The sequence below is a fragment of the Saccopteryx bilineata genome, chromosome 1, assembly GCF_036850765.1.
Source record: "Saccopteryx bilineata isolate mSacBil1 chromosome 1, mSacBil1_pri_phased_curated, whole genome shotgun sequence".
Classification (NCBI taxonomy): Eukaryota; Metazoa; Chordata; class Mammalia; order Chiroptera; family Emballonuridae; genus Saccopteryx; species Saccopteryx bilineata.
Genome location: NC_089490.1, coordinates 146,604,451 through 146,748,629, shown reverse-complemented (window position 1 = coordinate 146,748,629; position 144,179 = coordinate 146,604,451). Strand labels below are relative to the sequence as shown.

Sequence of the window (144,179 nt, the reverse complement as noted above, 5' to 3'; positions counted from 1 at the left end):
CACCTGCAGGGGCAGTCTCCAACTATCGCACCCTTGCCAACGTATCTGCCTCATCATTCCCAGGATGGGCTACGGTTAAGGCTTGGAACTTGCCTGTGTCCTATCCAACAGATAGGTAGATACATCAAAATGTAAGTTGTAGTTATTTTTTGGGTTTTCTACTGTATCTTTTACTATTTGCATTTTCCAAGTTTTTGAACATAATTATATATTACATTTTTTATCATCAAGCACTTAAAAGTGTTATGAGTTTTAAATATTAAGAAAATAAAACTAATAAAAGAATTAGCCAGTAGATATTTTGAAAAGTATAAACCAATTTTTAAAACAAGATATATTCATATTAATTATAATATTACTGATTATACATAGTTGCAAAGTCAACATTAAATACACATGCCCACATAAGACTTTCTACTCTTTTATCATTTCCACTTCTCTCACTCATATCTTTCTGCATGATTCTTCTTTTGTCATTGAACCATCTTTGGTCACTGAAAATGTTTCATTGTATCCACTGGCTTAAGCATACTCAGAAACATCCTGTTTCATTTTCCACACAGAAAATGCCTCATTCACTAAGCCACTGATAGTGAAGAGCTCAGGGACATATTGGTGTCAGGATAAAATCTGGTATGGATAAATAGACAAAGTGAAGGGCTGTTCAATAATATGACTGCAGCTGGAACTTGATCTAGATCCAGCTAGATTTGGGACAGAACAGAGATTGCTTCCCATAAATCCCCTGAGACTTTCTGACCCTTCCTCTATGTTCCAGAAGTGCCATTTATGGAAGAGGCTGTTGCCTTTCCCCAAGCAAGCATATAAGGTTTTTACCCTTTAACTGGGGTGAGTCATGCCTCAGTACACTCATCCATCTTTCCCTGTCCAATATAATTTCTTGGCATCTGCCATGCAGCATAGATGATATCCATGTTGTTTTGCTGCCACCCAAGACAGGCTTCATATGCAAATTTCATTAATAAACTCTTAATGTTATGGTGGAGTTGTCAGCCTCTTTTTCTGGTCTCTCGGTACTAGAAAATTTTACATGATAGATGGGTAGACAGTGAGATAGATGGAGAGACAGATAGATAATAGTTAGTTAGTTAGTTAGCTAGCTAGCTAAATACAAAGGTAGACAAATATAGACAGACATATAGATATACCACATATACTAGCACCAAGCCATATCACAAATATTTCTTGATATTAATTTTCCCTTTAAACAAAGTAACCTGTTGATAGTCTGATTTTTCTTTGTCACTGTCTACATCACTATTGCTGGTTGATATGTAAATCCTTGAGATTTTGGGCTATTTGATTGAACCATTCATGTTGGATATGGGAGAGGGACCAAGATGTTGAGATGCTGAAAACTCCAGGGAATATACAGAAGTAGACCTTCCAAAAAAAAAACCTAGTAATATTCTGAGTAAATGAGTCCTGGCTGGATAACACAGTTGGTTAGAACAGCTTCCTAATACAACAAGGTTGTGGCTTTAATCCCTTGTCAGAGCCCATAACAGGAACAGATTGATGTTTCTGTCTTTCTTTCACTTCCTCTGTCTCTAAAATCAATAAATAATTTTTAAAAAAATTCTGAGTAAATAAAGTAGCAATTGGCTGTGATAAAAAATACTCCTCTCATTCTGGTCATAATTATCATGTTATATAACAGATATCTCATTTAACACAGAAAGAAGATTATAAATTGTGACACTAACAGAATTTATGAGATTTTATTATTTCTATATGAACTTGAGTAACTATCCAGGAAAGTCCTACATGTTTTGCTAGCTTTCTATACTATTTTGATCTTGTGATGCCCTTATTCCACAATAGCCATATCAAAGGCAGAGTGAATAGAAAAAATAATTTACCAGCTCTTAAATATATCAGCCTAGAAGGGACACATCAGTCCCTTCTAGGGACTCAATAAAATATGAGGGACCACTCATATTTTATTGGACAGATAAAAATATATTGTCACCTTTACCTTCAAGGAGAAAGGAAGTGAAATTCTCTTGAGTAATCAGAAATATTGTCAATAAGCAGTAAAATCTACTATAGAGATGTACACAGCATCAAAATCCATGTGAAAAACTGTGAAGACATAGATAAGACTATGGGCTCAGGGTTAAAGTTTTGGGTTTGAATCCTGCTTTTGCCACTTGGTCCCTCATCCGTCTGTAACTTTGGGGAAGTCTTTTTTTCTTTTGTTATGCTCTAGCTTTCTTTTTTTTTTACAGGGACAGAGAGAGAGTCAGAGAGAAGAATAGATAGGGACAGACAGACAGGAATGGAGGGAGATGAGAAGCATCAATCATTAGTTTTTCGTTGCAACACCTTAGTTATTCATTGATTGTTTTCTCATATGTGCCTTGACCACGGGCCTTCAGCAGACTGAGTAACCCCTTGCTTGAGCCAGTGACCTTGGGTCCAAGCTGGTGAGCTTTGTGCTCAAGCCAGATGAGCCCACGCTCAAGCTGGAGACCTCGGGGTCTCAAACCTGGGTCCTTCTGCATCCCAGTCCGATGCTCTATCCACCGTGCCACCGCCTGGTCAGGCATGCTCTAGCTTTCTTAGAGTCTCATTTTTACTAGCTCTAAAATGGGGACAGTGATTTTTCCTATTGAGAAGGTTATATAAGAAACAGAGAACAGTTAGCACTGGATTATCATATAATAACTAACACATCAATTATATTTTGATGCATATTTTAATCATACTTTATTCAGTAAAAAATAAACACAGTTAGTGATACACACACAGAAACACCACAACTTCACAAACACATAGAAATAAATTAAAGTGAACAATCAGTAGTTTAAGCACTCTAAGCCAACATTTGAGATAACAAAGATACAGTAAATACTTTAAATCCAAGTTTAGAACTCACTAGTGTTAAGATAAGAAAAAAGACCAAGGACATAATTTTTGGACAACATACAGGGCAAAAGAGTCATCACAGAAATTACTGAGAGATTAGTTATTTATATGTGTGTTAAAAACTGGTAGAAAACAAAGTCACAGGTAGTTAAGGACTGGATGAAAGAACAAAATGGCTTGAGAAATTCAAGAGTAAGAACTTCACAATGAAAATTTTTGCTACTGGTGCTCACAAAACTTTTCAGTTCTTCAGCCAATAGAGCTATCACAGACTGGAGTCGGCTCTTCTGAGAAGCCTTCCCAGGAACCCGTTTACATTCTTGTTCCTCAAGCTGTAGATGAGGGGGTTCAGCATGGGGGTGACCACCATGTACATCACTGAGGCAACTGAGACTTTCTGGGAAGAATGAATCACAGAAGGAGTGAAGTAGACCCAATGCCCGTCACATAGAATAAAGAAACAACTGTAAAATGAGACCCACAGGTGGAAAATGTTTTTTGCTTTCCCTCTGATGAGGACATCTTCCTTATGGATAAAGTAATTCTTAAGTAGGAGAAAAGGATCCCCCAAAAGGGAAACACACCCAGCACACCAGTCATAAAATATATCAATATGCTATTCAGGGAGGTATCAGAGCAGGCCAACTTGAGGATCTGTGTCAGTTCACAGAAGTAATATGGAATTTCAAGATCTCTACAGAAACTCAGATGAATCATCAAAGATATATGGAGAAGGGATGTCATGATACCAATAAAAAAAGTCATAAAAACTAGCAAGCCACAGAGACGAGAGTTCATGATGGCTGTGTAGCGTAGGGGCTGATAGATGGTAACATGCCAGTCATAGACCATTATGGTAATGAGTAGAGTGTCCAGGATAGAAAAAATCATTTAAAAAAATACACCTGAGTGAGGCCATTTACATAAGAGATTAAATGTCCTCTGTTTGGATGTTCATCAGCATATTGGAGACTATAGTGTTGCTGAAAGAGATGTCAATGAAGGACAGGTTGGAGAGGAAGAATACATGAGCATGTGGAGGTGGGAGTCTGAGCTGACAGCCAGGATAATGAGCAGGTTCCCCAACATGGTGACCAGGTACATGGACAGGAAGAGCCCAAATATGAGAGGCTGCAGTTCTGGATCCTCCGAGAACCCAAGGAGGATAAACTCTAGAATTCTTGTTTTGTTTTCTGTTTTCATGTAGTTGATATATCTATGAAGGAAGAGACAAGAACAACATGAATTAGCACAAACTGGCACCTTCAACATAATAGAAATGTTGACAATGCCTTTCACTCAAGTTATTTATAAAGTCTATTATCTTGTCTGAGAGTTGAGTCTCTATTCATTTAAAAATAGAATCCTAAGAAATGGAGTCTTTTATCTCATCCACTAATCTTAAATATCCATTTGATAACAGTGAAATCAAAATGGAATTCTACATAATAGATCCTAGAATTCCTGACCATTTTTCTTAAGCATCCCTTTTATAACAACCCTGTCATATAATCATGGTGCTTCAAAATGGGACAAATCCACATTATGTACCTCCTGGTAGGAGGAACTGGAAAGGACACAATTTCACTACTGTGAGATTTTTGCCAAAGACACAGGACTTCAATATAAAGACTAAGGAGCATCAGACAAATCCAAGTTCAGGAACATTAAAAAATGTCAATGTCGACTGATCAGGCAGTGGCACAGTGGATACAACATCAGACTGGGATGCGGAGGACCCAGGTTTGAGACCCTGAGGTCAGCAGCTTGAGCACGGGCTCATCTGGTTTGAGCAAAGATCACCAGCTTGAACCCAAGGTCGCTGGCTTGAGCAAGGGGTTACTCAGTCTGCTGTAGGCCCGCGGTCAAGGCACATATGAGAAAGCAATCAATGAACAACTAAGGTGTTGCAACGAAAAACTGATGATTGATGTTTCTCATCTCTCTCCTTTCCTGTCTTTATGTCCCTATCTGTCCAAGTTCTGGTGATTTTGAGAGTACATTTATTAAAACTGGGGACAGTGAAACAGGAAGGGTAGAAAAAGGGGGAAAAAATCCATAAAATGTCAGAAAGAGTGAGACTTCAAAAATCACTGTAGCTAAGGTGGCCCCTGAGAGTAAGAGCCCACATTCCCCCTTGCCTAGGAACCTCAGTGGGAGGAATTTAGAATAAAGTGGCCCTGGGTGAAAGGCACCTTAAGCCTCAGGCAGAAGCAGGAGTCTGCTTTCCTCAGGAAAGTGCTTCCAACTGAGGATATTTGACTCAGTGTCCATAAGGGAGACTTGTTTATAATTTGTCTTTATCTTAACACCTTTACAAGTTTGCCATCAAGTACTAACTCTTATTAAATGATGGTCCAAGGTCAGACTGAACAATAAGGCTTGGGTTCAGTGATATAAAAAACAATAGAGCAAGTTGATAGAGTAAATGGGAAGAGTCTATATGTAGTGGACTTCAGAGTGACTTAGCAGCAAGAAAATTGACTTCCTGAATGTAGAACACCATCAAGAATTTTAGTTGTGCATGATTGATTGACAAGATAACATGGACATGTTTTCTTTGAACATATGTACCCTGATTTATTGATGTCACCCTCGTAAAATTAATAAAAAAGAATTTTAGTTGTGAAGGGAAGAAGAGAGAGGATAGTGCTATAAGATTCTTTTTTATTTCAGACATGAGAAAATATTTAAATAGAAGAAATGCTCCAGTTGATTGTAGGAAATTTAATTGACACTATGATTTACCATAAAAATAAGATTTCTGCGATCTATTTTTAAATAAATAAATCATTTATTTTATCATTTATTTTTTGATGGCTCTGTTGCCTGTGATTTTATTGTTTTTAAATTTTTATTTAGAAAATTAACTTTAACAGGATGATGATGTTAATCAACAAGAGTACATAGATTTCAGGTAAACATTTCTATAGCATTTGGACTGTTGATTATGCTGTATACCCATCAGCCAAAGTCACATAATTTTCTGTCACCTTATATTTGCCCCTCCTAACTTGTACATGAGTTTCATTTTTATATCCTATCTATATATAAAATCATACAGTTTTCAGGATTTTCTGGTTTACTTATTTCACTCACTATAATGTTCTCAACTTCCATCCATGTTGTCATTAATGTCACTATGTCATCATTTCTTATGGCTGAGTAGTATTCCATTGTATATATATACCACAACTTCTTTATTCAATCCTCTATCGAGAAACATTTTGGTTGTTTTCATATCTTGGCCACAGTGAACAATATTTCAATGAACATGGGGGTACATGTGTCTTTTTGTACCAGTGTTTTTGAGTTTGGAAGGTAGATACCCAGTAGAGGGATTGCTGGGTCATATGATAATTTTATTCTTAATTTTTTGAGAAACCACCATACTTTCTTCCATAATGGCTGTACTAATTTGCATTCCCACCAGCTGTGAATGAGGGTTTCTTTTTCTCCACAGCCTCTCCAACACTTGTTATTACCTGTCTTGTTGATAATAGATAATCTAACAGGTGTAAGGTAGTGTCTCATTTGAATTTTGATTTGCATTCCTTGACTAACTAGTGGAGATGAGCATCTTTTCATATATCTGTTAACCATTTGTATGTCCTCTTGCAAGAACTGTCTGTTCAGCTCCTCTCCCTATTTTTTTATTAATTTATTGTGTTTACATAGATTCTAATGTCACCCATGTTCCCCAGTACATCCCCCCATCTCCCTCCCAATAACACCATCCCCCCTACACTCCAGGATTTGCTTTTCTTCTCTCGCCCCATCCTATCATCCTATCATCCCCTTTCCCTCTGTCCGCTTTCCTTCTGGATCCTTTGATCCCACCTCTCTCTATATTCCGCTCCTCAGTTCATATTGTTCGTCAAATTCCTCAAATGAGTGAGGTCATATGATTTTTTTTCTCTGCCTGGCTTATTTAACTTAACATAATAGTTTCCAGTTCCATCCATGTTGTCACAAAAAATAATATTTCCTTCTTTTTCATGGCCCCATAGTATTCCATTGTGTATATGTACCACATCTTTTTAATCCACTCATCCACTGACAGACACTTGGGCTGTTACCAGGTCTTGGCTATTGTAAAAAATGCTGCCAAAAACATGGGAATGCATTTCTCCTTTTTAAACTGTGCTATGGTATTCTTGGGGTATATTCCTAAAAGTGGGATAGCTGGGTCAAAAGGCAGTTTGATTTTTAATTTTTTTGAGGAATCTCCATACTGTTTTCCATAGTGGCTGCACCAGTCTGCATTCCCACCAGCAGTGCAGGAGGGTTCCCTTTTCTCCACATACTCACCAGCACTTACTCTGTGTTGTTTTGTTGATGAGCACCATTCTTACTGGTGTCAAATGATATCTCATTGTGGTTTTAATTTACATTTCTCTAATGATTAGTGATGTTGAACATTCTTTCATATGCCTATTGGTCATCTGTATGTCCTCTTTGGAGAAATTTATATTCATTTCTTTTGCCCATTTTTTAATTGGACTGTTTATCTTCCTGGTGTTGAGTTTTACAAGTTCTTTATAAATTTTGGTTATTAACCCCTTATCAGATGTATTCTTAAATATGTTCTTTCTCCCATTGTGTGGTTTGCCTTTTTATTTTGTTCATATTGTCTTTAGCTGTGCAAAACTTTTTTAGTTTGATATAGTCCCATTTGTTTATCCTGTCCTTTATTTCCCTTGTGCATGGAGATAAATCAGCAAATATATTGCTGCGAGTGATGTCAGAGAACTTATTGCCTATGTTTTCTTCTAGGATGCTTATAGTTTCATGACTTACATTTAAGTCTTTTATCCATTTTGAGTTTATTTTTGTGAATGGTGTGAGTTGGCTGTCTAGTTTCATTTTTTTTGCAGGTAGCTGTCCAATTTTCCCATCATCATTTGTTAAAGAGATTGTCTTTACTCCATTCTATGCTATCATCACCCTAGTCAAATATCAATTGTTCATAAAGGTGCAGGTTTATTTCTGGGTTCTCTGTTCTGTTCTATTGATCTACATGCCTATTTTTATGCCAGTAGCAAGCTGTTTTGAGTACAGTGGCCTTGTAGTATAATTTAATGCCCAGAAGTGTGATACCACCCACTTTATTCTTCCTTTCCAAGACTGCTGATGCTATTCGTGTTTCTTTTTTTTCTTTTTTGGTTCCATATGAATTTTTGGAATATGTACTTTATATCTTTGAAGTATGTAATTGGTATTTTAATAGGAATTGCATTGAATTTATAAATTGCTTTGGGTAATATAGACATTTTAATGATGTTTATTCTTCCTAGCCAACATGGTATATGCTTCCACTTGTTTGTATCTTCCTTGATTTTTTTTATCAATGTCTTATAATTTTCTAAGTACAAGTCTTTAACCTCCTGGTTAAATTTACTTGGTATTTTATTTTTTACATTGTAATAGTGAAGGGGATTTTTTTCTTAATTTCTCTTTCAGACAAATCATTGTTGGTGTATAAAAATGCCTCTGATTTCTGAGTATTAATTTTATATCCTGCTACCTTGCTGAATTCATTTATCAGATCCAGTAGTTTTTTTTACCGCGACTTTAGGGTTTTCTAGGTACAGTATCATATATCAGCAAATAATTATAGTTTTACTTCTTCTTTTCCAATTTGGATACCTTTTATTTCTTCTTCTTGTCTGATTGCTCTAACTAGAACTTCCAGAACTATATTGAATAAGAGTGGTGAAAGGGGGCACCCCTACCTTGTTTCTGATCTTAAGGCGATTGCTTTTAACTTTTGCCCATTGAGTATGATGTTGGGTGTGGGTTTGTCATAGATGGCCTTTATTATGTTGAGGTATGTTCCATGTATTCCCACTTTGCTGAGAGTTTTGATCATGAATGGGTGCTGGATTATATCAAATGCTTTTTCTGCATTTATTGATATTATCATGTTGTTTTTATCCTTCCTTTTGTTTATGTGATGGATCACATTGATTGATTTGCGAATATTGTACCAGCCTTGCCTCCCCAAAATAAATTCCACTTGATCAGGATGTATGATATTTCTCAAGTATTGCTGGATCCAGTTTGATAATATTTTGTTGAGAATTTTAGCATCTAAATTCATCAGGGATATTGGCCTACAGTTTCTTTCTTTGTGTTGTCTTTGCTGGTTTTAGAATCAGAATGTGCTCGCTTCATAAAAGGAGCTTGGAAGTTTTCTCTCCTCTTGAATTTTTTGAAATAGCTTGAGAATGATAGGAGTTAGTTCTTCTTTGAATGTTTGGTAGAATTCACCTGTGAAGCCATCTGGGCCAGGGCTTTTGTCTGTTGAGAGTTTATTGGTAACTGTTTCCATCTCATTTGTTGTAATTGGTCTATTTAGGTTTTCTGATTCTTCCAGATTGATTTTTGAAAGATTACATTTTTCAAGAAATTTGTCCATTTCACCTACGTTGTCTAATTTTTGGCATACAGTTCTTCATAGTATTTTCTTACAATTTTTTGTATTTCTGCTGTTTGTTGTTACTTCTCCACTCTCATTTCTAATTTTATTTATTTGAGTCCTTTCTTTCTTTTTTTTTTCTTGATGAGTCTGGCTAAGGTATCACCAATCTTGTTTACTTTTTCAAAGAACCAGCTCTTGGTTTCATTGATCTTTTCTATTGTTTTTTTAGTCTCTATGTCATTTATTTCTGCTCTGATTTTTATTATTTCCTTCCTTCTACTACCTATGGTCTTTACTTGCTGTTCTTTTTCTGGTTTTTTAGTTGCAGGGTTAAGTTGGGTTTTTTGAGCTTTTTCTAGCTTCTTAAAGTATGCCTGTAATGCTATGAACTTCCCTCTCAGAGCTGCTTTTGCTGTGTCCCACAGATTTTGAATTATTGTATGCTCATTTTCACTTGTTTCAATTTTTTTTATTTCTTTCTTGATCTCAATGTTGACCCATTCATTGTTTAATAACATGCTTTTTAGTTTCCAAATATTTGAGTGTTTTTCAGTTTTCCTATTGTAGTTGATTTCTATTTTCATGTCATTGTGGTCACAGAAAATGCTTGATAAGGTTTCAATCTTCTTAAATTTGTTGAGACTCATTTTATGCCCTAATATGTGGTCTGTCCTAGAGAATATACCATGCATACTTGAGAAGAATGTATATTCTGCTGTTTTAGGGTAGAAGGTTCTGAAGATATCTATTAAATCCAGTTGATCTAGAGCAGGGGTCGTCAAATGACCCGGTCGACCAGCACTGCAAAAGTGGGCAGTTTTTATAAAAAGTTTGACGACCCCTGATAGAGTATCCCTTAATTCTGTTGTTTCTTTGTTAATTTTCTTTTTTGAGGATGTATCCATTGATGTTAGTGGGTATTAAAATCCCCTACTATTATAATATTGCTGTTGATCTCTCCCTTTATGTCCATCAAAATCTGCTTTATATTGGCCCTGGCCGGTTGGCTCAGCGGTAGAGCGTAGGCCTAGCATGCGGAGGACCCGGGTTCTATTCCCGGCCAGGGCACACAGGAGAAGCGCCCATTTGCTTCTCCACCCCTCTGCCGCGCCTTCCTCTCTGTCTCTCTCTTCCCCTCCCGCAGCCAAGGCTCCATTGGAGCAAAAATGGCCCGGGCGCTGGGGTTGGCTCTGTGGCCTCTGCCTTAGGCGCTAGAGTGGCTCTGGTCGCAACATGGCGACACCCAGGATGGGCAGAGCATCGCCCCCTGGTGGGCAGAGCATCGCCCCATGGTGGGTGTGCTGGGTGGATCCTGGTCGGGCGCATGCGGGAGTCTGACTGTCTCTCCCTGTTTCCAGCTTCAGAAAAATGCAAAAAAAAAAAAATCTTCTTTATATATTTAGGTGCTCCAATATTAGGTGCATAGATATTTATAATGGTTATCTCTTCCTGTTGGATTGCTCCCTTATCATTATGTAGTGACCTTCTTTATCTCTTACTATAGTCTTTGTTTTAAAGTCTATTTTGTCAGATATAAGTATTGCTACCCCATCTTTTTTTTTTTCATTCCATTTGCATAAAATATTTTTTCCATCCTTTTACTTTCAGTCTATGTGTATCTTTTGTTTTGAGGTGCATCTCCTGTAGACAGCATATGTATGGCTCCTGTTTTCTTATCCATTCAGCTACCCTATGTCTTTTGATTGGACCATTTAATCCATTTACATTTAAGGTTATTATTTATATGTAGTTGTTTATTGCCATTTTATTCTTTTAAGTTATATTTCTCTTTTACTATATTCTTTTCCCCTTTGTTCTGTTTATAACAGGCCCCTTAACATTTCTTGCAGCATTGGTTTGGTTGTAATAAGTTTCTTGATGTTTTTTGTTTGTTTGTTTGTTTTTTGGATTTGTTTTTTTTTTTTTTTTTTTTGGTCTGGGAAGCTTTTTATTTCTCCTTCAATTTTAAATGATAGCCTTGCTGGACAAAGAAGTCTTGTTCTGTATTACTTTGAATATTTCTTGCCATTCCCTTCTGGCCTCGCTTCTGTTGAGAAGCCGAATGTCATCTTTATAGGGGCTTTTTTGTAGGTGATAGCCTTTTTTTCTCTAGCAGTTTTTAATGTTTTCTCTTTACTGCTTAGCTTTAGTATTTTAATTATGATGTGTCTTGGTGTAGTTTTGGGGTGTTTTTTTTTAATTTAATTCTCTGTGCTTCTTAAACTTGTGTGACTTATTTCTGCATCAATTTAGGAAAAATTTTAGCTATGATTTTATTTAACAAGGTCTCTAACCCTTGTTCTTTCTCTTCTTCTTCAGTAATCCCTATGATGCAGATGTTGTTTCTCTTTAGGTTGTCAGAGAGCTCTCTTAGAATTTCCTCAGATTTTTTCAGTCTCTTTTCTTTTTGTTATTTGCTTTTGTGCTTTCACTTATCTTGTCCTCGATGTCACTAATTCAATCCTCTGCTTCATCCAGTCTGCTTTTAATTCCTTCCAGTGTAGTCTTCATTTCTGATATTGTGTTTGTCATTTCTTTCTGGTTCTTCTTTATGATTTCCATGTTCTTTTTGATGCTTTCCATTTCTTTACTGAAGTGTTCATTAAGTCCATCCATTGTAGCTTTGAGATCTTTAAGCATCCTAAAAATCATTATTTTATACTCTGCATCCAGTAATTTGATTACTTTCGTTTCATCCAAGACTTTATCAGAGGATTTATCTTGTTGAAGCATATGACTTATGCTTCTCTGCCTACCCATAATTCTCTATGACTTGTTTTTCTCTATTGTGTGTTTATGGCTCCTTTGTCAAAGATGATTTGTCCATATATATGTGTTTTTATTTCTAGGCTCAATTCTGCACCTGTTTTTTAGGGGAGAGAGGGGCTCTGGAGAGCTATATGTGGGTTTGTCTCTGCCACTCTCAGTACCATGAGGTGATGGAGGAGAGATCTGAGAGAGCTGGGGACTGCACTTTAGCCTTCTCTGCTTCTGCCCAGTGTGGACTGCAGGTAGACTATGGGAACACTGGCCCTGACCCCATGCTTTGGCTGCTTTCATTTATCTCCTCCTCTATCTCACTGCTCCTCCTGGAAGAAAGAGACCCAGTCACTCCAGGTTTGTCTCCTCTCCTCTACAAAACCCATCATGATTGCATTTTATCTTCCACTTTTCTGTTTACCCTGTCCTACCTTTAGTCCATTCAGTGTGTGGACCTTTTAGGCATGCCTATAAGCCCAGCTGGGGTTCTTTTGCTGTATTATAGTTGTTTAATTTGTTGAAATTTCAAGGGAAAAAATCAATAGTATCTCTTATGCCACCATTACTCTGATGTCATTTATTTATTCTTAATTCTAAGTGAAATGTACCATTATTTAATTAGTTGAGTCTATTAGAACTAGAACAGTAAAATCAAAGTTGGATGTCTTACCACAAGTTTAGTAAGTAAAAGCAATTTCCTATGACCAGGTATAATATCATTAAGTAAATAGCTTTTTACCACATATATATCACAAAAAAACCCTATAATCTTAATGCGATAATCCAACAACAGCCTTTAGAACTATAAATACAAAACTTTAATTATATAGGTAATTTTGTCATCTCTTCTAGTAAATAGTCTTAGAGTGCAACAACTCCATCATGGCAAGATTCAAAAATATGTAGGCCATGAATTCATATTTTGTGGCTATGAACTGAACACATTTCTTAATAAATTTGAAAATTCTTTGAGATAAATTTTATCAAAATATTAACTGACAGGATCTATTGTACTACAACAATCAGTAAAAGAAAAGTACTTGCATTTTTTCAAAGTTAGAATCAATTTTTTCTCTGATATTCTAAGAAAGGTCTCTATTTTATAGGCAATTGTTCAGTGTCTAAATTAAATTTTTTACATTTAAAATTTTTTTAGTCTTTTCCTGATAGCTCCCTAAAATTTTTTTAACAAAAAAATTATTTGCTTTATTATTAATGTGCAAGATTCCATGCTATTTTATAGCTGACCAAAGTTATAAGCTCAGATCTGTTTTTAAAATAAATGGTTTTAAACTTCTGTTGGTTGTAGACCCATGTTTATAGCAGCATTATACACAACAGTTTTTCATGATTTAGTCTAGGAAGAATATATATATTTCTAAGAACTTGTCCACTTCTTCTAGGTTACTGAATAAGGTGGCATATAATCTTTTATAGTATTCTTTGTAGGATTCTTTGTACTTGTGTGGGGTCCATCATAACTTCTCTTTTATTTCTGATTTTGTTTGAGTCTTTTCTCTTTTTTCCTAAGTCTAGCTAGAGGTTTGTCAATTCTATCACTTTTCAAAGAACCAGATCTTTGTTGCATTACTTTTTTTGCATTGTATTTTTGTTCTCTATTTCATTTAATTCTACTCTAATTTTATTATTTTCTTTCTTCTGCTGACTTTGGGCTGTATTTGTTCTTTTTTTAGGTCTTCAGTGCACCTACATGTAAGTGCACCTAGATGTAATATTAGATTATATTTGAAATTTTTTTCTGTTTGTTTCTTGAAATAGGCCTGTCATAATATAAAATTCCCTAAATTCCCTCTTATTATTGTTTTTGTGGCATCCCAAAAGTTTTGAAATATTTTATTGTCTTTCTCATTTGCCTCTGTGTTTTTTTATCTCTCCTTTAATTTGGGGGGGGCAGTTGTTCTTTAGTAGTATGTTGTTTAGTCTCTCCATATTTTTGGTTTTTCCTGCCTTCTTTTTGCACTTGATTTCCAATTTCAGAGCATTGTTGTGGGAAAGTATGTTTGGTATGATTTTAATCTTCTTAAATTCATTGAGGCTAGTTTTGTGTCCCAACATATGATCTCTCCTTGAGAGTGTTTCATTTGCACTAGAAAAAATGTATAATCTGGTGTTCTGGGATTAAAGGCTCTGTAAATATTGATTATGTCTCACAACCATTGGGTGATAGGGTTCAAATTTTGCAAAATCACAGTGCTCTCCCCTCCAACCAAATGCTCCAGTGGTGCTGCACTGCTAGAGGAGTCCTAGGTGCCCCCACTGGGCTCAGCCATAATGGGTAGAGGTTGGGTGAGCTGAGATAGGCTGGCTGGTATGTTTATGGCTTTGTTATCCTCCCAGTGATGGTGACTGCCAGATCTAGATCCCTTACTTCTGTATCTCCACCTCTGTCTCTAGATTTAACCCAAGCATGTACCTTCTCATCAGGGAGGAATGTGTCTACAGTTCTCAAGGCTGCAGATAGTGGGCTCCTGTAGCCCAAGACAACCTGCTACAGCTTCTTCTGGGGCCTGCTTCTAACTCTGAGAGAACAAAGGGAGGCAAGTAATTAGACAATACTTCAGAGTAATATTCATCTTTTTGCCTCATTGAAAAGTTTTGGGGAAATTCCTCTTTACTACAAAGAATCCATTAGAAGCCAGACAGTAAAACTGTAATTTATTTAATGAAAAGCAAGAGAATTCAGCACCAAATAATCCTCCTGTGCCCTTCACTTCAGGCTTGCCTTTCCGAGGCCAGGAGGAGATTCCCTTGGGCTATGCCAGGTGTCAATTTATCACAGAGCCCTGCACTGAGCATTTTATCACTGCTCTTCTGTCTTTATTTGTCCTCCACTGAGAGAAGCAAAGATAATACAGCCAGACCATGAGAAACCCATTGTGATGCCTCGTCATTCTCAGAAACTGCTCTGGTGAAAAGGTAAGTGGCAGGGGGTGAAACATTTACTTGGAAACTCTCCTGGCATGTAGGCAGGGATAGAGAAGAGGAAAAGCCATCCAAAATCAAGTTATAGTCACTGGCTTTGGACAGGGTTCTTCCAAGCTCACTAGAACTTATATTCTCTTCTGTCCTTCACTGCTTTTAGGTTCAGGGCTTCCTCTCTCCATTCACTTGAACTTCTGCCCTCTGATTTGTTCTTTGACAGGACAGTTCTACATCTATAGAGCATCTCCCCTGTGCCTAACACTAAAAAGGTAACTATAATATGTTTCTCTCCCAAGAAGATGAAAATTCTAGAAATAAGCACATGTTGCAATGTGATGGTTTGCCCCATGTGTAATCCAATCTACCAAGGAACAGAAAATGTCCAAAGAGAGAGTGGTCAGCACTGCTTAAGATGTGTCAATAAAGATTTAAGGATAGTGTGGAAAGGGAGTCTTCCATGTGAATAGGGAGGAGGAGGACCCCAGGTGAGAGACGATGGTAAATGCAAAGGTCCAAAACTACGGAACTGCACAGAATTTTCCCAGAATTACAAGACATTGAATAGCTAATGTCAAAGCATTATTTTCCAATGGATAAAATCATGACTCATATAAATATACAGACAGCGTATGCTCTTTATATATTCATTAATGAGGAGTTAGGAAAGTAAAGCTAGTTTACAGAGCATTTGAAAAGAGAAATTTATATAGGCAGAAAAGGAATGATGAAATTAGTTTTCCAAGTCAGATACAAAAATACAGAAAAATAAAATGATAGGCTTTGGGATTATCTTTTCTACCAGATGGAGATTCCCACAGGGCAATAAACAATAACCTTTGGGGTGATCTTTTTAATTGAAAAGAAATAATTTTTTATGTCTGCTGGACAAAAATCCCTTCCAACTTATTAAATTTCTATGGGCACTAACTTCACAGTCTAGGTTCCAAACAAAGAAACATTCCTCCAGAAAGTGAGGATTAGGCAGGCAATTAGACAATTCATTAGAGCAATGGTTCTTCAACTTTTTGAAGTAGGGGCGCATTTAAAATTTTACATATAATTGTAGGTGCACTATATATCATACAAATTTCTGAGAAATATGTTATAATAATTAAGTCAAATATTAAAGAAAAATATATAAAGCCCAAGCGTGCTTTTATGATTACTGAAATAAATATGACAAAATTAAATTTATTCTGACATTAAAAACATTATTATGTTACATTTTTTGTTACGCTTTTTAAAATTTGTAAAAAAAAAGGGGGGGGAGGGGTTAAAAAACAAAAAAGTTATCTTTTTTTATTTAATTAATTGTGTTTACATAGATTATAGGGTCACCCAAATGCCTCCCCCTTCCACTCTATTCCACTCAACATCTCCCTTGCCATCCTGCCTACAGTGCCCTCCCCCCATCCCTTCAGGTTTATCCCATCCTATCATCCCCTTTCCATCTGTCCTCTTTTCCTCTGGTTCCTTTGATCCCTCCTCTGTCTCAATTTTATTCCTCAGTTCTCATTATTCCTTGAATACCTCAAATGAGTGAGGTCATATGATATTTTTCTTTCTCTGCCTGGCTTATTTCACTCAACATAATAGTTTTTAGGTCCCTCCATATTGTTGCAAAAGGTAATATTTTCTTCTTTTTCATAACCTCAGAGTATTCCATTGTATATATGTACCACAGCTTTTTAATCCACTCGTCCAATGACAGACACTTGGGCTGTTTCCAGATCTTTGCTATTGTAAACAATGCTGCCATAAACATGGGGGTGCATTTCTTTTCTTCAGTCGGTGATATGGTGTCTTTGGGATATATTACTATAAGTGGGATGGCTGGGTCAAAGGGCAGTTTCATTTCTAATTTTTTGAGGAATATCTATACTGTTTTCCACAGTGGCTGCACCAGTCTGTATTTCCAAGAGCAGTGCAGGAGGGTTCCCCTTTCTCCACATCCTCGTCAGCACCTATTGTGTGTTGTATTGTCAATGAGCGCCATTCTGACTGGTGTAAGGTGGTATCTCATTGTGGTTTTAATTTGCATTTCTCTAATGATTAGTGATGTTGAGCATTTTTTCATATGCCTATTGGCCATCTGTATGTCCTCTTTGGAAAAGTGTCTATTCATTTCTTGTGCCCAATTTTGATTGGATTGTTTGTATTCCTGGTGTTGAGTTTTACAAGTTCTTTATAAATTTTGGTTATTAATCCCTTATCAGATGTAGTGTCAAATATATTCTCCCATTGTGTGGTTTGTGTTTTTATTTTGTTCTTATTGTCTTTAGCTGTGCAAAAGCTTGTTAGTTTGATATAGTCCCATTTGTTAATCCTGTCTTTTATTTCATTTGCCTGTAGAGATGTCAGCAAAGATATTGCTGTGATAGATGTTGGTGAGCTTACTGCCTAAGTTTTCTTTTAGAATACTTATGGTTTTACTATTTACATTTAATTCCTTTATCCATTTTGAGTTTATTTTTGTGAATGGTGTAAGTTGGTGGTCTAGTTTTATTTTTTTGCAGGTAGCTATCCTGTTTTCCCAACACCATTTGTTAAAGAGACTGTCTTTACTCCACTGGAAGCTCTTACCTCCTTTGTCAAATATCAGTTGTCCATAAAGATGTGGGTTTATTTCTGGGTTCTCTGTTCTGTTCCATTGATCTATATGTCTGTTCTTATGCGAGAACCAAGCTCTTTTGAGTACAATGGCCTTGTAGTATAACTTGATATCAGGAAGTGTGATACCTTCCACTTTATTCTTTTTTAAAGATTGCTGAGGCTATTTGTGTTCCTTTTTGGTTCCATATAAATTTTTGGAATATGTGATCTATATCTTTGAAGTATGTCATTGGTATTTTAATTGCTATTGCATTAAATTTATAAATTCCTTTGGGTAATATAAACATTTTAATGATGTTTATTATTTGTAGCCATGAGCACAATATATGCTTCCACTTGTTTGTGTCTTCCTTGATTTCTTTTATCAATGTTTTATAATTTTCTGAGAAGAAGTCTTTAACCTCCTTGGTTAAATTTACTCCTAGGTACTTTATTTTTTTGTTGAAATAGTGAAGGGGATTGTTTCCTTAATTTCTCTTTCTGACAGTTAATTGTTTGTGTATAAAAATGCCTCTGATTTCTGTGTATTAATTTTATATTCTGCCACCTTGCTGAATTCGTTTATTAGGTCCAGTAGTTTTTTGACCGAGACTTTAGGGTTTTCTATATACAGTATCATATCATCTGCAAATAATGATAATTTTACTTCTTTTCCAATTTGGATGCTTTTATTTCATTTTCTTGTTTGATTGCTATAGCTAGGACTCTTAGTACTATGTTGAATAAGAGTGGTGAAAGGGGGCACCGCTGCATTGTTCCTGATTTTAGTAAAATTGCTTTTCATTTTTGTCCATTAATTATAATGTTGGTTGTGGGTTTGTCATAGATGGCCTTTATCATGTTGAGGTATGTTTTCTGTATTCCCAATTTGCTAAGAGTTTTGATCATAAATGGGTGCTGGATTTTATCAAATGCTTTTTCTGCATCTACTGAAATAAACATGTGGTTTTTTCCCTTCCTTTTGTTTATATGGTGAATCACATTAATTTATAAATGTTGTACCATCCTTGCCTCCCCAGAATAAATTTGACTTGATCATGATGTATGATTTTTTTTCATGTATTGCTGGATCCAGTTTACTAATATTTTGTTGAGGATTTTAGCATCTAAATTCATCAGGGATATTGGCCTATAACTTTCTTTCTTAGTGTTTTCTTTGTCTGGTTTTGGAATCAGAAATATGCTCTCCTCATAAAAGGAACTTGGAAGTGTTCCATACCTTGAGAAAGACAGTAGTTAGTTCTTCTTTGAATATTTGGTAGAATTCACCAATGAAGCCATCAGAACCAGGAGTTTTGTTTTTTGGGAGCATTTAGATAACTGTTTCGATCTCTTTTGTTGTAATCAGTCTGTTTAAGTTTTCTGATTCTTTCAGATTGATTTTTAGAAGATGATATGTTTCAAGGAATTTGTCCATTTCACCTAGGTCACTTAATTTTCTGGCATACAATTCTTTATAGTATTTCTTACAATATTTAGTATTTCTATTGTGTCAGTTGTTATTTCTCTACTCTCATTTCTAATTTTATTTCTTTGAATCCACTCTCTTCTTTTCTTGGTGAGTCTTGTTAAAAGTTCATCGATCTTGTTTACCCTTTCAAAAAACCAGTTCTTGGTTTCATTGATCCTCTGTATTGTTTCTTTAGCTTCTATGTCATTTATTTCCACTCTGATCCTTATTATTTCCTTCCTTCTACCTCTGGGACTTACTTGCTGTTCTTTTTCTACTTCTTTTAGATGAAGACATAGGTTGCTTATTTGAGCTTTTAAAGCTTCTTAAGAAATGCCTGTAGTGCTATGAACTTCCCTCTCAGGACTGCTTTTGCTGTGTCCCATAAGTTTTGAGTTGTTTGCTAATTATCATTTGTTTCTAGGAATTGTTTTATTTCTTCTCTGATTTTATTGTTAACCCATTTGTTATTTAATAACATGCTATTTAGTTTCCATGTGTTGAGTATTTTTTAGTTTTTCTGTTGTGGTTGATTTCTAGTTCATGCCATTGTGATCAGAGAAAGTGCTTGATATGATTTCAATCTTCTTAAAATTGTTAAGACTGCTTTTGTGTCCTAACATGTGGTCTATCTTAGAGAATGTACCATCAGCACTTGAAAAGAATGTATATTCTGCTGCCTTAGGGTGAAAGGTTCAAAGATATTAAATCATGTTGATCTAGTGTGTCCATTAAGTCTGCTGTTTCTTTGTTAATTTTCTTTCTTGAGGATCTATCTAATGATGTTAGTGGGGTATTAAAATTTCCTACTATATTATAGTATTGCTGTTGTTCTCACCTTTATATCCATCAAAGTCTGCTTTATATATTTATGTGCTCCTATATTAGGTGTGTAGATATTTATGATAGTTATATCTTCTTGTTGGATTGCTCCCTATATCATTATGTAGTGACCTTTTTTGTCTCTTACTATAGTCTTTGTTTTAAAGTCCATTTTGTCTGATATAAGTATTGCTACCTCAGTTTTTTTTTCATTTATATTTGCATGAAATATTTTTTCCATCCTTTTACCTTCAGTCTATGTACCTATTTTATTTTAAGGTGTGTCTCCTGTAGACAGAATATGTATGGGTCCTGTTTTCTTATCCAAGCAGCTACCCTACATCTTTTGATTGAATCATTTAATCCATTTACATTTAAGGTCATTATTGATATGTAGTTGTTTATTGCCATCTTGTTCTTTAAAGCTGTATTCCTCTTTTGGTATATTATTTTTCCACTTTGATCTGATTACAACAGGCCCCTTAACATTTCTTGCAGCATTGGTTTGGTGTAATGAATTCCTTGAAGTATTTTTTTGGTCTGGGAAGCTTTTTATTTCTCCTTCAATTTTAAAAGATAAAGTAGTCTTGGTTGTAGGCTATTGTTCTGCATTACTTTGAATATTTCTTGCCATTCCCTTCTGGCCTCAAGTGTTTCTGTTGAGAAGTCGAATGTCATCCTTATGGGCGCTCCTTTGTAGATGATAGCCTTCTTTTCTCTAGCAGTTTTTAATATTTTCTCTTTATACCTTAGCTTTGCTATTTTAATTATGATGTGTCTTGGTGTAGGTCTTTTTGGGTTTCTCTTTTTTTTTTAATGCAGTGACATTGATAAATCAGGGTATATATATTCAGAGAAAACATATCCAGATTATTTTGACACTTGATTATGTTGCATACCCCCAATGTCAAATTGTCTTCCATCACCTTATATCTGGTTTTCTTTGTGCCCCTCCCCTTCTCCCACTCCCTCTCTCTCCTTCCTTGCCCCAACCCACCACTCCACCTCCACCCCCATTACCATCACATTCTTGTCCATGTCTCTGAGTCTCACTTTCATGTCCCATCTATGTATGGATTCATATACTTCTTAGTTTTTTCTGATTTACTTATTTTACTCCATATAATGTTATCAAGGTCCATCCATGATATTGTTAATCAGGGGTCCCCAATCTTTTTACACAGGGGCCAGTTCACTGTCCCTCAGACTGTTGGAGGGCTGGATTATATAAAAAAATATGAACAAACCCCTATGCACACTACACATATCTTATTTTAAAGTAAAAAAACAAAACAGGAACATATACAATATTTAAAATGAAAAACAAGTAAATTTAAATCAACAAACTGACCAGTTATTTCAATGGGAACTATGCCCCTCTCACTGACTACCAATGAAAGAGGTGCCCCTTCCAGAATGCTGCAGGGGTCAAATAATTGGCCTCAGGGAGCCACATGCAACCCGCAAGCCATAGTTTTGGGACGCCTGTTGTAAATGATCCAATTTCATCATTTCTTATGGCTGAATAGTATTCCATTCTATACATGTACCAAAGCTGTTTAATCCACTCGTCAACTGATAAGACACTTGGGCTGCCTCCAGATCTTCGTTATTGTGAACAATACTGCCATAAACATGGGGGTGCATTTCTCCTGTTCGAACAGTTCTCTGCTGTTCTTAGGGTATATCCCTAAAAGTGGGATAGCTGGGTCAAAAGGCAGTTCAATTTTTAATTTTTTGAGGAATCTCCATACTGTTATCTACAGTGGCTGCACCAGTCTGCATTCCCACCAGCAGTGCAGGAGGGTTCCCTTTTCTCCACATCCTCGCCAGCACTTATTCTGTTTTGTTTTGTAGATGAGTGCCATTCTGACTGGTGTGAGATGTATCTCATTGTGGTTTTAATTTGCGTTTCTCTAATGATAGTGATGTTGAGCATTTTTTCATATGCCTATTGGCCATCTGTATGTCCTCTTTGGAGAAGTTTATTTTCATTTCTTTAGCCCATTTTTGATTGGATTATTTGTCTTCCTGGTGTTGAGATTTACAAGTTTTTTTTTTATAAATTTTGGTTATTAACCCCTTATCAGATGTACTGTCAAATATGTTCTCTCATTGTGTGGTTTATCTTTTTATTCTGTTCTTATTGTCTTTAGCTGTGCAAAAGCTTTTTAGTTTGATATAGTCCCATTTGTTTATCCACTCTTTTATTTCACTTGTCCGTGGAGATAAATCAGCAAATATATTGCTGTGAGACATATCAGAGAAATTACTGCCTATGTTTTCTTCTAAGATGCTTATGGTTTCACGGCTTACATTTAAGTCTTTTATCCATTTTGAGTTTATTTTTGTAAATGGTTTAAATTGGTGGTCTAGTTTCATTTCTTTTGCAGGTAGCTGTCCAATTTTCTCAACACCATTTATTAAACAGGCTGTCTTTACTCCACTGTATGCCCTTCCCTCCTTGGCCAAATATCAGTTGTCCATAGAGCTGTGGGTTTATTTCTGGGTCATCTGTTCTGTTCCATTGATCTATGCCTGTTCTTATGCTAGTACCAGCCTGTTTTGAGTACAATGACCTTGCAGTATAACTTGATATCAGGAAGTATGATACCTTCCACTTTATTCTTTTTTAAGATTGCTGAGGCTATTTGTGTTCTTTTTTGGTTCCATATAAATTTTTGGAATATGTGATCTATATCTTTATAGTATGTCATTGGTATTTTAATTAGTATTGCACTGAATTTATAAATAGCTTTGGGTAATATAGACATTTTAATGATGTTTATTTTTTCTAATCATGAGCACAGTATATGCTTCCACTTGTTTGTATCTTCTTTGTTTTCTTTTATTAATGTTTTATAATATTCCAAGTACAAGTCTTTGGTCTCCTTGGTAAAATTTACTCCTAGGTACATTATTTTTTTGGTTCTAATAGTGAAGGGAATTGTTTTCTTAATTTCTCTTTCTGATTGTTCACTGCTGGTGTATAGAAATGCCTCTGATTTCTGAGTATTGATTTTACATCCTGCCACTTTGCTGAATTCATTTATCAGGTCCAGTAGTTTTTTGATTGAGACTTTAGGATTTTCTATATACAATATCATATCATCTGCAAAGAATGATAGCTTTACTTCTTCTTTTCTAACTTGAATGCCTTTTATTTCTTCTTCCTGTCTGATTTCTGTGACTAGGACTTCCAGGACTATGTTGAATAAGAGTGGTGAAAGGGGGCACTCCTGCCTTGTTCTTGATCTTAAGAAAATTGCTTTTAATTTTTGTCTATTGAGTATGATGTTGGCTGTGAGTTTGTCATAGATGGCCTTTATCAGGTTGAGGTTTGTTCCCTGTATTCCCACTTTGCTGAGAATTTTGACCATGAATGGGTGCTGGATTATATCAAATGCTTTTTCTGCATCTATTGAAATTATCATGTGGGTTTTCTCCTTCTTTTTGTTTATGTGATGAATCACATTGACTGATTTGTGAATATTGTACCAGCCTTGCCTCCACAGAATAAATCCCACTGGATCATGGTGTATGATTTTTTCCATATATTGTTGGATTCGGTTTGCTAATATTTTGTTGAGGATTTTAGCATCTATATTCATCAGAGATATTGGCCGATAATTTTTTTTTATTTTGTTGTCTTTGCCTGGTTTTGGAATCAGAATTATGCTCTCCTCGTAAAAGGGGCTTGGAAGTCTTCTTTTCTCTTGAATTATTTGAAATAGCTTGAGAAGAATAAGAGTTAGTTCTTCTTTAAATATTTGGTAGAATTCACTTGTAAAGCCATCTGGCCCAGGACTTTTCTTTGTTGGGAGTTTTTTGATAACTGTTTCGATCTCATTGGGTGTAATTGGTCTGCTTAGGTTTTATGATTCTTCCAGATTGATTTTTGAAAGATTGTATGTTTCAAGGAATTTGTCCATTTCATCCAGGTTGTCCAGTTTTTTGGCATACAGTTCTTCATAGTATTTTCTTAAAATATTTTGTATTTCTGTTGTGTCAGTTGTTATTTCTCCATTCTCATTTCTAATTTTACTTATTTGAATCCTCTCTGTTTTGTTTTGTTTTTGGTGAGTCTGCTTAAAGTTTCATTGATCTTGTTTACCTTTGCAATGAACCAGCTCCTAGTTTCATTGATCTTTTGTATTGTTTTTTAGCCTCTATGTCATTTATTTCTGCTCTGATCTTCATTATTTTCTTTTTTTCTACTAAATTTGGCCTTTACTTGCTATTCTTTTCCTATTTCTTTTAGATGCAGAGTTAAGTTGTTTATTTGAGCTTTTTCTAGCTTCTTAAAGTGTGCCTGTAGTTTTATGAGCTTTCGTCTCAGTACTGCTTTTGCTGTGTCCCATAAATTTTGAGTTGTATGCTCATCATCATTCGTTTCTAGGAATTTTTTTATTTCTTCTTTAATCTCATTCTTAATCCATTTTGTTACTTAAAATCTGCTATTTAGTTTTCACGTTTGAGAATTTTTCTAGTTTTTCTGTTGTGGTTTATCTCTAGTTTCATGACATTGTGATCAGAGAAAGTCCTTGATATGATTTCAATCTTCTTAAATTCGTTGAGACTGCTTTTGTGCCCTAACATTTGGTCTATCCTAGAGAATGTACCATGAGCACTTGAAAAGAATGTATATTCTGCTGCTTTAGGGTGAAAGGTTCTGAAGATATCTATTAAATTGAGTTGATCTAGTGTGTCCTTCATGTCTGCTGTTTCTTTGTTAATTTTCTTTCTTGAGGATCTATCTAGTGATGTTAGTGGGATATTGAAATCCCCTACTATTATAGTATTGCTGTTGATCTTCCCCTTTATATCTATCAAAGTCTGCTTTATGTATTTAGGTGCTCCTATATTAGGTGTGTAGATATTTGTAATAGGTATATCTTCCTGTTGGATTTCTCCCTTTACCATTATGTAGTGGCCTTCTTTATCTCTTACTATAGCCTTTGTTTTAAAGTCCATTTTGTCTAAGTATTGCTACCCCAGCTTTTTTTTCATTTCCATTTGTATGACATGTTTTTTTCCATCCTTTACCTTCAGTCTATGTGCATCTTTTGTTTTAATGTGTGTCTCTTGTAGACAGCATGTATACAGGTTCTGATTACTTATCCATGCAGCCATTCTATGTCTTTTGATTGGATCATTTAATCCATTTAAGGTTATTATTGATATGTTGTTGTTTATTGCCATTTTATTCTTTAAAGCTGTATTTCTCTTTTGCTATATTCTTTTCTTACTTTGATCTGTTTACAACAGGCCACTTAACATTTCCTGCAGCATTTGTTTGGTTGTAATGAATTCCTTGAGGTTTTTTTTGTCTGGAAAGCTTTTTTATTTCTCCTTCAATTTTAAATGATAGCCTTGCTGGATAAAGAAGTCTTGGTTGTAGGCTCCTGTTCTGCATTACTTTGAATATTTTTTGCCATTCCCTTCTGGCCTTAAGTGTTTCCGTTGAGAAGTTGGATGTCATCCTTATGGAAGCTCCTTTGTAGGTGATAGCCTTTTTTTCCTCTAGCAGCTTTTAATATTTTCTCTTTATCACTTAGCTTTGGTATTTTAACTATGATATTTCTTGGTGTAAGTTTTTTTGGGTTTCTCTTTAATGGAGTTCTCTGTGCCTCTTGAACTTGTGAGAGTTTCTCCAGCATTAATTTAGGGAAGTTTTCAGCTATGATACAATTAAACAATGTCTTTATCCCTTGTTCTTTCTTTTTTTCTTCAGGAACCCCTATGATGCGAATGTTATTTCTCTTCCTGTTGTCACAGAGCTCTCTAAGAGTTTCCTCAGATTTTTTGAGTCTCTTTTCTTTCTTCTTCTCAGCTTTCTTGCCTTCATTCAACTTGTCCTCCAACTCACTGATTTCATTCTCAGCTCTATCCATCCTTGTTTTAATTCCTTCCATTGTGGTCTTCATTTCTGATATTGTATTTGTCATCTCTGATTCTTTTTTAATATTTCAATATTCTTTTTTATACTTGCTATTTCTTTATTTAGGTGTTTGTAATGACCATCCATTGTTCTTCTAAGATCTGTAAGCATCCTTACAATCAGTATTTTGAACTCCGCATCCAGAAGTTTGGTTATTTCCATATCACTCAGTTTATTTCCTGGAGGTTTCTCTTGTGGTTTCATTTGGATTGTACTTCTCTGTCTTCTCATTATGTCTGTGTGTTTGGGTGTGTTGTTTGTAGGGCTGGTTGAGTCTAGGATTGGTGTTGTCTTCCTCCAGTTTTCAATTATGTTATTTTTAGGTCTTCTTGGGTTGGCATCAGCTGTTATTTGTAATCTACTTTCGGATTTGGGCTGCTTTGAAGTTTTGATTTGTTTGTTTTCTTAACAGGTGATTGTGTTGTTTACTGATCTCAGTGGGGGCTTATTTGAAACTGTATCCAGGAATGCCGTGGTTGTAACCTGAGACTCTGAAGGCCTCTTATGCCAGTAACTCTCTCTGCAAGCAGGGTGTTTTCTCAGCTTCAGTAGGGGGAGGTGTATCTCAGATCTCCATGGAGACCTGATTTACTGCCCCTCCTCCCCTCTTCTTGTTTTCAGCTGTGTCTTGTTGCACTGACTGGAGCTGGAGAGATGTCTGGAGATCTGTGACCTGAAAGTACTTTAGTGTTTTGTTTTGTGGAAGAATCAGAACCTCCTCCAGCTATGGCCACCTCCAGCACTGGATGAGTCAGCTTCTCGGGTCATCCCATGCATTCCTCTGCCCCTCACCATCTGTCTCTTTCTCTCCCCTTTCTTTTTGGAAGACAAGCAGCCCTTTCAACACACCTCATTCCCTGGTCGCCAGGCAACTGGCTGTGAGCAGTATTTTCTGCTCTTTTCCTTGGAGTGAGAGCCCTTCTGGGCTCTCAGCCTCACCCCCCCCCCGTTTCTGTAAAAAGGGGAGATTCAGGCACTCCCTACCAGGTTTGTTGTGGCTTCTTCTTTGCTCCTTGATTTTTGAGAGCTGTTCTTGTAGTCCAGAGTTGGTTTTTCATGATGATAGTTCTTAAATTAATTTGTAATCCAGTTCAGTGGTGTGAGCTGGGAGTCTGTGCATCTGCCTACTCCACTGCCATCTTCAGGTCTCTTGGGTTTCTCTTTAATGGAGTTCTCTGTGCTTCTTGAACTTGTGAGACCCTTCCTTGCATCAATTTAGGGAAGTTTTCAGCTATAATTTGATTAAGTTTCTATCCCTTGTTCTTTCTTTTCTTCTTCAGAAACCGCTATGATGCAGATGTTATTTTTCTTCATGTTGTCACAGAGCTCTCTCAGAGTTTCCTCAGACTTTTTGAGTCTCTTTTCTTTTTTCTGTTCTGCTTCTGTGCCTTTGTTCATCTTGTCCTCCAAATCAGATTCAATACTCAGCTTCATCCGTCTTGCTTTTAATTCCTTCCATTGTGGTCTTCATTTCTGATATTGTATTTGTCATCTCTGACTGATTCTTTTTTAATATTTCAATGTCCTTTTTTATACTTGCTATCTATTTAGGTGTTCATAATGATCATTCATTGTTGTTCTAAGATCTCTAAGCATCCTAACAATCATTTTTCTAAACTCTGCATCTGGCAGTTTGGTTATTTCCATATCACTCATATCTTTTTCTGGAGATTTCTCCTGTGGTTTCATTTGGATTGAATTTCTCTGTTTTCTCATTATGTCTGTGTTTGGGTGTGTTGTTTGTAGGTCTGGTTGAGTCTAGGATTGGTGTTGTCTGCCTCCAATTTTCAGTTGTGTTATTTCTAGGTCTTCTTGGGTTGGCATCAGCTGTTATTTGTAATCTACTTTCAGATTTGGGCTGCTTTGAAGTCTTGATTTGTTTGTTTTCTTAACAAGTGATAGTCTTTTTTACTTATCTCAGCAGGGGGCTTATTTGAAACTGTATCCAGGAATGCGGTAGATGTAACCTGAGACTCTGAAGGCCTCTTCTGCCAGTTACTCTCTCTGGGGGGCAGGGTGGTTTCTCTGCTTCAGTAGGGGGAGTTGTATCTCAGATCTCCATGGAGACCTGAGTTACTACCCCCTCCCCACTTCTTGTTTTCAGCTGTGTCTTGTTGCACTGATTGGAGCTGGAGAGATGTTTGGAGATGTATAATCCAGAAGCACTTTAGTCTTGTGTGATGTGGAAGGATCAACCCTTCCCCCAGCTATGGCTGCCTCCAGCACTAGATGAGTCAGCTTCTCAGGTCCTCCCCTGCATTCCTCTGCCAATAACCATCTGTCTCTCTCTCCCCCCTTTCCTTTTGGAAGATAAGCCAGCCCTTTCAACACACCTGGTTCCCAGGTCCCCAGGCAAGTGGCTGTGAGTGATATTTACTACTCTTTTCCTTGGAATGAGAGCCCTTCTGGGCTCTCAGCCTCACACCCCCTTTGTTCTTGTAAGCAGGGGAGACTCACCACTCCTAGGTGCTCCCTACCAGGCTCAGTGTGGCTTCTTCTTTGCTCTTTTGTTTTTGAGAGCTGGTCTTGTAGTCCAGAGTTGGTTTTTCATGCTGATTGATTTAAATTAATTTGTAATCCAGTTCTGTGGTGTGAGCTGGGAGTCTGTGCATCTGCCTACTCCGCTGCCATCTTCAGGTCCAACTCAAATGTTATCTTTTTATATTTATAGATATATTTGTAGTAAGATTTAGTAAATTCAGCAGGTTTCAGTGTGAATGTTTTTTTTTTTTTTTTCATTCCTGTGTTTATGAGAAACATGAGCCTGATGTGTCCTAGCAATTTCTTCAATGTTTGGGCATATATTTGAAAGGCAAGCTCTCATTTCCTTGTCAATATATTGAAGAATTCCTCACTTTTTACTCTTAATTGTGTTGAGTATAGAAAATTCTAATTCACATAAATAGGATGTTGAAAATTGTAGTAAAATGTTCAAAGCTTTTTTAGATATTGCCACATATTCTTCTTTTATAGAAATCCAAAAGGCTTCAAGAGACAATTCCTTATGTTTATCCATCAATCCACGATCAGTGGATATAGCTGCCATTCTTCTTCTGTTAATGTTAAACCAAAATCACTCGAAGCCTTCATGAATGGGTTTCTAATTCAATCATATTGTTCAGTGTTAAGTGATGGAAAATGCTATAAATTAAATTCTGCCCATCAGCCTTCAAGTCCTATTTTACTTACACTATCTTTTGCTCACTTCCAGAATCAGATTCTTCAATATCATGCTTCTTTTTGAGAAATCTATCCATTTTATTTGGGTGTATTTATCTAAAAATAATATAATGATGTGTTAATAATAAATATAATAATGTGTTAACAAAAATTGCGGTATTTCCATAATGAAATGGTATAATAGAGTAACTATATTTATTTTTATATCTGGACACATACTTCAAACCAGCACAGCTAGTAATTCCAGGTCCCAAGTGGGAATGGTGTGGATTAAGAAAATACATGAAATTAAGAAAACATGGAGTCAGGAAGCCCCTGTAATTGCTGCTTGCAAGAACAAAGTGTGCCCAAAAACTGCATCTTGCTTTATTTATAGGGTAAAGTGGGCCATTAGCAAATCAATGAGCTTTTTTATCATGTTTCCAAGGCAACCCAAGAATTTTACCAAGTGCATATCATCTTAACTTTACACCAAACAAGGATAGAAGAAACTTGCCTCCAGTCTTTCCAGGAAATATGAGGGGTAGTGTAAACAATCCAGCACCATAGCTTAACAGCCTTTTGCAACCTAATCAGGCAAGTGAGGTAGGGGGCTGGGCAGACTGTCAGTGTACAGCCAATTCCCCAAACCTCTGTCCCCAAAAAATCTAAACTCCAAAAACCCTGTTGGTTTTTTGGTCCCCAACAGGCATATATTTCTCAGAATACCATATGGTGCACCTGGAAATCTTCTAGGGCACACCAGTGCACCCTGGTGCACACTTTGAGAACCACTGCATTAGAGTGATAGTCATCCTTTTGCCTCACTGAAAAGTTTTGGGGAATATCCTCCTTACTACAAAGGATCGATTAGAAGCCAGGAAGTGGGTGGTGGAATGGGAGATGAAGATGGAGCAATAGGACAGGGGTCAGATCATGGAAGGCACTGGAGTTTGGACTCCCTCCTGGGGGGATGTGGAGCCACTGAATAATTTTTAAGGCACACACTATGCTGAGATTGGAACTATGTTGGCATCCCCTGCAGAATGGGCCAGAAGGGTGTCAGTCTCTTTGTGACACAGATGAGAGGTTAGCAGGACTTAAATTAAAGCAGCATCAGTGAGTGAAGCAATGTCCAGTGGCAGTTTATTTTGCCATTTTTGATACCTAAGACAGAGTGTTCCTAAATAATAATTTTAATATATTCATCTATTTTCTGGAAAAGCATTGCAGCAACAGCCATCCTCACCCATTCCTGACTCCCCATGTCCTGCTGCATGCCTAAGGCTTGGGTGTCCCCACAAAGTTCCTCTTGCCTATCTCCTATAAGCCTAGGAATCCTGAAGCAATAAAATTTTTATTTCTCAGCTAGGATCATTGTACTTCCCCATATTTTAAAAATATTCCATAAACCACATATTTTATTCTGTATGCTACACACATACACACACACCATTTCCACTACCACATGTTCAATATCAAAATAACTATCTCCAATTCTTGGCTAGAGTCATCAGTAATTTCTGCCTCCCATCACAGAAGCCTAAAGACATTGGGTGTTATTTCCAATTCATAATCAGACTCATGGTCCTTGCAGCCAGGTGCAGATCATTTTAGTCCTTTGAATTGAACACATCAATTAGAATCTATATGATTTTGTGATGGTAAATTAAAGTGGTCCCTTGTCTATTGCAGGGGTTAGGTTCCAGAACCCCCAGCGATAGGCAAAAATCCACAAAGTAACGACCTTGTATTTAATTTATTATTTATATATTTTTTAAGACTTTATAAACCCTCCCCACACTCTTATAAACCTTTCCCACAGTTATTAACCTTTCACACACTTATTTTGCTTATTTTACTGCAAAAATAGTAAATATATAAAAATACCCATATATCACAAAATCCTGTGATATAGCAAGAAATTAATAATATAAAATTAGATATATACAATTTTTAAATATTCAATACAGTGAGATCGCAAAAAGTGAACCGCAATATGGTGAAGGACGACTTCGTATTTACTAAAACATTTTTCTAGGTGTCTGTGGGGTGTTTCTCAATGAGATTAACACTTGAATCTATATTGCCCTCCCTAATGGGCATGGGCCTAATCTGATAAATTGAGGGCCTACATAGAACAAGAAATCAGAGTAAAAGAGAATTCCTCCTGTCTCTGGGCTGGAACAGTGTTTCTTTTCTTGTTTTCAGAGTAGAAGGGAAACATCAGCTCTTCCTGAGTTTTAAGCCTTTCAGCTTTCAGACTGGAATTTACACCATCAGCTCTCATGGTTCTCAGGCCTTTAGGCTCAGACTGAAACAACATATTGGCTCCCCTGGGTCTCCAGCTTGCTAACTGTGGATCTTGGGACTTGTTGGCCTCCATAATCACATGAGCCAACTCCTTACAGTAAATCACTCTCTGCACACGCGCGTGCGTGCACGAACACACACACACACACACACCTCCTGCTGGTTTGGTCTCTCTGAAGCACTCAGACTTATTACACAGCTTCTTTTCCTTGTTTTCATCTCTAAATTTTGGTTTCTCTTACTCCAGCTTTCTCTTTTCTTTCATCTTCCAAATACTATCATAATGGCTCACGATGATAAACTATCTTTTATTGAGGGATTACTCTGTACCTGATCTGACCCACAGGAAAATGGAGAATAGAGGAGCTATACTGAAATCTGTTCTAAGATATAATTATACTTCTCTACAAATAATTTTTTTCTGATCACAAAATAATAGATGCTAATTGTGGAAAATTAAGAAAGTACAGAAAATTTTTAAAAAAGAAAGAAAATAAATACTCATAATCTCATCCCTTAGAGATATAAGCAATGTGAACATTCTAGTGAATTTCTTTACAGTTACAGTTCATCTCCAAACAGCTAATGTTCTATAGGAATGGCTTTCTGTTCTATTTTTCCCACTTAACATTATAACATGAATACTTTGTCATATTTATTAGTGTTTTTCAACCATTCCATTTGGGTCATTCCAAAACTTTCACTACTATAAACAGTAGACACAAACAGCAATGCTCTGAACAGCATAGTATGACAATAGTGCTGTACCACTAGTGCATTCTAAGGTACCATAAGCAATAATGATGTTATCAACAGTCTTATACCCACAATTTTTTTTTTTTTTTGGCTAATCTGAAAGCTATTTTTCTAGAATTAAAATAGAAGGTTCCTGACCCTGGCCAGTTGGCTCAGTAGTAGAGCATCAGCCCAGTATGTGTAAGTACCAGGTTTGATTCCCAGCCAGGACACACAGGAGAAGTTCCCCCATTTGCTTCTCCACCCTTCCCCCTCTCCTTTCTATCTCTCTCTTCCCCTCCTACAGCCAAGGCTCCAGTGGAGCAAATTTGGCCTGGGCACTGAGGATTGCACCATGGCTTCCACCTTAGGTGCTACAGTGGCTCAGGTTGCAACAGAGCAAGGTCCCAGACAGAGCATCACCCCCTAGTTGGGCTTACCAGGTGGATCATGGTTGGGTGCATGAGGGAGTCTGTCTCTCTGCCTCCCCGCTTCTCACTCCAGAAAAATACAAACATAAAAATAAAAAATAAAGGGTTCCCAGTCTATACATATATTTGGAAGGTTCTTAATACTTACTACTAACAAACTATCCAGAATATCTAAGCCATAAGGAGCCTTTTTATACACTGCCATGCCAATCACCAACATTTCATATTCTCATTAAAAGTGGTATATTTTCTCTTTTTTTCTTAAGTGAGAAAAGGGGAGGCAGAGAGGCAGACTCACACATGCACCCTGATGGGGATCAACCCTGCAAGCCCCCTGTGGGGTGATGTTCTGCCTATCTGGAGTCATTACTCCATTGCTCAGCAATCGAGCTATTTTAGTGCCTGAGGTGAAGCCATGGAGCCATCCTCAATGCCCAGGCCCAACTTGCTCCAACTAGCCATGGCTACAGGAGGGGAAGAGCAAGTGAGAGAGATAAGTGAAAGGGGAAGGGGTGGAGAAGCAGATGGGTGCTTCTCCTGTGTGTCCTGACTGGGAATCAAACCCAAGACATCCACACACTGGGCCAACACTCTACCACTGAGCCAAATGGCCAGGGCCAGATTTTTCTTTTTTCTTTTTGTTATTTCTTTAAGGAAAACATGACCCAGCAGCTGCACTCCTAGTGTTGATCCAAGTGAGTTAGAAACTTATATCCACATAAACACCTGGACACAAATTTTATGTACCTTTATTCATAAAGCCAAAAATTGGAATCAACCAAGATGTTCTTCAATAGGAAATGGGGAAACAAATTGTGGTGCATCCAGACAATGGAATCTTATTTAGCAATAAAAAGAAATGAGCTATCAAGCCACAAAAGACATGGAGGAAACGTAAGTATATTTCTAAGTCAAAGAAGCCAGTTTGAAAACATTGCATCATTCTGACCATCTGACATTCTCGAAAAGACAAAATTATAGTGATTGTGAGATCAGTGGCTGCCATTGGTTGGAGAGAGGAGGGACAAACAGGTGGACACAAGGGATTTCAGTTGCTTAATACTATAGTGGTGGATAAATTATGCATTTGGCAAAGCTCATAAAGCAATATAACACACAAAGATAACCCCAATGTAAATTATAGACTGTAGTTAATAATAAAGCATCAATATCAGTTCATCAATCATAACAAATATATAACAACCCATGCAAGACATTAATAATAGGCAAAACTGAGGGGTGGGGCAGTGGTGAGGGTAGTATATGGTAACTCTATACTGTACTTGCTGCTCAATTTTTCTGTAAACTGAAAAATGCTCTTTAAAAAGGCTATAAAATGACACCCAATTCTTAGTTTTCATTGATTAGTATGAAATTTGAGCACTGTCATGTTATTATCCCCTTATATTTAGATTACTTTTTCTGTTTCTTATTTTTAAGTTACTGTACTTTTACATTTTTGATAAATTATAAATTCTCCCCCCTCCTTAGATTTTAATTTGCCTTTTAATGTCTTTTGGTATTATTGACAAACAAGTGATTTATGTACTTTAAATTACTGAGCTATTCCTTTGTGATTGCTTTCACTGATCCTCTGCTTAGGAAGTGTTTATACTTCAAGAGGTCACATAAATATATTATCTATATTCATTTCTAATAGTGTTTCATTTTCAATTTTGCCAGTCACTCTCTTTTCTATTAGCTACTTATTCTTAGGTATTTAAAAAGTTATTGAGTTTTCTAAATATTATTTATTATTATATTTTATGGGTTGATTTATGATATATCTATATTGTAAATTAAATTATAATATTGGCTAGTGTCTTATAAAAATTTATTTTGATTGATTTGAGAGACAGAGAAGCATTCATTTTTTCTTCCACTTATTTATGCATTTATTGATTGCTTCTCATATGTGCCCTGACCAAGGATCAACCCTGCAACCTGGGCATTTCAGGACGTTGCTCTAATCAACTGAGCTAACTGGCCAGGGCTAGTGTACTTCTTGACTATTCTCTACATTTTCCTGGAACCAGAAGAAACCACAGCTACAAGGAAGAAAGATATTTACAAGGCTGATTGTCCTTTCATGGGAATTACTTAAGAGGAAGACTAGCCAGGAGTCAGGAACAATGCAAAGGAGAACCCTGAATGGCATGGGACTTCCATTTTAAAGAGGTGTCCCCAGTAGTAGTGATGGAAGCAGGGAAGGAAGGGTATTATTGAAGAGATTCTCATTAATTTTGAAAGAAAACAAAATTCTTAGATACAAACATAAAACATAAGGAAAGAATGAGTGTGAAAAGGATGAGTCCATTTCTGTTCTAACATTATTCTTGCCTCTTTCCAGGCAATTCCCACAAATGTATATAGAAGCAGAGAACCAAACAACTACTTCAAAATTCATCCTTCTGGTACTTTAAGAAGATATGGATCCGCAGCCCCTCCTCTTTGAATTGTTCCTTTACATGTACCTAGTCTGTGTTACAGGAAACCTGCTTCTTATCCTGGCTATCAGATATGACCCCCACCTCCACACACCCATATACTTCTTCCTCTCTAACCTATCTATCCCTGGTAGACATCTGTTTCACTTCTACCACCGTCCCAAAGATGCTGAATATTCACAGAGCAAAGTCATAACCTATGCAGGCTGCCTCACCCAGGTGTACTTCTACCTGGGTTTTGCTGATCTAGATAATTTGCTACTGACAGTGATGGCCTATGACCGGTTTCTGGCTATCTGTCACCCCTTGCACTATCATGAACCCTCGCCTTTGTAGTCTCCTGCTTCTGCTCTCTTGGTTAATCTGCCTAACATATTCTTTGTTGCAAAGTTTGATGGTATTGAGGGTGTCCTTTTGCTAAGGGACAGAAATCCCCCACTTCTTCTGTGAACTTGTTCAGATGCTCAAGCTTGCCTGCTCTCCTCCATAATGGGTATTTCATCTTCTGGAGGTAAGTATATAAAGTCTTTTCCACCTGTGGATCTCACCTCCCAGTTGTCTCCTTGTTCTATGGTGCTGGCCTTGGAGTCTACCTCACTTTTGGAACAGCCCACCCCTCCAGAAAGGGCTCAATAGCTTCAGTAATGTACATAGTGGTCACCCCATGCTGAACCCCTTCATCTACAGCCTGAGAAACAGGGACATAAAAAAGGCTCTGAGGAGACTTTTCAGCAGAGGAGTGAACTCTTGGTGAGATCACGAAAGTTAAGGACAACAGAGATCCAAAGTGTTGATCATTAGTGTTCCTGAAAATGCAGTGTAAAGACAGAGAAAAAACACTATGCACAATATACCAGAAGTCATTGCTGATCCAAAAACAAACTTGAAGTAACAAACACCAAGACTCGCCATCTACAAAGGAAAAGGAATGACCAATCAATAACTAAACTTCTTGTGAAAATAAACTATTTCAACAATGCTTTCAAGAAAGGAAAAAGCAAGTCAAGGAATGCAGCAGGGGAGAAGAGGGAATGACAAATATTTGCACATTATTGAATCATCTTTACCCTTCTGTTATGTGCTAGCTAGGTCAAAGCTCCATGTCTGCTGGACCATATTTCCCCTGGTTTTTCTGGAATCATTATCTATCTAGACTGTCTCATATTGACCTCCTTGACCCCATAAAATTTTACTTATTGTATCTTGCTTTGGAGCAGCAGATCTGAAATAACAATCCAAAACAATCCACTGTTATTCCTCGCCTGGTTCATGCTTCATCAAGTCTTCACATGCCTGGCTCCTTCTCCCCAGTTAGCCTTCAAATCAAAGTGGTCATTTCTTCAGAGGCCTACCCTGGCCACCATCCTCCTACTCATTCCAGTTTTCATAGCACTTATCATATTTTGAGGGGTGGTGAGCATAGTGGCTAAAAGGGCTCTGGGCTCAAATATCTTCATCATTCGCTAATAGTACAATCTTGCCCAAGTTACTTCTCTGTGCCTCCATATCTTCATCCATAATAATAAGGACGATAGCATATTTCCTAAAGAGGTCTGGTGGGGATTAAATGTAGTATGTAAGAGAGCCAGAACAGTGTCTGACACAATCATTTAGTAATTATTAGTCATCATGGGATCCAGGAGGGCCACCAAGTTCTATGTTGACATACAAAAGTGCTGAGATTATAGCCAGCCAGGGACTCTTCTGTCCCTTTAACCCTATTAACTACAATAGTTTGCATGCCATGGGTGGGGACAAGAGATGCTATACAGTGCAGGGGAGGGATCCATTATCAGCAGAACAGAGCTAGAAAACCTGGCTAGAGAGTTGATCAGGCTATGGGTTTATATGGGACCGAGCACACGCCCGGAACTCTGACTCAAGTGCACCAAGAAAGCCATGTAAGGGAGGGGGCCCTATGCTAGCCTCAGTCCTAATACTGTGTGCTGGTCAGATCTGTAGAGTCCAGGAGAGAACTTTCCTAGACCTAGAGACCAAGGATTAGACCAGGAAATGGCCCCAGACAAGGACTCCCTACATCAGGGAACTGAAAACAAAGTATCTTTTACACTGGTTCAGCTCCTTGTGGAGAATCTTTTAAACTGAGAGCAAAAATTAAAAACTTTAAAAAAAAAATTCTGTCTTGGGTCATCTTGTTGACTGTGGAACCCTCCTGGTGATCACTGGATTTAGATAAGGCAGATTCCAATGTTCGACTCCTCACTTTAACATTTGTTAGGATACTGACTCAGATTCTTTGTATAAATAGTTGTTGGCATGATTACAGAAAATTATCATTAGGTGTCTAATACATAGATTCTCAAAATGAAGTGGGCATCATGTTTATGAACACAGACAGCATTTATTTATCTGTGCTCCCATCTTGTGCAAAAAGGAGGCAGATCTATTTGCAGGATGCTGGAACCTGGAAGGTTCAACCCAGCTGCATTCTTCTGCCACAGGTGTCCAAGAGTGAGACACAAGCTGATTGCTTCTGAAATAAAATCACTTTATTCAGTGCCACAATGTCTTACTAGCAACCATTCTATGGATCACCTGGCCTTGGTGACCTGGGCAGATTAGATGAAGCCAAGAGAACAGGACCCTACTGATGAGCCTAGAGCACTGATTTGTCCTCCATCTTTTCATCTTTTCATTGGTTCCTGGTAGAGAAAACTATTACTCTATCATGGTTTTACAACCATGTTACTGTTAACATTTGGAGCCAGGTAATTCTTCCCCCACCCTCACACCTCAGTCATTAACACTTTAAAATGTCTCCCGACATTACCCAAGGCCCCTAAGGGGCAAAACCACTCCTGGATGAGAACCACTGGTCTACCACGACTCAGAAGAATCAAGGAAAGGAAAATGCAGGAAAAGTGAAGTGAAGTGAAGACCTTGGTTTTTCTAAGGCCCAGAACAAAATGGAACAAAAGATACCAGTCTCTAGTCAAGAGAGACTGCATGGAGGAGGCCTTAGGTCTGGAATAGAAAGACTAATGCCATTTGTTGAATAAATAGATGAACAAATTTTAACACCTCAAAACTCCAGAGGACAAAAACCTTGCCTGTCCACCGCAGGGGGCCATAATTATGCAGGGATATGAGGTAAGTTCAGGGGGTTCAATAAGTTGATTGTGATGATGGCATCACAAATGTACAGAAATCAATACTAATCTAATTGCGTATTTTATAAATGTACTTTATTATATGTCCATTTTCTGTATATAAAGCTATCCCCTGCCATTGGACACTTGCAATACACTGTCCCTGTCATGACTACAAAGATAGCTACCATTTCTTCCTTCTCCTGTGCTCATTCCTTCTGTGTAACTCTGAATCCCTTCCCACTCTGGGCTTACCCACGTGACTGCACTGGGCAATGGAGTGCAAGGCAAACATGACAAACTGGGACTTGATAAACACTTGCACAGTGGAGCTCACGCTCCTCTGAACCTTCCATGGCAGCACGTAGGCAGGCCCCGCCCAGACGGCCGGTGTGTGTGGCCTGAGTGAAGAGCAGGTCAACTCAGAGCCAAACTGGGAGCAGACACTTCAGCAAACCCAGCTAAACACAGCCCAAATTGTCCATCAACAGGACTGTAAACTAAATAAATTGTGGTTTTGTTTTAAACCACCATGTTTTTGATGGTTTACTATATAGCAAATATAAACAGGACCCCTTTATTCCATTCTACCGTGAGGCACGGGTTACCTTTCCCAACTGCAAATTTCATCAACTTCAATTAACATTTAAACTGAGACTGGTATGTGAAGCATTTCTGTGTGTGTGTGTGTGTGTTATACAATGTCTAGTTTCACCCCTCCAGCTTTAATCTCCTATGTGTCAGAGAATGGGACGTATTGTTTCATACCTTACTGTCAGAATTGGCGTGCTCATTCAACACTACACAGAAGCTTGTAGTGTTGCTACCTTGGCTTGCATCACCTCTTTCATGTGGCCTTCTGTGACTTCTCCAAATTCATCATTCTGCCCTTGAGACTTCCTAAATGGATTAACTGGCCATATTAGCTATCTTATTTATTGTTTACATCTGTCTCTCCTCCTTGATCTTTACTCCTTTAAGGACAGTACTATGTCTTATTGTCTGTCTTCCCAAAGCCTAATTCCATGTAAGACACTTAACTGATCTTCACTGGTTCTCTAGAGAGGAAAAAGTTCTGAGTTAACTGGCATTACCCAAACATTACACCAGACAGAGCTGCTTACTGCCAAGAGGCCCCGAGGATTGAAAGCCGTATCATAGTGAGGCAAAACTAGGTAAGAGCATAATTAGAAGTCCCCTCCAGAGACTGTGTTAAGACATTGCCTGTCCTAAGAACTGGCAGGAAAGTGCAATGAGATTTAAGAGCTCTGGGACATTTAGATGAAGATGGGAATTGTTTCCTTCTGTGCTAATTGATGTGATGAAAGAACTGGGCACAAACGAGTACCTGCATTGAATTACAAGGCTCCTAATTAAAGAAATGCTGAAAGACACGCTCTCTTCCCCTGAGGCCTGGCCTCCAGGATATACACATTTACTCTTTCCAAACTAGGCAAGAGTCAGGCAAAGACTGCTATTCTCCACTAATGGGTTTGGGAAAATATTGACTAAGGCCTGTGGAACATTCAGCACCTTCATTCAAGGATGCAACAGGCACCCAAAGACCTGCACAGAAGCACTGCAAGCGGAAAGGAAGAGTGCCGAGGTTCCAGGAAGGCAAATGGAAGACAACTCTGTGACCATGAGCCCAACTGACTCAATGGCTGATGCAGGCATGGAAGAAGGAGCAGTCAAGAGGACGGGAAGCGAGACCCAGACAGAGTCAGCACTCTGACAAAGGGTCCCCGTTTCTAGCTGATAAGCCGACTCCTCTCACCTGCATCCTCCAGCAGGTGAATGACTACCTTGCTGTGGTGTGTGGAAGACCAGTTAATCTACGTAAAAATTATTCAAGTCTGCCATCTTCTTGTGTGAGGCAGTGAAACTAGTTTTTAAAAAGTTACAACAAATAGTTAAGTCAAAACAACTGTCAAGGGTCTGAGTCTGGAACCTGTCTTTAGGAAGCAGATGTATTTGTTTAGATTCCCAAGCTGTTAATAAAAATAAAAAATAAAGAAAGCCTGACCAGGCGGTGGCACAGTGGACAGAACGTCGGACTGGGATATGGAAGACCCAGGTTCAAGACCCCGAGGTCACCAGCTTGAGTGTGGGCTCATCTGGTCTGAGCAAAGCTCACCAGCTTGGACCCAAGGTCGCTCGCTTGAGCAAGGGGTTACTCAGTCTGCTGAAGGCCCCGCGGTCAAGGCACATATGAGAAAGCAATCAATGAACAACTAAGGTGTCGCAACGAAAAACTAATGATTGATGCTTCTCATCTCCGTTCCTGTCTGTCTATCTCTCTCTCTGACTGTTAAAAAAAAGATTCCCAAGGAGTAACTGGGTAGACTTGAAAAAAACTAGCTTTTATTCTGAATGCAAAAGAGTAGTAGTGGGCTAAAGACACATACAGGAACTCATGTATTTACACTAAAGGGAGAGAAGAGTTTTCTAGGGCTCCTGTATAATGGGAATAGTTAAAAGAATTGCTAGTCTTGGCCCCTATTTAAGGATTCTGTAGAACCCAATGAAAACAGGAAAGGACACTAGAGAAAGCTTTAGCCTCTGACACAATAGCTACAGCAACTAGTAAACAGGCTAAGTTCTGGCTAGGAAAAAACCACACACACATATACACACTAAAGGTCTATTTATCTACCACTGCTCACTTTACCCAACACATCATGTCAAGCTTTCAACAAAAAATTGCAAGACATGCTAAAAGGCAAGAAAGAATAACAGTCTAAAATGAAAAGGCAAGTATCAGAACCAGACTTGGATAAGGCAGAGATTTTGAAATTATCAGATGAGGAAGTTAAAATAACCATGGTCAATACACTAAAAGTTCTCATGGAAAAAGTGAACATGCAAAAACAAATAGGGAATGTAAGCAGAGAAAGAGAAACTCTGAGAAAGAATCAAAAGGAAATGCTAGAAATCAGAACTGTCCGAACAAAAATGAAAGGAGAGAAAAGAATGAAAACGGAGTATCTAAGAACATGTGGCAATTACAAAAGGTGTGACATGTGCAATGGGAATTCCAGAAGAATAAGAGAAAGGACCAGAATATTTGAAGTAATAATGGATGAAAATTTCCTTAAATTAATGATAGGCAGCAAATCATACATCCAGGAAGCTCAGAGATCAATGCCAAGGAAAATCTACATTGAGGTATAGTATATGTAAATTGCAGAAAATCAACCTACACCTAAATTGATTAACAAAAACAAAAAAGGCTCTTCTACCTAGAAATTTAAAAACCTCTTATTAACTCCTGAGTAAAAGAAGAAATACAAACTGAAATTACAGAATTTTAAAGAAATTATTATCAAGACGTATATTAGAATCTATGGAATGAATTTTTCAGTAGGATCAGAGGAGAAATTCAGAGCATGAAGCAGTTATCAAGGTAAAAGATTAAATTAATAAACGAAAAGTATAAAGAAAAAGTGAAAATAAAAGCCGAAGTCAGTGAGGAGGTGCTGGGCTCGGCACTTCAATGCAGCAGCCTCCCCCGGCCAGCCCTGTGGCGGTGCTGTCCTCTCACAGCACCTCCCTTTACGGCAGGTCCTCTGATCTGCCCCAACCGCATATCTGTATCAACAATAAGAAGCTCAAGAAGGATGAACTGAAATGTCCCTGCTGTCATCATCTTCTAGTTTGGTCAGATCCTGAAGATCTTGGTGTCAGGAGTGTGATGAGGGTCAGGCCTTTGTCATCTGCCACCAACACCCTGCACTCCATGCAGGGTTTTCCCTTCATGACAAGCCCACGCACATCCAATACAACAAGATGACTTGGATGTCATCGCCAAAGTGAGGGCATCTTTGTGGAGAGGGACCAAGTGGGAGAAGAGGAAACCCAAGAGCCAGGAGACCCTGGTTGCTAAACAGGCCGTGTAGAGCCTGTCATCCTCACAGTGGGCAGTCCCAACCACGCTGCTGATGACTCAGGCGCCCTTCATCACGCATCACATGCCAGGCCAATCTCCCTACATGCCATCCCCTGGTATGATCCCATCTCCAGGTTTCTAAAGAGGCCAGATCCCACAGGGGGCCATGTCTCCACAGCAGCTTATACCAGGCCAGAAGCCACCCACCCAGCCTCTTTCAAAAAACCCACCAAATCACACCTTGTTCCTCACCAACCTACCAGGGAAGACTAATGAGCTCATGCTGTCCATTCTTTTCACCCAATTCCCTGACTTCAAGGAGGTCCGCTGGTCCAAGTGTGGCACAGCACAGCCTTCATGGAGTTTGACTATGAGATGCAGGCAGGGACTGCTTCCAACACCCTAACGGGACTTCAAGATCACCTAGCACAACTCCACGAAGATCTCTTTTGACAAAAAGTAGTGCTTTTTCCCCATGCCTGCCTCTACCCTATTGTGGACCACCCTCCTCCCCTTGGCTCAGCCCCTGTAAGGTAAGCTCCCATTGGGGGCCTTCTTAGGGCCGCATATGTGAGTGAGTGGTCATGAGCATTGTACCCAACCTGTCCCCACACACTACACCTAGCACTGTTACACTGGAATTAAATTGTTCTCTGTCTCTGGTGTTTGAAAAAAATTTGAGGAAAACACAAACAGACATAACAACTCAAAATTCCGTATTTTTGAAGAAAATAAAGCACTAGCTCATTAGATTCAGGAAAAGAAAAAGCAAATATACAAAAAATAGGTGACAACCACTGATTCAGAAAACATTTTTAAAATCATGAGATGACTTGGCTGACCCGTATACTGGATGAATTGGACAATTTCCTAGGAAAATACAGATTACCAACATTGATGCTATTAAAATTATAAAGCTTAAAACAGAGCAATGTTCATAGGAAATATCCCATTAAAAAAGCGCCAGACCCAGATGGTTTCATAGGGAGTTCTACCAAAACTTCCAAAACCAGAGAGTTCTAATGCTGTATAAATTAGTCTAGAGAACTGAAAAGGAAAGAAAAATCCATAAGACCTCTTATGAAACAAGTATAATACAAATACCTAAACTAGACAAAGATGGTAAAAAGTAAACTACAGACCAGTTACCATTCATGAACACCAATGCAAAATTCTAAATAAAATATTAGCAAAACAATTTCAAAATCAGTCTACTAAGAAAATAATACATCATGACCAAGTGTAATTCATTTGAAATGCAAGACTTTTTGAATTCACAGAAAACTTTCAAGATTCAAAATACCTTTTTAATGAGATAAAATATTTAACTTAGTTCTAAAAAAAACTAATGAAAACACAAAAGGGGCTCTCATCCCTACAAGGCAAGACTGTCCACTATCTCTGCTACTATTTATCACTTTATTAGAAGTATTAGCCAATGCAATTAGACAAGCAAAAACAATTAAAAGCATAACTTGGTAAACAAGTAAAGCTATCTCAATTTGCAGATGCCCCAGAAAAGCAACAATAAAACTTAAAAAATAACTCACCAATGCTCCAAGATGTAAAAATTTTCTTAAAGAAGCATTGTTCATAATTGGAAAAAATGGAAACAGTCCAGTACCTAACTATACATCAGCAGTAGAAAAGGTAAATAAGTTGTGGGATAATAATACAAAGAATTACTCTCTGAAAGTAAGAATGAAACTACAGCAACAGTCATTAATGTGACTCTCAAACCACCACCACTACTACTAATCCGACCACCTTTATGTGCAACTTGAATTCTGCAATGGCCCTCTAGCTTATCAACCTGGAACCCACTGTGGTCCTTTAAAATCATAAACTAGTCATCACTCCGTTCAAAACCCTCCACATTGAGAATAAAAGGTAGAGTTCTTCCCGTTAACCCACCGGATAGCTCCATAATCAAGACCCCGATCTAGCTCTGACCTCATCATCTTCTGCAACTCTTGAGCTTGATCCATTTCAGTCACTGGCTTCTCTGTCCCAAGCACATTTTTCATGATCTTTAAACTGCTAAGGGTGCTCTTCCCCACATTATAGTATGGACCACACCTACAGTTCATTTACATCTTTGCTCAACTGTCCCCTTAAACAAAAGGCTTTCCCTACCAACCCCAGAGATCCACTGGATCTTATCATCATACTTGATTTTTCCACTGCACTGACAACTATCAGATATATAATACAATATATTTACTCATTTATGAGGTACTTCAACCCCATGTGGAATGTAAGCAACACAAAGGCAAATATCTTGATTTACTTTATGCACCTGGGGCATAGAACAAGGTCTGACATAAAAGTAATATGGACTCTGGAACCAGACACCAGGATTCAAGTACAAGTACTGCTACTTGCTAACAGGTTGGCCTCAGACATGTCACCTAAACTTACTTCCTTCAGCTCCTCCATACACAAAAGACCTGATGGCACCCGCTTCTCATCACTTCTTCTTCTTTTTTTTTTTTTTTTTTTTTTTTGTATTTTTCTGAAGTTGGAAATGGGGAGGCAGTCAGACAGACTCCTGCATGTACCTGACGGGGATCCACCCAGCATGCCCACCAGGAGGCGATGCTCTGTTGCAACCAGAGCCATTCTAGCGCCTGAGGCAGAGGCCATGGAGCCATCCTCAGCGCCCGGGCCAACTTTTTGCTCCAATGGAGCCTTGGCTATGGGAGGGGAAGAGAGAGACAGAAAGGAAGGAGAGGGGGAGGGGTGGAAAAGCAGATGGGCACTTCTCCTGTGTGCCCTGGCCGGGAATAGAACCAGGATTCCTGCACGCCAGGCCGACGCTCTACCACTGAGACAACCGCCCAGGGCCCACTTCTTCTTAATGTCAGTAGTGGAACAATCCACCCTTCTTACTTGCAAAGGGTAAACAGAAAGCTACTATATTTCTCTAGGACATTTATAAAGAGTTTTCTTCACCTTAAGAAGAAACTGAACAGCCTGACCAGAGCGCTGGACTGGGATGCGGAGGACCCAGGTTCAAAACCCCAAGGTCGCCGGCTTAAGCGTGGGCTCATCCAGCTTGAGCAGGGGCTCACCAGCTTGAGTGTGGGGCCACTGGCTGAGCATGGGGCCACTGGCTTGAGGATGGGGTCACTCAGTCTGCTGCAGCCCCCAGTCAAGGCACATGTGAGAAAGCAATTAATGAACAACTAAGGTGCTGCAACAAAGAATGATGCTTCTCATCTCTCTCCCTTCCTGTCTGTCTGTCCCTATCTGTTCCTCTGCCACACACACACACACACACACACACACACACACACACACACACAAAGAAACTGAATAAAAGTAGATGTCCACTCAGCACGTTTGTGAAAACTAATACTGTTCTTCAATACAAGAAGTCAGGAAAACAAATGTTTAAATAGATCAAAGATATAAAATGCAATTTTAAAACCTGGTTTGAAGAATTTAAAAATCCATATTCAACAATGAAATGCATACGCAGATTATACCCATATGGGTAGCAGTTATAAAAACTCACAATGAACAGGTGAAGGCATCAGACAGCATCCAGATGGATGAAGCAGAACCCTCCTTCCACCAAAAAACTATTAAATAGGAAAAAAAAAAAAAGAAATATCTAAAGCAGCTTAAACCCATAATCAGTTTTATTTTTCCACATAATAGGAAGTCTGAAAGTAACAAATTTAGGACTAGTATAGATGCTCAAAGTCACTGGGAGGCCAGAATCATTTGTGAATTTTCTGCAGGATTCTCCTTAGGCTGTGTCTTGCATCCTCATGGTTAAAAGATGGATCTTAACACTAGCTACTGTATCTCCTTGCAAGGTGAGAAGTAGGGGGAAGTTGGCGGGGGGGGGGGGGGGGGGGGGACCTGTGGAGAAGAATCCAGGTAAGAATGGCCCCTTTTTAAACATCTTCTCAGAGCCCGTACAGTAACACTGCTCATTTGTTAATGGCCAGGCTGTGGGACATGAAGTGTACTAGTTGTAAGAAAACTTGTAAAGGAGTTAAAAAATAGTACACCTTACTAATCTGACAAAAATTGGGTTTTCTTGATATGGAAGATGAGATACTAGGGAAGAAACCAGAAGTATATGCCACCTTTGGCTGAAACATCTCAATGAACACATCTGATGAAAACATCACAGTCTGATCACAATGCATTTGATTTAGATACCTGTAACCAAATGGTACTAAAAATACCCACATTACACAGTACATAAGATTTACAGTCTATTGGTCAAGTAAGTCATCCAAAACAAAAGTAACACATGATTAAGAATGAAATTATATTAAAAATACTACACACAAACCTTGCGTTTCCTGAATTACATTGATTATATTTTTGAAGTTTTAAACAGAAATTCTCCGATTTTGAGTACTCAAGTTTCAAAAAAAACTGAGGGGCTGTTAAGTCAAGGTTTCTCAACCTTGGCAATATCAGCATTTTGGGGCACGTAAGTCTTTGGTCTGGGAGGCTCCTCTGCATTGCAGAATATTTAGCAGGATCCTTAATGTCTTGAAACTACATACCAGTAACACCTCCTCCAGTTTTAACAAACAAACGTATCTCCAGAAATTGCATGAACATCTCCTGGGGAGCAAAACCACCCCACTGGGAACCAACGCTGTGCAACAAGGGTTGGCAAGTTTTTTCTGTAAAGGGCCAGACAGCAAGTAGTTTAGACTTTGTGGGCCAACACAGTCTGTCACTTTTAAGTCTTCCTTAAAAATGTAAACTATTCTTAGCTTGAGAGCTATACAAAAAAAGACAGCTGGCTGTAGTCTGCTGACCATTACTGACTTCCATGTTTCTTGCTTTATAGACGTTTCTCCTTCATTTCTCTCATGAAGAATACATTGAGACCAGGAACTGTTTGCCCAGACAATGAATTCACAAATTCTCCCTACCTAGAGTGCTTACCCATGGGCCCAGAAGGTGCCAGGTGGTGCTCCAGTCATTTCAACATTCAACATCAGGCTAGGGTTTCTCTAAGTTGTCATGCTTGTTAAGAGTTAAATGTACACTGATGACTTCTAAACATCACAGATAAACACTTTCTCCCCCAGCATGAATTCTTACAAATCTCCAAAGTAATGAGAAGAAAATTTTTCTTTCTAGTCATTACATAAACACTAAGTTCCTTTGTGCCCAGTAAGATGAGTTCATAAGGACTTTCGTGTCATTTTTATACTTAGAAGGTTTCCTTCTAGTATGGGCTCTCATGTTTTTTAAAGGTGTGTCATTGGAGCCTTTTCCACAATGATGACACTAAGAGTTTCTCTCCCCGGTGAGTTTTCACATGACTCCTAAGAGATGAATGATCACTGAAGGCTTTCCCACAGGCTAAGCATTCATAGGGCTTCTCCCCAGTGTGTATCCTCCTGTGAACATTAAGGTTTGAGCCTATGCTGAAGGCTTTCCCACAGTGATCACACTCATACGGCTTCTCTCCTGTGTGACTTCTCATATGTGTTTTAAGAGTTGACTGGTTTCTGAAGGCTTTCCCACACTGTCTACATTCAACACGTTTCTTGACAAGATGAATGCTCATATGCCTCCTCCGGGATAAATAATCACCGAAGACTTTCCCACAGGCGGCACATTCATAGCGTCTCTCTTGAGTGTGTATCTTCCTGTGCGCAGTGAGGTTTGAGCTCGCACTGAAGGCTTTCCCACACAGATCACACCCATATGGTTTCTCTCCAGTGTGAGAATTCATGTGTGTCTTAAGGATGGACTGGTTTCTGAATGTTTTCCCACACTGCCTACATTCAACAGGTTTCTTTACAATATGAATTCGCATGTGTTTTCTACGTGATAAGAGATCACCAAAGGATTTCCCACATTCTTTACATTCATATGTTTTCTCTACCATGTGGTTCTTCTTGTGCAAATTAAAGTTAGATTTCCATCGAAAGGCTTTACCACACTGTGTGCATTCGTAGGGTTTCTCTCCAGTGTGATTCCTGACATGCTCTTTGAGATGCGAGGGATGCTGAAAGGCTTTCCCACAGTCTTGACATTCATAGGGTCTCTCTCCAGTGTGTGTTCTCTTGTGTGCAATGAGGTGGCAGCTCCTGCCGTAGGCCTTTCCACATTCATCACACTTGTAAGGTCTCTCCCCTGTGTGAACCCTCATGTGTATCTTCAGTGAGGAGAGGGTTCGGAATGCATTTCCACACTGACTACAGTCAAAGGGCTTCTCTGTGAGATGAGTTCTTGCATGACTCCTAAGGGCTGAGGGATCATTGAAAGCTTTCCCACAGGCACTGCATTCATAGGGTTTCTCCCCAGTGTGTATTCTCCTGTGCCGTGTAAGAGAAGCACTTGTGGTAAAGGCTTTTTGGCACTGATGACACTCGTGCATTTTTCTCCCATTGTAAATGTTCATATGTTGGATTAGATGTGGCCTGTTCTTGAAAACTACCCCACAGTCCCGGCGGTGATAAGGCTTCTTGCCAGCGTGCCTTCCCATCTGCTGAGTAAGATGGGCACCCATGCTGAAGACTCCAAACAGGTGAGCATAGTCAGTGGATTTCTCTCCAAGATGAGTTCTTTCCTGTTGATTGAAAGATGAGTGCTGAGTAAGTCATTTCCAGTATTTATTACTTTCCTAAGAATTATCCCATATGAACTGATAAATACTGAAGCACATCATTATGACTGAAGATATCACAACTTACAGTGCAGAAGTACTGCTCCTGCCCCATTTGGGCTCTATCAAATAGAACAGGTGAATCCTACGTATTCCCTAAGGTTCCATGTGTGTAACCACTACAAAGTGTTTCACATATACTTTATTAACTGTTTAAATCTGAACTGAGCCCCAACACTCAACATCTGAGACATAGTTACAGAAATATTTACTCAAGAATTGCAAGTGAAAAAGTTTGGGGTTAGTAATTGGTAATATTCACTGTCTCTGACACTTTCTTCTTGAGTACTGTCACTTGCCTAGTTCTTGACCTTTTCTAACTTAAGCTGCCCCAGTTGTCTCCTAATAAGAAATATTCAGAATTATCCAAGGGAAATCTTACCACTGTTACTCCACTAGATGCTTCCTTCCCAAAAATATCCTCCATGAGAATGGACCATTTGCTTTTAGATGGAATCTCCCAATCTGAAACAAATTGGGAAAAGATAAACTTGCTGACAGAAGAAAATGGTGGAATACTGGTGACAAAAATGAGTGAATCTTTTTGCAAAGATTAACCCTAAAGAAGGAAAGATGATGATGTGAAAAGGAAGAATGTACACGTGAGTAAAAATGAACAAACAAGTTGGCTATGTGATACTTCTGTCAGCACACTAAGAAGTAATTCTGGCCCTGGCCGGTTGGCTCAGTGATAGAGCACTGGCCCAGCATATGGATGTCCTGGGTTTGATTCCCAGTCAGGGCACACAGAAGAAGCGACCATTTGATTCTTCACCTCTCCCCTTCTTTCTTTCTCACTCTCTCTCTCCCCCTTCCTTAGCCATGGTTCGATTTGGTTTGATTAATTTAGGCATGTTGGCCCTGGGCACTGAGGATGGCTCTGTGGAGCCTCTGCCTCAGGAGCTAAAGGTGGCTTGGTTGACAAGCAACAGCCCCAGATGGGCACAGCACTGCTGCCCTGTAGGCGGCTTGCCAAGTGGATTCTGGTCAGGGTGCACGTGGGAGTCTGTCTCTGTCTCCCCTCCTCGAAGAAAAAAAAAGTAATTCTTCAAAGACTGACATTAATGACGGAAAGTGTACAATCAGGAATGTTGAATATGAAAGGATGGAAGAGTCCTTGTGGACATGTCAAATGTAAAGGTGAAAGGACAGTGAAACCAACAGATCTGTGGGAACAGAGGAGCAGTGAATGAGCATTTTCAAATCTCTCTGGGTGACATTTCCTAATGGATCTCCCTCCACCACCGTCCCTGGCAGGGCCAATATTCAGAAGCACTTGTTTGCCTGGGGCTTACCGGGACATGTGCCTCTAGGAAGTCCCCTCTCCTCTGTTCTCAGCTCCTCTTCTTGCTCCAAGTGGGAGATGAGGCTGGGTTTCCCCACCTGACACCCTACTCACGAGGAAAGACACATGATGAGGGAGGATCGTGCAGAGGACACGGGTTCTGAAATCAGAGTTCTGAAGATGGACAAGACTGACTTAGGAGCAGCAAAATGATGGTGACAAATTTCTAAGGGATACAGTGTAAGGTGGTCATAAAAAACCAAACCACAAATACCCGCATGTTTTTTGCTTCAAAAGATTTCTTAATTCAGAAGTTAAGGATTTCTTAATTCAGAAACCTATGCCCATGCTCAGACACTCTTGATAACCTCCAAGGTCAATGCAATAGATAAATCTCAATATCCATGGAGAGATAAACACCAGGCAGGTTGGCACCAGGTCATGACTGTATTCCAAATCCCCATACAGCTCCTAGGTTGCAGCAAGTATTTAAAATAAAAAACACTTGATTTATAAATAAAGAAATGCTGCCAGGCTTACCCACTGAGGCAAGGTTGCTATAGTTCTCCAGCATCACATCTTTGTACAGTTTTCTCTGAGAAGAATCCAGCAAGGGCCACTCTTTCTCAGTAAAGTCCACTGAAACATCCTGGAAAGTCACCGAGTCCTGAAACACCACACACAGTTGGGGGCAGTGAGAAACCGGCCTGTGCCCAAAGCTGGCAGAGGCTGAGGACTGGTCTGAGATGCGAAACAGGACTTCAGTGTGGGCTTCCAGGGTCGCAACATGCGCTCCAGAAGCCAGGCAGCAGCTGATTTCTCTTCTCTCTGAGGTGACCCCATCCACTCTCACTGCTCCAAATGCAACTCTTACATGGGACCAAAATCTCTCTCCACTTTTAGCCTGGCCCGAGTGCTCTGAACCATAAGACCAACATTTGGTATGTAACTCATTTTCCTTAACAACTCTGATACCAGGACAGCCTCTTTGGCTCTTTTTCTTGATCCCTCAGGCATCAATTAGCCTAAATAAAAGTTGAAAAGAATTTTATCATGTGATTTTTGGGGGTGTTCTAGAAAATGCCTCTCCCACCCTCAGGGGCCCTGGGATTTGGTGTACCTGGGAACCAACACTAGTTGACATATGAAGCTCCAGGCCATTACAAGCAAACAGATCCACATCCTGGTGACAAGAATGGTCTTTTGAAGCAAGAGGAATTTTTGACTCCTGCATGGATATAGCTAGAGAAGACAGGATCCCAGAATTAAAGCTTGCCTGACACCTGCAAACCACTAAACTGTAAGTGTGCAGTGCACACCCCTAATCAACACACACAAACATTAGTAACAATCCAGATCAGTCCTGCTCTACTCAAGGACAGGAAAATGGGAGGTAGACCAATAAACCCATCATGAAAGTGATATATATTCTCAATTTATGAGTGAAGAAATTAAAGCTCTACCAGGTAGCGCTTTTACTTCACTCAGATTTATCAAAATAATACATGGGATAAAGCAGGCTTACCCATACTTGTGCTCTTCCTTTCCACCAACTACGCTCTCCCTCCCTCACCCAAACTCACAAAGACTCTGAATCAGTCACCTGGGCACCCCCCAGGACTTTGCCCCCACTGCTTTCCAGTTCATTTGTCCTCTCCTTGTGACGCCTGCTCTTTCCTTGTACACCTGTGACCTTGGTGAAGTCAGGGCACTTCTGAAAGTATTCTTCACCCCAAGAACTTACCACATGTGGGAGAGAGATCAACAGCTGCCATCTTGTGAGATGATAATAAATCTGCCCAAACAACAGGGCTCTGGCATCACAAAGCTGCTCTCCTCTCACGGGACTCTTCGAGCAGGCATCTGCAGTGAATGAGAAATAGATTACTAGAATTCACGGCTTTCCTTCTCCCCTGCTCACAGATCGATTCCGACTTTTGCTTTCCAGTAGGTCCTTTTTGGAGCAACAAGTTCTGTCTGATTTCACGCCTTTACATTGCTTAGGGTTAGGCAAAACCCCCAGGCAATAAATGGTAGAAAATCCTGCACTGCCTCAAGTACGATTCAGATTCAATCTCCCAAGAAGAGGCGGTCCTCGACAAACAATGTTTTGAGTTTACAAGGCTCACTCCCATAAAAACTTTAAAAAATTGAGGAGTACTTCAGCTTATGCTGTTAGCGTAATACATACAGAATGTGGGTGAAATAGTTTGGCTGCATGCGGCAGAATACGCAGTAATGTGGCATATGAGGGAGTTGGCATCCCCCAGTATGCTTACCTATGCCATTTGGACTGTTAAAAGCACAAGTGTTCTGTTTGTGTTAGGCGAGGGTGTGTTTTGACTTCCACCAAAATTCAGGTTACGTAACTGTTGTAGGAACAGAACTGTGTTGTAACCCAAGGACCCCCTGTAATTTGTCATCAAGTACAACTCTGTTAAATTCCCTAGCTCATTCTTCCCCAACTTCAATGCTTGTGATGGTGTAGTCAATGCTAGTAGCCGTGAGGACAGCCCATCTAGGACTATACGTTCCAATCTCCAGTGCTGTTTGGCTCCACATTCCACACCAACATCACCTCTAGGTACCAACTTCGGCAGATAATGATTTAGAAATCTATTCTCTGGACAAATCTACACAACCGTCTACTTGCATAAACTCTTTCACTTTAGAGAGGATTCCAGGCCACTCCTGCTTCTACCATCTTGCTACCAAAAGCAATTCCTCTTCTCAAAGTCCCACCTATTAAGCCGAAATTCATCACATCACAATCCATCACCTTCACAATTTATTTGTCCAAATTCCTTTTAACCTTCTGCCTAATATAACCCCAAATGAGCAAAATACCAGCCCTGGAGGATTCCAACCAGCTACCGCCTCCCTGAAGGTAGCTGGGAAGACGAGTCTACACACAACCAGTAACCTTCAAAACTTGAAGTCACTGACCCTAACCAAGTATCTACACTAAAGAAAAGCATATTAGGCAATCCAATCTTTCAGTCTCCCAATAACCAGGTAAAAGTCTCAACAGTTTTTCTGAATAAAAAACTGTCTTACCATTTTACTTACTTTCAGCAAATAATCTTACAGCCCTTTCACAGTAATCACAACCAGAAAATATTCAGCAAAAACAGGAAAATGAAACAACAAAAATTCCAGATAGCAGAAAATACCTAGGAATAATAATAGACTATATAAAATATCTAGAAATAATTCAAAAGCTGTGTAATACCTTGACAAAAAAAAACAAACTGAAACACTGCTGAAGGAAGTTAAAGACCTAAATAAGTGAGGAGGAGCCCTAGTGGGTAGCTGTAAAGCCAGTAGCTGCAGCCACCATCACAGCCGCCTGGTCCACGCAGGTTCACACTGGATTTGGACAGTCAGTAATGAAACAATGGAGCCATGAACTGGTGGGCCATTACCTTTATTCCTGCTCACATCTGGCGAGCGAGAAATACACGCGGGCACCAAAACCCATTCATATGTCCTCCCCTTCCACAGCCAGGATAATCTTTCCGGGGTTTTATTTTCCCTAGAATCAAAACTAGTCTCACTCAGCCTTATTCACCTCTGTTCCCCTTTTCTTGGCCAGATTTATGGATTTGCTTTATTGTTGTTCTTTCAATTGTATGCACGTATTTTGTTTTGTTTTTGCACAGATGTCCTATAGGAGAAAAAATAATTGTAAAAAAACCAAACAAATAAAATGCTAAGAAAATCAATGCAAAATGTTAGTAATCATAATAACTATTAATGGGCTAATTCTAAAGTTTAGTAACAATGTTGAAGTGAACTTTTACTTCTAGTTATAGGCTATTTATATGAGTCAACTAAAGTCAATAAAATAAAAATTAAAAAGTCCACCAAAAGGTTTAATAATAAAAGGTATTCAAGACAAATGCTGCCAAAAAGGAAACCAGTGTGCCTGTTGTCCCAGTAGAGCCCAAGCTCTACGTGGATCAGGCGTCCCTGATTCGACTCCCCTGTGCAGTGGGACACTCCTGCTTATCAGCAGGGCTGGCAGCCTCTTCCAGACTACTCTTGAGGCAGCTATGAGGATGCTACTGAGAAGTGCCAACACTTACTGCCACTGGAGGAAAAACACAATCGACACAAGTTAGTTGCAAGAATCACACAGGCAATTTATTACTCACATGCCTGGGTACAGCTTAAGGGGGCAGGGTCGGAGTGCTCCTCTCCGCTGTCTTTGATCAGAGCCATTTGAAGACAATCCACGTTCACATCCGAATCTAGGCAACTACCGCAGCAGGGGGCCCTTCGGCTTTAGTACCTTTTCTGGCCTAACAGGCGTCAACAGCATTATCACCTCAACCTACCTTCTAACAGGTGTCAATCTACAGCATTATGACCTCAAACCACCTTTTTTGGAATTCCTAGCAGGGAGACCTTTTTATGTTAATCTATTGAAATGTTACATCAAGCCACTTTTAAGATGTTCCTAGGGAAGCTTCTTATTCATGTTAATTTTCAGAGTTAAGCCACTTCTTATCTATGCATAATTTCACACACACACACACACACACACACTAACTGGGCCCTGCTCGAAAGTCAGTCTGTTTATCACATCTGCACCTACTATATTAATTCCTATCCAGACGGCATAACTTTAATTTCCTTAATTTTAATATTATCTTAATTACTTTTATATATTTCACATTTTTTATATTTCTAAATATTTAGTTATAACATATTACAACACCTGTACTAATTAATATTAGACAAAACTGACCACGAAAGCTAAAGGAAGATAATTTATCTTCGCAGTCTCCAATTCCTGAACCCCCATGATGTCCTCAATTCACTCAGCCGGGCTTTTCCCTCTCCTCCCCAAAGTGTCAGGCGCTTTTTTTTTTTTTTTTTGACAAGATCACCAGTGCCTGCCCCTTGTCCCTAAATAATTTACGATTCTAAATTTCAGTCCCCGCGTCACCAGCGTTTCACATAGCTGATCACAGAATCTAAACACACTCCTCGCCTGGCTGCCTGGCTTCCCAGTCCCAGGTCTCCATGCTTTTAATTCCTCCTTGCCTGTGGGCCTCTCCTGTTCTCAGGAAGGCCGGGAGAAAAGGGTTAAATGAGGAAAGGGAGCTTACCCGACTGAGAGTAAAATCCGCAGAAGCGGGGGTATTGGGGGCTGCCGCGTAAAGGTCGAGAAGTTCAGACAAAGGGTTCACTCTGGGAGGGGCGGCGGAGGGTCACCACCAGCTGAGAGGAAACCGCACGGGAACTAGCCATTGCCCAGGAGTATAGAGGAGACCGCCTCCCGAGAATAATGGCTTCCGCTTCACTTCCGCCTTCTAAATCTCGCGGGACCTCATTGTCAGCTCTAACCCGGAAGCATAGGGTGGAAAGGTTTCTGGGAAATATAGTTCTGAAACTTCGGCGTGGGTCGGTTCCCGGTTGGATTCTGGTGGTTGAGCATATTTCCCCAATTTCTAATTGTTTGAGTCCCTACGGACTGAATTCTCAAGCTCCTTATAAACATTCTTTCTGTAATAGCAACAAATCTCACTGCAAGTATGCTTTATAGACTCAAGACCCAAATGTCCACCTGCAGCCCCACATCTCTAACCTGAATTCCAGAGAGAACGAGACATTCTTAATTTGGATATTTTGTAGATACTTTAAAATGTCAGAAATTAAACTCTGGACTCCACCTTCTCACACTAACTAGGAACCTTACCTTTCCACTTGTAAACTTTGAACACCTCAACCTCTTAGGCAGGATAGACAGTTATTAGGGCAGGAAAAGGGGAGAGGGGAACAAGGGAGATTTAAGATTTAATCTTACCCACTGAATGAGGGAGTCAGCAGTCCCCAAACTGGATTGAACAAGATAACCAGGTATCCGAATAGTTCCAGGAAAAACTGCAAAGAGGGATCTTGAAACCCTGCCTATTAGCCCCATTACAGGGAAACTAAGCCTTGAAGCTAAGAGTATATAACTCATAACACCCCAAGACGGGGCTCTCAGGCTAGCTGAGTTTGCCCCCTTGTACCTTGAGCCGAGTGTATAGCTTTACTTCATAAACTGCTTGCTTTACTTGAATGCTGCACTCCATCTCTCCTGAATTCTTTCCTGAGAGCGTGACAAGAACCAAGGAGGTGAGAAACCCCAAGGACTCAGGTCTTCTCTGGTGACAGACCTTTTTGTTTGTCCCATTGATCCATTAGGAAATGTTTGGTTCTACCTCAATCAGCAACCCAGAACTTGATCATTTTACCAGAAATGTTTTACATGCCTCTGGGTCAATGCAAGAGAGGTCATGGCAGGACTCAGAAAAGTCGAGGTTAGTGTTTTATGGTCCTCTTTTATAATACTTAATCAGAAATTTATGAGGCACAACTGAATTTCTAAATAAGGAATTTATCTAAATATCCTAAGTGAGGGCATTTACCTGAGTGGGATGAGCATTCAAGGAACACAAAGAGAAGTCCACCTCCTAGCACAACTTATAATGCTAACTCCACCAACACAGACATCTTGAGTAAATTACCTACAGCCTGTTTTGTTTCTGTATAAAGGTGAAGTTAGCATGCCTATGAAATTACTAACCAGGTTTTTTTTCACAAAATGTTTTTAAAAATGTTTTTATTGGTTGATTTTTAGAGAGAGAGGAATGGAGGGGGGGGCATGGATTTGTTCTACTTATTTATGCATTCCCATTGGTTAATTCTTGTATGTACCTTGACCAGGGATTGAACTCACAACCTTGGCATATCTAAATGATGCTCTATCCAACTGAGATAACCAGCCAGCTATCTCCAGCCAGGGCCAATCCAGGTTTTTTTAACTAATTTTTTAAGGAGAGAGGAAGGAGGGAGGGAGGGAGGGAAGGAGCGAGAGAGTCATCAATCTGTTCCTGTATGTGCCCTGACTGGGTATCGAATCAGCAACCTTTGCATATCAGGATGATGCACTAACCAAACAAGCTATCTGGCCAGGATTCTACACAGGTTTTTTAAAGATAAAATTACCCATAACCCAGATTCCCCTTTCATGGTCCTCCTGGTCACTACAACCCATTCTCCAGATCTACAGAAACCTTATAATAGCTTATTATAACATGTGGTGGGGTTTATAACACAACAACCCTAAAATATGGTACCTTAGCATATTGAATTTTTTTTTAGGTGAGAGGAGGGGAGATAGTGAGGCAGACTCCCACATGAGCTCCTACAGGGAGCAACCTCATCTGGGGCTAGTGCTCGATTACCCAGCTATTCTTAGTGCCTGAGGCTGACATGCTTGGACCAACCAAGACATCTTCAGTGCCCGGGGGTGATGCTGGAACCAATCACTACTGGCTACAGGAGGGGAATGGGGAAAGAAGGGGAGAGGGGAGATATGGAAAAGCATATGGTTGTTTTTCCTGTGTGCCCTGATCAGGAATCAAACCCTGTATATCCGTACTCTGGACTGATGCTCTATCCACTGAGCAACTGCCAGGGACAGCATATTGAATATTTTGAGCAGAAGGAATTTGATAAATAACAGGTTCTCTGACCTCTCCCTGAAGCAAGTCATAAGTCCCTGTCCCTTTTGATAGGTGTTATCTCTATACCCAAAGGAAAAGAGCATCCTGATCTCTGAAGGTGGAAAGACACAGAGAGGAATTCAAATGAACAAGATTGCTAATTTTCCCTCCATTTACTACTCTTAGCTCTCATCTTTTTGTGCTGTACATTTTTCTCACTTTCTGTGCTCCCACATTTTCCCATATAAAAAACTGAGCTACAGGGCTAGGGCAGAGATTTCTTAAATAGGAGGTAAAAGGGCAAGAAGCAAGACCTGATAAACTGGAATATATTAAAATTAAGAACTACTCATCAGAATACATCATTGATAGTAAAAAGAACAGTCAGGAAATTGAAGAAAAACATATATCTAAAGATGAATTTACATTCAGAATATGTAACAAACTTTTACAAATCACTAAGAAAGAAACAACTCAGTTTAAAAATAGGCCCAAAAAATCTGGTCACATCACAAAACATGCCATCCCAATGACCAATAAATATATGAAAGGTTTTCAACTTTAAAGGGAGAAATGTGAATTAAGTGCTTATTTAAACCACAGTGAGAGACCACTATTCATTCACTCGACAGAGTGGCTGTAACAAAAAGGACTGAGAATGCGAAGCGTTAGTGAGTATATGGAGGAAACAACTAACAGTTGGCTGGTAATTTGTTAGTCACATTGAAAAAAATGGCAGAATCTACTACAGCTGCACATATATGTATGCTATACCCCAGAAATTCCACTCCTCAACAGAAGACAGGTGCAATTATATTCACAGCAGCACTATTATTAATAGCCAAAATTTAGAAACTATTCAAGTACCCATTAACAAAACAATGGATAAATTGTAGGGTATTAACACACTGAGAATGAAAGAACTGACACTATATGTAAATTATGGGTAAATATTGCAAACCTAATGAGTTGAGTAAAAAAAACCCAGACACGGTAGAGCGTCGGCCTAGCGTGCGGAGGACCCGGGTTCGATTCCCGGCCAGGGCACACAGGAGAAGCACCCATTTGCTTCTCCACCCCTCCGCCGCGCTTTCCTCTCTGTCTCTCTCTTCCCCTCCCGCAGCCAAGGCTCCACTGGAGCAAAGATGGCCCGGGCGCTGGGGATGGCTCTGTGGCCTCTGCCTCAGGCACTAGAGTGGCTCTGGTCGCAACATGGCGACGCCCAGGATGGGCAGAGCATCGCCCCCTGGTGGGCAGAGCGTCGCCCCTGGTGGGTGTGCCGGGTGGATCCCGGTCGGGCGCATGCGGGAGTCTGTCTGACTGTCTCTCCCTGTTTCCAGCTTCAGAAAAATGAAAAAAAAAACCAAAAACCCAGACACAGCCCTGAGTGGGTGGTTTAGTGGATAGAGTGTCGTCCCTGAGCACCGAAGTCAAGGGTTCAATCCTTGGCCTGGGCACGTACAAGAAGCAACCAATGAGTATACAACTAAATAAAACAACTAAGTGGAACAAGGAGTGGATGCTTTTCTTTGTCTCCCTTCCCCCATTTCTCTCTACCCACTTCCTCTCTCTCTCAAATCAGTGGGAAAAAATTAAAAACAACAAAAACCCAGACACAGTGTATGATTTTGTTGATAAAGTACAAAACAGGCTAAATAATCTGTCCTGTGGATATCAGGATGGTCATTACACAGGGGATCAGGGAGATGTTGATTGCAGGGGAAATAGAGAGGGCTTTCTGGGTGCTGAGAGCATTCCCCTTGATCTGGATGGATGCTGATAACATAAGTGTGATTGAGTTGTGAAACTCATCAACTTATATGTGTCCTCTTCTGAATGTACATTATAGTTCAAGAAAAAGTTGAATTCTATCTCTACTGCCTAAGCTCTTAAGATTCCTCACCTCAGAAAATGGCAACTCTTAACAGTTCAAATATAAAAATGAGTCATTTTTTACTCTTTTTCTATACCTCAGCAAATACTCATGGTCTACTTAAAATATATATCCAGAATCAGCCCATTTCTTTCCACATATACTGTTATCTCCCCAGCCCAAATCTCTAACTCTACACTGTATTGTTCTTATACCTTCTATCTGATCTCCCTCCTTCTGCCTTTATCCATACTGAACTCAACTTAGCACAGCGATCCTTTAAAAACCTAACTTGAATCATTATCAGTCCTCTGTTCAAATTTTTCCAATGGCTTTTTTCACTGATGTTGGATATTTTAATTTACTACTAGCCTACCATATTCTACCCTGCCCTGTTGCTGAAGAAGGCTAATCTTTGAAGTCTAATCAAGAAATTTCTTAGCCCTCTGACTTCCTGTTTGGTTGTGCCAATGGGGGAGGACTAGCAAGAGATCAGAGGAAAGAAGTGTAAAATTTGGGTATATATTCTCTTGTCTTCCTCCCTGCCAAGGTCTCTGCTCCTATAACATAACTTTCTCTTACCAGCCATAAATTAGTGCACGACTTCCTGTGATTTCTCTAAATCCAGCCCATACTTTTGTAAACATTGCCTTATTAAACTCTTCTCAAGTTATTCTAAATTCAGTGTGTCCTTTGAATCCTATCAGGACTTGATGGATACAATAAAGGGTACCAGAAAAGAAACTCTCAAAATAGGACTCTAAGATTGGGTTAGTTATCATTTGAAAGGTTCTCTCTTTGTGAAGGGGAAATGGGGCATGGATAAGACATGGAAGAAAGTGGCATCACAATCATTCAAGTTATCATCAATGTTAGTATTGGATGAAGTGCAGGTGAAAGCATTGGGAAATTAAGTGCTGTGGCATCCGTTTCATTGCCATGACAGTAACAGGGATTATAACCTTTGGAGACTCCCTCACTTCTTAAAACATCCTTAGAGAGATATTCACAGGTAAAGGAAGAAATTAAAAGCTGTGACTCTCACCTCAAAAAAAAAAAAAAAGAACAACTGCAATGACTTCTGAGTATAGTAACTGTTAAAAAACAAAATTTGAGTAAATTCAAAGATCTAACTGGCTTTAATAATGAACCATAAATCAGGAAGCATTCCAATTAGCAACTAGAAGGGTGATCCAAGGGGTTGTACAAAATGGCAGGATTTTATAGGAAGAAGAGCGGGACAACGGAGCTATCAACAAAAGAAAATTAAAAATTATTTTTAGACCAGGGCATCTACTTTTCTGGGGGGAAGAAATGCAACTATTTTTGTCATGCAGATCCCCTACTCTTTCAATTGGGGCTTGAGAGGGCCCATGTGACAGATGACTTCATGGTGTCGACCAGAGAGTTCCAGACTGGTTGGTTAAGATGAAGTGTCTGGGAGAGATTGAAATAGCAGTTAGCTCACATCTTAAATCTAGGTTTGGTATCAGAAACTTTAGCACAAGTGATGCCATTTTGGGTCCATATTTTTCTTTAACACCTCCATAGTGCTAGTTACCACCTCCATCCTGGTAGCTAAATGGTCATGAAGTCACCTTTTATTTTTTCATGGTGAGAACATTTGAGATCTACTCTCTTAGTAACATTCAAATATAAGATACAGTATTATGTATAATCAACATAATATACATTACATCCCCAAACTTGTTAATCTGATAACTGTAAATTTGTATATTTTTTCAATTGAGTTCACTCACCCTTTGTGCTTTTTCTTCTTCTTTTTTCTTTTGGTTAAAGGCAAACAACAAAACTGAGCAAGTAAGAAGATTGATTTCATTCAGGGTATTTCAATCGGGAAAACAGCCCAGATCTGAAAATTAGAGTGTCTCCCCAAGGTGTCTTTGCTTTATTTAGACTTTTATAGGAAGAAATAGGCAAGTTACAGGTAGGAGGGGATTGTACATTTAAAATTGCTACTTCAACCAGGGCAGTATGTTAGCTTAACAAGAAATGTTTATAACTGCATCTAGCTGGGGAAGGGGATAAATAGGTTATCTACTCATTGATGAAAGAAGAGGATGGAAATTTGGAGGGGTGTGCCTGGCATTTTTTCAGGTAAACAAGCTGGTCATCAGTGAATCATCCATTTTAAGTGAGGAAGAGAGATTCTTTGTAGTAGCAAGTCTTTTTCAGAACAGTATTTTCAGCAGCACAAGTAAAGATCAATATTGTTACTCTGCTGTATTGAATCCACAGATATAAGCGATGAGTTTACTCTAACATATATACCTTACCCATCTTCAACTAAAACATTTTATTTTCATTTTTGAGCAGTGGTTCTCCATGGGCAACATTTGGCAATGCTGGGAGATAATGTTGGGTGTCACAGCTGAGTTTTGGTGGGATGTTACTGGTATCTACTTCTGGAATCAGGAAATGCAATTAAACATCTGAAATACACAGGACAACCTCCCACAATCAGGGGTAACCCACTCCGAATATGGGGAAGGCAAGGGATGGTAAAAATTGCTGTCCATATCCCCTTTGCAAAAGAACCAGAGCTTTAGCCCTGGTGGGGTAGCTTAGTTGGTTAGAGCATTGTCTGATGCACAGAGGTTTCCAGTTCAATCCCTAGTCATGACACATGCAGAAACAGATCGATATTTCTGTTTCTCTCTCTCTCTCTCTCTCTCTCTCTCTCTCTCCTTCCTCTCTATCTATAATCAATAAAAACTCCAATACTTTAAAAAGAAGAGAAAATATATTTACAATATTGTATGTATTGATTTTTTAAATTCTACTATAATGGACCTGTGCAATTCAAAACTCTGTTGTTCAAGGGTCAACTATATTTTCTAATATACATTAAAATATGAAGTCTTTAAAGTGCTCTCTGCATCCCATGTTGAAAATATGAATGATTGCATCATTATAGCTTATAAAATTTTGCTCAGGACCACGTACTAAGGTAGTAGCCTCCTCTGACATTAACCCTAGATGAGGGTCTAGTCTAACCCCACTGGTCTAACACCTGGTGCCAATTTTTGTTGCTACCACCAACATGGGGACATACACTCTGGCTCTCTAGTCTTTTCACAATCATCTCAGAGAAAACTGGGACTTTTTCTAAGGAGAAGCTCACTAGTTTCTCCTTAAGGTCAGAACCAAGAATTCATGCATGAGCTTCCTGGAGGTAAAAAGAAACATGTAGAAAAAGAATGACATATACACATCTTCTCAGGGTTGGGAAGTCACTCAACCAGGAGTTCTCTTCTATAAGCGATGCTTCTTAAGGATTTGAACTGCCTTGGGGAAGAACTGACAGGATGCATTTGGCTAATGAGGAACTTTGGAAATTGAGCCCTCAAGGTCACAAAGACTTCAACTAGTCTACCTGTGACCACTCCACTAAACAGCCTATCTCAGGTCAAGAAACTGCACACCTGAGTCTCCTGAGATGATTCTTCTTTCCCAGAAGCCCAGTTACCTTACTTCGTCCACCTGCCCTTCCTGCGAACAGATTTCTCATTTCTATACTTGGATTTCCAGGGGAAAGGTGAATTACTCATTGATGGCTCCCAGGTAATCAGAATCCAGTAAATACTGTAAGATACTGAACAGTACTTTTTTTTTTTTAATGAGTCTATCTGGAGAACACCCAAGAAATAAGAGAAAGTTTGGTAGGATTAAGTTATAAGTGAGAATTGAAACTAATTTTTGACCCCGTTTTTCATGAATTTACTTTCCCTCTTTCATCTAATTTGCAATCAGCTTTCATCATTTCTGGCTCCTATCCTGTCTTCTACATTCCAGGGACTCTTCCTCCACCTGAGCATAAATCAGCCACTTCAAGCACCAGACAGATATTCTACAATTCTCTGGTTTCCTGCATTTCTTTGGTCTTGAGTGAAGCTGGGTGGGGTGAGTTGGCTTCTTAATTTTTCCACATCTGGTTCAGATTTCCTTTACTAGAGGAGAACTCATCCTGTTTCTAAACTGTGTTAACTCTGGGATTGGAGATTGATATTCACTCATCTACATTTTGTTTAGGGGGGGGGTCTTTCTTTGAAAACCCCCTAAACAAAACTTTATTTTAAATATTTTAAATACATATTGTAAACAATCAGAACAGCACAAGTGATTAGTAAAATAAACAGTCACTGCTTTCCCAAATTAATGCTGAAATGTGGCCATATTAGCTTCAAGCACTTTTTAAAATTAATAAAGTATTTCACATACATATAAAGTCTTCTTTGCTTTTTAAAAGTATTTTAAACTGAAATGACATCCAAAATGTACACAGAAAGGCCTTTCTTTGCCTATATGCAAGGATAACTTATGTCATCATGAGAAGTACTCTTTATTATCTCTTAGCCCCGTCCTTCCCTCTCAGAGGTTACCACTCTGGAATTTGGTGGGTATTTGCCATGCTTACTTTATACTGTTATTACATGTGAATGTGTATCTATAAATATGTCTCTACTATGGAAAACCCAAATGTCCACTAATGTGAGAATATATGTTAAAATTAATGAATCAGACCTGTTCGTATCAATCTTGATAAATAAAGGAGCACAGTGTTAAGCCAAAAATGAAACTGCTAAAGTAAATATGAAATATAGCCTTGGCTGGTGGTAGACCTCTTCCCAGCATGTAGAAGTACTGGGTTCAATTCCTGGTCAGGGCACACAGGAGAAGCAACTATCTGCTTCTCCATGCTTTTCCTCCCCCCACTCTCTCTCTCCTCCTCCTCCTCCTCCTCCTCCCATAACCATGGCTTGAATGGTTTGAGCAAGTTGGCCCCATGTGCTGAGTATGGTTCCATGGCCTTGCCTCAGGCACTGAAATAGTTCAGTTGCTGAGCAACAGAGCAGTTCCCCAGATGGGCAGAACATCACCTTGTAAGGGTGGATCCCCATCAAAGCTCATGCAGGAGCCTGTCTTTCTGCCTTCTTGCCTGTCACTTAATTTAAAAAAAAAAATGAAATATGATACCATGTAGAACAAGTGTCCTGGGGAGGAAAGGTTCATATTGAGGTTGCACAGGAATATTTTGGGATGTCAAGGAAATCTATCTATACATTGTTTTGTTTATTTAAAAAAAAAAAAAACTGAAGCAAGTGTGGCTTATATTCGAATGTGTATTTGATCACGCTGGGTGGTGGACTTAAGCCCTGCACTGTCACTCTGTACTTTGGGGGATGTTTGAAGTATAACAACATAAAACTTTATGAAAATAAACTATCAACGTAAGATACATCCAAACCTGTAGGAATTTTTATGCGTTTATTTGATCCAAACTGTCAACAATTGCCTGGTAGTAAACTCTCAACAGACTGAGAAAATGCTCCAGAGAATGAGTTTCACCACTTATTTTATACATCAGAATCAAGGGGAGGACATAAAAGGGTTACATGAAATTCACTGGTGATAGATTAGAGAGACAGGAGAAAGCAAAGTGGAGAAATTTCTGGGATCAGATAAAAGGTAAAATATATGTAGGCATATTTCTTTTACATAGATTAACAATGAGCAAGATAACAATAACAATGAGGAGTTCTGTGGTCTCCTGCTTAGTGGGAGATTGTACCCTGAAAAGAAGATTACTCTTATATTTCAAAGGCATGTTGTCATAGATTTTAAATGTATGTTATAGATGCAAAAAGAGAACAGACAGGCTCCATTAAGGTAAACATTGACTTTTTTTTTCTTTATTCATTTTTAGAGAGGAGAGAGAGAGGGAGAGAGAGAGAGACAGAGAGAAAGAAGGGGGGAGGAGCTGGAAGCATCAACTCCCATATGTGCCTTGACCAGGCAAGCCCAGGGTTTCGAACCGGCGATCTCAGGATTTCCAGGTCGACGCGTTATCCATTGCACCACCACAGGTCAGGCAGTAAGCATTGACTTTTGCTTAAGAAAAATACCTCCTTAGGATATAACTATCCTGTATGAAGTGCTATTATTGTATTCATTGCTTTTCTGCTTTAATACCTTTTTTGGTTTAATTTTATATACCTAGAACTAATGCAAATATTTGAACATTTAAAAAATTAATGTGATGAACAATGTAAAACATTTATATGATGAAATAGTATTAAAACAGCATGAAAATAACATGCATTAACATGGTTATGTCATAACATGTGTCTCTATTGTTATACTCATGTTTATATAGGTTATTTCCTCTCTCTACTTAATTTCTCTAAGAGAGCTGCCAGTGGGAATTGAGCACATTCCTCCTTTCTCAGCCCTGAGACATTATTCTTGGGGTGCCCTCCCTGTACTCTCCTTCCCCTTTCACCCTGTCTTACCCTCCGGTTCTCTTCTAGGCATCAGGACTTGTCTGCAGCTAAAATAAAAAATGATAGGAAAAATTACTGCAGGACCCCATATGTGGACTGCTGGGTTTGGTGTTTTTCATTTGTTCATTCCTCATCCCTGCAACACCCTTGACCATTTTGTGTAGTAGTTCTCATTATATAAATGAGAAAATTAAATCTGACCAGAAAAGTTCAGGGACCTTCCCATGTCACAGATCCATGTAATAATTGGGGGATCCATGATCGGACCAAGGAGTGTCCAAGTTCAATTCCTACCCCTAAGTAGTTGACATTCTTGTGATCACTTGTCTTTCTCCAGGAAAAGTCATCTTTGCTCAAGCCCTCAATTTGTGAAGCAAAGGGCTTTAATTAGGTGGGCTCACCACACCATTCAACTCTACATATATTGTGCTTCTATAATATCTTTGGCTGAGACACCATTACTGAAATTTCTTTAACTCAGTTCATAAGAACATAGGCAGATGCTTAGACACTGCCTGAAAGTGACGATTTTTCATTGCTTCTTTTTAGGTGAGTAAATTTGAAGATCTAATTGGTTTTATTAAGCAATTTATTAACTAGGAAGCATCCCCTCTAACAACCAGAATGATGCTCCAAGGGGTTGTACTAAAAAGGGTAAGGTTTCATAGAAAGAAAGGTGGGGCAAGAGACCTATTAACAAAATCAAATAAGGGATTATTTTTAGACAGCTTTTGAGAGAACAAGGATGGCAACTGTTTTTTAGCATGCAGATTGCTTCCTCTTTTTATAGGGTGGAGGATGGAGAGGCCATGTGACAGATTACCACACTGAAGTTGACCAGAAAATCCCAGACTGGTTAAGATGATATCTCTGGGAGAGGTTAAAACAGCAAGTAGGTCAAGCATAAATCTAGGTTTGGTATTATGAACATTAGGCCCATTTTGGGCCTGTGGTTTTCTCTTTCACAGGGGGGGCTCCAGAATCAACTTTTCAAGAATCTGGATAACCAGGGGATAGGAGAGACCTGGAGCTGGGTCTCAGTTGCCCCACATGGTGACTACTCCCCTGAACCAGTGACTGAGATGACTCTACCAGAAACAATGGGAGTGTGTGTGTGTGGGGGGGGGGGTGTCTAATCTATGGATTACTTTTAACATTTTATTTTTTTAATTAAGATATAATTGACATATAACATTATATTCATTTTAGGTGTACAACATAATAATTTGATATACATCAATATTGTGACGTGATTACCAGAATAAGTTTAGTTAACATCCATTACCATACATTATTACAATTTTTCCCCTTGTGATGAGAACTTTTAAGATAATATTTTCTTTCTTATATTACCTATAAGATAAACTAAAGACATGGATTAAGACAAAAAAGGAGGGAACAACTGATACTACTGGATAGAGAAAGATCATTTTCATTTTACAAACAGCAGTGAGAAGGGGAAACTGATGAGAGAAAGACACTGATGATGTCAGTGAAGGATGTAAAGGACGAGTGGATCTATTAGGTCCATTAAACTACGTACAGGGATTAGCTATGACTCCCATTGACATTGAAATATTTTTGCAATTAATTTTCTCTTTCTTTCATTCTTTCTTTCGTCTTTCTTTTTTAATTCTTTCTTTCTTTTTTTGTATTTTTTTTGTATTTTTTTTTTTTGTATTTTTCAGAAGCTGGAAAGGGGGAGGCAGTCAGACAGACTCCCGCATGCGCCCACCCGGCAAGCCCACCAGGGGGCGATGCTCTGCCCATCCGGGGCGTTGCTCTGTTGCGACCAGAGCCTCTAGCACCTGGGGCAGAGGCCAAGGAGCCATCCCCAGCGCCCGGGCCATCCTCGCTCCAATAGAGCCTCAGCTGCGGGAGGGGAAGAGAGAGACAGAGAGGAAGGAGAGGGGGAGGGATGGAGAAGCAGATGGGTGCCTCTCTTGTGTGCCCTGGCTGGGAATCGAACCAGGACTTCCGCACGCCAGGCTGATGCTCTACCACTGAGCCAACAGGCCAGGGCCTGATTCTTTCTTTCTTTAGTTTTCTTTCTTTCTTTCTTTCTTTCTTTCTTTCTTTCTTTCTTTCTTTCTTTCTTTCTTTCTTTCTTTCTTTCTTTCTTTCTTCTTTCTTAATCTGTTTGTTGATTTTAGAGCGAAACAGACAGAAACATCAATCTGTTCCTCTATGTGCCCTAAGCAGGGATGGAACAAGAAACCTCTGCGTATTAGGACAGTGCTCTAACCAAGCCATCTGGCCAGGGTTTACTTGCCCTCCCTCCTTCCCTCCCTCCTTCCTTCTTTTCCTCCTTCCCTCCCACTCCCTCTTTTCCTTCCTTCCTTCCTCCTTCCTTCCTTCTTCCCTTCCTTCTTTGCCTTCCTTCTTTCCATCCTTCCTTCCCTTCCTTTTTCTTTCTCTTCCAGTCATGTGTTCAAAGACCATTAAACAGAAAAGATTATATGTGTTTATTTTAGAAATTACCAGTGAGGTAGAGAAAAAGCAATTTCTAAAATCAAGTGGGTTTTTTTCCTCTCAAACATAAAGATAGGCACAGAGTACTAAAGTTTTACTATTTGAATATATTATGTCAAACATTGCATTTATTATTGTAAGTCCCATCACTACTCTAAAATTATAATTTTTTAGGTGTTTTTGTTATTTCCCTTATCGTCTCTTCACCAGCCTTTCTGGGGACCTAATTATTAGGTGGTCTGCATATCAGGGTTAGCTAATTAAGAGATACTTTATTAGAGATACTTTATTAGAGAAAGTATTAGAGATACTTTCTCTCTAAAACTCTGAGGGTGATACAATAATTTTTATTTTATTATTTTATTTTAATTTAATTTATTAGCTTAGGACTATTTCATTCTCTTTATCACTGTTCTGTTATAGGGGAAAATGCTTCATCCTAGCTTCAGAGAGGTGCATTTTAACCTTCAAATAATGAAAACAGAAATATATTTTTCCTAGAATATTTCTTTTTCTCTCTTTCCTTAAGAGAAAGTATCAAAGAATTTGTGGACACATTATAGCTACCACATTCATGACTAAAAAGGTCATATGTTTCAAATGATACAGCAAAAGATTGTGGAGTTCTGTTCATCTTGAGTCCCTGCATGACTGTGAGGCAGACCCCTGTGCCTAGTGTCTCTTAAAATCAACTGCATGTGCATATACGTCTCCCCGTGACAGAGCCACACAAGTCTCCATTTGATCAGGCAGCATTTTCTAAAACTGACCTCAGGTATCACAGATGTGCCTTGTTTTGATGCTGTCAGTCAATACACACTAACTGGGATCATGGGAGTGTGGGAGACTGAAGACCAAGAAAAAAGCTTGGGATTTTATTTGCTAGGGTATCATTCAAGTTCTTCAAAGAGAAATGATAGAATCAGAATGAATTCATAGGAAGTTGAATTGTGGAATTGCTCAGGGCAGTAGCACATCATGGTCAGATATACCAGCTCTGGAGTCAGACTTCCTGAAATCAGTTCTTCACTCTGCCACCATTAGCTCTATCTTTGTATACACCTGTTAGCTGTATCCTAACATCCTCTTGCCCAGTTTCCTCAAATATAAATGGGTAAGCATGATACCTAACCTTTAGGTTTTATAAAAGAATTTAATGTTAAGTATTAAATTAATGACTTTGCCTACTAAAAAGGACTAAAAACAATGACAAATATAGTAGCACTGAGAACCCCTAGTGTCCAGATTGTGATCTCTAGATACTATTATTTCACTTAAAAGGACCGGCACTCCCTTGAAAAATGGCTAGTTCCAAGCCTGGGACTGAAAGTGCATAAGATTAGCATAGAACATGTTTCATGCCAAATTTCAGGCAGCTATGAGATTGCCAGGTTCATTTCAGAAGAATTCAGGAGGCAAATTGGGGAGACTTTTGCTGGCCAACAATGGGATAATTTGAAAATCAACATAAATAATAATTGCAATAAATTAAAATATATCAAATGCATGTCGAATCCAGGAGTTCGTGATGATACAATGTTCATCTCTGAAAAATGCTTAAAACCAATTTATTATTTTAAAAAGTGATGAATCAGGGTGTATTCTGAAAACAGGCGCCACCTGAGATGTTTTCAGGGCTCCCCATTTTCCTGTGGGTTCAGACAGTTCTTTGGTAGACACCCCTTGTTTCCCAAATTTAACAATTTGGACAATTTGGCAGAGAAATCAAGTGGGTAGGTAAAGCAACTCTTTTGCTTTACTAAATTCTAGCTTTCCTCTGAATTCTTGCTTTTCTGTTTGTTTGGGACTAGTCAATTTGAACTACCGTATAAGGATTGGATGCAATCTTACTCATGCCGTAGGCTCTCCAAGACCGAGATGGTAGGGAGTTTCTTGGTTCTGCCTTGGGCTCCTCTGGGAGATGTTTGGTTGCACTCTGGAAGGACAATTAGTGGAGATTAGGTCCTGCCTCGGACTCCCAGGTATATCTTCTTTTACTCTAGGAGGACTGTTGGGTAGATAAAATATATTACGCTCACTTTGTTAAAAATGGTGCTGCCCATGTGGAAGCCCGTTCCCAGGTGATGATATTAGTTGCCCTTAGGCTTGGAATGGGCATAATTATATTAATGTGTGTTGGGGTGGGCTGTGGGCAGGCAAGATCCTTAAAGCCTGGGGCTTGGTTTTAGGACTAAGCCTTTCCCACCCCTTTTGATGTGGGGTGGTGTAATCCCATCATGCCTCAGATAAGTGACTTTCTATTAGAGACTTCCCTATTTTGTATATTAGATTAAAGGTTTTGATTTCTGCACTATAAAGTGGGGCAGACCAGGAGCTTACTCTCTCAGTTCCTGAGATTAGCATTAGAAGAGAGAACAGAGAGGAGAGCAGAGAGAGGCCATGTGGAAGAGGCCAGGTTAAGCAGCCAAGATGGTGGAGTGCTGAGTGAGAAGCCAGTTTGTGCAGAGTTTGTGCAGGGAGAAGGAAGGAGATGAGGAATGGAGGTGAATAAGACTGGTGAGGTTAGAAACCTTTGATCCTAGGAAAACTTGGATAAGTCAGTAGCTTTGTGAGTGCTGAATGAGTGGGTTTTTGGAGCCCAGTGTGTGTTTTTACTTGCCTGCCAGGTGCAAGCTAGGATTAAAGATGATGGCCCACCAGCTCTTGGCTCCATTGTTTCTTTACCGACTGCCCAAATCCAATGCGAACCTGCATGAGCCAGGCTGCTGTGATGGTGGCCATGGATACTGGCCATACAAGAGCATTAATGGGAACTGAGCTAACCAGGTTAGTCAGTTCTGCTTTGGGCCTTCAGAGACGTCTGTTTCTCTAGGGAGACAATTAGTGGGGACTTCATCCTGCCCAGAGCTTCCAGAGACATCTAGTAGTGCTCTCAGAGGGAGACCTTAGTGGGGACATTTGTTTGTGCTCTAGGAAGACATAGTGGGGACTAAATTACCCAGGATTAATCAGTTTCACATTGCACTGCATCAGTGGAGACTGAGTTAACAAGGTTGATCAATCTCGCCTCGGACTTCCAGAGACATCTTTGTGTTTGTCAGATCTTGTTCTTTGCTTTTAATGTTTCTGTCTAAACCCCCTGAGTGATTGATATGTAAGTGAAAATCTCTAGTGCCTGAGCCTAAGTTCCAGAAACATGGCTAGGAGGGCATCTGATGAGTAATTAATATATAAGTAGAACCCTCTGATGCCTAAGCCTAAATTTCAGGAACATGGTTAGGAGAACACCTAAGAAGCCCCTGAAAGTGGAACCTCTTCCTTTGTCTATTGAGCTGTGTGCTTAAATAGTAAGTGTTGTGTTTTGTCTCCTTGTTTGTCAGAAAATCTCTAGTATGATTTTAATTGGAATAAGTAAAGTGTGCTTATTTAAATTTCTTGATTTATAATTTGTGTGTGTGAAGTCTTTGTTTAATGTTTAAATGTGTTTTTTAAGGCCTGAATTAAGTTTTTGCATGCACCCCTGGATTCAGATAGACTTCTCCCCTGAAGAGATTTTTCTTTTCTGTTGGCTCCTACCTCTTGTCTTGTGTGATGATTGACACCTCTATAGTCAAAAATTCTTTATTCTGAGTACTAATTAATTATCTGTCTTATCCTTCTTGCCTTTTATTGGTGTGCTAATTTTTGCATTCTCCCAGACAGTTTCAATTTTGTAAATCAGCACCCCAAAATTAAATATAGAAGGAGAAGGCTGAGGAATGTGCTCTGGGAAGTGTTTCTCCAGCCTCTGGGGTCAAAGGGCTGGCAAGTAAGCAGTTTGGGTGAGAGAAGAGTGAAAAGTAAGGCCAGGGTGTGCTGTATGCAGAACGGTGGGGGAAGGGCACCAGAGTAAGGTGGCAGGGACAACTAAGGATGGACTGACTGAAGAAAGTATAGAATAGAAACTAGTTTCAGATATCCACCTATGGACCAAAAGAAGTTTTTTTACCCATTTGGGAAATACAGGGTAGGAATAGTACTAAAAGATTAGAACTTTGCTTTAGAACAGGGGTCCCCAAACTTTTTACACAGGGGGCCAGTTCACTGTCCCTCAGACCATTGGAGGGCCGGACTATAAAATAATCTATGAACAAATCCCTTTGCACACTGCACATATCTTTTTTTTTTCTTTTCTTTTCTGAAGTTAGAAATGGGGAGGCAGTCAGACAGACTCCCGCATGCGCCCAACCAGGATCCACCCGGCATGCCCACCAGGGGCTGACGCTCTGCCCATCTTGGGGTGTCGCTCTCCTGCAATCAGAGCCATTCTAGCACCTGAGGCAGAGGCCACAGAGCCATCCCCAGCGCCCGGGCCATCTTTTGCTCCAATTGAGCCTCGGCTGCAGGAGGGGAAGAGAGAGACAGAGAGGAAGGAGAGGAGGAGGGGTGGAGAAGCAGATGGGTGCCTCTCCTGTGTGCCCTGGCCAGGAATCGAACCCGGGACTCCCGCACACCAGGCCGACGCTCCACCACCGAGCCAACCAGCCAGGGCCTGCACATATCTTATTTTAAAGTAAAAAAACAAAACGGGAACAAATACAATATTTAAAACAAAGAACAAGTAAATTTGAATCAACAAACTGACCAGTATTTCAATGGGAACTATGCTCCTCTCGCTGACCACCATTGAAAGAGGTGCCCCTTCCAGAAGTGCGGCGGGGGCCGGATAAATGGCCTCAAGGGCCCACACGCGACCCGCGGGCCGTAGTTTGGGGACCCCTGCTTTAGAAAAATCTTAGGAAAAAAAAAAGGAAACAGGGCCAGGTAAAAAGATTTAGAAATTAACAAACCATGGGTGTGGACCTTGCTGGTTATCAATTCCTTGAAATAAACTGCAACTCCAGAATGAGTAATGGGATCATGAGTAACAGGATTATAGGTGAATAGATTATCAGAGACAAGCCCTCCAGCTGCCTCTCCCCTTCCCCTCCCCAGGACATAGGGGTCATGTGGGCCCTCCATGGGTTGAGATTAATGGCTTATTGCCCTCCACTGGTGTGTAGGAAGTTATAGAAGGAAAAATAAGTGTAAAGTGAACAAGACTAGCACTGGGAGAAGGGTTCCAACTCTCTCTCATGGGGCTGAGGCGGGTGTTGGGTCCCCTCCAAGTTTCCCCTACCCTTCCCAGTTCCTTCGTGTGGCATGATTGTTGTCTGATGTGGGAGGCATAGGATTCATGGCGAAGACCCACTGCTTTAGCCATAATAGTACCCCCTTGGGCACCAAGAATTCCAGGCTCCCCGAGCCCTATATTGACTTAATAGTGTAAAGCACAGTGGGTCAAAAAGAGGGTTAACATCTCTTTGCCAGCTGGGTAGTTACAAAATAGTGAGTGCATTTTTACCATTCCTTATTTTTCTCAGTCAATCAATAATTCATTTGGGTAGTTGTTTGCAATCTTCTTATTGTAAACTGTACTAAAATTGTACTAATAGGCCCTGGCTGGTTGGCTCAGCGGTAGAGCGTCGGCCTGGCGTGTGGGAGTTCTGGGTTTGATTCCCAGCCAGGGCACACAGGAAAGGCGCCCATTTGCTTCTCCACCCCTCCCCCTCTCCTTCCTCTCTGTCTTCTCTTCCCCTCCTGCAGCGAGGCTCCATTGGAGCAAAGATGGCCCGGGCACTGGGGATGGCTCTGTGGCCTCTGCCTCAGGTACTATAATGGCTCTGGATGCAACAGAGTGACGCCCCAGAGGGGCAAAGCATCGCCCCCTGGTGGGCATGCCAGGTGGATCCTGGTCGGGTGCATGTGGGAGTCTGTCTGGCTACCTCCCCATTTCCAGCTTCGGAAAAATGGAAAAAAAAATTGTACTAATATTAAGGCATATAAAATTGTATAGTCTGCCAAATCCGAAGACTTCCTTTTTGTACCAAGGATCCTTTATTGTGTAAAAAGTGTTTTCCATGTACAGTGGTACCTTGCGATATGAATTTAATTTGTTCTGTAACCGAGCTCGTAAGTCAGTCAACTTGTATATCAAACGGCCGATACTGGACCCGTGCACCAACACACCAACTAGCAGCAGCTTCCCGAATCATGACTCGTATCTCAAAATTTTGCTCGGATCTCAAACAAAAATATGGACTGAGTCGCAGCTTGTATCTTAAAAAATTTGTATGTTGGTCTGTTTGTATCTCAAAGTACCACTGTATATGTTATTTCAAAAGCCTTCTGTTAATTCTCCTTTTTATTTACTGTTTCATAGCCTGTGATGTTGGAATCTTGGTTTGGGTATTAGGGAATATATATTGGTTATTAATAATGTCTTTTTATGTAATGTTTAGTTTATTAACATTTTTGGAGCAGTATTGTTCAATGTTAGGTCACCAAACCTAGATTAATAATATTACTATTGATTAGTTATGGAATATTGGTCATTTCAGTTCGTAATTGTAACTAAATCTTTAGAATTTGAGACACAAACGTAATAGGAAATTGTTTAAATCCTTTTTCCCAAGTTACCTATAGAATTAGAAAACTCAGAATTCCCTTTATCAGGGAAGCCTCAAGCCCTAGCAGAACTGTTAGAATCTGTAATACAGTTGAGACCACCTCAAGAAAATATTTCTAATTGCCTAGCTTATGTAAGATTCTAGCTCCCAAGCAAGTGAGGAAAATTTAGACATTTTCCCTCAGTTTCTGTTAACCAGAATCAGAAAAGATACTAAGGCAGTCAACTTAGCCTTTACATAGCAATCAGCTCTAGAAATTAAAAAATGTATTGTAAATTTCAAAAAGGGTTATATCATCAGCTGCTAAAAGTAAATAAGTGAATAAAACTAAGCATTTTGGAAGGGACATTGCTTCTCCCTCAATCAGGTAGCTTTGCCTGGCCCCCAAAGATGACTGGTTAGTCAATGATGGGTAAGATTCCTGAAAGAAGGAACAACCTAAGACAGGCACAGTTGATGGGGAGCCATAAATAAAAAGCATAAAAACTAACAAAAGTGAGGCTCAAAACCTCACCATTACAATGCAGGAGCCTGCTCCCCTGAAATAGTGGATTTTATCCACTAACTAGGACACCAAAAAAAGGGAGACTCCCTAGAGGTTCAGGAACAACCAAACAGCTAAAGATGCTACCTAAAAGCAGTGGGGTTTCTAGAAAATTTTACTAGCTTTTACTAGAATCCTTATTGCCAAAGGTTTATTTGCAACAAATTAGAAAAAGATTTTGCTAACAGGATAGGGATAATTAGAAAAGCCAGACTTAGAATCCATTACAAAAAGCATAATATCTGAGTGTTTAGTTTATGTCCAGGTAAATACTAAACAAAGTAAGGAAATTGTGAAAAGAAAAGAAACAGGGAAAGAGGAACTTTCCCATGTAAACATTTAGAAATAGACTTTAATTTAATAATTGACAAATAAATAGAAGCTTTTCCTACTGGAAGTGGGTCCACAGTGACAGTTGTTAGGAAGTTGCTGTGTGGAATTCTTTCCACATTTAGCTTGATAATTCTAATGTTAGGCCTGCATTTATGTCCAAAATCTCACAGCTAATAGGAAAGGAACCCAATATTAATTACAAACTCATTTGAAGTTACATTGTGCCCACAGGCCCCAAGGGTTCAGGGCAAGTGGAATGCATGAATCAAATAATAAAGGAAAAGTAACTATTCCTTCCTTAAGTACTTGCAGGGTCTGCAGATTACTCAGCAGGCTGTTTAAAAGACTGTCTGAGAGGTGCTTCCAGCAATGCCAGGAGATCTGGTACATCCTTTTCAGCCTGGGGACTCAGTCCAAATAAAGAAGTACATCACCTAAAGACTGACTCCCATGTGGACAGGTCCCCACACTGATCCTGACCACTCCCACTGCTGCCAAGGTAGAAGGCATGCCTGCCTGGGTCCACCATAACCAGCTGAAACCTGCAGTCCCAGCAGAGACACCTTCGTGGACAATGGAGACTGACCCTACCAACCCTTGTAAGTTAGCCCTAAGAAGGACGGCATGACCTGCTCCAGCCATAAACCGGAAGCTGGTTGGTCTATGTACAATTTATGCATAAATAAACTCACTAAGGACTCCCTTTTAATCAGACTGAGGAAAAAGGGGATCTGGGGTAAAAGAAAAGCCAGTTTGCTTATCATTAAAGGTTAAGTTTTTTAAGAGTTCTGACTAAAAGGAATTTTATAATAATAAAAGGTGTAGGTACAGCAGTACTTTTTAAAAGAGAAAGAAGAAAGTATATTATTATAAAAGCCAGTTATTTCTGAATAATTAAGAAAATCTATAAAAATTAAGATTAAGAATTGTCTCATGCACCTTGTTAAAATGAGTCAAGGATTTGACTCAATATAAAACCAGTGGGGAATGTGGTAAGGTGCCAGAGAACTGTAAAACTTAGTATTGGTAATGCCATTTTAAAGAGGAAAAGTCAGGCTTTCTGTCCTGTCCTTTCTTTGGAAAATGGAGAGAAAAGGATATAGAAATTTCCTGATTTACAAGAACAACTGGGTCATTTGGTTTTAGTTCTCTGAACGGATTAAGGTTATCTGAAGAACTTCCTTTCCCTTTCAATAAGAGACAAAATTTACATATCACCCTACACTGATTTTAACTCTCCTTCCCTTCCTGGAATCCTGATATTAACGTGTACCTCTAGGCAAAGGAGGAGAGATATATACTAAAAGATTTGTGCATGTCTTTGATTGTATTACCTTGAAAGTTTTAACGTTTTTTAAATCCCCTAGACCAGTGGTAGTCAACCTGATCCCTACCGCCCACTTGTGGGCATTCCAGCTTTCATGGTGGGCGGTAGTGGAGCAACCAAAGTATAAATAAAAAGATAGATTTAACTATAGTAAGTTGTTTTATAAAGATTTAATCTGCCAAACTTAGCAAAATCTGACATAAAGTACTTGGTAAGTAATTATTATTATATGCTTTAACTTGTTGTAACTCTGCTTTATAAATTTTATACAGTAAAGTTACTTCTCTACTTTATAAATCACCATAACTATGGAACTGGTGGGTGGTTAGAAAATTTTACTACTAACAGAGATACAAAAGTGGGCGGTAAGTATAAAAAGGTTGACTACTCCTGCCCTAGACAAATGTTATAATCTTGTTAATGATTGTGTCATGCTGTCATGCCCCTCCCCCAACTGGTATGTGGTCAAAGGGTATATAAACAGCCTCTGTGATATATTTGGGGCTGCACGATTTGGGTCTGCTATGCCCTGTGTCAGTCATATGCAGCCGGCATATTAATAAATCTCCTTTTAATAAAACCCTTCAAAATTCATCTGGACTTGGTGCTTCTACGTAAACCCATGGAAGTGAGGTATGGTACTTTACAACATTTGGGGGTACGGTACTTTATAACACAAGGAGGTAGGTAAAGCAACTCTTTTGCTTTACTGAATTCTGTTTTGGACTAATACTGGTCAATCTGTTTGGGACTAGGATGTAGGTAGGGCAAATCTTTGGCTTTGCTGATTTGGGACTCCGGAGCTGTGTAGGTAGGGCCAATCTTCTGCTTTGCTGTTTGGAACTAGCCTGTCTGTCTCAATCTACTGCATAAAGGACCAGACATGGTCACACTCTCGCAGTGGGCTCTCCAAGACCGAGACGTCAGAGGAAAGTTTTGGGTCCTGCCTTAGGCTTATCTGGGATGCATTTGGTTGTACTCTGGAAAGCGGGCTTCCAGAAATGTCTGTTTGTGTTTGCACATTTAGTCATGTTCTAGGAAGACAATTAGTGGGAACTGAGTCAACCATTTGCTGTGGGAAAAGAGGACGCTAGAAGATAAGCTGCCCCCTCGCTTCCTCTAAGGGAGGGTTCAGTCTCTTCCAGCCCTGCTCCAACCACCTGTGACCTGACCTTGCCCAGCATGCTGGAACTTAAAGAATAAAGGTGCCCAGGGCCATTGGCCCCATCTCATGTTACTGTGGATGAGCCGAGAGCAGTGATCCCCAACCTTTTTTGGGCTACAGACTGGCTTAATGTCAGAAAATATTTTCACGGACTGGCCTTTAGGGTGGGACGGATAAATATATCACGTGACCAAGTGTCAAGAGTGAGTCTTAGATGGATGTAACAGAGGGAATCTGGTCACTTAAAAAATAAAACATTGTTCAGACTTAAATATAAACTAGAAAGCCCGGCAGTCATACGAAATGACCACTGTTCTAGATATTATAAATTGTAATTAAAATGATTTGTGCAAAGGTTTCTGCTAATTCAAACTGAATTACCCAGGGCAGGTGGCGAGGATGCCCCTTTGCTTACTGCCCCATGGGGTTTCCCCCTTCTACTTGCTTAATTGCTTAAAGTAGAGTGCAATGAAGGAAACCACTGGCGGTACATTTCTTAAGAGCCACCGCTAGCTCAATAAATAAAGGTGATTTAAATAATAAAATGGTAATTCACATGTCAAAGATCTCTTTGTACACAACATTTCTTGTGTAGATCTTTCCATCATTTTTAAACTCGCCTTGCAGAGGACCATCAATTATTTTTAATTTTACGTCTGTTCTTTCACGAACTCTTGAACAGGCAACATAAAGTTGACCGTGTCCAAATGCAGGCTCAGGTAAAAAAAATGCCAACACGCTTAAGCGTTTGGCCCTGAGACTTATTGATACTCATAGCAAAGGCAAGTTTTACAGGAAATTGTCTACGTCTCAATTGAAATGGCAACCCTGTTTGAGATGGAGCCAAATCAATTCTTGGAATGACATGTATTTCACCTTTAGAGGAGCCAGTCAAAGACTTAACTATTATGACATTATTTTTCAATTGGAGAACCTCTAGTCTTGTACCATTGCAAAGACCCCTTCTGGTGTTAAGATTTCTTAACAGCATAATAATTGCTCCAATCTTTAACCTCAATTTGTGAGGTGGCATGCCAGAAGGCGGGACTATTTGAATGCCGTGGCAACTTCACCCCATTGGCTAGTACAGTTACACAAGCAACCAATAAGCTATCAGCGACAAACACACTTAAGCCACATATAATAAAGATAAATCAGAAATAATGTAAGTTATTTATTCTTTGTCTGTGGACCGGTACCAAATGGCCCACGGACCAGTACTGGTCTGCGGCCTGGGGGTTGGGGACCACTGGCCTAGAGTATTTCTTCCAAGTAGCAGGTAAACTGATCTCATTTCTTATAAACACAAGGGCCACTTACTATGCCTTGCCTGAGTATTCAGGTTTTATTTATCCCTTGAAGATCTCTGTTATGGGTATTGATAGTATTATTTTCTCCTGCTTTGTTTAATGTATAGTGTCTCTTTATTCCTCTTGTCTCAATGCCCCATGCCTATTTTAGGCTGGGACCTGCTCCTAATTTAGACAAATTTACCTCTGCCACCAAGCATGGTGTATCCCAAGGTTCTCTTCACCATGCCACAGTTTCAGAGCCTCAGGGCCAGTCACCTTGTGTTCATCTCTCCAGTTTAAAGAAAATGGAAGCTTTGTCTCCATACATACTGCAGGTGCTTTTCCAGTCTACCTGACTCATTGCTATCCAGAAGCAGTGGTCATTGGGACTTAGACTCTAGTTGCAAAGTATAAAAATGTGACCACAACTCTAGTGCCTTATGGACTTTTATATGTGTGACTCCTGCTCCTTGGGACAGTTCTCAGACTGAAGTGGCAATTGGGTTACATTTACAAATAGTATGAAGTGGTGATGGTGTCAACATGAACTTAGGGAAATTACATTAACATGTTAAGGACATTTAAGACTGAAGAATTTTATTTTAAATCCTGTTGTATTAATTAAAACTTTGCTTAATAATCTGATATACTTTAATCACTTCATTGTATTAGGATATTTGTTTTTTTTTAATTTATTTATTCATTTTTTTTTTTAGAGAAGAGAGGGAGACAGAGAGAGAGAGAGGAGAGACACAGAGAGAGAAGGGGGGAGGAGCTAGAAGCATCAACTCCCCTATGTGCCTTGACCAGGCAAGCCCAGGGTTTCAAACCGGCGGCCTCAGCATTTCCAGGTCTATGCTTTATCCACTGCGCCACCACAGGTCAGGCAGGATATTTGTTATAGTATTTGTTAACATTAACTGTTTTAATTTTGTTGTTCATTTTATATTTTTACAGTCTGTCTCAAAATCAGAACATGGGAATTCAAATGAGTATAAAAATGCTACCCAAAACCAGTGGAGTTTTTAGGAAATTTTAATGAATTCACTAAAACCCTTGTTACTAAAGGTTTATTCAAAAGCAATTAGAAAAAGATTTTGCCAACAAGAAAGAAATAATTAAAAAGCCAGACTTAAAATCTATTACAGAAGGCAAAATATCTGAGTGTTTAGGTTTTTTTTTTTTTGGGGGGGGGGGTTGTGTGTATTTTTCTGAGGTTGGAAATGGGAGGCAGTCAGACAGACTCCCGCATGCGCCCAACCAGGATCCACCCAGCATGCCCACCAGGGAGCGATGCTCTGCCCATCTGGGCCGTTGCTCTGTTGCATCCAGAGCCATTCTAGCACCTGAGGCAGAGGCCATAGAGCCATCCTCAGCGCCTGGGCCAACTTTGCTCCAATGGAGCCTTGGCTGCAGGAGAGGAAGAGAGAGACAGAGAGGAAGGAGAAGGGGAGGGGTGGAGAAGCAGATGGGTGCTTCTTCTGTGTGCCCTGGCTGGGAATCGAACCCGGGACTCCTGCATGCCAGGCCGACACTCTACCACTGAGCCAACCAGCCAGGGCCCTGAGTGTTTAGTTTATGTCCAAATGAATACTAAGCAAAGTAGGGAAATTGTTATAAAAGCCAGTTAATTTTATATAAGTTACAGAAGATCTGTATAGTTTATAAGAAATTAATCAGTAACATTTATTTCTTTAATGAACTGTATTGCTATTAATGCTGTCTGATAAATATCTATTACATGTTATAAGTTAATATTCCTACTCAACAGCCTCATGCTCTTCTGTAAATTAAGTCAAGGATTTGACTTAGAGAATATAAAACCAGTGGGGAATGTGGTAAGGTATCAAAGTTGCAAAATTAATATTGATATTTTAGGAAGAAAGGTAGGCTTTCTGTCCCATCCTTCTTTTGGAGAGGGGAGGCAGAAGAATGTAGAAGTTTCTAGCTTGCAAGGACAATGGGTCATTTAGTTTTAAATCTAGAATAAAGGTTAACTGAGGAACTTCTTCTGTTTCAATAAGAGACAGAATTTACATACCATCCTACATTGATTGTAGTTCCTCCCTCCTTCCTGAAATCCTGAGAGTAACATACCTCTAGGCAAAGGAGGGGAGATAGATACTAAAAGATTTGTAAATGTCCTTGGTTGTATTACCTTGAAAGTTTTAATGTTTTGTGAATCCCCTAAACAAATGTTGTAAACTTGCTAATAATTGTGTCATAATGTCATGTTCCCTCAACCTGTGTGTGATCAGGGGTATATAACCAGGTATATACCCCTGAAATGTATTTGGCATGCACAATGTGGGTCTGCAATGCCCTGTGTTAGTCATATGTGGCTGGCATATTAAATAAATCTCCTCCTTTAATAAAACCCTTCAAAATTCATCCAGACTTGGTGTCTCTACATAAACCTGTGGAAATGAGGTATGGGTAATTTACAATACTCCAACTGGAAGGAAAGCTTCCTGGTGCAGGAGGGCTTTCTTCCTTAGGCCCTGAGGAGAGCTGAACTGAAAACACAAATCTGATGTATTCCATGTTGGGCAGATAAAATATATTATGCTCACTTTCTTAAAGATAGCGCTGCCCACATAGAAGCCCGTCGCCCAGGTGATTGCTTGGGATGGCTGTGATTGTATTAATGAGTGTTGGGGGCAGGCTGTGGGCAGGCATGATCCTTGTAGCCTGGGGTTTGGTTTTAGGACTAAGTCTTTCCCACCCTTTTTATGTGGGGTGGACTTTGTATCAGAGACTTCCCTATTTTGTATATTGGATTAAAGGTTTTGATTTTCTGCACTATAAAGTGGGGCAGACTGGGAGTTTGCTCTCTCAGTTCCTGAGATTAGTATTAGAGGAGAGAGGAGAAAGAAGAGCAGAGAGAGGCCACATGGAGGAGGCCAGGAGAAGCAGCAAAGATGGCGGAGTGTTGAAGGAGAAGCCAGTTAGTGCAGAGTTTGTGCAGGGAGAAGGAAGGAGATGGGGAACAGAGGTGAACAAGGCTAGTGAGCTAGAAACCTTTGATTCTAGGAAACTCAGATAAGTCAGTAGCTTTGTGAGCACTGAATGAGTGGGTTTTGGAGTCCAGTGTGTGTTTTACTTGCCTGCCGGGTGCAAGCTAGGATTAAAGGTAATGGCCCACCAGTTTTTGGCTCCGTTGTTTTATTGCCATCTGTTCAAATCTAATGCAAACCTTCATGGGACAGGTGGCTGTGATGATGACCGAGGCAACCGGCTTTACATTCCAAAAGAAAAGTTTATTTTAAAAATGCCGGGATGCAAGCATACAAGTGGGCTGAGACCAAGTGTCAGCCCCAAACTGTGGGGGGAAGCATTAGATATAGGGAATTTGCTGGCATGGGATTCCTACACCTGGGCAAGCTTAGATTAGTAATGTTAGGTGCTGGCTAGTAATTATGGGTCCTGAGGGAGAATGGTGTGGAATTAAGAAAACAGACTCACCGAGAAAAGAGGATGGGATCGGGAGTCCTCTTCAATGCTGATGACAATATCAGAGAGCAAGCCTCCAGTCGTTGCTTTATTATATAGCATAGACCAGGGTCCCCAACCCCCAGGCCGCTGACCAGTACCAGTCCGTGGGCCATTTGGTAATAAATAACTTACATTATTTCCGTTTTATTTATATCGAAGTCTGAACGATGTATTATTTTTAAAAAATGACCAGATTCCCTCTGTTACATTCGTCTAAGACTCACTCTTGATGCTTGTCTCAGTCACATGATACATTTATCCGTCCCACCCTAAAGGCCAGTCCGTGAAAATATTTTCTGACATTAAACCGGTCCATGGCCCAAAAAAGGTTGGGGACCACTGGCCTAGACCACTAAAGCCTTTAATCCAATATACAAATAAGGAAGTCTTTGATACAAAGCCACTCAACTGAGGCATAAATTAGATTCCTCATAAGAGTGCACCACCCTATATCATGCAACAGTCAAGGGTATAGAGAAAAGCTTAGTGTTGAGAAGATTTTAGGAATAAAAGGGTGGGGAAGGCTTAGTCTTAAAACTAAGCCTTAGGCTATAATGACCTTGCCAGTTCACAGCTGGTCTTTCACAATCAGATTCTGTGGCCTTGGTTCCTGACTTAGGAGAATTCTGTTGCAGGGACACAAATTCTTTGATGTAGCACAGACTTAGTGTCCTTGGTAAATCCTGAGTACAGTTAAGTGGTCAATCTCCCAGGAACAGCTGGGGCCTGAGTCTATGAGCCTGCTTTCACAACATCTATTGTGATATTTTTGTGTGTGACAAAGACAGAAAGAGGGACAGACAAACAGGAAGGGAGAGAAATGAGAAGCATCAATTCTAAGTTGCGGCACCTTACTTGTTCATTGATTGCTTTCTTATATGTGCTGTTGGTCAAATAAGTTTGTAAATATGATATATATGTTTGCTCACTTATACTTTGTATTGGGTGTGGGGGACAGGCTGTAAGCAGATAGGGTTGTTATAGTTTTAAGACTAAGTCATTCCCCATGCCCTTGATGGTTGCATGATGTGGGATGGTGCACTCTCATGAGAAATCCCATTATGCCTTAGATACGTGACTTTGCATCAGAGACTTCCTTGTTTCCATATTGGATTAAAGTTTTGGATTTCTACACTATAAAATGGGGAAGATTGGGAGCTTGCTCTCTCTTGGTTCCTGAGATTAGCATTAGAGAAGAGAACTGAGAAAGGAGAGCAGAGAAAGGCCACATGGAGGAGAGGAGAAGCAGCCAAGATTGTGAAGTGCTGAAGGAGAAGCTAGTTTGTGCAGAGAGAAGGAGATGAGGAAAAAAGGTGAATAGGGCTGGTGAGCTAGAAACCTTTGATTCTAGGAAACTCGGATAAGTCAGTGGCTTTTCCTGAATGGAAAGAGAAGTGTTTTCCCACTGTGTGTATTTCTTGCCTACTGGGTAAACTAGGATTAAAGGTAATGGCCCACAAGTTCTTGGCTCCGTTGTTTCATTACCATTTATCTGAATCAAATGTGAATTTCCATTGGCCAGGCAGCTGTGATGGTGGTGGTGGCTACTGGCTTTACATTTGGCGTAGTCTGTGGCAGTATTTGATACAGTTTGGTATGGAGCCACCACCACCTTTGAGTGGTGAAGAAGAGGTTAAGGTTCTCCATGGCTATCCTCTTGGGGGCCGTATACTGGCTGACTTTTACAGTCATGTGTGAGGAAATCAAGAGCTCTTTGGAAGAGGCTTCCTGGGACCTTCAAACCAAGCAGTGGAAGGAGCTAGAGCAAAGTAGGGAGAAAGGGATGCTGGCCCTGGAGCTGGAGCAAGCACCGGAGAAGGAGGCTGATCTGGTTCACGAGATTTGCTTGGAAATACAGAAGCTGTTGAAGGATGAATCACAAGCTTGTGAGTTGCAGATTGCTCTGGACATTGTGGAGAGCCAGCAGTGGCAGGAGGCCGGGGCCGGAGCTGCAAGGCCTGCAGAGCAGAAGGTGACGGGGGCCTGGGGTTTGAGCCCAGTGGCAGGAGCTGATTTTAGTTCCTCTTTGGAGGATAAGGAGAATCTTTCTGGAGTTGTGATCTGCAGTCTCCAGAAGATGAGAGCCCAGCAGCAAGGAGTACCTAGTACACCCCTGGTAGGTTTGCGATTTGGGGACATAGGGGTGAATGCCACCATGCTCTCTGGAGCAGAGATGGAAATGCTGACTGCCATTGCTACATGCTCCTCTTTGGGACAATGTAAGACCTGCCAGGACGGCAGGGATGAGGGGGGGGTGGCTGAGGCCTCATGTGTGTGGACTGATTCCTAGACTATGACCGAAGTGGGCACTGGCTCCTCTGTTGGATGGACTTATGGATTTTGGACAATGTGAAATACCCTGATGGGGGTGGGGGGCAGCTTTGCTTGAGGCCCTCCCCTGCCCCAGGAAGCTTTTCCCATGGCTAGAAAGAAGTCCAAGGACATATTGTGCTTTTGGCAAAGTGCTCAGAGACTGGTGAATGTATCTTTGTAATTGTTGAAATTGTATAATTTGTCATGTTGTTGTAATTTAGTAATATGCCTAATTTTCTTGTGCAGGAATACCTGTGCTTTAGATTGTGAAGCAAGCAAATGGGGTGGAATGTTGGTCAAATAAGTTCGTAAATATGATATATATGTTTGCTCACTTACAGTTTGTATTGGGTGTGGGGGACAGGCTGTAAGCAGGTAGGGTCATTATACCCTAAGGCTTAGTTTTAAGACTAAACCTTTCCCCACCCCCTTGACTGTTGAAGGATGTGGGGTTGTGCACTCTTATGAGGAATCCCATTATGCCATTATAGATAGGTGACTTTGTATCAGAGACTTCCTTGTTTGTATATTGGATTAAAGGTTTGGATTTCTACACTATAAAATGGGGCAAACCGGGAGCTTACTCTCTCTTGGTTCCTGAGATTAGCATTAGAGAAGAGAGCTGAGAAAGGCCACGTGGAGGGGAGGAGAAGCAGCCAAGGTGGCGTAGTGCTGATGTAGAAGCCAGTTTGTGTAGAGAGAAGGAGATGGGGACAGAGGTGAGTAGGGCTGATGAGCTAGAAACCTTTGATTCTAGGAAACTTGGTTAAGTCAGTGGCTGTGGGGGCCCCGAATTGAAAGAGAAGTGTTTTCCCCCTGTGTGTATTTCTCGCTTGCCAGGTGCAAGCTAGGATTAAAGCTAATGGCCCACCAGTTCTTGGCTCCATTGTTTCCTTACCATCTGTCTGAATCAAATGCAAATGTGCATTGGCCAGGCTGCTGTGATGGTGGCCGTGGCTACTGGCTTTACATTTGCCTTGATGCAGCGTGGTTCTAGCAGAGTGAATGACCCTTTGCTCAAGCCAGCAATCTTGGGTTCAAGTCAGCAGCCATGGGGTGATGTCTATAATCCTACCCTGAAGCCAGTGACCTTGTGCTCAAGCTGGTGAGCCAGCACTTAAGCTGGTGACCTCAGGGTTTCAAACCTGGGTCCTTAGCATCTCGGGCTGATGCTCTATCCATTGTGCCACCACCTAGTCAGGCAACACCTATTGTGATTTAAAGCTCCCTCAATGGTTAGGTTCCTCCCCAATGCAAACTTTTTTTAGACATTTTTGTGAAGGTAAGCTTTTGCTACAGTTCAAAGTGAAGGCCAGGCCCTGGCCGGTTGGCTCAGCGGTAGAGCGTCGGCCTGGCATGCGGGGGACCCGGGTTCGATTCCCGGCCAGGGCACATAGGAGAAGCGCCCATTTGCTTCTCCACCCCCCTCCCCTCCTTCCTCTCTGTCTCTCTCTTTCCCTCCCGCAGTCAAGGCTCCATTGGAGCAAAGATGGCCCGGGCGCTGGGGATGGCTCCTTGGCCTCTGCCCAAGGCACTAGAGTGGCTCTGGTCGAGGCAAAGTGACGCCCCGGAGGGGCAGAGCATCGCCCCCTGGTGGGCAGAGCTTCGCCCCTGGTGGGCGTGCCGGGTGGATCCCAGTTGGGCACATGCGGGAGTCTGTCTGACTGTCTCTCCCTGTTTCCAGCTTCAGAAAAATACAAAAAAAAAAAAAAAAGTGAAGGCCAGGCAGCTGTTAGGAAAGAGAATAGCAAGCAAACTAACTTTATTTTTACAAAATGCCTGGGTGAGGAAAATATGAGTTTTACAGGGGCTAATTTAACCCTAACAATATTAACCTTGTTTTTCTTGTTTGTGCAGTGTCTCTTAAACTATGCTATTATAAAGCCAGTAGCCGCGGCCACTATCACAGCCGCCTGGCCAATGCAGGTTTGCATTTGATTTGGTCAGACAGTAATAAAACAACAGAGCCAAGAACTGGTGGGCCATTAACTTTAATCCTAGCTTGCAACCGGTGGGCAAGAAATACAATCAGCGGGAAAACACTTCCTTTCCATTCAGGACTCCCAAAGCCACTGACTCATTCAAGTTTTCCTAGAATCAAAGGTTTCTAACTCACCAGCCTTATTCACCTCTGTTCCTCATCTCCTTCTCTCTGCACTAACTGGCTTCTCCTTCAGCACTCTGCCATCTTGGCTGCCTCTCCTTGCAATGCAAATTTCAGGAACCGAGCTCAAGCAAGCCCCGGTCTCCCCCATTTTATAGTGTAGAAATGCAAACCTTTAAGACAATCTACAAATAAGGAAGTCTCTGATACAAAGCTTACTTATCTGTGGCATAATGGAATTCCTCATGAGTGCACCACCCCACATCCTGCAAAAGTCAAGGGTGTAGAGAAAAGTTAGTTTTGAAAAGATCTTAGTATTACAAAGGAGGGAAAGGCTTAGTCTTAAAACTAAGCCTTAAGCTATAGTGACTTTGCAGGCTTATAGCCTGTCTCCCACACCCAATGCAAATTACTGTATAAACTAGCAAAGAAATACATCATATTTACAAACTTATTTTACCCACAGCTATAAAGCCAGGAAGATATAAAGAATTCTTGTCTTGGTCAGTAATGATTATCAATCTATTTATAAAAGGTTGTGGCCTTTATTAAGTTAATAAAGCCCCTTTTAAATCTGGCTTATGTATACATCTTATCAAATGTTGATTAATGTTTTTGCATCTATTGAATTGATAACATAATTTTGCTCCTTTAACTTACTTTGTGCTATTATATCTTCATAAAATCTTTAATTTTATATAGCCTGAGTCTATACTTCTATTTTTATTTATTTATTTTTTTTGACAGAGACACAGAGAGAGTCAGAGAGAGGGACAAATAGGGACAGCCAGACAGGAATGGAGAGCGATGAGAAGCATCAATTTTTTTTTGTTGCGGCACTTTAGTTGTTCATTGATGGCTTTCTCATATGTGCCTTGACTTGGGGGCTACAGGAGAGTGAGTGATGCCTTACTCAAGCCAGGGAACTTTGGGCTCAAGCTAGTGACCATGGGTCACTAGGTCAAGCTAGGATCATGACTATGATCCCATATTCAAGCTGGTGAGCCTGTGCTCAAGCCAGATGAGCCCATGCTCAAGCCGGCAACCTCTGGGTTTCAAACCTGAGTCCTCCGGGCCTCAGTCCAATGCTCATTCACTGCGCCACCGCCTGATCAGATGAGTCTATACTTTTAAAAGAATGGTTTCTGACTTCTGGTCAAGATGGCAGTATAGGTAAACACAGTACTAGCATCCTCCCACAACCATATCAAAATTACAACTAAATTACAGAGCAAACATCATTCGGAACTGCTGGATATTTAGCTGAATAGAAATTCTACAAGTGAGGATTAAAAGAAGAAGGCTAATCAAGACTGGTAGGAGGGGCGGGGATGTCAAACGGGCTGGTCCCACACCCAAGTGTAGCAGATAAACACAGGGAAAGCTATGTCTGCTGCAGAGGTCCCCTTTGGAAAGCCACTTTTTCAAGCTTCCCAGCAGGCCCCCCAGCCCAAGGATCTACTGCCAAGAAGAAAAGTTCCCATAACTTCTGGCAGTAAAAACCATGAGGGATAATGGCTGAGTGAGATGAAGGGCTGCTGGATCCCAGGCAGTTTCCTGTGGGAGAAGGGCTCATTATTGGAACAATGGGCTCTGCCAACACTTCTGTCTGGGAGAAAGCCAACCCTAGTTTCCACGCTGATGCCAGATACTTCATTTTCTCTCCATATATTCCTAGTGCCTTTTGAATTGCTATTCCAACACCAGAGCTCAGAAAGAGTGAGGCAGACAGATTAAGTCTGCGTGCTTGCCCTTCAAGAGAAACTGCCTGGGACTCCAGCAGCCCTTCATCACACTCAGCCATTATCCCCTGGGGGTTTTTACTGCAAAAAGTTATAGAGACTTCTCTTCCTGTTACTGGAATCCTGGGCTGGGGAGCCTAGCATGGGACTGGGACTACTTTCTCCTCAGCATGAACCTCTGCAGCAGATATATGTCATTCCATTTTAATGTGCCACACTTGGGTGTCGGACCAGCCCATTTCACATCTCTGCCCCTTCTACCAATCTTGATGAGCCTTCTTCTATAAATTTCTACTTGTAGGATTTCTATTCAGCTAAATATCTGGCTGCTCTGCATGATGGTTGTTCTGTAATTTAGTTGTAATTTTGATCTGGTTGTGAGAGGATGCAATTACTGTGTTTACCTACACTGCCATTTTGACGGGAGTTCAGAAACCATTCTTTTAAAAGTATAAATTCGGACTATTTAAAATTAAAGATTTTATACAGATATCATAAAGTAAGTTAAAGGAGCAAAGTGCAATAGATAAAAAAACATTTGATGGCATTAATCAACAATTGATAACACATGTACACATAAACCAGATTTAAAAGGGACTTTATTAACTTAATAAAGGCCACAACCTAAAGCAAATAGATTGATAATTATTACTAAGATGAGAATCCTTTATTTCTTTCTTACTTTAAGAGACACTACACAAACAAGAAAAAAAACTTAATATTAGAAAAATATATATATACAGAACATTTTATTTATTTATTAAGTCCAAATTTAGGAAAGGACAATGTTAGAGGTTGGTAAGGTTTCCAGGTAAATGAACCTACATAATTAATTTTCAATTGCCTTCCTCTACATGAGCAGTTATCAACAGAGCAATAAAAGGGAACACTAAAGGTCTAATGAAAGGACTGAGTAAATGGAACGGAGATCTCAGGGACTGGTACAGGCTTAAGTGTTTTGTTCAGTCTCTGACTCTTAAAGAGTCTGGACAGGAGGCCCTAAGCCTAACCCCGCCTGTAGCACCAATTTCTCTGAGTTGCACCCCTGCACCTAGCCTTGCCTCGCTGAATATTCAACTAAGTCCCGCCCCATAGCACTAGTCAATCAAACCTCCGCCCTCGTCCTCTCACATCCACCCAATCTCAACTGCGCTGACCCGGCCCCAGGACCCGACCACATCTCTCCCCGGAGAAAGCCAGCCTTTCCTGATCGGTGGCCCCTTTTACTGTCCCTCCGGGCCTTGCACCCTTAACTGTATTTCGCAGCTCCCGAGGCCCCGCCCCTTTCGCTGGGCGTGGCGCAAAAGCCAAAGCAAAAGTTTCGTTTTCCGCGTGCGCAAGTCGTGAGCCTGTTCTCCCCGCACCTTCACTTGCCTCTGAGCTCCATTTTCACCTGGGTCCACCATCTTCCCGGTTTGGGTCGGCCCTGCCTCAGGTCCGGTGGCGGAGGCGGAGAGCTCGGCCTTGGGGAAGCCAGAGATCAGAGGGTGGCCGCCGCCGGGACCCTGCACCCGGCCTCGGATCGCCGGGCCGTTACCTCAGAGCCCCGCCCCCTCCGCGCGTGGATGTTGCTCCAACCGAACTCCCTGAATCGGGCACTCTAGGCTGGGTCCAGTCGGGTGAGAGCAAAGGGGAGTGGAGAACAACCCTTATATTTATAATTCACCTCTAGACGGGTCCTTTGTTCTCTTTCAGGAAAGGAAAAGCATCCCGGCCTTTCCCATCCCGGGGACGAGAGCCTCACCTGGTCGACTCTTCGCTGATCTGCGGATTTCGGCGTGTCCGGTGAGCAAGGGGCTGGCATTTGGCTCCACTACGTCCCCGCCTTCCCTTCTGGTGCAGGAGATACTAGTTAATCTTGATGTTACCCTGCTTGCTGGGACCCGTTTGCTACATTATATCCAGATGCATACAAGTGAACTAATTATTTATTAAGTGTATTTGTAACCGTCTTCTCCGAATACAGCTATCCATTGTAATCATTTGAATGTAGATCTTTTTTGGATTTCACACATAAAGTGTGATCATCTGCCAGTTTTAGCTGTTTTTTGTTTGTTTTTTACCTTGTACCTTGTGTTTCTTTAGTGCAGTTGCCAGGACCTGCATCCAGTTCATGTTGAATAGCATAGAATTTATATCCTTGCCTTGTTCCCGATCCCAGAGGGAATTATTCTACCATTTTACCATTAAATACTATGTTTATTGTATGTGATTGTACTTTTTTTTTTCTAGTAAAACGTGTTCCCGTCTAGTTCTGGTGGGTTAAATTGTTATTACCAATGAACGTTATTATAGATCAGTCACTACTTTGTATATAAGAGGATAAGTGATATGATCTTTTTCTGTTAAAAAAGTGAATTATATTGATGATTCCATTTTCAACCACATTTTTTTCTTAGGATACAATGAACGAGGTTTGTGATTAATATCTTTATTATTCATTTGTCGACTGCACTAATATATTATTTGCACTAATCTGTATAAATTTTTTTTTTAATTGTGCTTCTCTGGTTTTGAAAATCCTCGGGGAAAACACTGTTTTCACCCCTTATAATGGAATGTTGAAAATTTTTTTATTTGGTGAGCCAGCTGGTTAAACAATTTGTAAATTCTGTTTCGTTTGTGGGTATGTTTTAAAGTGCTGAATATTTTTTTTCTTTAATGACTGGATATAATCAAGTGTTGTGTTTATTTTAGATCAGTGGTTCTCAACCTTTCTAATGCCATGACCCCACAATACAGTTCCTCATGTTGCGGTGACCCCAAACCAAAAAATAATTTTGGTGGCTACTTCATAACTGTAATTTTGCTACAGTTATGATTCGGAATGTAAATACCTGATATGCATTATGTATTTTCCGATGGCTTTAGGTGACCCCGCTGGGGTCGCAACCCACAGGTTGAGAACCGCTGTTTTAGATCATTGCTGGAAAGTTGTACTATTAATGGTAAAAATGTAATTATTGCTAATATTGTGCTTTTTATTTTTAAAAGAAATCATGTGGTGGAGAACATCTATGAATGTAACCAAAAAAACCAGCATGGAAAAAACTTATGCCAAATTTCAAAACTTAACGTACTCCAGAGAACTGCTGAGGTACAATCCTATGAATGCCGTGAATGTAAAAAGGTCTTCATGGATCATGTTTCCCTGAAGACCCACGTCAGTTCACACATGGGAAGCAAACCCTACCAGTGCAGGGAGTGTGGGAAGGCTTTCCATTCCCTCGCCTGTTTCAGGAAGCATATGAAAACCCCCGTGGAAGACAAACCCTACGAATGTCAGCAGTGTACCAGAGCCTTCGGCTGTTCTTCATTCTTCAGGGCGCATATGAAGCTTCACCCTGGACAGACAAACTGTGAATGTGAGCAATGTGGCAAAACCCTCAGCTGTTCTTCATCCCTCAAAGAGCACAAGAGAATTCACAGTGGAGATAAGCCTTATGAATGCAAGGAATGTGGGAAGGAGTTCAGTTCTTCCTCTCACCTCATAATACATTTAAGAATCCATACTGGAGAGAAGTCTTTTGAGAATAAGGAGTGTGGGAAGGCCTTCAGTGAGTCTTCGAAACTCACTGTACATGTGAGAACACATACCGGAGAGAAACCCTATAAATGTAAGGACTGTGGGAAAGAAAGCCTTCTCTCTCCTCACTTCCCTTAATTGCATGTGAAAAATCAAAGAAGAGAGAAGCCCTATGAATGTAAGGAGTGTGGAACAGCCTTTAACTATCCCTCATTGTTCAAATCACATGTGAGAGATCATACTGTCAAGACAAAATATGAATGTAAGAAATGTGGGAAGGCCTTTAGTCATGAGAACACACAGTGGAGAGAATCCTTATAAATATAAGGAGTGTGGGAAAGCCTTTACTCATTCCACCTTACAGTGCATGGATGGACTCACAGTGGGGAGAAGCCTTATGAATGTAAGAAATGCGGGAAAGCCTTTATTGATGTCTCATCTCTTAGGACTCACATGAGGACACACACGGGGGAGAAGCCCTATGAATGTAAGGAATGTGAGAAAGCCTTTATTAGTTTCTCCATCCTTACAGTGCATGGACGAACTCACATTAGGGAGAAACCCTATGAGTGTAAGCAGTGCGGCAAGGCCTTTCGTCTCTCTTCAAGCCTGACAGTACACGTCGCCCGAATGCACACTGGAGAGAAGCCTTTTGACTGTCCACAGTGTAGGAAAGCCTTCAGTTCACTCCCAACCTTTCAAAAACACATAAGAAAGCACACTGGGGAGAAACTGTATAAATGCAAGGAATGTGGGAAAGCCTTTACTTGTTTCTCCCAACTTAAGTTGCATGGACGGACTCACATAGGGGAGAAACCCTATGAATGTAAGGAATGTGGGAAAGCCTTTATTAGTTCCTCCATCCTTACAGTGCATGGATGAACTCACACTGAGCAGAAACCTCATAAATGTAAGAAATGAGGGAAAGCCTTTTATCTGTTCCTTAGTTCTTAGTATTCACATGAGGGTTCACACTGGGGAGAAGCCCTGTGAATATATGGGACAGCCTTTGTCTTGTCTACTTTCTAACACATGAAAATTAACCCTAGAGAAAACATACAAATGGGAATATCTGCAAAGCTTTTCAAATCTTAGGCAACATGTGAGATCTCACACAGTGGAGACATCCTATGACTTTAACAAAGTAGTTAATTCTCCCTCATTTTTTGAAGACTCCTGAGAACTCCCAGTTGAGAGAAATCCCTTGTACATAAACCATGTGGTAACATCTTCAAAATTACTGCTAATTACAAGTCAACATTCCTAAGAGCTTGACCAGGTTTTGGCACCGTAGATAGAGCGTTGGACTGGGTTGCAGAGGACCCAGGTTCCATACCCGGAGTTGCTGGCTTGAGCACAGGTTCATATGGTTTGAGGAAGGCTCACCAGCTTGAGCCCTAGTTAGTTGGCTTGAGCAAGGGGTCACTCAGTCTGCTATAGTCTCTCGGTCTAGGCACATATGAGAAAGCAATGAGAAACAGATGCCACAACAAAGAATTGATGCTTCTCATCTCTCTCTTTCTTCCTGTCCGTCCCTCTCTCTGTCTCTGTCACACACAAAACAATTGCTAAGAAATAAGCGTATAAGAAAATTTGCTCCAGAAGCAAATATCAGTGTTTCACCTTAAATTGGAAAGTTTGCTCAATGGTTTCTGGTTTGTATTTTCTGATATGAATAATTAAGGTGGTACATTTCCATTTAATACTTTTCCACTATTCTGAGGTGCTTTTATCTGGGTTTAGATGTAAAGGTTATTTCCATCACTAAGTGAGGCAGAGTCTTTATATCCAGGTAGGAGTGGTCCTTTTATTTTTGTTAGTTTCTGATTGCTAAGTGTGCAGTGATCATGGTGTGGACACTTGAGTATTTATCATTTCTTTTGTATTTTGCTTTTGTAATTGGTCATTGCATTTTGACCTAGTATGGCCGTTACTGGAAATTGCATACTGAATATTCTTCACCCTTTTTATTCTTTTTGTAGTTACCAGTTTTTACTATTCAAAGCTTTACCTATCTAATAAGTAATTTCAGCAGAAATTGTTAAGTGCAAAGGTCTTGAAGAAGTGTCTCATCTGATGTTTTTGTATTTCATTCTTTGTCCTTGCTCCTGGCTGATAATGGAACACCTAGTGTTTTGAGAGTAAAAGAAAACCTTGTGACAAGAAAGCCAGAATAAAGTCAGTTTACTTCTGTGTGTGGATTTGGGCATGGCTGGGACTCCATTTTCCAGAACCAATTTCTTACACAGTTCCTGGTTGGAGTTGTGTAAAACAGAGGGTTTGTATGTGAGTTGGAAGGCAGAGGACAGAATCCCTTATTTGAGTTTAGTAAGGCCATGACACTGGGAGACAGATTCATAGGTTCCTGGTGGACTAGTTTCCAGCTCATTTCCCTGATCGTTGGCCTCACCAGTCAATACTGGCTCAAGAACATTAAGTCCTTGACATTAGTTAAGTTGGAAGCAGTGGTTCCATAAACTTCCCTATAAGTTTCTCCATTATGGATATACACAGCCTCTTAGATGTTGACAAGTTTTAGGATTTTAATCCTGCAGATGTTACACTCCCCCTGACACATCAACATTATATTGACTTGGCCCCAGTTTGGAGCTGGACTGTTGTCATCTCCACAATCTAGTTCCATGATATCATTACTCAAGTAGAAAGATAACATCTATGTAAATTCACTGTGTTCTCAAAAAGAGCTGTGGACTGTGAGGAAAATTGGATATAAATGAGACAAGCATCAGATAGGGTGTCGTCCCATTTTAGTGGAGAAAGATTTATATTTGACATCTTCAAACAAAGATTTTACCATTTTTTAATTTTTGCTTAAGATGATGCTTTATTGGTTTGTGCTTCAGGTATGTTTAGCCGCACTTTTTCCTTCTATTATATTTTCCCTCATCTCAAAAAGTACAGTCCTGTGTTGCATACAGCACATAAGTCAGCAACGGATGATGATTGTCCTGGAAGAGTATAATGAGCTGAGACATTCCTATTGTTTGTGAATTCTAATCAGTTTGCACAGTGACAAAATTGTGTAATGATGCCTTTCTCAGAATGTATCCCAGTCGTTACATGGAGCCACACTGTATACCTATAGCACTTCCTGTCATTGTTGTCTATTGTTTTATTAAGGAATATGGACACTACTGTACAGAAGTGTGCTAGTCCTAAGTGTACAGCTTGATGGAATTGCACATAATGTTTACACCCTGATAACTGAACACTTCCATCACTCCAGAAAGTTTACTTATCTGCCTTCTCAGTAATTGCTCCACAGAGGAAAGCACAGTTTTGACTTTAATTATAATTTATTAACTTTGCTTCTTCCTGACTTACTTTTAATTTTTATTTATTGATTGTAGAGAGAAATTGACTTGTTCTACTTATTTATGTATTTCTTGGTTGAGTCTTGTATGTGCCCTGACGGGATGAAACTCACAACATTGGTGTATCAGGATAATGCTCTAACCAACTGAGCTACCTGGCCAGAGTTTTGATCTTTATATAAACATTAAAATATAATATGTACAGTTATGTATTTGGCTTGTTTATTTAATGTCTGTCTGCCTTTCTGTTGTCCTTTTGGTAGGTATTTTACTATGTCAGAAAGGCCGATTGCACCTACAGCCCTAGATGCAATGCATGAACTTTATAGTTGGTCCTGATACGTTGCCCCCACACTCTGATTTTTGCCATTCCGAAAATGTGGCAATACATTGTTTTGGTTTTAATTTGTATTTATGTGATGTGTAATGACGTTGAATACTTTTAAAAAATGTTTTAAAATTTATTTACTGATTTTAGAGAGAAAGGAATAGAGAGGAGAGAAAGGGAAAGAGAGAAGCATAGACTTACTGTCCCACTTATTTATGTATTCATTGGTTGATTCTTTTCTTTTTTTTTTTTTTTTTGTATTTTTCTGAAGCTGGAAATGGGGAGAGACAGACTCCCGCATGCGCCCGACCGGGATCCACCCGGCACGCCCACCAGGGGTGATGCTCTGCCCACCAGGGGGCGATGCTCTGCCCCTCTGGGGGGTCACTCTGCCCCCCAGAGCCACTCTAGCGCCTGGGGCAGAGGCCAAGGAGCCATCCCCAGTGCCCGGGCCATCTCTGCTCCAATGGAGCCTTGGCTGCGGGAGGGGAAGAGAGAGACAGAGAGGAAGGAGGGGGGGTGGAGAAGCAAATGGGCGCTTCTCCTATGTGCCCTGGCCGGGAATCGAACCCGGGTCCCCCGCAAGCCAGGCCGACGCTCTACCGCTGAGCCAACTGGCCAGGGCCTCATTGGTTGATTCTTGCATGTGCTCTGACCAGAGATTGAACACACAATCATGGCATGTCAGGATGACCTAATCAACTGAGCACCCGACCAGGATTAAATACTTTTTTTATGTGCTTGTTGGCAGTTTGCGTATCTTTTAAGAGGGTACCTTTTAAAGCATTTTACCTATTTTTATTACAATTTGAAGAGTTTCCTTCTATTACTTGCTCTTTATTTTATACATCTCTATACTTCCATATGCCGTGTATTATTCAGTGTGTCCATAAAATCATGGTACACTTTTGACCGGTCACAGGAAAGCAACAAAAGACGATAGAAATGTGAAATCTGCACCAAATAAAATGAAAACCCTCCCAGTTTCTGTAGGATGATGTGGCAGCATGTGTGCATGCGCAGATGATGACATAACACCGTGTACACAGTGGAGCAGTCCACGGCCATGGCAGTCGAGATGTGGATGGTACAGAGGAAAGTTCAGTGTGTTCTGTGGCTCGTTAAGTTCAAATCCGCGACCAAAGTACAATGTGAATATTGGCTCGTTTATAACGAAGTGCCACCACATAGGAATAACATTGCTCGGTGGGATAAGCAGTTGAAGGAAACCGGCAGTTTGGTGGAGAAACCCCGTTCTGGTAGGCCATCAGTCAGTGACGAGTCTGTAGTGGCTATACGGGATAGCTACCTAAGGAGCCCTAAAAAATCTGTGCATGAGCCCACATCAAACTGCACTGAATAGATATGAAACTGGGAGAGTTTTCCTTTTATTTGGTGCAGATTTCACATTTCTATCGTCTTTTGTTGCTCTCCTGTGACCAGTCAAAAGTGCACCATGACTTTATGGACACTGTATATTTATATTTATGTAATGTGTGTTTCATATATTTGTATATTGCAGAAAACTTTTCCCAGTCTCTGGCTTGTCTGTCACTATTTTCATATTTGTTAGTTATAACAGAAATTTATTGGTTTGATTACTGGAAAGTCTTTGGGTGTAACTGGCTTCAGGCATGGCTGGATCCTCAGACAAAATGTATTATCTGGATGAATTCTGTCTCAATGTTTTGGCTGTTCATCTTGCATTAGCAATTCTTGGCAGGCTGTCTCTCTTCATGGCCCCAGGAGATCCACACTGCTTTCTCTCCTGATTGAATTCTCAGGGAGAATAGAGTGATGGTCTTTTGGGACAATTCTAATATGATTATTGCAATTGAATCTGATTGGCTGACTTGCCCACTGTTATCCACAGGAATGTAAGACACTGATATCCTTAGTACTGACACACTCATCCACAAACCAGAGTAGAGTCTATCTGTGCCTTCTCTATTCACCATTTCTTTCTGTATTACTTATAGAATCCTCTTATCAGTTTCAAAAATAAAGCTGGGACTATGCTTAGAATGGCATTGATTTTTATAAAATAACCTGAATGAAATTGACATCTTTATAATAATAAGTCTTCCAGTTGTTGAACACAATATAATTGTCCATTTTCCTAGGTCATCTAATTTTTTTAACAGTGTTTTGAAGGTTCAACTGTATAGGTATTGAATACCTTTAATTTATTGCTAAATGTATACTGTGTTTTGCTTTGTAAATATTTTTATTTTTTATTGAATTTCTTGTAATATTGGTTAATAAAATAACATAGGTTTTATTTGTACTCTATTTCATCTATATATTTTTTGTGTGTTCACTGCCAAAGTTATTTTTTTTAATTTTTCAGGCTAATGCATAGTATTGCAATTTTTTTTGTATATTGTTTTTTTTCTCCAGTTGCCTTTATAAATTCAATTACTTATTCAGATATCTATGGCTTATTTTGGATTTTGTGTATACAGTCTTGGATTTTGTGTATACAGTGTATACAATGAAAGAAGTTCCAAACTTTATCTTTCATTTCTCTTGCCTCATTGCTTTGCAGCACTGAATGGAAAAGATGAAAATGGACATCATTGCCTTGCTTCTGATCTTAGGGGAAAGTGTTCTATAATACTCCTTTAAGTATTATATAATAGTACCTGGAAGTTTTTCATAGTTAATGGCATTCGTGAGACAAGCACCAGATATCTTTTCTATCATTCACATCGTATGGGCTCCCAGTGTTATGGAAGGGGTGTTAAAAAGGAAGGAAATAATTCAGTCAACAAAGTATGTTATTTTATAAATTGAGAGTTTGACCAAAATATCTATGGTTTATTAAGTGATTATTCTGGGTCAGGCACCATTTAGAGTACTTGATAACTATAATGAATTTACTCTTAACAAAAGAATTCTTAAAAAGGTGCTGTCTGAACCACATTTTACAGATGAAGAAAAAAGCGGAGAATTAGCTTACCCAAGGTCACATAGCTTGTAAGAAGCTAAGTCTACCTGGTTTTAGAATTTATACTTGTGTCCGACCAGTGGTTGTTTAGTGGGTAGACCATTGTCCTGGGAAGCTCAGGACCCAGGTTTGAAACCGTGAGGTCATCAGCTTGAGCATGGGGTCTTGGCTTGAGCATGGGATTATTGACATGGTCTCATGGATTCTGGCTTGAGAACAGATAGCTGTCTTGAGAAGAGTCACTGACTGGGCTGGAGTGCCCCCCCCCATCAAGGCATGTATGAGAAACAGTCAGTGAACAACTAAAGTGCTGCAACTACAAGTCGATGCTTCTCATGTCTCATCCTTCCTGTCTCTGTCTCATTAAAAAGTAAAAAAGAATTCACCCTTTGCAGAGACTGACTCTGCCAAGGACAGTCCTGAGTAGAAGGTGCCACAAAACTTGAAAGAAATTACAGACACAAGATGCAGCAAAGATGGGACCAGGGGTCTCCCAGCCTCAAGGACTGAGAACTCTGATATGCAAGTCCTCATTGTATTTATTTGTTTGCTTTATCTGCTTATTATAAAGCTCCAGTACACGAGGTAATCATCCTCTGGCACATCAGGGCATGCTTGCTTGTAAGCACTTACTCGGGAGAGATAGGAAATGGCAAACAGTACAGAAGTTTTTGTGCAGATAATCATGTCAGGGACCCGACGTGACTAAGTCTGCACAAATGATATCTCTTTAAGGCAACATTCTATTCTCAGGCCATTTTCCCACAGCCCTTATAACCAGCACATGTCATTGTTCAAGAGAGGGATTTGTGGCATAGTATTGAATACTGACATTCTTGAACCTCAATATCCAACTCAAAGTACAACTTCTGAAGAGTAATTTGGAATAGTTACCATTTAAAAACATTTCCATTTGTCACATACTCATGAATCCTCTCTTCGTTATGTATTTTTCTTTATATAAAAACATAAACATTAAAAAAATTACTTTGTAAATTTAATTTTATGAGCAGATTACTTCTGATTTCCTCATGACCATCTTCCTGCAGTAAGCCTCTCTTTTTGCTCTATCTTATTTTATCTGGTTTTATTTATTTTTTATTCTGACAGAAAAATCACATTACTTTCACCCTTCCCCAGTGTCCAAGTGTATAGTATAATGTCAATCACGTGCACATTTTGGTGCAACAAATCCCCAGACCCCCATGTCTCCACCCTTCCTGACTGAAATTACACACCAACAGCACCACCTCTCAGCGCTGATAACCATCATCCTACTTTCTGTTTCTATGAGTTTATCTACTTGGGAATCCTTGCACCAGTGGAACCATGCAGTATTTGTCCCTCTGTGACCTGTTTATCTCACTTAGCATTATGTTCTCAAGGTTCATCCATGTTGTAGGACATAAAAGCATCTATTTGATGACCCACTGATGTTCCATTCATGTAGACACCACATTATATTTATCCATTCATCTGTCAGTGGGTACTCAGGTTGTATCCACTCTATGGCTGTGGTGAATAATGCTACAATAAACACGGGTGTGCAAATATCTCTTCTCTTCTCTGAGACCCAAATTTCTAACACAAAATTGGGATTATTTGCATTTACCTTCAAAGTAAAGCTGCTAAATTGGGCAGTAAAAAACCATGCCCAAATTGGAATCGCAAACAAACACTGCATTTGGGACTCACTTGTACCAAACAAATTTTCATTGTCAACTTCAAATTCTATTATTCATTTATTTATTTACTTTAATTCAATGGGTTGATATGGTTTGCCAAACTATACAGGTTTCAAGTGTTCAACTGAAATTCTATTTTAAATAGAAATTCTATTTTAAATGGGTATCCTGTATTTTAATTGATTAATTCCATCCAAGGTCGTTATGATTAGACATAATGTGATAAAATCTATCAATCATATGTCAAGTTTACATCACATGTGGTACCCATTTTTATAACTTTCATATATTTCTATTAAATACAAGATTTCAGAATTAAAAATTAATTTGATATTGCTATCTTTATGATCTGGGTCAAGCTGTGATGTTGAGCATTTCACCTGCCTTCTAACAAACAACAATCTTTGGGCCAAATCTAACCTGCCACCAGTTTTTTGGGGTTTTTTTTTTTTGTATTTTTCTTAAGTTGGAAACAGGGAGGCAGTCAGAAAGACTCCCGCATGTGCCCGACCGGGATCCACCCTGCATGCCCACCAAGGGGCGATGCTCTGCCCATCTGGGGCGTCGCTCTGCCACAATCAGAGCCATTCTAGCGCCTAAGGCAGAGACCCCAGAGCCATCCTCAGTGCCTGGGCCAACTTTGCTCCAATGGAGCCTCGGCTGCAGGAGGAGAAGAGAGAGACAGAGAGGAAGGAGAGGGGAAAGGTGGAGAAGCAGATGGGCGCTTCTCCTGGCTGGGAATTGAACCTGGGACTCCTGCATGCCAGGCTGATGCTCTACCACTGAGCCAACTGGCCAGGGCTGCCACCAGTTTTTATAAATAAAATTTTATTGAAACATGGCCTTACTCATTGACGTATGTGTTGTCAGTGGCTGCTTTTGTGCTATGATGTAGTTATAACAGAGACCAGATGGCCTACCAAACCTGAAATATTTACTACTGGACTCTTTACAGGAAGATTTGCTTACCTTTTCTTGGTATTATTGATAAATTCTTTCCTTTATGAATTACTGTGAGGAGAAAACTAAATATATTTAAAGTGCTTAGGACAGTGTTTGGCACACAGTGAAGCATCAATAAGCAGAAGTTCTGGCTATCACAATAAGAGGCCAAAGGGAAAGAATAGACTATATTCTAGTTTTGTTAAACAGGCATTTGGTAAATTATAGCTCATCCTAGATTAAAATTTAAGCAGAACAAGAATATAAAAATATGTGTAAACTAACTAGAGCTAGTATGAGATTTAATGCTGGGACCTTGGAGTCATTTTCATCATAGTGAACAAATATAGAAGTTGATTTTATCACTATTATGTTTCTAGAAGATGTATCCTATGCATTAGGACACACAGACACACACACACACAAAATACCACAAAAGTGAATATTCAGATAATAAAATTCTACTCAAGAAAAACAACTAAAACACCTAAAGAGGAGTGCTAGATAATGGAAATATACAATTTAATTATATTTTCTAATATGCCAATATGAATGAATTAGGAGTAAATAAAACTAATGATGTCACTTAAATTAGTAACAAAAAATTAGCAAGAAATGTACTCTATAAGAAATGAGAACTCATATTAAGAAAAGCACAGCCTGACCAGTTGGTGGTACAGTGGATAGAGTGTCGGACTGTGATGCAGAGGACACAGGTTTGAAACCCTGAGGTCACTGGCTTGAGAACAGGCACATCTGGCTGAGCAAGGGGTCACTTGGTCTGTGGTAGCCCCCTGATCAAGGCACATCTGATAAAGCAATCAGTGAACAACTAAGGTACTGCAACAAAGAATTGATGCTTCTGATCTCTCACCCATCCTGTTTGTCCCTATCTGTCCTTCTGTCTGTCTCTATCTCTGTCACAGAGAAAAAAAAGAAAGGAAAAGCATAAAGGCCTGACTAGGCAGTGTTGCAGTGGATAGAGTGTCAGACTGGGATCCAGAGGACCCAGGGTCAAAACCCTGAGGTTGTAGGCTTGAGTGCAGGTTCTTCTGGCTTGAGTGCAGACTCAACAGCTTGAGTGTGGGGTTGCTGGCTTGAGCATGGGATCATAGACATGAACCCATGGTCACTGGCTTGAGCCCAAAGTTGCTGGCTTGAGTAAGGGGTCACTCTGCTGTAGCCCCCTTACCAAGGCACATATAAGAAAGCAATCATTGAACAACTAAGGTACCGCAACAAAGAATTGGTGCTTCTTATCACTCTCTTTCTTTATGTCAGTCTATATGTCCAGCCCTCTGAATCCCTGTCTCTGTAAAAAAAAAAAACAAAAAAAAATCCCCCCCCAAAAACCAAGATAAGAAAACCATGAAGGTCTCTTTGCAGATATAAGCATGTTCACATATGAAAATATTTTCATGTTTTATCATGAGAAATGTTTGAATCAAAGATGCCAAATTCCTGATAGTGCATATTTCATCATCAATATTATTTCAGAAAATTCAAATTTTAAGTGAATTTTTAACTGGAAATAATTAATCTTTATATGAAGAGCCTTTGTTTTGGTACGTGACTCAAGGCAGCCAAGTGACCTTCACCTGAGAAGGGGTGGAACTCAGAAATAATTGATCTGGTTCAAGGACACTGACTTTTTCCTCCCATGGATAAGATTGTGAAGTCAATTTTCAGGGAATAGAGTTAATGGATTAATCTGGCTAATTGTGAGCTCTGTGCATTGAGTGCTCAAGGCCAGACAACCATAAATGATCAATGTGTCTCTAGGGTTTTAGGGTGCCGGTCCCTGTCCAGCTGGCTTCACACCTGTGCCTCATCTCTCCAAAATCATCTCTGTCCGGAGGTCTGGCCTGAATCTGTCTATCTGCCTATACCACGGACAGAGCCTCAGCAGTCAATGCTCAGCAGGCAGAAGAGGGGCAGCCGACTGGCCCTCCTTGGTCATGGACCAGCAGAGTCGCAGCCCACCACAGTGAATGCCATGGTGGAAGGACTGGGAGCATTGTTTTATTTTTATTGTCAGGACAAGCAGGACATTTAGGATAGACAAGTGACAGGGCACCAGATGTGGTTTCTATTTTAAGCACTATGAAGTTTATGTTCCTGGTTCTGGTGGGAGTCCAATCACTTTCATTCAGTGTTGTAGACCGTAAATGGCAAAAAGCCATTGTAGATTCCAGGCTTAGCAAAAGGCTAAGTTCTCCCCCCTCCATCTCCATATTGGCTATGATGCTAAGTATTTGCACCCACTTCACTTGCTTCCTTGAGTTGCTGGAAGCAATTTACATGCCCTTCTTCTGACTCTTTGTTTGTTTCAGATGTTGGTAGATTTCACTAATGCATCCTGTTTATGCCTTGGGAGAGTTCCTGTTTTAGCCTTGGATGTGTAACTTTGTATCAAGGACTTCCTTGATTTGCATATGGCTACATAATAAAGCAAACTGGGGCTATGGGGCACTTGGATACTGCCCCATTTTGAAGAGTCCTGGTCCCATCGTTTTTTGACAAGTGTGTTTCCTTAATTCCTCACCGTTATTAGGAGCTGCACAGGTCCGAGGCAATTCAGAGTTCTGCTTTTCTCTCACAATGGTTCTAGCTCCCATAGAAATTACCCCCATGATGATAGGAAATAGGCCTCTTCAAATGGTCTAAACTCTAAACGGTCCAAAATTAAGAAGTGTTGATGATGATGAAGAGGAGAAAGAGGAGGTAGAAAATGAGGACAGTGATCCAGATGTCATGAACAGTCAATGAGGACCTACTATGTACCAGGCCCTCAGCTGAGTGTTCTACACCTTGTTTCTGTTGGAGTCCATGGGAGTCCAAAGACCAGAGTAACAGGCTTTATTGAAAGGAAGAAAGGAACCCTGCCGGGCACTTCTCCGGAGGAGAAGAGCGCTGGTTACAGACTAAGGGTGAGTTATATAGTGTTTGGAAGAGCCTGAGGGGATACTGAGGCAAAAGTTCTGGTGTGTCCAGAATGCTCCTCCTTGAGGGCTTGGAGCATGTGGGTGTTGAATCAAAAGTCCTGGTATGTCCAGAGCCCCTCTTTGGGGCGGCTTCTCAGCTCTTTGGAATTCCTTTGTCTCCGAGGCAATAGTCCAGTAAAGATGAGGTCTGACATATAAGCGGAACATCAAGAGGGCAGTTTGAAATTTACATATATATCAGTTTTATTTCATCTGCATAATTGCTACCCAAGAAAGAGGAATGCGCATTTCTTCATTTTACATATGAATACAGGAGCACAGCATTCAAATATAACTTGAACTAGGGTTTGTGGTAAAGTGGGAGTGAATTCAAGTTGGAATCCAGGCATCCAGATTCCACACATAGGACACATGGCCAGTATTCTTTCCTGAAAACCCAGTTTGTCATTTTACTTGCTAGGTCACTCCAGGCAGACCCCCTGTTCACTGTCCTCCTCCCTGTGGGGGTTACTAGGAGACCTCAGTGGAGAGTGATGGATGCCTCCTGCTACACTGACTATAGGAAGGCTAGCTGAGTTCATGGTGCGGACCATAGACAAATCAGCAGTTTATAACTTAGGGCAGATCTTTTGCTTGCCCCCACTCCTAGATTTTTCTTGAACTATCTTTTTACTCCTTCATTTCTGAATCTTAGCTCTTCTCAGTCTAAAAAAGACCTATTATGGGTGTTGGTTTTCATTCTTACAAACCAAAAATCAGTTAAAATATGTATCTCAGCTGTACTTTTAGTTAGGACCTCTGAACTTTTGTGTTAAACTTTCTGAGGTGTTGGGATACAGTAAAGAACTTTAACATATAAGCAGCAGAGTCTTACAATTTAGTTTAATTTTATCTGCTATATAATCTTGTGCAATAATGGGCAAGTTCTGGTGTCTATAAACCTCAACATTTTGATGTTAGTTGATTCCTGTTGCCACAACTGCATTTTTCCAAAGATTAAATATAGTGAAAATTCCATATATAATGAGTGTACATAGAAAGTTCAAAATAAATTTTAGATATTATTATTGATATTAACAGTCTATCATTATGCACTTTGAATCAAATATTGTGTGATTTGAAGGTATTTCCCTGGATCTCTGATAGGACATTCTATTCTGTCCTTATATAAGTAGATACTGAATATATAAACAAAATTACTGAATATCAATTTATTTTTAAATTTGTTTTTAATGATTTTAGGGAGAAAAATGAAGGGGGAGAGAGAGAGAGAGGAAAAAAAGAGAGAGAAAACAACATCAATTTGTAGTTTGACTTAGTTGTGCAGGCCCTGGCTGGATGGTTCAGTGGTAGAGCATCAGCATGGTGTGTAGAAGTCCTGGGTTCAATTTCAAGTCAATGCACACTAGTGAAGTGACCATTTGCTTCTTCATCACTTCTTTTCTCTCTCTCTCTCTCTCTCCCTCCCGCAATCATGGCACACTTGAGCAAGTTGAGCTCTGAGTGCTGAGAACAGCACCATGGCCTTACTCTAAGTGATAAAACAGCTTGATTGCTAAGCAATGGAGCAATGGCCCTAGATGAGCAGAGCATTGCTCCATAGAGGGCTTGCAGATTAGATCTCAGTCAGAGCTCATGCAAGAGTTTGTCTCTCTGCCTCTTCACCTGTCACTTAATAAAAAATAAAATAGCCCTGGCCAGGTGGTTCAGCGGTAGAACATTGGCCTGGCATATGAAAGTCCAGGGTTTGATTCTTGGCCAGGGCACACAGGAGAAGCACCAATCTGCTTCTCCACCCCTCCCCCTCTTCTTCTCTCTATCTCTCTCTTCCCCTCCCACAGCCAAGGCTCCACTGGAGCAAAGTTGGTCTGGGTGCTGAGGACAACTGCATGCCTCCACCTCAGACTCTAGAATGACTCCGGCAGAAACGACCTGATGCCCAGATGGGCAGAGCATTGCCTCCTGGCGGGCATGTCGGGTGGATCCCAGTCGGGCACATGCGGGAGTCTGTCTGACTGCCTCCGTGCTTCTACCTTAGAAAAAATACAAACAGAAAAAGAAGAAAAAAAATTAAAGATTTAGTTGTGCATTCACTGGTTGCTTCTTGTACATTCTGAAACTGGGAGAAAATCCACAATCTTCGTGTATCAGGAGAATGTCCCACTCAACTGAGCTACTTGGCCAGGGCTGAATCTCTTTAATTTCTGATTCCTCAGAGCCTATACCTTTGCAGAGAGTAGGCAACAAAAACAAAAAATCTCTTTTTAACATTTAATAGACCCTTTGTTCACACAAACACAGAGTAGGCGATAGGCTTCTACACTGGGCTGCTTTTCTTCCTGCCTTTCATCCCTTCCAGCAATATTTCACAGGAGTACAGAAAAGATGCAAAGGGGATTATGTGCATCTATGACATGAACTTTCTCTGAACCTCTTACTTTCTTTTTTATAAGACATGCATCATTCACTTTCAAAAAATTGTGTTAATTTTAAACAATGAAAACTTTAAAGGATGGAGAAGGGCAGGATCAGTCTGACTTCATGGACTGAGACACTTTTAGGATTTCACATTCAGGATGTCATGTCATTCCACATTCAAGTTCCCAGGAACAGGGAATGTTTTGATCTCTCTGCCATGTAATTATATAAAAGTCATTAAATATTTCTTGAGGTTAAATTTATCAATAAGTGGTTACTGCAATAACAATTTAATTCTGATTAAAATATGGTAACTGGATGTTAATTGCCAAACTTTGGGGGCATATTTTCTACCCATTTCTGGGTAAAAATGACATCATAAATAGGCTGTGATGTTTATACACACTCTAAGTTTGGTGTGTAAAAGATGTGGGACTCAAATGTTCATCCCCTGAGTCCTGACCCAGGACTCTGTTCCTCAGCTGGAGCCCAACAATTTTTTTTTCATTCCTGCTTTGTTCAAGATCAGGAAACAGGCAGAATCATTGGTTCCTCTTATTGGGACTCAGTGAGGTCACTATGAATAAGGAACAGAATAAGTGATTTACAGAGGCCTTTCTGAAATACATATTTTAGTTTATGGGATTTTCTATAAATAGTACTCTTTTCCATCTCAGTTTGGAAATCTGACATGGACAAGCAATATTTTCTCTACAAACTGAGAAATTAGTGAGCTATCATGACATGACTATTACTAACTAGACAGACTTCAGGGAAATCCTGGTTCTACATCTCAGCAATAAGAGCAGAGAATTGATTGTATCTGATTTTTGGAGAAAAATTGAAGTAAATAATAGTAAAATTTAATGTGCACTGATTTTTACAATGTAAACAATTATACCTCACATATCTCTTACTGACATTTTCACTTGTGTGATATGAAGACATAAAAGAGTTTACGTAAAATTGTCAATATAATGAATTAAAAAATAAAATGAGCTCTATCATTCTGGAAATATTACGCAGAAGCTTAAAAGTTTAAAAAAGATGCATATACTTTATAGAAGGAATAAAAATATAAAATTTTAATAAGAACATTTCAAAAGAACATGTGTAATATTACAGTTAAATTTTTATGAAAGTTGCTTATGAGTACAAATCAATCCTAACACCATAAAAGTATAAGCAGAAAAATATCCCCACCAAATTCCCTGATAGTGGTTGACATTTGGGACATGAAAAGCAACAAAACTGAAATTTCATTGGAAATATTTCAAATCTCTATAAAAATATAAGTTCTGCAAAACTAGTACTGAAAGGTCACACTTTAAATATGGTAATTGGATGTCAATGGTAATAATAGAAATTATTAATGAGACTTTCACTAAGTGCCTGGGAATATTCTAACGCAATTACTCTCAGCTCTGGCTGCATATTAGATCACCATGAGACTCACATGTGGAAAGTCTGGTGTAAGAGGTTCTAGGCTGTGGCTAAGACAGTGGTTCTCAAGTGTGCGCCAGGGTGCACTGGTGTGCCCTAGAAGATTTCCAGGTGCACGCTATGGTATTTCAGAGAAATGTGTGCCTGTTGGGGACCAAAAAACCAACAGGGTTTTGGAGTTTAGATTTTTGGGGGGACAGAAGTGTGGGGAATTAGCTATAAGCTGACTTTCTGTCCAACCCTTCACTTCACTTGCCTGATTAGGTTGCAAAAGGCTGTTAAACTGTTTTGCTGGATTGTTTACACTATCCCCCATGGTCCCCAGAAAGACTGGAGGCAAGTTTCTTCTATTTCTTGTTTGGTGTGAAGTTAAGATGATAAGTATGGTAGGGGTTTTCTGCACTTGGTAAAATTCTTGGGTTGCCTTGGAAACATGATCAAAGATATCATTGATTTGCTAACGGCCCATTTTGCCCTATAAATAAACCAAGATGTGGTTTTTGGGCATGCTTTGTTCTTGTCAGCAGTAATTATAGGGCCCTCCTGACTCCACATTTTCTTAATTCCGCACTGTTCCCACTCAGGATCTGAAATTACTAGCTGCACTAGTTTGCAGCATGTGCCCAGATATAAAAATAAATATAGTTACTCTATTATACCATTTCATTACAGAAATATTGCTCTTTTTGTAAACACATCATTATTATTTTTATTATTAACAAATTATTATATCATCTTTATTATATGCGGCTTAAGTGTCTGTTTGTCGCCGATAGCTTATTGGTTGCTTGCGTAACTGTACTAGCCAATGGGGTGAAGTTGCCACGGCATTCAAATAGTCCCGCCTTCTGGCATGCCACCTCACAAATTGAGGTTAAAGATTGGAGCAATTATTATGCTGTTAAGAAATCTTAACACCAGAAGGGGTCTTTGCAATGGTACAAGACTAGAGGTTCTCCAATTGAAAAATAATGTCATAATAGCTAAGTCTTTGACTGGCTCCTCTAAAGGTGAAATACATGCCATTCCAAGAATTGATTTGGCTCCATCTCAAACAGGGTTGCCGTTTCAATTGAGATGTAGACAATTTCCTGTAAAACTTGCCTTTGCTATGACCATCAATAAGTCTCAGGGCTTAAGCGTGTTGGCATTTTTTTACCTGAGCCTGCATTTGGACACGGTCAACTTTATGTTGCCTGTTCAAGAGTTCATGAAAGAACGGACGTAAAATTAAAAATAATTGATGGTCCTCTGCAAGGCGAGCTTAAAAATGATGGAAAGATCTACACAAGAAATGTTGTGTACAAAGAGATCTTTGACATGTGAATTACCATTTTATTATTTAAATCACCTTTATTTATTGAGCTAGCAGTGGCTCTTAAGAAATGTACCACCAGTGGTTTCCTTTATTGCACTCTACTTTAAGCAATTAAGCAAGTAGAAGGGGGAAACCCCATGGGGCAGTAAGCAAAGGGGTGTCCTCGCCGCCTGCCCTGGGTAATTCAGTTTGAATTAGCAGACACCTTTGCACAAATCATTTTAATTATAATTTATAATATCTAGAACAGCGGTCATTTTGTATGACTGCCGGGCTTTCTAGTTTTTATATAAATACACTCAAATAAAATGGATAGATTTCTCAAATACAAGCATGATATTGAAGAATTTGATTCTGGAAGTAAGAGGGACAGACAGACAGGAACAGAAAAAGAGATGAGAACCATCAATCATCAGTTCTTTGTTGCGACACCTTAGTTGTTCATTAATTGCTTTCTCATATGTGCCTTGACCACGGGCCTTCAGCAGACCAAGTAACCCTTTGCTCAAGCCAGCAACCTTGGGTCCAAGTTGTTGAGCTTTTTGCTCAAGCCAGATGAGCCCATGCTCACACTGGCGACCTCGGGGTCTCGAACCGGGGTCCTCCGCATCCTAGTCAGAAGCTCTATCCACTGCTTCACCACCTGGTCAGGCAAGAAAGATATTTCTTAATCCATACATTTTTTCAAGGGAGGAAAGTAATATTTACTGTGTTCATGACTTTATTAACTTCATTAACTTAGTGTCTCTATAGTAGATATATATAGAAAAAGGTAAATAGCCAAAAAATCAGTAAGGAAAAAGTTCTCTGAAGTTGAGTTTGTCACCACTGAGAAATACTGCTGAAGTCCTGGAGTATGTGTTCCATAATCCAAAATACAGGCTCAGGGATAACTTCCTGTTCAGCTGTTTCATCTATTCTAAGCCCCTTTTCTTTTTCAGCAGGTGTCTCAGCCCCATAGAAATAAAGAATCTAACACGTGTCTCAGAATTCTTTCTCATAGGTCTCTCAGATGATCTGAAACTTCAGCCTTTGCTCAGTCGGCTCTTCCTGTCCTTGTACTTGGTCATCATGTTGGAGAACCTGCTCATCATCCTACTCATTAGACTCCCACCTCCACACCCCCATATTCTTCTTCCTTTCCAACCTGTCCCTGGCTGACCTCTGTTTCATCTCTATGACAATTCTGAAGATGATAGTGGACATCCAGACTTACAGCAGAGTCATTTATTATGGGGGCTGCCTGATTGAGATGTCTATTTTTTTTTTTTGGAAGCATAAACAAACTACTGTTGACCATGATAGCCTTTGAAAGAATTGTGGCCACCTGTAACTTTCTGCATCACCTGATCATCACTTACATACGCCACTGTCGCCTGATGGTTTTGGTGTCATTTTTCATCAGCCTTTTGGATTCCCAACTGCACTACTTCATGGTTTCACATCTTACCTTCTTCATGAATGTGGAAATATTGCATTTCTTCCATGACCCTTCTCAGCTACTCGACCTTGTCTGTTTTAAAATCCCCAACAATAAGCCTGACCAGGCAGTGGTGCGGTAGATAGAGCGTCAGACTGGGATGCGGAGGACCCAGGTTTGAGACCCCGAGGTCGCCAGCTTAAGTGTGGGCTCATCTGGCTTGAGAGGAAAAAAAAAAACTCACCACCTTGGACCCAAGGTTGCTGGCTTGAGCAAGGCATTACTCTGTCTGCTGAAGGCTGCAGTCAAGGCACATATGCAAAAGCAATAAATGAATAACTAAGATGTCACAACAAAAAACTGATGATTGATGCTTCTCATCTCTCTCCGTTCCTGTCTGTCTGTCCCTATCTACCCCTCTCTCTGACTCTTTCTCTGTTCTGTAAAAAAAATAAAAAAATAAAATAAAATCCCCAACAATTATACATTGGTCTAGGTCATTGGTGCAATCTTAGGTGGTGTTCCACTCTCAGGGATCCTTTTACTATAAAATTGTTTGCTTCATTCTGCGAGTCCCCTCATCAGGTGGGAAGTATAAAGCCTTCTCCACCTGTGGCTTTCACCTGTCGGTTGTTTATTTTATGGAACAGGCTTTGGTGTGTACCTCAGTTCCAGTCTCAGTTTCTCCCAGGAAGGGAGCAGTGACCTCGGTGATGTACACTCTGGTCATTTCTATGCTGAACCCCTTCATCTGTAGTTTGAGGAACAGGGACATGAAGAGGGCCATTCAGGGGCTTTTCAGAAGAACAGGCTAATCACAATACCTGTCCCATCTTTTTTTGATTTGTGGGTTAAAAAAGACATTAAAACCAAATTTCTGGATCTCAAAATTCTACTGTTTGGCTTTATAATTATTGTAGTTCTGAACATTTCAACACTCAGTGTCTCATGTTGAAATATTGCTTCATTTGGTATATATTTAATGGGTTCAAGTGATTAATTTGGCATGATTAAATCATATAGAGTGTTCTTTATTTCTCATTTGTTGCTGGCATTCTAGAAAAATGCACTAGTTTTTTTTGTTTGTTTTTTAAAAAAATAATTATAATCCTCAATAATTCCTAAAATTCATGGCTATTGTTCACAGAACTTTCATGTTTTTCAGATCTCTTTATGCATCTTATGTATAAGGATGCATGTAACTGGTTCTCAGCTCTGGCTTCTTATCAGAGTCCCCTGGGGAGCTTTAAAAATATTGATAAATATTGATGACTGTGTCTCAGCAAAGATTACGATTTAATTGGGCTGAGAGTTTTTTTTAGCATAAATATTGAAAAGTTATCTAAGTTGATTGTCATGTAAAACCAAGATTGAGAACCACTGATCTGACTACATGTTTTTTCAGTGATGACTTGTGTGTTGGATCCTTTACTGCTTACGTACAGGTACTGGAGTTCTTGTAGCCATCTGAGCTCAGAGTAGGAGCTTATGAATAATTCTCCCTAGCAATAAGCAGTGTGATTTTTCCCAATAATTCTGATATTTCCTCACATATATAATATTTTCTTTTTTAAAATTAATTAACTAATTTTTTGTGACAGAGAGAGACAGAGAGAGGTATAGATAGAGACGGATAGGAAGAGAAAAAGATGAGAGAAGCATCAATTCTTTGTTGTGGCACCTTAGTTGTTCAATTGATTGCTTTCTCATATGTGCCTTGATTTAGGGGCTACAGCAGACCAAGTGACCCCTTACTCAAGCTGGTGAGATTTGCTTAAACCAGATGAGCCTGTGCTGAAGCGGTGACCTTGGAGTTTTGAACCTCAGTCCTCTGCATCCCAGTCCGACACTCTATCCACTGTTGCACCGGATGGTCAAGCCACATATATATTTTCATACATACAACCAGTCATCTGTGCTGGCCACCTAGCTCCAAACTCACCTTTGTTTGCCTAACTTCAGCCAAGGGTAGTTCTTTCCTTTCCCTAGTAACAGTATTTTTAGGACTTCACTTTGACACCATTCTTCCCTGTGTTTTCTCCTGACAAATCTGTCTTTGGGCTCTGATCTCTGCCCACTCTATAGAACACAGGAAGGACCCTTCTTCAGAGATGTTTCTGTTTTTGAAGCAGTGAACTGGGGCTCACCTGACAACTAGGTTAATCTACTAGGCCTTTGGTGACTCAGCTAAATTGTCTAACAACTGCACTGGTCAGGAACTTTGATACTAGAGAAGGGAACACCCTTTACAGAGAATAAACCATAGCTGCCAGTGAGAATACATACCCCTCTTTAAAAATTTCTAAATTAGTGTTAGATTTATTTATCTTCATTAACTGAAATTAGACACTTTGTGTCTGCTCTATCCTGGATCAATGAGGAAGCTGTGTTTTTGTTTCTGAAAACAAAGGTATTGAACATTGGCGCTGGGAATTTGCCAAAATAATGTGATGATAAATTTTGTGTCAACTTAGTTGGGCCATGGTGCCCAGATATTTGGTCAAACATTATTCTGTATGTTTTTCTGTTAGTGATTTTATTTAATTGAGATTAGCGTTCAGATCAGTGAACTTTGAGTAAAGCTTATTACCCTCTGTAATGTGGGTGGGTTTCATTTAATCAGTTCAAGGCCTTACTAGAACAAAGACTGACCTCCTAGGGGGAGCAAATGCCTAATAGCAGACTGACTTTGGACTTGAATTGCAACTTTCCCCCAGCAAAATTTGGATCTAACAAGTCTCCCCAATCACGTAAACCAATTATTAAACGATATTTCTATATATAGACATATACATATTCTTTTGATTCTGTTTCTCTAAAGAACAGGAATAAATACAGTAATATTGTCTTTAAAAATTATTTTATTGAAATTATTGACATTTAGGAATAAACTAAATGGCCATTGACAGTTAAATGAATAAGAAAACTGGGATTAATATAATATAGATAAAAAATACTATTTATCCTGAAGAAAGAAAATTGTGCCATTTTTAACAACATGAGTGAAGTTCCATGTTAAATGAAATGGGCCAATCACAGAATGACAAATACTGCACGACTCCACCTCTGTGATGTATCTCAGAAAGTCAACTTTATAGAATCACACTGCAGTGGTGGTGGCTGCCATGGGTTGGAGGGAGGGGAATATGGAGAAATTCTAATCATAGGGCATAAAGTTTCAGGCAGTGAAGGTAAGAAGCCTTTGAGACCTGCTGTCCAGCATTGTATCTAGAGTCCACAATCATATATATAACACTTCAAAATTTGTTAAGAAGGCAAGTCTCATGCAAAATGTTCTTTTATAATAAGAAGCTGTCCTAAGAGATGCTATTAGATTCTTGATATAGAAGACCTACTTCTCTCTAAGTTACTTGGTCAGTTGAATACATTTGATGATGAAAAACTCAGATTTTGACTTATGTTAATTTAAAAAGTAAATCTGAATTGTTCATTGGGATGTATAAAACTTGAAAGTACAGGTGAGATTCTTTCTGAGAAGTAGAGGGACTCAGACCCTTCAAAGGACATTTACTTTTCCTATGACCCTTTTTCATTAATATTAACAAATTTCCAGAGACTGAGATGGCATGGACCAATCTGGCTAGTGATGAGCTCGGTGTATTGTGCTCTCAAGCACAAAGAACTCCTAATAAGCAGCCTATGCTCTGCAACTGTTCATTTTATTGGTCCTAAACTGCTGGATCTGTTTGTGTGTCTTCTCTCTGAGAGTCAATGAGTACATCTAGGGGTCCCTGCCCGACTCTGTCTTCCTGCAGCCTGAGCCTTCATCACTCACCAGCCTTAAGGAGGGTGATGGATTGTTATCCCTCTGACATTTCCCTTCATGAAGGCAATGCAGTGCCGTGAGTGCTGTTGGAGATACTGGATACAGGAGGGATAAAGGGATGATTGTTTTTCATCATCAGAACAAGCAGAACAGTTGAGTAGCCTGATGGTATATACCAATATACAGTTTCAGCTCAGAGGCTTATGAAGTTTATGTTCTTGGTTCTGTTGGGGGTATAAAGGCTCTGATTCAATTTCTGCTGACCTCCCACATTGGGTTTATGTCCTGTAGGCATCTTTCTCACCAGACCTGAAAAATACGTTTCTCTAAATTACCTCCTACATATGCTAAACTGATTACAATGGTGATGATGAAGATAAATGGCCAATTAATGCCAGGTGACCATATGCATGAAATCATGAACCTTTGGCCCTGGCTGGATGGCTCAGCAGTAGAGTGTCAGCCTGATGTGTGGAAGTCTGAGGTTCAACTCCCGGTCAGGACACACAGGAAAATTGACCATATGTTTCTCCTTCTGTCTCTTTCTCTTTCTCTCTATCTCTCTCCCACTCCTGCAGCCATGGCTTGAATGGTTCAAGCAGTTTGGCCTCAGGCACTGAGGATTAGACTGTGGCCTTGCTTCAGTTAACATAAGAGGGAGCAATGACCCCATATGGGCAAAGCACTGCCCCCTAGTGGGTTGAAAAGTTGGTTCTGGTTGGGGTGGATGCAGGAGTCTGTCTCTCTGCCTCCTGCCTCTCTCACACTCACAAAAATTCATGAATCTTTTATTTTTCTCATTTTAGAGAGTAGAGCAAGAGAGAGAAGGAGAGAGAGAGAGGAAAAGGAAGGTGCAGGAAGCATCAACTCCCATATATGCCTTGATGAAGCAAGCCCAGGGTTTTGAACTGGTGACCTCAGCCTTCCAGGTTGATGGTTTATCCACTGCGCCACCACAGGTCAGGCCATTATAAACCTTTATTCAATATTCCCAAGTGCAAAGGTCTGAATCAAGTGCTATGCAGATTGTCTTTTTATCTGTATTTTCACATATTATTATTCTATAGAGGATAAAAAGATTATAGACTTTTAATTTAACTTGTAGCAGATCATAGGATAAAATGCAATAAAGTCAGGTTTCAATCAGTCGACTCCAGACATAGGGAACCTGCCTAGTAGTCTCTCTTTGTCAACTGAACAGCCATTTCACTTCTCTGTCATTCAACACAGACATCCTCTGCTCACTGTGTTTTTCTTTTTGTAGGCTATTGGTAGACCACAGAGGAGAGCCATAGGTGGTCCTTACTGATTTAACTATAAGAAGGATGACTGAAATCAGAGACAAGGGTCACAGAAAAAGCCAGCTCATGACATTTAGGGTAGATCTGTCTCTTGCCCCTACTCCTGCACATCACCTCAACTGTCTGCTTCCACATCTAATCTGTTAATTTAGTCCATTTTCATTTCAAAAGGAGACATAACATCAATATGACAGTTTCCATCTATACTCAGAAAACCAATAACTATTTAAAGATATATCATGTGTGTTTCATTGGTTAAGACCTGTCTATCTCTGCTTTAAAATTTTTGAATTTTAATAGAGAAAAAGTTATCTTCATGTGCTTCAGAGATTCATAATATACTTTTCAGTTCTATCTGCTCTACTTATCATCTAATTCTATAGAGCAAGTTCTTAGTGTCTCTGAGCCTCAACAGTGTCTTCTGAGTTGATGTTTAGTTCATACAACTCCATTGAGTAAAGACTAAATAGAGAACAAATACTAGTTATGTGATTAAAGGTGGTGATATGTATAAGGAAAAAAGGTTGATTTTATTTTTATTATTATTACTGATAACATTAAGCTTCATTCCATTCCACCAAAAAATCCTGTAATCTGATGATTTGATTTTCAATGGATATTAAACTTCCTTAGAATTACATTTTTGTGAATAAGTTCACTATTCCATAATTTAATTTTTGTTTAAAAATCAATAAACAAATATCTGATAAAACAATTTATTTTTGTCCTTACACAAATAGATACTGATGACTTTAAGGAAAGGACAGAGTCACATTTTATTCTGGATCCCCAGAGCTTAGATCATTTCTGGCACAGAGGAGTCTAAATAATAACAAAAATAAAAACCGTAACATATGATAAAAACTGAATAAAAGCTTCCTTGGTTCCCAGAAGTAGAGCATAGTTATGTGGCGTTCACACACTGCTGATTTTCTTTCTTCGGTTTTATCCATTTCAGAAATGTCCCATTGGACAAGAGACAGGATAGAACAGCACTTGTTTGTGTGTATGTCATAGACTTTCAAAGGGACCTATTATTTCCCACTCAACAGCATCTATAATATTCACATATTCAAAAGCCATCATGGTGGTTTTCATAAATATAATGAAAAAGAGGTATAATGAGAAGGAGAAAATAGATTTTACGGTGTGGGCTGAGACAAATGTTTGGATTTGAAGTCATTCTATGCTCTAGTGCCTCAGACAAGACAGCCTTCAGATTCTCTGCCATATAATGAAATCACAGGTGAATAAAACTTTCTTAGGCTTGTATTTATCAGCAAACCCACTCTTACAATATATCAATTTCTGGTTACAATACAATAAACAAGTATTTATTAATAAACAATAGGTATTAGGTTCTACCTCCTTTGGACGCCACATGTTTCTGGAGATGGCTGTTGTTCTCTTCTATCCCAGAAAAGGAATGCCAGTATAGAGAGGTGGGAGGATTCCACACACCTCTGGAATCATGGCCTTAACATAGAGATTATAGCATTTTTCATAAATAGTAATGCACTTTACATTTCATTTTGGAAATCTGAGATACAGGAATATTATCCCCTATATAAGATAAGAATTTCATGGAATGACTATACTTAAATATTTCAGAAATATTTCCAAAATAGTACATAATTGACAGCAACTGATTTTTCTATTGGAAAAGCAAAGGTAGTAAGTAAGAGGTAAAATTGAACTTGCAATGATTTTTATGACACAAACAGCCAGCACCATGGAGATATCATATAGAAATTCTTACTTGTATGATATGAAGAGAAAAGAATTTTGATAGGGTGCCCAAATAAAGAATAGATGAAGGAAAGAAATTTTTTTCAGGTAATACTATGTATCAGATACAGTGTTATATCTAAATGTGTGTACTTCAAAGAAAGATCTAAACAGATTATTGTAGTAAACAAGCACATTTTATAAAGTGTCGACCTGGAAATGCTGAGGTCGCCAGTTCGAAACCCTGGGCTTGCCTGGTCAAGGCATATATGGGAGTTGATGCTTCCAGCTCCTCCCCCCTGTCTCTATCTCCTCTCTCTCCCCCTCTCTCCTCTCTAAAATGAATAAATAAAATAAATAAATAAAAATTACTTTAAAAAAAAACAAGCACATTTTAGAGACAATGTATGCAGTTAAGAACTATTTATGCAAATTTTCAAAAAGTTCTAGAAACACATAAATAAACTAACAATATGGAAACACAGACAGAAAATATACCCAAAACATTAATGACAGTGTTTGCTCTTGGGGGACAGGTGTGCAGGGCAATGGGATCATGCTGGGATTTAGAAAACACAGATTTAATTGTTAATATTACAAATTTCTATAAAATATAAATTTGAAGGCAAATTTTATTTAATACTTATGTTTTCATATTGATTAGAAGTATGATAGGTAATGTTATTTGAACATTTTTAAGTGCTTGGCTATATTCTAAGGCAGTGTTACCACCACTGAAAACCATGCATGGAGAGATTATTATTTAATTGCTTGTAGGCTGTGGTTACATCATCATACATTTTACAATATTTATAGGCAAACATGATAATCAACATAATAATAGTCACTGGTCTGACTACTGTAGTTTTAATTCTATTTAATTTCATAGAACAACCCCTTTTACTGATGTGGAAATTCCCCAGGTGTTTGTTACATTAATCCCTATACTTTTCTCTTTTGTATTTTTTCCCAAATTTAAATCACAATATGTACTTTCAAGAGAAATAAAAATCAGAGTTGGTTTCAGGGAGTTGATGAAAGAAGAACTGTATTTAAGGAGAACTGATTTAAAATAGAATTGGTTTAAGGAGAAGGCATAAGAATGCTTGGTCGATTTCAACAAGAGCATTACAATGTTTACATATAGAAATTCATATAATTATTTTACAAAGTCATCAAAATGGACACAAATAAAAAATCAAGAACCAAGGTCAAACCCCAGGTGTTTCCCTGAGTTTCTCTGGAACTGATCTGTAAGCCTGTCTAAGGTGAAATATAGGAAGCAAGTTTTTATTTTCAGAGTTAATTCTTGTTTAATGATTGATAGCTGTGTGGTACACTAATACCATGAGGAGGGGTCAATGATGCTCTAAGACTTTGTGTATTTAACTAAAACTTACTTAACAAAATTTGAAGTCTACCAGGTCAAGGTTGGGAGGAATATTTGATAAGGCTTTTTAAAGACAACCCGTATGTCTGAGCGAGCACATATTTCATTAGAGGAGGGAAGTCAGAAATTCAAAATGGTAATGAGAATGCATGAAAATATGTGGCTCATAAAAAGCTGCCTTGTGATTATGAACATTGACTTTAATGTAGAGAGCAGATAATATAGCTCTAGCAATAATACAGCTTATCAGTATTCTTGCATTTCTTGCACTGTGTCTAAATATCTAGGGCTGCTTTTAAGTGCTGTTAAGAATAATTTTTTCTTAGAGGAAGAATACTTTTATCCAGCACTTTATCTAAAGAAGTAGGCTGCAGTTGATATGTTCATGGATTTGCTGTTTCTAAATGCCCTTATTTTTCTAACATTCCTCAAGGAAGTGTCTCTAATGTAAGTCTGTATAAAAATGGGTGAATACAATAGAAACCAATGAGTAAACACTTCTAAGAAAATAGGACTTAAGACACTGAGAAATATTGTTGAAGGCACTGGGGTGGATGAACTCAAGTGTAAATAAACACTTTGTGAACTGCTTAAATCCTAACTATGAACATGGCACTGGGTGTTCACTTACATGTGTTTTCTTTTTTCTTTTACAATGTATTTTCTTTCCTAAAGTTACCCAGAATACATTGAACCACAATATTTAACATGTGTCTCAGAGTTCTTTTTTATGGTCTGTCAGATGATCTGGAACTGTAGCCTTTGCTCTCTGGGCTCCACCTGTCCATGTACCTGGTCACCATGTTGGGGAACCTCTTCATTCTCCTGGCTCTCAACTCAGACTTCCAGGGGCACACACACGTGTACTTCTTCCTCTCCAACCTGTCCTTGGCTGACATTGGTTTCATTTTTACAACCATCCCAAAGATGATTGTGAACATCCAGACTCACAGCAGAGTCATTTCCTGTGCGGTCTGCCTGACTCAGATGTCAATTTTTATGTTTTTTGGGTGTATGAATGATCTCCTTTTTTTTGATTAATTTTTATTTTTATTTTTATTTTTTTAGGAGAGGGAGAGGGAGCGAGAGAGAGAGGAGAGAGATAGAGAGAGAAGGGGGGGAGGAGCAGGAAGCATCAACTCCCATATGTGCCATGACCAGGCAAGCCCAGGGTTTCGAACTGGCGACCTCAGCATTTCCAGGTCGACGTTTTATCCACTGCACCACCACATTTCTTGATTAATTTTAATGGAGTGACATTGATAAATCAGGGTACATATGTTCAGAGAAAACAGCTCTAGGTTATTGTGCTATTTGCTTATGCTGCATTCCCATCACCCAAAGTCCAATTGTCTTTCATCACCTTCTAACTGGTTTTCTTTGTGACCCCCTTTCCCCTCCCCCCACCCCATAACCCCCACACTCTTGTCTATGTCTCTGAGTCTCATTTTTATGTCCCACCTATGTATGGAATCATATATTTCTTGGTTTTTTCTGATTTACTTATTTCGCTCAGTATAATTTTATCAAGTTTCATCCATGTTGTTGTAAATGATCTGATGTCATCATTTCTTATGGCTGAGCAGTATTCCATAGTATATATGCACCAAAGCTTTTTAATCCACTCGTCCTCTGACGGACCCTTGGGCTGTTTCCAGATCTTCACTATTGTGAACAATGCTGCCATAAACATGGGGGTGCATTTCTTCTTTTCATACAGTGCTATGGTGTTCTTGGGGTATATTCCTAACAGTGGGATAGCTGGGTCAAAAGGCAGTTCGATTTTTAATTTCTTGAGGAATCTCCATACTGTTTTCCACAGTGGCTGCAGCAGTCTGCATTCCCACCAGCAGTGCAGGAGGGTTCCCTTTTCTCCACATCCTCGCCAGCACTTATTCTGTGTTGTTTTGTTGATAAGTGCCATTCTGACTGCTGTGAGGTGATATCTCATTGTGGTTTTAATTTGCATTTCTCTAATGATTAGTGATGTTGAGCATTTTTTCATATGCCTATTGGCCATCTGTATGTCCTCTTTGGAGAAGTGTCTATTCATCTCTTTTGCCCATTTTTGGATTGGATTGTTTGTCTTCCTGGTATTAAGTTCTACAAGTTCTTTATAAATTTTGGTTATTAACCCCTTATCAGACGTATTGTCAAATATATTCTCCCATTGTGTAGTTTGTCTTTTTATTCTGTTCTTATTGTCTTTAGCTGTGCAGAAGGTTTTTAGTTTGATATAGTCCCATTTGTTTATCCTGTCTTTTATTTCACTTCTCTGTGGAGACAATTCGGCAAATATATTGCTGTGAGAAATGTCAGAGAGCTTATTGCCTATGTTTTCTTCTAAAATGCTTATGGTTTTACGGCTTACATTTAAGTCTTTTATCCATTTTGAGTTGATTTTTGTGAATGATGTAAGTTGGTGGTCTAGTTTCATTTTTTTGCAGTACAATTTTCCCAAAACCAAATTTCCACTGTACAAATTCCTTCAACACTTTGTTGAAGAGGCTGTCTTTACTCCAATATATGCTCTTACCTCCTTTGTCAACTATCAGTTGTTCATAAAGGTGTGGGTTTATTTCTGGGTTCTCAGTTCTGTTCCATTGATCTATATGCCTGTTCTTGTGCCAGTACCAGGCTGTTTTCAGTACAATGACCTTATAGTATAACTTGATATCCGGAAGTGTGATACCTCCCACTTTATTCTTCCTTTTCAGGATTGCTGAGGCTATTCGTGTTCTCTTTTGGTTCCATATAAATTTTTGGAATGTGTGATCTATATCTTTGAGGTATGTCATTGGTATTTTAATTGGTATTGTATTAAATTTATAAATTCCTTTGGGTAATATAGACATTTTAATGATGTCTATTCTTCCTAACCATGAGCACGGTATATGCTACCACTTGTTTGTATCTTCCCTGATTTCTTTTATCAATGTTTTATAATTTTCCGAGTACAAATCTTTAATCCTGTCCTTGGCTGACATTGGTTTCATTTTTACAACCATCCCAAAGATGATTGTGAACATCCAGACTCATAGCAGAGTCATTTCCTATGGGATCTGCCTGATTCAGATGTCAATTTTAATGCTTTTTGGGTGTATGAATGATCTCCTTTTTTTTTTTTTTTTTTTTTTTTTCATAAATTTTTATTAATGGTAATGGGATGACATTAATAAATCAGGTTACATATATTCAAAGAAAACATGTCTAGGTTATTTTGTCATCAAATTATGTTGCAAACCCCTCGCCCAAAGTCAGATTGTCCTCCGTCACCCTCTATCTAGTTCTCTGTGCCCCTCCCCCTCCCCCTAACTCTCTCCCTCCCTCCCTCCCATGTCCTCCCTCCCCCCCCACCCTTGGTAACCACCACACTCTTGTCCATGTCTCTTAGTCTCATTTTTATGTTCCACCAATGTATGGAATCATGTAGTTCTTGTTTTTTTCTGATTTGCTTATTTCACTCCTTATAATGTTATCAAGATCCCACCATTTTGCTGTAAATGATCTGATGTCATCATTTCTTATGGCTGAGTAGTATTCCATAGTGTATATGTGCCACATCTTCTTTATCCAGTCTTCTATTGAAGGGCTTTTTGGTTGTTTCCATGTCTTGGCCACTGTGAACAGTGCTGCAATGAACATGGGGCTACATGTGTCTTCACGTATCAATGTTTCTGAGGTTTTGGGGTATATACCCAGTAGAGGGATTGCTGGGTCATAAGGTAGTTCTATTTGCAGTTTTTTGAGGAACCACCATACTTTCCTCCATAATGGTTGTACTACTTTACAGTCCCACCAACAGTGAATGAGGGTTCCTTTTTCTCCACAGCCTCTCCAACATTTGCTATTACCCGTCTTGTTGATAATAGCTAATCTAACAGGGGTGAGGTGGTATCTCATTGTAGTTTTGATTTGCATTTCTCTAATAACTAATGAAGCTGAGCATCTTTTCATATATCTGTTGGCCATTTGTATCTCTTCCTGGGAGAAGTGTCTGTTCATGTCCTCTTCCCATTTTTTTATTGGATTGTTTGTTTGTTTGTTGTTGAGTTTTATGAGTTCTTTGTAAATTTTGGATATTAGGCCCTTATCTGAGCTGTCGTTTGAAAATATCATTTCCCATTTAGTTGGCTGTCTGTTTATTTTGATATCAGTTTCTCTTGCTGAGCAAAAACTTTTAATTCTGATGTAGTCCCATTCATTTATCTTTGCCTTCACTTCTCTTGCCATTGGAGTCAAGTTCATAAAATGTTCTTTAAAACCCAGGTCCATGATTTTAGTACCTATGTATTCTTCTATGTACTTTATTGTTTCAGGTCTTATATTTAGGTCTTTGATCCATTTTGAATTAATTTTAGTACACGGGGACAGGCTGTAGTCGAGTTTCATTCTTTTGCATGTGGCTTTCCAGTTTTCCCAACACCATTTGTTGAAGAGGCTTTCTTTTCTCCATTGTGTGTTGTTGGCCCCTTTATCAAAGATTATTTGACCATATATATGTGGTTTTATTTCTGGGCTTTCTATTCTGTTCCATTGGTCTGAGTGTCTATTTTTCTGCCAATACCATGCTGTTTTGATTATCGTGGCCCTATAATATAGTTTAAAGTCAGGTATTGTAATGCCCCCAGCTTCATTCTTTTTCCTTAGGATTGTTTTGGCTATTCGGGGTTTTTTATAGTTCCATATAAATCTGATGATTTTTTGTTCCATTTCTTTAAAAAATCTCATAGGGATTTTGATGGGAATTGCATTAAATTTGTATATTGCTTTGGGTAATATGGCCATTTTGATTATATTTATTCTTCCTATCCAAGAACAAGGAATATTTTTCCATCTCATTGTATCTTTTTCGATTTCCCTTAACAATGCTTTGTAATTTTCATTATATAGGTCCTTTACGTTCTTTGTTATGTTTATTCCTAGGTATTTTATTTTTTTTGTTGCAATCGTGAAGGGGATTATTTTTTTGAGTTCGTTTTCTAATATTTCATTGTTGGCATATAGAAAGGCTATGGACTTTTGTATGTTAATTTTGTATCCTGCGACCTTACTGTATTGGTTTATTGTTTCTAATAATCTTTTTGTGGAGTCCTTCGGGTTTTCGATGTATAGGATCATATCATCAGCAAAAAGTGATAGCTTTACTTCTTCTTTTCCGATATGGATGCCTTTTATTTCTTTGTCTTGTCTGATTGCTCTGGCCAGAACTTCTAGCACCACGTTGAATAAGAGTGGAGAGAGTGGACAACCCTGTCTTGTTCCTGATTTAAGGTAGAAAGTCCTCAGTTTTATGCCGTTTAATAGGATGTTGGCTGATGGTTTATCATATATGGCCTTTATCATGTTGAGATATTTTCCTTCTATACCCATTTTGTTGAGAGTCTTAAACATAAAATTGTGTTGTATTTTATCAAAAGCCTTTTCTGCATCTATTGATAAGATCATGTGGTTTTTGTTCTTTGTTTTGTTGATATGGTGTATTACGTTAACCGTTTTGCGTATGTTGAACCATCCTTGAGATTCTGGGATGAATCCCACTTGATCATGATGTATTATTTTTTTAATATGTTGTTGTATTCGGTTTGCCAGTATTTTGTTTAGTATTTTAGCATCTGTATTCATTAGAGATATTGGTCTGTAGTTTTCTTTCTTTGTGCCATCCTTGCCAGGTTTTGGTATGAGGGTTATGTTGGCCTCATAAAATGTGTTTGGAAGTATTGCTTCTTCTTCAATTTTTTGGAAGACTTTGAGTAGAATAGGAACCAAGTCTTCTTTGAATGTTTGATAGAATTCACTAGTATAACCGTCTGGGCCTGGACTTTTATTTTTGGGGAGATTTTTAATAGTTTTTTCTATTTCCTCCCTGCTGATTGGTCTGTTTAGGCTTTCTGCTTCTTCATGACTCAGTCTAGGAAGGTTGTATTGATCTAGGAATTTATCCATTTCTTCTAGATTGTTGTATTTGGTGGCATATAATTTTTCATAGTATTCTACAATAATTCTTTGTATTTCTATGATGTCTGTGGTGATCTCTCCTCTTTCATTTTGGATTTTATTTATTTGAGTCCTGTGTCTTTTTTCCTTGGTGAGTCCTGCCAAGGGTTTGTCAATTTTGTTGATCTTTTCAAAGAACCAGCTCCTTGTTTTATTGATTTTTTCTATAGTTTTTCTGTTCTCTATTTCATTTATTTCTGCTCTGATTTTTATTATCTCCTTTCTTCGGCTGGTTTTGGGTTGTCTTTGTTCTTCTTTTTCTAGTTCCTTAAGGTGGGAAGTTAAGTGGTTTACTTCGGCTCTCTCTTGTTTGTTCATATAGGCCTGAAGTGATATGAACTTTCCTCTTATTACTGCTTTTGCTGCATCCCAGAGATTCTGATATGTCGTATTTTCATTTTCATTTGTCTGTATATATCTTTTGATTTCTGCGCTTATTTCTTCTTTGACCCATTCATTTTTTAGAAGTATGTTGTTTAGTTTCCACATTTTTGTGGGGTTTTCCTCCTCTTTTTTGCAGTTGAATTCTAGTTTCAAGGCTTTATGATCAGAAAATATGCTTGGTACAATTTCAATTTTTCTAAATTTGCTGATATTGTCTTTGTGGCCCAACATATGGTCAATTCTTGAGAATGTTCCATGTACAGTAGAGAAAAATGTATACTCTGTCGCTTTGGGATGAAGTGTCCTGTAGATGTCTATCATATCCAGGTGTTCTAGTATTTCGTTTAAGGCCACTATATCTTTATTGATTCTCTGTTTGGATGACCGATCTAGAGCCGTCAGCGGTGTATTGAGGTCTCCAAGTATGATTGTATTTTTGTTAGTTTTTGTTTTAAGGTCAATAAGTAGCTGTCTTATATATTTTGGTGCTCCTTGGTTTGGTGCATATATATTAAGGATTGTTATGTCTTCTTGATTCAACTTCCCCTTAATCATTATGAAATGACCATTTTTGTCTCTGAGTACTTTTTCTGTCTTGTAGTCAGCATTATTAGATATGAGTATTGCTACACCTGCTTTTTTTTGGGTGTTGTTTGCTTGGAGTATTGTTTTCCAGCCTTTCACTTTGAATTTGTTTTTATCCTTGTTGCTTAGATGTGTTTCTTGTAGGCAGCATATAGTTGGATTTTCTTTTTTAATCCATTCTGCTACTCTGTGTCTTTTTATTGGTAAGTTTAATCCATTTACATTTAGTGTAATTATTGACACTTGTGGGTTCCCTACTGCCATTTTATAAATTGCTTTCTGTTAGTTTTGTATCTAGTTTGATTCTTCTCTTTTGTTTTTCTATCATTTGTTTTTGTTTGTTTGTGTTCCATACTTCTTTCCTCTGTTGCTACCTTTTTTAAGTCAAGTGTTTTTGTGGTGGTTTTTTTAAGGGTGGTTACCATTAAGTAATGAAAAGGGTACCTACCATATTCATTGTAGTACCCTATCTTATAAGTATTTCTGCACTTCATCATCCTTTGCTATTGTTAATCTCCATCCTCTCCCCCCTTTTTTTCCTTTGTTGTCACAGTTTAAGTTTGGTTTTATTGTGTTCTTGGTGGAGCTGTTACTTGTGGTGTTGTTTTCTTTTGTTCTTTGAATCTGGTTGGAAAACCCCCCTTAGTATTTCCTGGAGTGGGGGCTTTCTGTTGATAAATTCTCTCATCTTTTCTGTATTTGTGAATGTTTTTATATCTCCTTCATACTTGAAGGATAGCTTTGATGGGTATAGTATTCTTGGCTGAAAGTTCCTCTCTTTCAGGGCTTTAAATATTGGGGTCCACTCTCTTCTAGCTTGTAGAGTTTCTGCTGAGAAATCTGATGATAATCTAATAGGCCTTCCTTTATATGTTGTACTCTTCTTTTCCCTGGCTGCCTTGAGAATTTTTTCTTTGTCATTGGTTTGTGTCATCTTTATTATGATGTGCCTTGGAGTGGGTTTGTTGGGGTTAAGAAAACTTGGTGTTCTGTTTGCTTCTTGAATTTGAGGCTTTAGTTCCTTCCACAGGCTTGGGAAGTTCTCGTCTATTATTTGTTTGAGTATATTCTCCATTCCATTTTCTTTCTCTTCTCCCTCTGATATACCTATTATTCTTGTTATTCTTTCTGATGGAATCAGACAATTCCTGTAGGGCTTTCTCATTTTTTATTATTTTTGAGTCTCTTTCTTCTTCTCTCTGTTGTGCCTCAAGTTGTTTGTCTTCTATTTCACTAATCCTATCTTCAATCTGGGCTGTTCTGTTAGCTAAGCTTGTTACCTCGTTTTTCAGCTCGTGAATTGAGTTTTTCATTTCTGTTTGATTTGTTTTTATAGTTTCAATTTCCTTGGTAATATATTCTTTGTGTTCATTGAGTTGTTTTCTGATCTCCCTATATTGCCTTTCTGTGTTTTCTTGTATATCTCTGAGTATTTTTAAGATTTCTATTTTAAATTCTCTGTCATTTAGCTCCAAGGCTTCCAATATGTTAAGTCTTTTCTCCATAGATTTTTCCACATCTATTTGTGTTACCTCTCTTTCTTTTGTATCCATAATATTCGATTTCCTCTTTCTTATCGGCATCTGAGGGTGGTCTTATTGATAGCACTAATTAGAATTAATAAAGAGTAAAAAGAAAAAAAAAAAAAAAAGGTAAAACACCCCACAAAAAAAAACAGTAATAATTTATTATTTCCTCCTTTTTTCTCTCTTCTCTTTCCCTCCTCTCCCCTCCTCAGGGAAATATCGTGCCTATAATGGAGGGCCTGATTTGGGGTGAAGAGTTCAAGGGGCAAAAAAAGGGAGTAGGGACCTACTAAATGCAAAAAAAAAAAAAAAAAAAAAAGGAAGAATATCTTAGACAAGCATAAGATGATTTGCTTGTAAGTGATGGTCAACTAAGAGATATAATGAGAGGGATAAGAGGGAATCAGAAAAAAGGACCAAAAAAGAATAATAAAGAAGAAAAAATAAAAATAATAAGTAAAAATCTGTTGTATTAAGTGGAGCGAAGACTAAATACACTGGAGACCTTGGGTTGGGAGGACCCAAAATGCCACAAAAATAAACAAACAAGAGAGAAAAAAAATAAAAACAAAAGCAAAAAAGAGAAATAAAACCAAAAAAAAGCCTTGAGTTTCAAATTAACTAATTTGTTCGTGATTGAGGATTATATGGGAGGAAAGTAAAATGAGAAAAGAAAAAACGAATAGAAAGGAAAAAATAAGAAAAAGAGAAAAACGAAGGAAGAAATAAAATAGGAGGAGAAAAAAACAAAATAAAGCAAGACAAAAAAAAAAAACAAAAGAGGAGAGAGTGAGAGTTAAGTGTTTTGGAGTATAACCTTAAAGGAGGGTGAGGATGAAGAAGAAAAATAAAATGCAACACTCATGGGTAGTGTAGTTCAAGAAAGGGGAAGCATAAGATGGGCAGAGAATAGAAGGACCGAGGTGGAGGAAATAAAGGCAAAAAGATAGAAGAAACAAGCAACAACAACAACAAAAAAAAAAAAATTAGTGGATCAAGTTGTAAAGTCTGTGGGTTTTTCTTGATTTTGAGAGGTTAACTTCTTCCTTTTTCTTTTCTCTCCCTCTTCCTAGTCGGTGACTCTGTACCCCAGGCTCTGCCCCTGTGTCACTCTTAGGTAGGGATTTGCAGTTGATGGGATTCTATGGCAATGTCATATAATTGGCTTTAGTCTTGCTGGAAGTAAAGGCTTGTTGGCGTTTGCAGGGTCCAACGATGAGAGAGTTTGCTTTCCTGGATTCTCTCTCCTAGTCCCCCCTTTCTGAATTAGCAGCCTGGTGATCCAGCTATAAGGCTGCAACTGCTTCTGCCTGGGGAGTAAGAGGCTCAAAGAGCTGGGAAATCCCCACTCTATCCCCGCTCAGTGCAAGGCTTTGGGAAAGGCTCTGAGAGTCAGGGCCTCCAGTGTAATCAGGCGGGGGTGGGAGTCAATTGTTGTCAAGGTGACTGTTCAGCGCCTATCATTTAGTTGGACCTCTCAACCCAGGCTTTCCACACTTTGTAGCCTGTTTTTGCAGGGAAGAAGAGGCACTAGTCTCTGCTTACGACTAGTGTAGTATAGACCTTATTATCTGCCAAGTCCTTCTTGTTAGCGTTTATCCCTGAATATGGAGGCTCTATCAATCAGAAGTTGCCCCCGCCCCTTTAGCGAGAGGCACTAAAAAATATCACGCCTCTTGTCTTGGATCTCTGAACTGAGAGAGATCTTATCAATTAGAACCGAGGGTGCGCAGATTTTATGGGTTAAGCTAATTTCAGTGATTGGGTCGCAGCTGTGTTTCCGAAGGTATTTTAGGCTGCCTGCGCGCACCCCTCCCCCAACGCTTGATTGTTAGCTTGAATGGCTGGGTGAGGTGCCCCGCCCACGGAGAGAATCTCCCAAGCCTCTCCCGCTCGCCCCGCCGCTGGCGGCTGGACCGCACCAGGCGCAGGATAATGGAGCCCCCTGGTAGGGCGCCCTGGGCGCGTGGAATACCCAAGGCACGCGCGTGAATGGGGTGCTCAGGGCACCGGTGGCCGGCGACCCCCACTCGCAGTGTGCGGGCCGCTGGGAACGTCAGCAGTGCTCAACCGGACCGGGCGCGCGCGCGGCGGCTCGTGGCGGCCGCTCGCGGGCTCGCGGTCGGCCGCTCCTGGCGGCTTGCGGTTCCCAAGTATATGGGCTGACTCACCGCGGGCGCACTCCCTGGCGGCTTGAATGAGCGTCGCTGCGGTAGCTTCCTCCACACCCTCCTCTCAGATTCAAGTGATAACAGTCCTTTTGCTTTCAGTTTGTGTGGAACTCCGGAATGCTCCGAGGATAAATTTTTCTGTTTCTAGTTGATAAATTTGTTGTGATTTAGGGGAGAGCTGTCGGACGCGCTTCTCACGGCGCCATTTCCGTGACGTCGATCTCCTTTTTTGATTAATTTTAATGGAGTGACATTGATAAATCAGGGTACATATGTTCAGAGAAAATTTAAATTCCGGTTAAATTTACTCCTAGGTACTTTTTTTTTTTTAATAGAGAAGAGGATTGTTTTCTTAATTTCTCTTTCTGATAGTTCATTGTTGGTGTATAAAAATGCCCCTGCTTTCTGAGTATTAATTTTATATCCTACCACCTTGCTGAATTAATTTATCAGGTCCAGTAGTTTTTTTACTGAAACTTTAGGGTTTTCTATATACAGTATCTGCTAGTAATGATAGTTTAAATCTTCTTTTCCAATTCGGATGCCTTTTATTTCTTCTTCTTGTCTGATTGCTGTGGATAGGACTTCCAGTACTATGTTGAATAAAAGTGGTGAAAAGGGGCACCTCTGTTTTATTCCTGATATCAAGGGGATTGCTTTTAATTTTTGCCCGTTGAGTATGATGTTGGCTGTGGGTTTGTCATAGATAGCGTTTATCATGTGGAGGTATGTTCCCTGTATTCCCACTTTGCTGAGAGTTTTGATCATGAATGGGTGCTGGATTTTATCAAATGCTTTTTTACATCTATTGATATTATAATGTGGTTTTTATCCTTCTTTCTGTTTATGTGATGAATCACATTGATTGATTTGCAAATATTGTACCAGCCTTGCCTCCCCACAATAAATCCCACTTGGTCAGGATGTATGATTTTTTTGATATATTGCAGGATCCGGTTTGCTAATATTTTGTTTAGGATTTTAGCATCTAAATTCATCAGGAATATTGGCCTATAATTTTCTTTGTTTGTGTTGTCTTTGCCTGGTTTTGGAATCAGAATTATGCTCGCCTCATAAAAGGAGCTTGGAAGTCTTCCTTCCTCTTGAATTTTTTTAAATAGCTTGAGAAGAACAGTGAGTCCCTGACCCACATCAAATCTTAAGAACAAAGCCTGCTGGCCCTGGCCAGTTGGTTCAGCGGTAGAGCGTCGGCCTGGCGTGCGGGGGACCCGGGTTCGATTCCCGGCCAGGGCACATAGGAGAAGCGCCCATTCGCTTCTCCAGCCCCCACCCCCTCCTTCCTCTCTGTCTCTCTCTTCCCCTCCCGCAGCGAGGCTCCATTGGAGCAAGGATGGCCAGGGCGCTGGGGATGGCTCCTTGGCCTCTGCCCCAGGCGCTAGAGTGGCTCTGGTTGCGGCAAAGTGACGCCCCGGAGGGGCAGAGCATCACCCCCTGGTGGGCAGAGCGTTGCCCCTGGTGGGCGTGCCGGGTGGATCCCGGTGGGGCGCATGCAGGAGTCTGTCTGACTGTCTCTCCCCGTTTCCAGCTTCAGAAAAATACAAAAAAAAAAAAAAAAAGAACAAAACCTGCTGACCACAGAGCACCTAATACAGCTACAGAAAACATTAAATGTAGACTAATGCCTATTTAAGAAATCATACCTGGTCTGTGGTGGTGCAATGCATAGATCATTGACTTGGGATGTTTGAAACCCAGGGCTTGCTGGGTCAAAGCACATATGCAAGCAATGAATGAACAACTAAAGTGAAGCAACTATGAGTTGTTACTTCTCCCTCTGCCCCCCTCCCCTCCCCTCCCTGTAAAATAAAAATAAAAAAGAAAAGGAAATCATAAATATCAGAATAATGTGCTATTTACTTTGACTGTGGAAATTAAATAACATACTCTTTTTTTTTTTTACAGAGAGAGAGAGAGAGTCAGAGAGAGGGATAGATAGGGACAGACAGGAAGGGCGAGAGATGAGAAGCATCAATCATCAATTTTTCGTTGCGACACCTTAGTTGTTCATTGATTGCTTTCTCATATTTGCCTTTACCACGGTCCTTCAGCAGACCGAGTAACCCCTTGCTTAAGCCAGCGACCTTGGGTCCAAGCTGGTGAGCTCTACTCATACCAGATGAGCCCATGCTTAAGCTGGTGACCTTGGGGTCTCGAACCTGGGTCCTCTGCATCCCAGTCCGACTCTCTATCCACTGCACCACCGCCTGGTCAGGCATAAATAACATACTCTTGAAAACCATTTGGTTAAAGATGAAATTAAAAAAGAATTTTTCAAAATAAAAATAGAAACAGCTTGTGAAAATGTATGGGATGCAGCATAAAGATTACTATCAGAAAAATTTATAGTGATATAAAATTATATTTTAAAATGTCAAATTAACAACCTGTATTTACACCTTATGAAACTAGAAAAAGCCTGACCTGTGGTGGTGCAGTGGGTAAAACATCAACCTGGAATGCTGAGGTTGCTGGTTGGAAACCCCAGGCTTACTCGGTAAAGGCACATATGAGAAGCAGTTATGAGTTGATGCTTCCCAGTTTTCTCCCTTTCTCTCTCTCTCCCCTCTTGAAAATGAATAAATAAAATCTTAAAAAAAACCAACTGTAAAATAAATTAAATTTCAATCTAGTGAGCTAGGATGACTAGATTAGGGTATTGAGGCTTCCTCCCATCCCTTCATGCAAAACAGGAGACAGACTTTCTAAAGGCTGTGGGAATGAAGACCAGTTCTGTTCCCCTTCCCTTCTGAGCAAAAATAGGAAACAGGCTTACAAGAAGCCACAGAGACAAAAATTAGTTCTATACAGTCCAGCCAGGCACTCTGACCAAAGAATAATCTATAGCCAATTGTAATGCTATTTATAATATCATTAGTATTACAAATAGATGAATATCCATAATGCACTGAAGCCATGACATTTCCAATCTAGACCAAATAAAAACAAAACTTTCATCCTCCCATTGTGAAGGGGGTACTTCAGTGTCCCAACTCTGCCCAGGATGGCCCAAAATCTGCCCACTAACCCAAAATATAAAACTAGCCCCTCAAACTCTTTGGCGGGGGAGGAGGGTCTCACTTCTGGAGCCTGCCTACATAGCCTCTGTTGGGCAAACCAATGTGTTTCAAGTATAAAACGTGTGTTAGGTTTGTTCACTTATATTTTGTCTAATTGTTGCATTGGTGTGGGGCAGCACTGTATGTATAGTCTATGGAAGGCTGTGCCATGTGTGTGTAGTCTATGGAAGGCTGTGCCATGTGTGTGTAGTCTATGGAAGGCTGTGCCATGTGTGTGTAGTCCATGGAAGGCTGTGCCATGTGTGTGTAGTCCATGGAAGGCTGTGCCATGTGTGTGTAGTCCATGGAAGGCTGTGCCACATGTGTGTAGTCCATGGAAGGCTATGCCATGTGTGTGTAGTCCATGGAAGGCTGTGTCATGTGTGTGTAGTCCATGGGAGGCTGTGCCATGTGCGTGTAGTCTATGGGAGGCTGTACCATGTGTGTGTAGTCTATGGAAGGCTGTGGTGCTGGTCCTCAGGATGGAAGATTGCAAATTTCGGATTACCTTCCTGCTTGGGAGGGGCAATTGTTTGCTGAAGAAGGGTTTTTTTCCCCCACCCTGTTTTTCAAAGAGTGCAAAGAGAAAGGAGAGAGAAAAGAGAGAAAGAGAAAGAGAGAGAGAGAGTGCTGAGGGGCTTGGGAGCCCTGGTATTTCAGCTGGCCTGTTTGGCTGGAGAGTGCTGAGGTGGTAGAGCCTGTGAGTCCAGGAGAGTCTGGAGAATGAGTCCTGAGTGAGAGGGAAGCGGTCTTCCCTGCCTGTTTGTTCATCTGCTGTTACGAGACTTTAATAAACAGAATGGCCCACCATTTTCTGGCTCCACAGTTCCTTTACTGTCTGTCCATATGCAATGAGAACCTGCATGGCCACGGCGGTGGCCCCTGGCCTTATACCCTCCATCTTATCTGAGCATGTACTCAGGCCTTAATACATTTCTATGCTTTACTGAGTCTTTTTGTCTCACTATTGAATTTTTCTTACATGGTAGGAAGAACCTAGACACTGTCACTGGGTTGAGGCCTCCCTTGACATCCTTGTGAGCCTCTGGTGTCACTAGCAAAAGTTAGAAAATTATGAAGTTTAGAATATATATATAATATAAAAAAATAATCAGTTTTTTTCCATTAAAGTCAACAAACCCTTAGCTAGTCTATGTACAAAAGAAATGACAAGTATATAAAATGAGAAATAAAAGAGAATATAGTAACAGAATTCTCAAAAATAAAAAGGATCAAAGAGCTACTATGAACATTTATATGCAATAAAAGTGGATAACCTAGAAGATATTGTCAAATTCCAAACAGCATACAACCTATTAAAATATTAAATTAAAAACAGAAAGCTTAAAAGACCAATAACAAATTTTAAAAAAATTTATTCATTGATCTCTACGAGAGAAGAAGGAAGGGAGAGAGAGGGGATTTGCTCTGTTCCTATATATGCCCTGACCAGGGATTGAACTGGCCTCTGTGCTTCTAACCCACTGAGCCTTCCAGTCAAGGCATACCAACAACAAATTAAAAACAAATTAATACCAATATTTCCTAAACTCTTTTATTTATTTTATTTATTTTGAGAGAGAGAGGCAGAGAGACAGAAAGGAAGAGGGTGGGTGGAGAGAGATGAGAAACATCAACCTGTAGTTGCATCACTGTGGTTGTTCATTGATTGCATCTCATATGTGCCTTGACGGGGGGGGGGGGGGGGGGGCTCAATCCAGCGACCTCAAGCCAGCGACCCTGGGATTATGTTGATGGTTCTGCACTCAAGCTGGCAAGCCTGCTCTCAGATTGGCGACCTTGGGTTCTTATACTTTTGACCTCAGTGTCCCAGGTCAAAACTTTTTAAAAAAGAAGTAAAAGAGATGCTTTCAAACAGCCAGCACCTCTCAGATACCAAAGCCAGACAAAGACACTACCAAAAAACTGGAAGAAGAAGAACAAAAAAAAACTAGAAGCCAGTATCTTTGTCAGTTGGGATTGGCATTATTGTCTATATATTTAGTCAAACATTCTAGTAAATGTTTCTGTGCAGGACTTTTTCCATGAGATTGCCATCTCAGTGGATGGGGTTGGGGTAAGTCAGATTACCCTTCATAATACTCCTTCTCGTTCAATCAATTGTAGTTCTAATAGAAGAAAGATTGACCTTCCTTTAAGACCCTGGTTGGCAAACTGCGGCTCGCGAGCCTCATGCAGCTCTTTGGCCCCTTGGGTGTGGCTCTTCCACAAAATACCACATGTGGGTACTACCTCGATAAGGAATGTACCTACCTATATAGTTTAAGTTTAAAAAATTTGGCTCTCAAAAGAAATTTCAATCGTTGTACTGTTGATATTTGGCTCTGTTGACTAATGAGTTTGCCGACCACTGCCTTAAGGAAAGGATTCTGCTGCTAAAGTAGGCAGTTAGACAGGTATGAGCAGAGCAGAAGCAATAGGCAGGTATGGAATATCACCAGGGCTGAAAGTCTGAGTTGTCTAGCAAGGGCTAAACTGGGAAAACAAGTAGTATAGGCTAGGCCCTTACCCCCAGGGTGACCTTTCCTCCATTATTAGCACATTGCTAGTCATGCGGTTTAGACGCCCTGCCCTTTTGTATTGCCAGTCATGCATTTTCCCCTCAGTGGAGGAAAAGGGGGACCAGAAAATAGCCTCATAGGACTCCCTTTCAAACCCTTGCATGACTATTTTCTTTAGCTTTAAAGCTCTCAGGACAGTGAGTCCCTGACCCACATCAAATAATCTTAAGAACAAAGCCTGCTGACCACAGAGATAGAATTTTCATCAAACTAGAGATAACATCTCTGCCTCAGTTGTGTTTCAGCTCCAGGCCCCCCAAAGCAACAAAACTAAATGAAGTAATATGCCATGGCTGGCATCAGGACCAGAGGCAATGATGATGACCCCCTAACCTAGTAGAGACCATGACCCTGAAAGGACTCAGGTGGAAAGCTGATAAATATTCTATTGAGATCCGTCAAGAAATCCCTGAAATCACTGCATTTAGAGAGAGATAAAAACCCTAAGACAAAGGACCCAGTGCATTTGTTCTCTCTCTCTCTCTCTCTCTCTCTCTCTCTCTCATGCCCATGCCTTCTCCTTCTTTCTCAGGCCTGTACCTTTGCTTTCTTTCTCCTAAGATCTAAGGCCCTTCTTTTGCCTCTATAACTTTTTCCTGAGTCTACATAGCCCAGCTGGCTCGCTTCTACCACTTCTGTAACTTTCTAAATAAGTTTCTTGCATTAAAGTTCTTGGCTCTGAAGTCTTCCTTAGCTGAACTCAAGAAACAAGGTCTAACACCGCCATTGACATTGCCCCTAGACTATCTCTGGTCTTAGACTACAATACTTCCCTTTGGTTTTCATATTACCAATCCAGATTGCAGAATTTTTATTTTTTTTTTTATTTTTAGCAAGAGAGATAGACAGACAGACAGGGACAGACAGACAGGAAGGGAGAAAGATGAGAAGCATCAACTTGTAGTTGTGGCAGTTTAGCTGTTCATTAATTGCTTTTTCATACGTGCCTTGACTGGGGAGTTCCAACTGATTCAGTGACTCCATGCTCAAGCCAGCGACATTGGGCTTCAAGCCAGTGATCTTTGGGCTCAAGCCAGCAACCATGAGCTCATGTCTATGATCCCACACTCAAGCCAGTGACCCCATGCTCAAGCTGGTGAGTCTGTGCTCAAGCTGGTGACTTGGGGTTTCAAACCTGGAACCTCAGCATCCCAGGTCGATGCTCTATCCACAGTACTACCATCTGGTCAGTCTGGTATTTCTTTCTTGTAACAAAATAACATAATAGAAGTAGACATAGAAGAACAAAATAACCATCCTTGGGAGAAAAGAATTTTTACTTAGAACTGGCCAGTAGTGTTTGGGTTCTTGACTTCATGCACGAAAAATTTCACAACATGAGTTCAGGTAGTTTTGAGAGTAAGTTTATTAAAGCTGGGATAGTGAATCAAGGAAGGACCTAGAATAGAAGAAGCAACAGGAGAGAGGCTAAGTGGGGCTGTCTTGGATCTCTAGAAACCTATGGGAAAGAAATGAGTCTACATTGGGAAGTCAGAGAAAAGAGGGCCTTGGAGACAGGGGTTAGCCTGGGACGAGCTGCTGCTTCCCCTTGCTTCCCTGGTTGCAAATCTCATGGGGACATTTAGAGTTTAGGAGATCCATGCCTGTAGTGGGTAGGGAGAGGGAAGAGAAAGGGGAAGGGAAAGGTGCTGGGATGCTCCTGGGGAGAGCATGTGGGGTCCTTTGTTTTGAGGGTCTTTATTTTTATTTATTTATTTTTAAAATGTATTTATTGATTTTAGAGAAAGAAGTGAGAGAGTGAGAAAGACAGAAACATCAATCTGTCCCTGTATGTGCCCTGACCAGAGATTGAACCAATGACCTTAGTGTGTCAGGATGATGCTCTATCCACTGAGCCAACCAACCAGGGCTGTTTCGAGGGTTCTTAAAGGCTGGGGACTTAGGGGAGGTCTTAGAGAAGGATGTCAGAATATTCCTCGACTTTATGCTGATAACGCCAAAATGAGACTTATTACCTTAATTTCATCTGTCCTTGGATGTGATTGGCACAATGGCACTAATTGGATTTCTGCCATCTCCTTAGTTCAGGTGATTTAAGCTATTTGCCCTCTGGTGGGGAGGAGAAATGTCCGTGGGTAGGGGAGATAGGACTTTGTGATTTGCTGGATGGCAAACTACTTGGCCATTTGCCTGTCTGTCTTAGTGTCCCTATTCCCCATGTCTTGGATTACCGGCCTGTCTCAGAATGAAGTGTTTAGGATAGTGAAATTTGTAGAGGTTGGTTGGTTCCAGGTACTGGGGTAACAGCTGGATGTGGAGTTGTGTCTAATGAGACAAATTTTCAGTTTTGAAAAATAAAAATAGTTCTGAAGACTGATACACTTCACACTACTGAAGTATACACTTAAAATGTTTGAAGTGCAATATTTCTTGTATGTGTCTATCACCACAATTTAGAGTAAAAATATTCACCAAGAGAGTGAAAACAGCCCATAGATGAAAGATAATGAAAATCACAGCAGATAAGAGACTGGCAAAGAAAAGTGACTAAAGATGCTTTATAATTTAAATATAGCTAAATATTAAAACTAAAAGTGGCAAAGAAAAAAATGGCAAAGGAACCCTGGCTGGCTAGCTTATTATTTGGTTAGAGCCTTGTCCATATATACAAAGGTTGCAGGTTTGATCCCCAGTCAGAAACAGATTGATGTTTCTTTTTCTCCCTTCCTCTCTCTCTCTCTAAAAAAAAAAAAGAAAAGAAATCAGCAAATAACAATTTTTTAAAATGACAAAGGATATGAATATATATTTTCCAAAAAAAAAGTTATGCAATGGCCACGACCACATGAAACATGCTGGACATCAGTGTCATTAGAAAATGCAGCTCAAACCCCCAATGAGATACACAATCACTAGGATAGTTAAAATAAAAATGTGAGATAACAGATGTTGAGTATATGTGGAGACATTTGTTGTTTTTGTTTGTTTGTTTTTTGTGTTTTTTTTTTTTTCAGGGACAGAGAGAGAATCAGAGAGAGGGATAGATAGGGACAGGGATAGATAGGGACAGACAGACAGGAATGAAGAGAGATGAGAAGCATCAATCATCAGTTTTTCGAGTTGTTCATTGATTGCTTTCTCATATGTGCCTTGACTGGGGGCCTTCAGCAGACCGAGTAACTCCTTGCTGGAGCCAGCGACCTTGGGTCCAAGCTGGTGAGCTTTTTGCTCAAGCCAGATGAGCCTGCGCTCAAGCTGGCGATCTCGGGGTCTTGAACCTGGGTCCTAGGTTCTTCCTCATCCCAGTCCGACGCTCTATCCACTGTGCTACCGCCTGGTCAGGCATGTGGAGACATTTGAACTTTTATACACTTATGGTGAAATATAAAATGTTGCAACCACTTTGGAAAACAGTCTGGCAGACTCCCAAAAACTAAAGCTAGAAATACCACATGATATCTTCTTGATAAATATGCTCATGAAAAAAGAAAACATATGTCTGAACAAGTAGGCATATAAGTAATGTTTTTTATACTAGCTCCAATTGGAAACTCCATTAGGAGTTCCCTGTGCACTCCTGTGTTCTCATAGAGCCCCAGGTCAAGAAAAAGTGGTGTTGAAAGGGGCAGGCAGAGAAGGAAGCCTCCTAGGCGCTAGGATCTAGAAGCCTAGGCTAACGACTGGTCTAGGGGGAACCTCCTTGCCTCAGGGTCCTTTTTGGTCCCGTCAATCAGGCATGAAGGGGGTGCGTTGATTTCTGTCCAACCATGATCACGGCTGGGATAGGTGGGTGGGGCCGCGCACCGCGCAGGTGTGGTTGTCCCAACTCGACTCGAGTGTGGTGATCGTGTGTTTCCTGCCGTTAAGGTTTCCAGGTGGTTCTGCTGCCTGGGAGACCCAGGACACCTAAATGGTGAGTGTGTCGGACCAGGTGCGGAGAAGAGGAGGAGGAGATGGTGAACTTGCCTGTGGCAGGGACCTATTCCTCTCGGTCAAGGCCGGCATCAACGAACCCTAGTCCCCCAAGCGGCACCACTTCAACCGCGGTCGTCTGGCTTGCAGCGTGGGGGCTGGACTGTTAGGCGGGACTTTGGGCGTCCTGTCCAGTCACTGTGCGGCGACTTCGGCTCCGGAGCCTCTCTGGGCAGGGGTGCGCCCGCAGCCCCGCTTCTCCCGATATGGTACGGTGACCACAGGGAGGGTCATCATGGGACAATCATGACACAGACTCCAGGGTTCGTGGTTTGGAGCATCTGTGGTTTGTGGTTCCCTAGTCCCTTCTTTCTCCTCAGGAGGACCCGTTTTCTCTTGAATTTTCCGAATGTTTGCGAAGCAGGGTCTCCAATCTACGACCCTGTCCTCCCAAAATGGCTTTTAGGACTGGCAACAAGTCCTTCAAGTTTTTGATTTCTTCAGGAAATTCCAAAGCCAAATAACTATCCCTCTTTGTCACAGCATCATCAACTTCTTGTCCTTTGGGTGCATTTCAAACAGACCTGGTGTTTTAGTGGTTTGTCTTTTTAAAAAGAGTAATGAAATGTTCTGTTTGAAGGATTTATATTTGTCTGGACCACACTTCCTATGGGAAGTACTTTGGATGGGAATTTTTCATGGGTGTTTTCTCCTTTCAGCACTGCCCCTCCCAGGGTTTGTCACTTACAAACATCTGTTGATTGAAGTTTCATTTTTTTGGTACAGGTGAAATGTATTTAATCAGAGTTTGAAAGCCAGTATAAAATGGTTCCAACCAAGCACAAAAGATGTGAACTTAGAAAAAATAAAATATTGCAGTATTATGTCCAATTTTTGTAGAGTTCTTTCACTTTTAAGTTTCTGAAGTTTGTTTTATGTTTTAAAATATATTTACCAAAAAAATATTCTTTTTTCAGGGCTTAGGTTTGCAAAGCGAAATTGTTTAAGTTAGATTCGTGAGAAAAACCAGGAAGTCCTGGAAAGCTGGGGATGCAAGGGGATGCGGAATGGCGAACAGGACAGGGAGGAGAGTGGGTGGAAGAGGCATTGAAAATGATCTTTCTGAGGTTGTAGTTATGGCTTTTTTAGGCCTTGACATTTTTAGATTTTATGTTGTTTTGCATTCAGATTATAGTTTGTGTACATTGAGAAAGTCGAAGATCAGGTGTTTTCATGACATGGTGTGTGTAGGGGTCATTTGGGTCTGAATCAGGCTGTGAGTTTCCTCACTGTGAGAATGGAAGCCTGGGAGAGGCAGCGCTTCCATGCTTACATGAGGGGAGGGTGGTGGAGCTCTGAGAACGCAATCCTGGGACTGTGCAGGTGTCTCTCTCTCTCTCCTTCCCCAGGGACTGACTAGGATTTCTGTCTCAGCTGGGGGTCTAGACCTCAAGTCTGGTGTTGACATCAAAACGTCCAAATGTGTAGAAAATTTGTGAGTTTATTTGGTCTAAACACAGTATAGGCCTGGAAGCAAGATCTCAACAGACTGAGACTGACGTCATGGGTCTGAAAAAGATTCACTTTTCAAAGGTGTGTTAACCTGGATCACAAGAACAATGGATGGGGCTTGCTTAGGGCAAGGACAAACCTTGTAGTTGGGATATGAGGCCTGAGCCTGGGGGACCCTCTGTGATCTACCCAGTTAGGAATTTGTGATCAGATCACCTGGGAGGTGGCTTCCCTTACTGAGTTCTGTCAGATTTATTTTAAAATGTTTATTTTATTGATTTTTATAAAGGGAGAGGGAGAGAGCAGGAAAGAGACAGGAACATCTCTGTTCCTGTATGTGCCCTGTCTGGAGATCAAACTGGCAACTTCAGCTTGGGGAAGATGCTCTAACCCAGTGGTCCCCAACCCCCGGGGCGCGGACCTGTACCGGTCTGTGGGCCATTTGGTACCGGTCCACAGAGAAAGAATAAATAACTTACATTATTTTCGTTTTATTTATATTTAAGTCTGAACGATGTTTTATTTTTAAAAAATGACCAGATTCCCTCTGTTACATCCGTCTAAGACTCACTCTTGACGCTTGTCTCGGTCACGTAATACATTTATCCGTCCCACCCTAAAGGCCGGTCCGTGGAAATATTTTCTGACATTAAACTAGTCCGTGGCCCAAAAAACGTTGGGGACCACTGCTCTAACCCACCAACCTATCTATCTGGGGCATGCTCAGTTTTCTTAATATGGTTGAGTATGGTATATTCTTATTTTTATACTTGTTGTCTTCCATTTCTTCTATCAGTTTCTTACCGGTTTCAGAGAACAGGCCTTTTGCCATTGGTTAAATTTATTTGCAGTTACTTTACTTTTGATGCATTTGTAAATTGGATTGTTTTCTTAAATTTTTCTCCACTCATGTGGTTAGTGAATGAAAATGACATTAATTTCTATATATTTTTATATTTTGCAAATTTTCTGAAATGATTTATTCTGATAGTTTTTTGGTAGAGTTTTTAGGGTTTCTTATAAATAATTTCATGTCATCAGCAAATAGTGACAATTTGATGTCTTTCTTATCAATTTTAATGACTTTTATTTTTTGTTTGATTGTTTTGGCTAGGATTCCCAATACTTTACTGATTATAGTGCTGAGAGTGGGCATCTTGTTTTGTTCCTGATATAAAGGGAAAGGCTCTTAGCTTTTCACAATTATGTATAATGTTACCTGTTGTTGTGTCATATATGGCCTTTTTATGTTGAGATATGTTGCTTCTATTACCAGTTGTTGAGAATCTTTATCATAAGTAATATTGTATTTTGTCAAATGGTTTTTCTGTGCCTACTGAGATGATCATATAATTTTTATTTTTTTTGATAATGTGGTATATTACATTGATTAATTTGCAGATATTGAATTATTTTTGCATTCCTGAAATAAATCCTACTTGATTATGGCATACGATTCCTTAATTTTTGGGGTTTTTTTAAGTGACATGAGGGGAGATAGTGAGACAGACTGCTGCATGCACTCTGACTGGGATCCACTCAGCAGCCCTTGTCTGGGGCCTATGCTTGATTCAACTGAGCTATTTTTAGTGTCTGAGGCTGACACACTCGGACCAACTGAACTATCCTCGGCACCCAGGACCCATGCTCAAACCAGTCAAGCCATTGGCTTCAGGAGGGGAAGAAAGAACGGGGAAAGCAAAGGGGAGAAGCAGATGGTTGCTTCTCATCTGTGCCCCAACTGGGAATCGAATCTGGTACATTCATATGCCGGACTAATGCTCTATCCACTGAGCTATCCATCCAGGGCCTGGCATATGATTTTTTTAAATGTATTGTTAAACTCAGTGTGCTTTTGTTTTGTTGAGGAAATTTGCATCTATATTCCTCAGGCATATTGGTTGGTAATTTTTTTGTTGTCTTGTCTTTGGACATGGTATCAGGACATTGCTGTTTTTGTAGAATGAGTTCAGAAACATTCTTTCCTCTTTGATTTTTTGAAATAGTTTGTGAGGTATATGTGTTTATTCTTTTAAGTGTTTGGTAGAATTTATTGGAGGAGCTGGCTGGTCCTGAATCTTTGTTCATTGGTTTATTATTATTATTACAGATTTATCAGTTTGCTCAGATTTATTTTTCCTGACTTAGTTGTGCACTCATTGGTTGCTTCTCTTAGGTCCCCTGACCGGGGATCAAACCTGTGACCTTGGCTTGCCGGGAGGACACTATATCCACTGGGCCACCTGGTCAGGGCCTTGATTGATATTTTCCATTTTTTTTTAGTCTTTATAACTGCTCTGATCTTTATTATTTTATTCCTTCTACTACTTTGGGCTTTCCTTGTTCTTTTTGTAATTCCTTTATGTGTGAGGTTAAATTGTTCATGCAAAGCCTCTTAGTGCATTTTAATATATTTTACTTGAGTTGTAATGTTGACTGTATCAAAGATGACCACTGTGCCGAGTTTGAGAACACCGAACACCACTCTCCATTCAGCTCACAGCAGTACTAATACCAGCAATTTTGTAGATGTTGTTGAGGAGCAAATACAGGGGCTTGTCAGTTGGACAACTTGGTGGCATAATGTAATCCAGAGCTTTAAGCAGCATGGTTCCACTGGCATGGCCATCCTTAGGGGTGACTTTCCCTTGAACCAAGGCACATTAGCACTTGGCTCCAGCATGTTGTCACCATTCCAACCAGAAATTGGTACAAATGCTAGGGTTATAGCTAATTTTCTTAAAGTAGTTGCTTTTCTCATATTTCTTCTGGCTATGGGACATCTCAGTGAAATCTTGTATCAGTGAAATCCGATATCACTAACATGCTCATGTTTAAGCTTTCCATTTATCTAGACCCAGGCATAGTTGAAGGAGCTGTTTGCATCTCAGCAGCTTCTTTCTCAAATATTTTGATGGTTATTTTGTTGGTCCTGCCACAGTTATACATCTAGTTATACTAGATGGTTAGTAGTCGTAGCCATCTGAATCTACATGTCCAGTGATGATGATGATCTGAGTCTTTTTTTGATCATTTTAGCTTAGATTTAGCAGTTGTTTTCATGGCACTGTTTTGGCAGCAAACTCTTGGTGAAAAAGATTCTATATTTAACTTTTGGCATTTTAGTTTTGTTGTGTCTTGTTATGGGTCTTTTGGGTTCTTTTT

At 39.8% G+C, this 144,179-nt stretch overlaps 2 protein-coding genes, 1 non-coding gene and 4 pseudogenes across 3 annotated transcripts; 4 read left to right on the top strand and 3 right to left on the bottom strand.

Annotated features, from left to right (window-relative positions):
* Positions 1 to 2,974: 2,974 nt before the first annotated feature.
* Positions 2,975 to 4,095, bottom strand: LOC136320164 (olfactory receptor 7D2-like; annotated as a pseudogene).
* Positions 4,096 to 34,846: 30,751 nt separating this feature from the next.
* On the top strand, positions 34,847 to 39,950 carry LOC136333380 (olfactory receptor 7D4-like; annotated as a pseudogene).
* Positions 39,951 to 41,536: 1,586 nt separating this feature from the next.
* Positions 41,537 to 46,524, top strand: LOC136333376 (U1 small nuclear ribonucleoprotein A pseudogene; annotated as a pseudogene).
* Positions 44,788 to 44,912, bottom strand: LOC136321243 (small Cajal body-specific RNA 24). The gene has a single exon (XR_010728519.1). It is a non-coding gene; the product is annotated as a small Cajal body-specific RNA 24 (non-coding RNA).
* ZNF317 (zinc finger protein 317) lies at positions 45,598 to 55,175 on the bottom strand. Its single transcript, XM_066272334.1, has 7 exons — positions 54,993 to 55,175; positions 51,620 to 51,738; positions 50,996 to 51,117; positions 50,416 to 50,542; positions 49,886 to 49,981; positions 48,973 to 49,055; positions 45,598 to 48,494 (listed from the first exon to the last, which is right to left on the bottom strand). The coding sequence occupies exons 2-7, from the start codon at positions 51,648 to 51,650 to the stop codon at positions 47,175 to 47,177; spliced, it is 1,779 nt and encodes a 592-aa protein (XP_066128431.1). The 5' UTR covers positions 51,651 to 51,738; positions 54,993 to 55,175; the 3' UTR covers positions 45,598 to 47,174.
* Positions 55,176 to 84,277: 29,102 nt separating this feature from the next.
* LOC136319362 (zinc finger protein 699-like) lies at positions 84,278 to 95,547 on the top strand. The gene is given in 5 exon segments (XM_066252652.1): positions 84,278 to 84,620; positions 86,803 to 86,871; positions 90,380 to 90,410; positions 90,487 to 90,576; positions 91,786 to 95,547. Coding segments are annotated over 5 exon segments (1,947 nt in total). The 3' UTR covers positions 93,200 to 95,547.
* A 1,499-nt stretch (positions 95,548 to 97,046) lies between these two features.
* LOC136319361 (olfactory receptor 7E178-like) lies at positions 97,047 to 111,916 on the top strand (annotated as a pseudogene).
* The last annotated feature ends 32,263 nt before the right edge of the window (positions 111,917 to 144,179 follow it).

Excerpts from the sequence above, each read along its gene's own strand:
- ZNF317 (XM_066272334.1), bottom strand. The coding sequence starts at position 51,650 with ATGGCAGCTGTTGATCTCTCTCCCACATGTG. Across the intron at positions 51,118-51,619 it reads TGATCTCTCTCCCACATGTG|CTATATCCATGCAGGAGTCA; the intron begins GTAAGTTCTTGG and ends TGTCTTCTCTAG. Across the intron at positions 50,543-50,995 it reads CAACTAGTGTTGGTTCCCAG|GACTCGGTGACTTTCCAGGA; the intron begins GTACACCAAATC and ends GTGGTGTTTCAG.